Source organism: Hydractinia symbiolongicarpus, chromosome 1 (genome assembly GCF_029227915.1).
Source record: "Hydractinia symbiolongicarpus strain clone_291-10 chromosome 1, HSymV2.1, whole genome shotgun sequence".
Classification (NCBI taxonomy): Eukaryota; Metazoa; Cnidaria; class Hydrozoa; order Anthoathecata; family Hydractiniidae; genus Hydractinia; species Hydractinia symbiolongicarpus.
Genome location: NC_079875.1, coordinates 7,755,107 through 7,899,285, shown reverse-complemented (window position 1 = coordinate 7,899,285; position 144,179 = coordinate 7,755,107). Strand labels below are relative to the sequence as shown.

Below are 144,179 nucleotides of genomic sequence, written 5' to 3'. Positions count from 1 at the left end.
ATATTTATCTATTAGGCACCTGCATGGCAAATGTTTAGCTTTGATACATCTCAAGTCTTAGATGCTGACCATTACTAAAAACTACATTTAAAAATCTCTGTGAAATTTTCATAATTGGGGAACATTCGTTAGGATTAACCGTAGAACTTGAAAAAAAACACAACTGTATTTTATCATTTGGTAACTTTTTGTGACTAATTTGATTTCCCAATTTCTTTGAATTTTAACCGAAAATCGGAGAAAATCGAACATTCGGGCAATATTTGGCGTTGTTTTTATACGAATTATGTAAAAGTGGAATACTGGACAGGTTCTGAATCACCTGTATGGAAATCTAAATATTTTAGAAACGTCTGAAATTTATGTCTGCCGAAAGTTGTTTTTGTCCGAAAATTTTAGTGTTTCTAATTATTCTTAAAAAGGACCACTGTATAAAAATTTTATATAGGGTAATCAGAAAATCAATAAAAACTGCAGTTTTTGAACTTTTATTCCCCTTATTTTCACATTTGGCTGAGGCTGAATCTATAAAGTTAGATCCTCAAGACCCTTTTTAGATCCTGATTGAATATATAACACTATATATTCTCCTTCTTTTTGTGTCATATCCCGTAATTATTACTTTTAAAATTTGGGTAAAATTGGTTCAAAAGACTTATCCATACATTTTTTGACTTTATAAATCCCGTCCGAAAATTTTTTTCGCTGAAATGACAAGTGGTGTCCGAAAGTTTTTCCGCCTAAACATTTTCCCCCGAAAATTTTAGTTCTTAATGTATCCTATTTATTGTACGAAATCTGTTTCAATATTTATCACGAAACACTGTAACTGGTAATTTGCATTTAATATGAAAGAACATACCTTCAAAAGTGTAAGAGTGTTTGACCAACGGTGTGCTCTTTCGTTTTACACCTTTAAATAAGAAAGTCTACTTGACATAGCTACACTACGTGTTAATTATACAACATCTGTCAAGTTCGTTGGAAAACTATTTCATCGATACCGTCCGCAAAGAATCTTTATCATTTAGTAGCTAGATATTCCTCGAAGTTGCTAGCTACTTAAAAAAAACAATTTTGTTTACAATGCGATATACATATTTCGAAGTATGTTAACAAAAAATCAAAATAATTTAACTTTTTCAGCTTTTCTTTAAAACGACGCTTTTCACCTCGGTGTTGCTTTTTGTTTTCTATGAAAAAATATCTACAAGCTTAAAATATGAAATTAAAATGAAGGTCACTTATTATCAGGACTTACTTTTCGAACTTTTAACTGAGACCATCAAGTCAGCTTCTAATTCCGAATGGTTTGGGTCAGCTTCTGCTTTTATCAATTAGACATTTAAAAATTGAACATTCAGTAGGATTTACACCAACAGTTCTGACATCATAAACTAAAATCTTCATCTCACCCAATGGATTTGCGCAGAATTCCTTATCAGTCATTTCACAAAGATGTGAAGAAAATTTTGGTATCGTTAAAGGAAAAGAAGATAGATTACAAAGACTTTTAATTTAATACTTTCACGTATTCTGAGAATTCTTTTATTTTAATATTGTCGACTAAACCAGCGGATATTATTTTCGTTCTGAATTCTCCTGATTTTTTGTCAAATCTTTGCAATAAACTTTTACTTTCTTTATCCAATCCAATTTGAAATACTCTTCCCTTTTCTTCAATTTTCTGACTTCCAATTCATGAACAAAATATTCACTGCTTTTTTCCAGATCTTTGAAAGCTCTATCGCATTTTGCTTTCAAATTCTCCATTAACATTTTCGTTCTTTGAAAAGACGTTATAAACAATTCAAACCAATTCTTTGCTATCTCTGCACATTCAGCAATACTTTTTCTTTTGTGGTTCTTATGATCTCGGTGTATGCAATACACGCATAAAAATGCATTATCACAATCAATACACACTTCTTTTGCAAACGATTTATGTTGCGTACACAATGGTTGAATTTCTTGCAATTATTCATTGCAAGTGACGTTAGTATATGATTTTTTGTCACAAGGATGTATGATTTGAAATTTCTCGCAAATCTTTGCACTGCAAGTTGTACAGGAGTATCAAATACTTTGTTTACCATGCATTCCCGATTGATATAGGTATTTCTCTTTCTCCTTATTTGCTCTATGAGAAAACAACACTTATTTACAGAACGGCACATTTTTTTAATATTTTTCTACCCACCTACAAAGCTGCGTGGCTGGCTTCCTGGCTGGCTTCCTCGCTGGCTTTCTGGCTGGCTTCCTGGCTGGCTTCCTGGTTGGCTTCCTGGCTGCCTTTCTGGCTGCCTGCCTGGCTGCTGGTGTTTCAGCGTAGAATGTCCGCGTAAGACGCAAAGTAGAAATTTGTCTAAAAAGGCTTCATGCGATAATGGGAATTATTGCATGAAGCTATAGATATTGTAAACCTTGTCCCTAGGGACTCTTGCTTTTTTAAATCCAGGCCAGCGGGGGAAAATACCTCTGATTCAGATTGGTAATGACAACCGACAAAGATAAAGTTTTACCCGTCAATTCGCTATAAAAATGACGAATTTTGTTACTTATGCGAAATGTTCAAAAAGATAAGAGCAGTAAGTACTTTTATAAAAGACTTTCTATCGGCAGGTTTGTTCACTGTTTACATTTTGATGAATTTAAGTGAGAAAAAACACGTAGCTAGTTTTTTGTTGATATGCGCATAAGCAAATGTAATAAGGCATTAGTTAATAAAAAGAGATCTTATTTTTTATTCCATTTTCTACTCCTTCTAGAAACCAGTACTCTTCTTAAAAGTGTAGTTTTAGTCAAGCCAACTAAATTTCTTTCAATTTATAACATCTAATGCGACTACTTACCAACAAATTGAAAATTTTATTTATTTGCTGTGCATAGCTAACAGCACATCAAACTTATGCAAAATTTGGCCACACTATTCACATGTGAGCTAGCTAGAGGAACCTTACGTTTCGAGATCAAATTTTGCTCTGAAATGTTGACATAGAGAATTATATTTAAAATGAAATTATGAAAAAGACATCTTGTTAAAGATTTTGAGAAAGTGCATATAGCTAGCTTTATAATATAAGACACATTTAACCCTATTCGGTCCGCCCCCCTTCTAGGGCCGAATAGGGTTAAGTTATAATCAAGTAGGTTAATGCCTAACCTTTTGGGTCAGGCATTAGATTGCTCGGGTATTTCTTGATCACAAGTTTCTTAGGTGGATGTTTTTTGCACCTATAATTATTACACAGTTCTGGAAATGTGAGCCAGTATAACTTCTTGCTTAGTTTAACTGAGAAAGTTTCTAGCTGAGATAAGGGAAGGAATTGTAACATAGATAAAAGAAGGCATAAAGAGTTGATAAGTAAAATGTTTAATTTTTCACCAAATTCTAGACTACTGCTACTTTAAAATACTCAGCTAATATTTACAAGACGTTAAAAACATTGTATTTTCTACTTTGTTTTCTCTAGATATCTAAATTTTTATAATAGCTACTAGATTTTTAGATACTACCTTTTCCTAGATATCTAAGAAATCATTAGTAAAGCTTCCTGATTCATTATTGCATATATATAGCTAGCTAGGTAAATGCCACAATCCATGACTTACAACTTCTTTCTAAAGAAATGGAGTTGTATGGAGTCGACATATCGAATGTATCAGTATATCACAGAAAAATCAGTTTTATCTAATCACATGTTACCACATTTTTTGATAAATAATGCTTTTTTAAATATTTCATCACTGTAGAATATAGTTTCTGGGTAAACAAATAATAACTTGGTTTGAAATAAAAAAGTCGAGCGTTGAAAACATTACAAACTAAGACCAATCTAATTAACCATGTGCAAGTGAAGAACGAGAACTCCATCAAGTTGCTTTCACTAGTCGCAGAAGTTGTTACAGCGAGACAAATTCATTAAATATTAATGTGAATAAGACAATTAACATGCTCCTTAATATCTTCATCATGCACAAATAAATTGACTTACACAACATTCAGCATGTCCACCACTGGATAATTAATCATTAATGATGATGTTGTCTCGTGTTGGGTGAGCTGCTTCAGACTTCTAGCTAAACATCTTCAAAATTTACTAATAACAAAGCAGTTTTTCCTTACAACTGATGAAATAGTACAGGAGCACTCAACAGATCACCCTTAAACGAAATTGTTATTTATGTACCTGTTACATCATTTTAAGGTTCGTCCGCTGTTGTGCCCCTGAGCCCATAAGGAACAAGTGACCAAACTAGGTACCACAAAATGGCCCTCTTATTCACCCATAAAGAACAAGATAGAAAATTTGGCAACAAAACAAACAAATTAATAAGTAACCAAAAAGGGAGTATATTTATTGAAATTTGCAGGAACCTAACCATGTTAGATAAACCTTAAATTAGACCAAATTGGCTCACAAACTTACCCATAGACAACAAAATTAGAATTTTGGTTTCCTATGTGTAATCCCGATTATTATATTGCCGACCTTTGAATATATAATAAAATTTTCAGATGGCAAGAAAATATTATCAAGGGGAACTAATATATTGGCATAGAAGCAGCATGATTTATGGAGTTCTGTATTTTACCGGTATCTTACTAATAGATATACTAATCCGACTATGTTGTGTTTAAGTAGCATTGTCATAATGATAGAGCAACTCATTACAAACACGTGTCACAACCGTTTGCATATTTTCTTCAGAGTTGCTGCAATGGCGCCAGAATTTTGGTATGTAAAACTAAAAGTTCTGCTCCTCATAAATCGAAAGTGATGACCTGCATTAGATGACACTGATTAGTGCGTACTCCAGGTAACGCAACAACACTTACTATTAAATGTAAAACGACAGCAACATAACAACGTAATGGCACTGCTGAAGAAAGTCTTTAGAAATAAACAATGAATATCAAAACCTATAACAAACCAAACTAAATATAGACATGTTTTAAAAAGAATATAAAAATGCAATGGAACATTCAACGATGAAGAGTTACTTACGGCTAGACACAACTAAGTACCATAACAACGCATGATGCTGTGAGATACTTTAGTTTATTTTTATAGTTATATAAACACTGGTGACATATTGGTGAGAGATTTTGTTTGCTTTGAACAAAATTTAATGGAGATTTCCTTTGCGTAACACACAAACAGAATTTGTGTCTGTCTTGAATCTAAAAAATATTTTCCTAATCCCAACTAAAGTAGTGCCTCTCCCTGTTGTACAACTACAGATAAACTTTAGAAGACGATTTAACTAATTATGACTGGTAGACGTAAATAAAAGTGCATTTGTGAGAATTTTTTACAGGAAGTTAGAGTGCGATAATTAAGTTACCATATAAACGAGTTAAATGATTTCTCATTAGACTATGTTCTATTTACAATTTGTTTCATTCACTGGCCGTTTCAAAATAAGATGTAAATTCTATTCAAATGGAACTTCAAGTTTCGCCCTTAAAGTGGACATTCGGTTTTCATTAACTCATGCTAGTTTTTATAAGAATACGTAAATTCTATCCATACGGAACTACCATCTTCGAATAGGTTGTCCGTCAATTTGAAACCGATTTTTAATTAACGTTTGTGTTAATTTTAATTCATTCATTTTTTTTTTCAATTTAAGTCCGTCTGTAACGTAACTTATTTCTTTGGAAAGATGGAAATTAGAAAACTTTAATGTTAAAATGGTAATGTAAAAACAATTTTGTCTCACGAAATTTTAAAAAAATTTTAGGTAAAACGTTTAACCAGCTTAACAAGCAGATTTGTCTTGTACTGTATTTAGTTGGAGAAGACTGATGTGCAAATACTGAGAATACCATCATAAAACTTTTTTAAATCTGCTTATAACAATGACCTTTACAATTTCAATGTCCTAGTGTTAGAAACAATTAGCCAGTATTTTCCTATTTCTCGACACTGATAACACAGCAGTATATAGAGCAGATCATATCAAAGTGTATTTACGAAAATTTGTGTCAGAGCCATGTGTGAAGCAGAAACCTAGAATAATCTCAATTTGCATGCTGCCACAAAACTTGACTGTGTTAGCTCGCAATTTAAAATCTATAACACCAATTTGATAGAGGAAAACGGATATTCTGAGGAAAATGAGTTGCAAAATATAATAATTTGTGTGTTGCTAGTTTAAATTGATCTATGACTGCAACTCCCTTTCCAATGCAAGACATTCGTGATTATTAAGTGTGGTTGTCCCAAGAACGCTAAAGCTTGAGGGACCTAAGACAGAGAGACAAAACAGCAGTTCTTAACCGTTTCATTATTAAAATGTTTCGCTGATAAAATGATATTACTTAACGACAACATATCTATCCGCGGCATTTTAATAATAAATTTGGACTTGTTAAGGGTTCTTGAAATATATTTTCTGAACAGCTTTTAAGAATTCCAATTAATTTAACGAATATAATCAACAGGACTAATTTGAATCTTAGTTGATTACGTGCAATATATTGACCACTATGCTAGCTCATTATCCTAGTCGGTAACCCGTTCTCAATATAATGGAACACAATTGTCGAAAAATTGATGCAAGGACATATTAGCAGACTCAGTTAGTGTAAAAACTAAATTCACATTAGACGTTTTTCCTTCTTTCTACTATAACTTTTTCATTTACCATAAGTTTGTACACTGCCGAATGACTTTTTTCTCCGTACTTAATGAAATTTTACATATTTTTTCAACAATGAAACAGTTATCAAAAATAATAGACAATAGTGGAAATTTAAAAACAACTGCACAGAACAAATGATTAATTACACCCACAAAAGCCCTTGTTGAGCAGTACAACACATAAATGATTTATAGCTAAAAAATTCTGAGAAAGGAGTAAAGCTTTCTACCATGTGTTGTATCCTGATTCGCGCTTCTCGTTACTAACCCGTCTCGGTTTCTCCGGTTCTGTCGGTAACCGGCAATTCGGGTCTGGAGTTTTGCTTTTATTCAGTTTTAAAGATGGCCTCTTATGAGTAAGACTTTCGTGTTTAATTTGTTCCCCACGTGGCGGCCTAAACTACTACACCATGCTTTACTGACAGCCAGATACATTTGACCTGTGGAAAAAAACATTCCGATTCTTGTTCTTGCAGAATGAACTTTACAAACAAAACAAGTGGCGAAATTTGAGATGTAAATATTGGTAAATTACTACAACACTACAAAAACAATTTGTTACTTTCTTTTTGGCACAAATTGTCCAAACATTTACTAACACCAATATTTCGCAACAACAACAATAACTTGACACATTAAATACGACTATCACGACATGCAATATGCAATGGTGTTTCATTATACTCATTTCGTAAATTTACATCATCATGTGGAACAGACAACAATAATTTGATATATTCAAGACAATGACGACGGTGATAACGAAATGGACAGGGTAATGCTGGCTCATTCCGAATAGCTTCGTATATTCACATCGATATGTGGGATTGACTGTAATAATATAACACATTTAATATCACTAATACTATCTAATTGACATGCAATGTTTAATGGTATTTGATTAAAGCGGCCTACGTAGTTCACACCTGTGAAGTTATAACTAATTAAAACTTTAAAAACATCATAATGATTGTAATATACACTGATGTGATATGCATTTTGTTTATTAAATGGTTTAGCATACACATTACTATCAGCAACAATTGAAACTTTTACCATTGGTGTCTTGTTGTTATGTACAGCTTTTATTAACAATGTATTTTCGAAATTGTATCTCATTTTAATGATGTTTGGATTGTTAATAAGAATTGATTTTAACTTTTTCATGTCACCATCTTCAATGATTTCGTCAATCACTAACACCAAAATATATCGTTATATTTAAACTAATCCAAAAAATATTCATAATCACAAATCACTCAACAATTTATAATGTGTCTTCAATAAAGTCGGTGTCTTTTTAACGAGAACGAGAATCATGATTGTCACAAAACTAAAATGGCGAAACAGCAAATTTATCGACTTTTACTACGAAAAATCTTTATTTTACACTTTTTTTGAGTTACTATTACTTTTTATTTTATAGCCCATTTACAAATGTTTACGACTCAGTTTACCTTGGACTATGTATGTATTTTGGCATTATGTTTATGTGAACTTTTTTAATTTATGACAGAAAATTAATGTTGTTCTCAATTTTTATCCATTCCCAACCTCACTGTTCTTCTAAACTTGTTCTGTAAGAAATTGATTTAGATTTTGAGAATTGGAGCAGCTTTTTTCTTAAGATTTCCTCGTTTTGAATCTTCTAGAAAGATGAGAAGTGCTTTTCTGGTTTTCAGAGAACTGGGAAACAGATTGAAAAATTTCTGCGAGATAAACTACAGCATCACCCCGTTACGTCGGACCCTGCATTAATGCAACATCGTTGCATTTCTTTTACTCGTTTCAAAAGCTGCTTATCTGAAATCATGGATTAGAAGAACTCTCACACTATGTGAAACAATTTTTGCATGTCCCGGGTAAAGTGTTACTCTTGTATGATGATAAGGCCAAGGGTCTTGAAGATAAAAAAGAATGGCTACTAAGAAAGCAAAACAATCAGTGATTAAAAAATATACTGTTAACAGTTCTAGGTAAAAGCGATTGCCTGGAATATGCAAGTAGGTGATAGAGGTTGTTAGGCATTCTGATTGGTTTAGCGCTTTTGACAACGGTCCGATATGGAATGCTTTTCGAATGTACACAAGTACGGAAAAAAAATTTCATGAAGCATTGGAAATGATTTTATATATTCCTACACTACATTATTCGATAAAAAAAATATCATAGGATACAAACAAAAATAATGTCAAGATTTACTATTAAAGTACTCTAATTCAGGGCCAACATTTTGTTTGAAAGCTTCTTCAATATACCTACATTATCTATGAAAAACAATGATGAGTTATTTAGTTTCAACAAAAATACTAAATGCAGGATGAAGAATTAAAACTCAAACACGTCTTTCCATATTTTCACACTCGGTCGCTTTTTGGTTACTCAGTCGATATAAAAATCGTCAAGTCACAATCGTCACTCTTGGCTAAAATATTTGCTGTAGCAAAACTTTAGTTGCATATTTAACTATACACTTTATTCTTTTTAATTACTCACGCTTTCAATTTTAACAAGAAAACAACAGGCGGTAGAAATAATTAAAGACACAAGAATTCTATGAATTTTAAGATTAGCTTTAGTATCGAAGATCAGTTTTGATACAGATTTGACCCAATAATGTACCAACATTTCATCTATTAGACACCTTTACTTTACTATTTCTCAATCTTGGTCAAAATATGTTAAGAAAAGACAGCTAATTTCGAAGTTCACCAGCACAAGTGATTGCGCAGGTTATTTCTATATAAAACTGACACATTTTGAACTGAATTTCAGAGTGATCTAGTTGTTGCTAACGTCAGCATCATCTTTTACGACTTTATTATTTAGGTGTGCGTGTGTGCTAGAGAGTGACTATTACTTTTTCAACGCTGTCTGCCTGGCCTACGTGTGCGCAAAAGTAGCGATTTTCCAGCCTGCCGGACCAAGAGTATTCACGGTTAGGCACTTTTGTCCATATTTGAGAAATGAGGAAAAAACTGCCTTTGTCTTGATATTTCAATGCAAGTTTGTATTTTAGATTTTTGTCATTTGTTGAAGTTAAAAAACTTCAGCAAGGTAAAAGTTTTCTTCGAAAAAAATAATTTTTGGATATTAATTAATAATATATCAGTAGCAAAAAATAATACTTAACCCTAATACAGTTACTAACAATAAATTTTCCATAATAAAATTAATGCCACCATGTCATCAATACTTTTTGCTGACGTCTCCATATTTAAAAAAGTCTTTCTTTAATTGTTTCTGATTTTTTATCAGTGCAATTTTTATTGCCGCATTTTCCATCAATGTTTCAAATACAAGTATATTTAGATCAAAGATCTAAATATACTTATTTTTTTTTAAAAAAAAAATGCTTGAAGCGTATCTAGCTCCAACAGGATGTATAACCCCCTCTCCCTTCCACCTCTTTCGTTTCAGCAATGGTAATAAGCCTTCAACATCTTTTCGGAATATACGAAATTTTAACGGTACAAACACTTGCACCTCATGTAAAACAAATGTTATCGGAAGTCAATTGATAAAATAAAAGAGTTAACGATAGTTTTTTTCAGAAACCTCAGACATTTAAAGAATACAAGTAACAATGTACAATTTTGTAACATGTCTTTCCTTCAATACCAGAGTTATACGTACCTTAAAGAGGGAAGTCCGTTTATTTTCAAAGTTCTGACTTCAGTCGTGAGAACAACATTTGGCGCGATACTTTCTCGCAGTAGTAAACATATCCTGCTCTAGCCATGTCATTGTTCTCTTCTGATGTAAGCGATGGTAAATTAAATATAGTTTGCTGCTTATAAACAATATATATGATGAGTGTATGGGATGCTGGGCATAGGTTATTGAAAGTCTATACCATCATGTGTTGGGTAGATAATCCGTAATAAAGACCCGGAGCTCGATACGCACCATACACCGAATCAGAAATGGAATGTGACAGATAAAAGTATATAAGAACATTTGTAATTTTTTCGTAAAGATAATGATTGAAACTCTTACAATATATATTTTTATAGTATAACAAATGTCCTCCGGAATTGTAAAAAAACCTTTCTCGATTTAATGCTGAATATCATTTATAAAACAGGGAGGGAGAATACTTTCGGTAAATCTTAAACGCATATTTGACACAACAACTTCCTTCTCGGGGTTTATATTTAATGCGATATTTCTTGGTGTCTCATGCAACTTAAAGTATTTGGGAGCTTTAATATTTTGCACCAAATCGATCACTTCTTTCATCAAGTCCTCTTGGTATTATTTTCTCTCGAAGTCATTACACCTACTTCTTCGTAACTTTGGTGAAAGCAACTTTGAACATCAAACTCCCATCGGATCTAGTGGCTTGTTCTCGTTCTACACTCGAGTTATAGTCTGGCACAGCTAGTTGCGTCCTAGCAACCATTCCGCTGCGTACGAAAATGCCAATCGTTTAGGACAGCCTTTATTCACTAGGGAAGGGTAAAATCCTAAAATTTAACAATATGCTTAAAACCAGCTTACGTATTTTAAATCGTTTAACAGTTGTTTTTAACGATAATTTTCTCCAAGCCAATGTAAGCAGGGGTTTATTTTGTTAACCAATTCTTCTAAGCTTGTTGTAGCGGGCTAAGTTCTTTATTAGCGCAATAATGATATAGCGTTTTTATTAACCCAATAATTTTCGTGGCAAGTCGAACAAGCAAATCAGAAGTGTTTGATAGACTTAGTCGTTCAAGTCACAAAATATCTTTCTTTTTGCAGCCTTCTAAATCTTTCTTCTGATGTTTTTAGTCATGTATCACACATCAAACTGGCGCGATATATGTTCAAGTTCGGTGCGCATAAAATTTGTTTATGTTCTCGTATAACTCGATTGGCTAAAGTGTCGCGAAATATGTAAATCAGAAACATTTTCCGATATTTTTCTTGGCACCGTGCCTACATATTATTGCTAAGAGAAGTATTTTAAAGGTAAAAGTTTTGTTCATAATTTCCTTGACAATTTCCTAATTATAACCTGATCATGAGTAACCTACCCCAAAGGTTTATTTTCTACGCAAAAAAGTCCTTAAGTTTCATCGGCTTGCTGTCTATTTTGCTTTCTACGAAAGTTATATTTCTCGCTTAACGTTAACCGCCATTAAATGTCTAATACAGAAGTCAGAAAAATTAATTCGAATAACCCCGAAGGGATTGTTAACATTAAATCTCCTATTTATTCTTTCCTATATGACATTAAGAAAAACCTTTTGACGAAAATTAATTTTATATTTAATATTGTTTAATTTAACTAGAAATAAAATAACGCCAATACATTGTATGTAATGCCAGTAAATTAAATCAATATTTTCTTTACACTCCGCATGATTTATTTCTTTTTGTATATCACCCAAGTTGCTGATAATCAACATACATTAACTTAACATGTATATAGTTCTAAAAAAATCTTTGAAAATTTGATTTTAGCTATTTATCAGATGTACAATGAAAGTTATCACTTTTCAAAGCGGCTGGTAAAACCTCTAGAAGGTTAGTTAACTATTTCTCTTTTTTAGCCTACTAAATGATTTATTAAAAGATGTGTTCTAAAGTTGTTTGCAATATGTCAAAGTTACGATGTTGCAAAAGGGTTAGCTTAACAGGGTAATATTTATACAATAGTAACCGATTATCCCAGCTGTACCGCACAATATCGCCCGGGGTCTTAGTGCAACTGAGAATGCGAGGTCGGTGCAATGACTGAGGTTAGTTAGTTAGATAACAATAAAAAATACAAAGTTTGGTTTAGTGTTCTTATAATAATATGATTCACTACTTTTCGTTAACACAGTCAAAGTAAAAATTCGAAACAGTCTTGTCTAAGAACAGAAATATTCTATGCAAAATTTAAATATCCCGATAGAATAAATCCTTGTAAACAAAAGGAGTACGATGTTCGACACTTACAGAGGAATGTCAAAAGTTAAATGTGCAATTAATTTAAACTGTAGACTGGGTTTTTTCTTTATGTAGTCCAAACACAATAATATGTTCTAAAAAAAATATAACGCATAATTTTGTGCAGGGGGTAGAATTTCGTAAATAGGCTTGAATCACCCTTTAAATTGAAACCTGTTTTAAACCTCACTGCAAGATCTAGCGTAGTCACAATTCTTGTCATCTGCCGCCTTAGCGCGAGTTCTCTTTTTGCGCGGGTTTGGCTTTGCTGTCGTCTCCTAAAAAGCTAGCTACCACAAGCTAGCTAAATTTTCTGAGGCTGCGTTTTCTTTATGTAGTTACGCGCACCCTTGATTGAGAATACAAGAACATTATATATATATATCCTGTGTTTAATGCTAGATATAGCTATCTAAATTTTCTATGTGGAGGCTTGGCACAATTACTTTTCGATGCGTTTAATTTAAGAGATAAAAAATTGTCAAGGACTCATTGGCAGACAATGCACTTTGTTTTTATATAAACAGAAGTTGGAGGAAATATATTTTAAAGGAATCTTAAAGTACGCACTGGTATTAGTTCTTTGAGTGCAACATAGTTTAACTGTTCTGCGCACATGAATGTACGAGTGTAGTAAAATTTTGTGTTGGTTATAAATTTATTTATTACATGTGTGTTCGTTGCCAGGTGTGCACTAAGGTTAAGTGACATTATTTTGGTTCCAATGACATATTTGTATATTTTTTTTCACCTTAAACACCCATAAATGCCATATTCTAAACATGTACCAAGTTTAGTAGCTTTAACATAATTAATTGAAAAAACGAATCTCTTTATTAGTAAAATAAGAAATTTCCGACAAATACAACGTTATATCTGAAATCATTTTTTATTTAATCAGTGGATAAGTCTAACAAGAATAAAACAATAGCGTTCATTTTGAGGGCAATATTTTTATTTACCGCCCACGGAGTAAAATTTTCAGCCCGACAATACTCGCATTTACACCCTCTGCTTCGCATCGGGCGTAAATGCGAGTGGAGGGCTGAAGATTTCACTCCAAGGGCAAAGTAAATAAAAATATTGACCAAAAAATTAATGATACTACTATTATAGCTTATTTCAATATCTTTAAAGCAAAGTTGTTATTTTTTGTTGTTTTTCGTATTTCAAAATTTCCAAAAGTAGCCGTAACAGTAATTATTTTTGAATACTTTTTTAAGAAAACCAAAATCAAATTCTTCTTTCTTGTCCTGATCTTGTGCCATTTTGCTGCTAATGTTGGTTATCGCCAGTTTTTTTGGTTTTGTTTTTTATCTCCGAGAAACAAAATTCGAATGTTCGATTGAATAAAACAGAAGGCATTCTATTGTAGTTTGCGGGCCGATACCAACATTACAACCCTAGAAGCGGGCAATTTACAATTCATTATCGGCCTGCATTTTTGAACGCAACAAAAACACAGGGCTGATACTATAAATTAACGCCCGAGGCTGTTAAATTTACGCGCAATAAAGTTGTGATATTAACCAGAGAAGGCCCCCTAAATTAGTTATAATAAAGCCATATCTCCAATAATGCTAGAAAAATTAGTTTCCGGTAAAATTGGGAAAGCCACCTATTAAAAGCATTGGAATAGGCTTGATTAATTCCTGTGAGCTAAAGGGAAAAGTGTTACATTGCAGCTTAATTGATGAATGTTGGATATAACTTGCACCGACCACTTTTTATATAGAATTTTAAAATGTTTTAGTTTGGTGTCCACTTTAATCGACTTTAAGAAGCTAGACGCAAGTACAATTTCGTGAACAGTACTATTTTTATTCAGTTCATAAGTAAGAAACAAAAAAATTCAAAATTTCATTTACCGTGTATTGGATTTACCTTTTTTTAAAATAATTCTTTTGAAAGATTTTTTGCTATACAGGATCACGGAATAATTTTAAGGACGTCAAATTCACAAGCACTTGAATTACGCAGAAAGTAATATTTTTAATTTTTCTTCAGTATGTGCACAACGACACGTTTTGAAAGTATGTACCGTATAATACCAATAGATGACTTTAGTTTTGTTTATGTCACAAAAACACAAATTATAGAAAAAGTAGCCAAATCGTTTTTGTTATTACTATGAAGATTTTTTTCCATTTATCGGCCCTCTCTATTGGGCTCTCCTTTGGAGAAGCGATTTTGACATTATCCAGCATTAACCAAATCATAAACGAAATGAAATGCACATACTTGATATACAGAACAGCATTACCAAAAACAACATTGTCTTAAATTACCAGATTTCGTAATTCAACTCGTTTTACCTAAGAGTTGCTCAAGAACAACTTCTTTCAACGTGCGTCACATTGTCTGGAATTGTGTTTGTATTATTATTCAAATGTTGAAACTTATAAACATTGCTATATGCACTAAAGTAAGCATTCTTCAGGGTCAAAGTTATCTGGATCTTACGGTTGAAAAAGAAACTTAATTGTGTTAAAAAAGTGCAGGAAATTTACGATAGACTCATTGGATAAAGCTAAGATATCGATAATAATTGGCTTTCTAATAAAAGACAGGAGAGAAAAAAAGGTTTGCAAGTGCTGTTTTATATTTGCAAGTTTTATATTATCAATTTTTGCTTCCAAAGGTAATTAATTAGACTTTGTTAGACAAGCAATTATGATAGACACGACGAGTTTAAGGCAAAAAAAAATTAACTGTGGCAATATATTTTCATCGTTGACCTTAGCAATTTTTATTTTAAATAATGCAGTCGGTTTAAAACAAATAGGTCCATAGGGTAGGTCCATAAACTTTACATCATTCTAACGTGTCACAGCTAGTCATTAATATGTATGAAGTATATATGACATAGCTTTCGACTCTTATTAAACTTTATTAGCTACCTTACTGATAAAAATCAGATTAAAACATCGCATTCTATAGTGTTATAGGAAGCGGTTTGGAGAGTAACTATGCATCGTAGCAGTTGCCATGTTTTAATTAGATCTTGAATAATAACACGAAACTGTGTGTGTTTATTGTCTGTCTGTAACAGGCAAAGCACATGTGTTCATTTTTTGATACAGCCGAAAAAGATATGTCTTTGCTTACGTCAGCAATTTTTGAATTCCTTATGTTTTCTTGTGCATTCATCAAAATCACATGACTTTATAGCTACATTTTGTCATTTGTTGTTGTCATTTGGCAACGGATTAAAAATTTTCTTTAAAAGATTTGTATATGCACTGCTGATGTCAGCAAAACTCCATAAACAACCTATACTTTTTTCCTGCCTAATTGGATTTTTTCACGGGTCTTCTTGACAAGTCCAAAAAATTCGAAAATAATTCGGTATAATTTTATAAGATTTAATTCACATCTAGAAGTTGAAAAAAAATTTAAAGTAAGCCGACATTTTATTAAAACAATTAACTTTCAGACTAGATAAACACACCTCTTTCTTTTTTCATGTGTGTTTACAGTCATAAGGATTCTTCTCCTTCTCAAGTTGTCTAAAGTAAATGACATGCATTATAACAGGCTGCACATGTAAATATGTAGACAACACTTGATTTTATATTTGATATATTTATACCATATACTTATACCATATATTTGAAAGGAATATATGGTATAAGTTTATTAATTTCAGTCCAGTTATACGTTATAATGTGGTTTATTGAGGTTTAATGTGGTTTTATTATGGTTTTAATGTATAGGTTTGATAAGAAATTATTTTAATATAGAAAGAATTACTTGTTGATTAAAAAATGGCAATTAACGTTTTTAGATAAGTTTTAACACACGGTGCTGCAACCCACCAAAGTGTGGTTCCTTAACATAACCTGTTTTAATCTATATGCTGCTAACTAAAAAATAATTTTCAACACTTAAACGCACATCAATTTTTAATTTTTTTAATTGCATGCTGCCATGAAACCACTCCCAATATCGCGATGTTTTTCAGTAAAAAAAGTGTAGTGTCTGGCTACACTGACTTTTAGTGAGAGAAATTTAAAATGGCGGCTAATTAAAAGCATAATAAAAAAGAATTTGTTCAAATGCTATAATATAAATTAAATATAGCTAAAAAGATATAATATAGCAAAAAGTAAAAAAAAAATCAAATTAACAATTTAAAACATCCATTTTTAGTTGACTTAAAAAAATTAATTGAAAAAAAGTTTACTCTGAAGAGTGATTAAAAACTGTTATAATAATACATTTTGAGTTAAGGTATCAATGGACAAAATCAAAAAAGAAAAAAGAATAGAAAAGAAAACAGTTAAGTTTCTAATTATGCGAAATTTCAAGATTAAATAGTATTTCTTAAATACAAGCCTGGTTGATATGGTTACTAGTCATCGAAAGAGATTTAATACAAACATATTGTATAAACAGATTACATAAATATTTTAGTAAATATAATTGATACAGTCTATAGTATATTTGCACATATTGTCTAAAACTTTCAATTACTAACTATGGCTATTTGTAAAAGGTTCTGAAAAAAAACCCCGAGATGTAGCATACCTTTTGGTTATCCCTTTTTTTATTCTAAGAATCATTTTTTATGATTTTTCACTTTATATATTGTTTGCTTTAAGTAATTCTTACACACCATGTTTGCTTACACAGTAATGCCTACAGCCTTATTTCACTCATTTTCTCTAGTATTGTTAAAAAACCTTACAATTTGTTTTATATACTATCAACATTGCCATTTAGAAAGGCTTTTAAAAAATTACTAAAGCAATGTCTCTGTCCAAGGCTGAGTTTTCTACATTTTTGCAATGTAAAATATGTTCAAAAGCATACAAGGAAGCAAAATATCTCAACTGTGGACATACGTATTGCAAGAATTGTTTAGAAAATGGAAGTGCAGAAGTATAATGTCCTGAGAACTGCAATCACAGCACGACAATTGGTAGAGATGAAACAATATCTTCCCTACAACGAATCTTCCACTTTGTAAAGTTTTGATGAGCTGAAAGAAAGTAAGAAAGTGTAAGTTTACTATATGTTATCCGCCTGACAGAAATTTTACAATACAAAATTGTGTTAAAACTTTTTGAGATGCTGGCACTAAGAACAAATAATAACGTAGCTTGCTTGTGACAAAGAAAAATTATTGTATTCATATCAATTTGAATACATATTGCCAATGCATCTATCCCATCTATCACAAACATTTATGTATTTTGCAGTAACCGCAAAAGAGCTTGATTCTCACTAAGGGCATTCAACTTGTCGTTTTTTCACGTAACAAGACACGTAGCTTTAAATGGGAAAAAACAAGAAATAAAATTTTTCGGCTCCTTACAACTATACCAAAATTTTCTTATATTTTGTTGTATCTAGTTACTAAAATTTTCAAAATTTGAAATAATAAATAGTGGAACAATAAATTCTTCTGTACCTATTAAAACTTAAAGACGTGTTGCTATCAACATGTATGTTTTTTCGTAAGCTGAAGTTCAGATTTGATTATTATTTTTAAGGGGGTGAAACTTTACTTTTATCTTTCGTTTTATAGTGTTTTGAATTTTTGATAAAGCACGTTGGTGTTCTTTTCTAGTGCCGTCAAAAATGACTAAAAACTATGTGAAGCCGCTTTAGTGATCAATGTGTAGTTTATTCATGACTAGTCAATTTTAAATCTCAAACCGGTTTACTTCAAATTTTAATTAGACGGGTTGTTGACCTGTTTTATTTTATCTCATGATTTGTTTTGTTTTTATCACAAGAAAAGCCCGCAATTTTCGAATATTATTCGATTGGCTACTTTTTATTACAAAACTAATTGTCGATTTTACTTTATTGTTTAGAACCTTATAATTTATTTTGATTGGATTACATTCTTAAACATCAGGAAAAATTATCTTGCGTTGTTTTTACTTTTGACAAAAATATTTTATCGTAAAAATGGAAGCAATGTGAGAGGCGAAGATTATTTGTGTTGATACAAATTGGGTTTTTGTTTAATCTGAAGTTGACTTCTTTAATAACAAAGCATTTTACTATGAGCATTTTCTTAATTTTTTTCTTTAACCTTTGAAACATTTTATGTTGGACGATAAGAAATTTCATAAATTTGTAATTTTACTCAAACGAGACCATAAAGAAAAAAACCTTACAAAACATAGTTGTAATCATATATTTAACACGGAATAACATGCTATACCGGGCTATTTTAGGTTAATAAGCCCTCGTATTATTTGTACAAATGAAAATCGGGCTTCATAATCACAAATAGCCCTCGAAACCATGTTATTACTATGCTAATTATTAGATTTTTCCAATCTCTAATAATTGCAAATAAATACCTAGATCCTCCGATCGTACTTCATTTGAGCAAATGAAGAAATACAGAAAATGATATCGAGTATTTATGCACGACATGCAGTCTTAAAATTTCTCACCATTGTATAGATGCACATGCATGCAAGCGTAAATTATTTACCCCAGTAATCTTCGATAAAGAACTGGCAGTTAAGCCTTTGTGTAGACAACGTAATTCACTGGCAAGAGATGTTTGTCTAGATTGCGATGTGTTTATTTGTGTGTTTTGTATTCACAGACAGCACCAACACCACGAAATAACAAAGGTGAGAAAACGGTGTGGCTTGATTGCAACATTGTTCAAGGACAAAAATAGACAATATATTAAAACTACTGAGAAAAATTAGTTCGTGAACTGCAATCAAAAAAGTTAATACGAATGGGGCAATATCTGAAGAGGAGAACTTACTAAATGCATTTGACAAAAAATGGGAAGAGGTTAAATCAGAAATTGAAGATATTAAAGTTGATACTATAAAAAGGAATTTTCAGATTATGTTAATGTGTTCCACACTAAAACTTATCTTGAACTGGTAGCTGACAGAGTAGAAATTGAACGACGCTTCCTTGATTTGAATTTTGTTTCAGTTATTGTGCCACATATCAATTGCCATCTTTATCACTTAAAAGTTAAAAATCTATTCTCTTATCCATTGGATAAGACAAAAACTTCTATTGATGATGTAAAAATTAGCATCACTAATTAAAATTGGCATCACTAAAGAAACAGAAATTTAAATCTTTCATATATGCGTCACAACGTGGTAAAATGTCTACTTTGTGCTATGACTTTATCTCGTTTAACAAAACTTATTTAGCACAATCAGGTTCTTCATACTTGGGTTTATGTCTCTTAGAAGTCGAACAAAAAGCTGATGATGTTGGTGCTCCAAAGAGAATTAAACAGTTAGAAAATTTATAAATTATTTTATCGAAGTACCATTCCTTAATTTTAGTACTGTTATTTCTTATAATCGTAAGCTCCAGCTTTTTTTAAAATCGGGATGCCTTAAAGGAGAAAGGTCTTCGCCTAGCACTATGGGGTAGTTCATCTATTTTTTTAGTGATTTTAAGTGGAGAAACATACCGAAAATTACAAAATCTATATTATTTCAAGGTGATTTAGCTGATCTATTTGAATTTGCGACAAAATTATTTAAATAACATTTTTTTGCTGTCTAAATTGATAACAGAATGGTAACATTTTCACTGTCAACGTAATTGATTTACCGATTTTTTTATGAATTTTACATAAAAGTCGGAAAAGTTTGAATTTCGGACAATTTCCTACAAACTTTTCATACAAAGTATTAAAAAACCCACAGGTATGTCAAAAAATTTCGTTTGTTTGTAAGAGATTTTACACAAAACGGTAAACTTCATTTCAGAAATAAAGTGATTGGATTTTTAGCAAGCAGTTGTTTTTTTTTGAAGCTATTAATACCATCAGAGGAAAAAAGGTTTTGACATAAGCAAAGCAATTACTACTTCCATTTTTTCATCATTTACATAATACAACTGCGCAAACTTCATTCTTCTTAGGAAAACCTTGTAGAAGCTATAAAGGGGAGCGGAATCCACCATCAAATTTATAAGCCTTAAAAAAACAGTATGTTTAACAGTTTATCAATAAATATTTTGAAGAATACAAGATTGCAAACCATTACAGGAGAGAATTCTAATCTAAAATGTTATTTTTTTTAATTCGTATTTAGCACTTAATGAAATTATTTATGATGGAAATGACAAAACTCTACGATTTTATCGAAGGACTGATCCTGACATTGTTAGAATGATATATGACTGGTCAAGAGATACTCTATTATTAAAGCGACATGTTATGACAAACCACTTACAGTTAAGACATTATTTGATCCTGGCGGCGATTGGTATGGATTAATATGAAAGTAATACATTCCCCTACAGTGCCAGTTGTGGTCTTCAAGATATTTTAGAAATGTTAATTAATTATGACAATACAAACATTAACAACGTAGACTGTGAAAATGCGACACCATTGCATGATGTATGCTCTCAAGGGCATACCGAATGCGTCAAGTTGCTGTTGTCTATACCACATAAATGCATAGACTGTTGAAGTAAGACTTACGTTCCAAGAATCTAGATATACTTTAAATGATTTAGCAGTGTATGCATGGAATCACAATTTTAGAAGAAGAGGACATTGTCACGGTTAACTGAAATTGCCATATTTCTAGAATGCTTTATAGGCTCTATTGATTTTTGAATATTATTTTTTGTATTACATTTTTTGAGTTATACTTTATAATCAATTATAATTATAATTTTGTAATCAATTACTTTACGACATAAACATTGGGAATATATACTCTTCATTATGTTGTATCGTAATAAGTTTGCTTTTTTTAAAACACTTTTCGTTTCTTTGTAGATTAATGGCACTTTCACTATTCATTTGTGGAAAGAACTTTGAAAATCTTCAGTTATAATTAACATATTTTTCGTTATTTTCAAGGATAACTACTTATTAATTAATTACGCAATGGCCGAACCTGAGAATCTCCGATATCTTAACTGCAAGATATGCTTAGACTTCTATAAAAATCCAAAAAATCTTCGTTGTGGACATTCATATTGCAAGAATTGCTTGGACAACAACTTGATCTTTAGAGAAGATGGAAGTGCAGAAATTTCTTGTCCTCTCAAATGCAAAAGCAGTATGTTGATTGGCAAATTAGAAACAACATCTTCTTTACCTACAAATTATGCACTTTCACAAATTGTAGAGGATGTGAAATCGAACTCAGTAAAGTAAGCTTTTGTCGTTTGAGTGACACTTTTAAAAATCTGAGCTGTAATTTTTACATAACACAAATTCTAACATGTAGTACCTTAATTTTCAACTGTTTTATTATCTATACATTACCCAATTAAATATTTCTGTTTTAAATTCTTATCAACATTTAGATCTCACAATGATCAGGATAAACTCTGTCAGGAGTCAAGAGAGTGTGAAAAAATCATTAGTTTTCTGTGTAGAACATGTGGCAGCAAGGTTTGTGAGCATTGCCAAGATGTGCATCCTTGCGAGAGAAAAGAATTCACTGCAGTATCGTTTGATGAAAAATTATCACAGTTCCAACCCTTGTGTAAGGAGCATGATTCATCTGCAAAAGAGATTTGCATTGAATGTGACAATATATTTATCTGCTCCTACTGCAAACACAGAGAACATAACAATCATGAAAGAAAATCTATTGCTGATATGGGTAAGGAAGTACAGGACTGGTTTCAATCATTTGCAGCTTCGCACGAAGAAAAAGTATCTTTATTAACCAATTTGAAAAGGAAATATTGTGAAGTTATGGTAAAGATTAAGGACAACAGAGAAAACTTGATTCATCAATTGGAGTTAAGACAATTGAAAAGGGTTGAGCAGTTTATTGAAATGTTAAATATTAAAAAACAAAACATGATCAAACAATTTGATGACAAAGTAGAAGAATTTGAGGCAAGAATAACTGATTTGGATTCAACAGAAAAAAATAATATGAAGAAATTTTCAAACTATATTAATACACTGAGCTCCAAGTCTCCTTTCGAGCTTGTCGCAGCAAAAGTCGAACATGATCGAAGAAGGCTTGATATATTCCTATCTCCACCCTCTGTTCTGTGTCTCCATTCACAGCTGTATATTTCGAAGGAGCAAAATATGTTTGTTAATCCTTTAGGAGAGATTAAAATTTCAATTGAAGAAGCAGACGTTAGTTATTTAAATTCTGACGAAAATTGTGTGTACATAAACCGAGCAACTGAATCTAAAGTTGATTTAAATCATTTGGAACTTGAGCGTAATTTGACGGAGTTTATAGAATATTTACAAAGTAAGTAGTTTTTTGATTTTTTTACTTTATTTTATACTTTGAAATATAAAAAATTGCAAAATGTAAATTTAAATTGGTTTTTTAGGGTATGAGAAACATTCTTCTAAAGTGGATGATTTTCAAAGAATTAAAAGGTTAAAAAAAATTCCGTTTGTTGGCGATAATATCGTGACATAACACACTATGTAAAAACAACAGTGGAATAAAGTTCCTTTATTTAAGTTTTAATGGCGTCAATAATGACTCATAGATAAACAAAATCTTTATCAGAAATTTACTTTTTGTGTGAAGCCTCAAACGCTGATCATGAAAATGTATATCCCATACATTTTCATGATTAGCGTTTTAATGTGCTTTAGACAAATTATTTTTTATACGTTTTGCTTAGCTATTTCATGTTTACTCACGATAAATGCACAAAAATTGGTAGGCAAAAAAAAAGTACCAACTGAAATTACAGTTTTAATTGAGATATTATTTTCTTTCACCGAAACGTTTATCTTCAACCATTTTATTTTCTTGCTAATTAAAAAAAGGTAAATCAATTCCATGTATGTTCAAACACTAGTATTTTTTGTTTTTTTCGAAGATGCACTGAACAGTATCAGGATTGTTTTTCAGTACAGTGTTACTTATTGATGCCCTGAAACTTTTCTGTGTAATCTTATTTGTCAAAATAATAGGCGATTTAAGAGTTTTGGCTGCTGTAGCAACGCTATATTTAGGTATATAAAGACAAGAAGAAGAAGTATTCAAATTTAAAGTAAATTTTTGCCCGCCCAAAACTGTAGACCAACTAAATCCTAATTACATTTAGTGTTAGCCTTCATAATGATTTTTTAATTTTGCATTATTATGAAACATAAAGTAGTTACTTCAAACAATCATAAAAATTAAGTAATATTTAAAAATAACATTTCAAAAGATATTGAAAACAATTTAAATATCTTTGTGCTTCGCTCCCATTTTTTGGGACAGTTGATTTAATTCCGTGTTATGGCAGGCAGAATTTTAGTGATGGGCAAAGTAGCTCTAATTTAATTTCAAAATTTGCGAGTTCAGTTAAGTTAAACTTGCATCAAACAATACATTCTGAAGGTACTGTGTGTTATATAATAGTATCTGACGTAATGTAATGGTGTCGGTTAAGAAAGTAGAATGCTAAAAGTTATGATTAATTTCTTAGAAATACCATGTCAGACTGTATCATATCAAATGTTGAATCACCTTATCAATTTGAAGGTATGAAGTTAGAAATTTCTTTTTAATGTATATTGTGAGTAGCTACAATATTAGATATTACAGAAAAACTTAAGACAAAGACAAACATTCATCGTAAAGATTTTTATTACTACCCTTTATATCATGAAAGCAACGATAAAATGATAAAATTAAACTCAACGTTTACCGATAAAATTCAGTAATCCTGAATTGTATAAACAAATTATTAATTTTATCCCATAGAGCCAATAAAAGATAAAAACATTCATCCTACAATGATTTTTTTTGCTTCCAAGCCTATGGGGTCCTGTCCACCGCTCCGCAACCCTTCTGATTTGTCCGTTACTTTAGCGGGAACTGCTCCCTGTGCTGGCGGTATCCCGACGGGTTTTTCGTCCCTTCTCTAGCGGGCTTGCATTTCGTGCGTGATTAACACAACTTGCACAAACAAACTGACGGCGGCTTTTCATACAGAGATATTATTAAATTTACACTCCTGGTATATCTTTTTAAACTAGTGAAAATCATGCTTTTTGTATTAATACACAAATGGTCAAAGCAAGAAATTTTGGAGCAAGGTTGAAATCAATTCAAACAGAAAAATCTACAACAATGCATGTTCTTGCACATTACTTGATCAAAAGGCATTGCAAATCCTGATTTCAAACTGACTAGGCAGTTTCTGCCGTTTTTTATCCTTCTTTTAATTGTCAATCCAACGATTTTGAATTTTTTTTGTCTAGAATTAAGAAAAATCATTGAGAATGGTGATGTCGCAGTATTGCAAACATTTCTAAAACATGATGAAGATATCGTGAAAATGAAAGATAACTTTGGGTGCACTTTGTTGATTCTAGCTGCGCGCTACAACAAACCATCAATGGTAGAATTTTTAATTGAAGCAGGAACTGATGTGTATGCTGAGAATGTCACTAGATGGAATGCATATCATTATAGTGCATGCTATGGCCATCAATATATCTTGCAAACATTGATTAATCACGACGATACAAACATCAATAACGTGAACAATGATGGAAATACACCATTACATTATGCATCACAAAATGGTCATGCTGAATGTGTTAAGCTGTTCTTAAATATACCACATATCGACCTTGAAATAAAAAACGATTGCAATCAAACTGCTTCTGAAACAACCGATAATGACACTATCAAAATTATATTAACAAATTATCAGAAATTGAAGAAGAAAAGCTCTTAACCAGTTTAATCAAGCTAGTTATTCCACTTTAAAAAATATATGACACTACCAGCTCTTATAACGTTAGTTATTAGCATGGACATTTATAGGTGTGGCCTGGAAATATAATTAAACACCCTAGTTGTCTAACCCGTGGAAAAATCCACTGGTATTAAAGTAATTAATATTTAGGCTGTTAAAAGGCTGTTGAAAATAGGGAACAAAAAATACACAAAGTTAAAATTTGTACTTTTCTTATTGTTAAATTGTTAACTTTTTTTAAAAAGCGCGAATAATTTATAAAAACAATGTAATTGTCCGTAATTGTCTACTATTTCATTAATTAGAAAAGAACCATAAAAATTATTCAACCGCGGCTATATAAATAAACTTCTAAATTTAATAATTTCATTTATAACAAAAATTACATTTTGTATAATTTGAAAACTCCTACGGCAAAATAGAATATATAGTAGGAATATTATTTTATTTTATTAAGTAATTTGTTTCAGCCAATCAAAAATGTGAATAATTGTTTTATTAGAAAAAAGCTTAGTTTTTTAGAGATGTTTAAGCGTTCTTAAAAATTATTGTCACAGACAGACGGAACTGATTAATATAGAAGACTAGTTAATTTAAGTTTAGTTAATTCTGTTAAAAAGGACAAGAAATTTAATTTGTTCCCCTGCACTTATTAACAAGTAAACAAATGTATTGATTGAACATTCAGTACTGGTGACTTCTGAGTAATAACATTTTTTAAATGCGTTGTTTCGAAGAAGAAATGACAATAATAGATATATAACGTTTTCTTGTATTGTTACTTTCTTGATGTAATATTTTACACTTGTACAAGGTTCAATAACAGTATACGTTATGAATTTTTACATTATTTACTCTTAAATTAAGAAAACATCTTCCATATGTGACGTGTTTTTAAGTCAAATGACGTCAGTCGCAATATTTTTTTAACGCTAAACAAATTTTTAGAAATTTAGTTCACTACTGCTTAAATTTTTAGCAATTCAGTCTCCATTATCATCTAAAGTATCAAATGCATCAAACAAGTAACATAGGAGAAATCCAACTATATTTTGATAACGGGTCCTGATTTCTTATGTATGTTATCTTTTTCAAATTAAAGAACGTCGTTATTAACTTTAATATTTACTTGAAATAAGTTTGTATCTAAATATCATAAAAGTATCCTAACCTGAATTAGTTGTTAACTCACTCAAGTTCTCAGTTGTTGTCAAATTACCACACTAGACAAAAGACAATATTTCTATTTTCTGAAGGAATGTGGATTTCCTTTCTGTATGTTAACTGTGTTGTAACTTTATGTATATAAACTTAATACATATATCCCGCGCATAGAAATTCTCTTGCGAACTATATTCCTTCAGATTATTACTTTTTCATTTTTAGAAAGTGACAACATAACATCATTTACAATGTCAAAGAAAGCCTTTTCTGAATTTCTAAAATGCAAGATATGTTTTGACACCTACGACGAACCTAAAAATCTCATTTGTGGACATACGTATTGCAAGAATTGTTTGGACAACAATTTAGTCTTTAAAGAAGACGGAAGCGCCGAAATCAACTGTCCCTTAAAATGCAAGCTCAGTGTGACAACTGATAAAGATGATACTACATCTTCCTTACCAACGAATTATGCGCTCTGTGGCTTCATAGGTGATATGCAGAAAAAAACAGATTTGTAAGTCCAGTTTTTGGTTCTCGATTGGAAAAACTAATGAAATAACAACTTAACTGTGTTAAGACAGGTAGGGGCGAAACTTTACATATAGCATACTTTTGTTTTAATTCTGGAAAAAAAAGTCAAAAAGGAATTGTTATAAAGTAATTCACTCTTTTCATTTTTATAACATTTATTCTCCATTTTTCGTTAGATGAGTCTCTTATGCTGCTTGATATTGATTCCAATCTGGGTTTACTTAATTTAATTAAATACCCTCCTTATAGAATTCACTTTTCTTGTTGATAATGTTTTCTGATCAACATGCAACTACTTCTTTCAATATTCACCTGAGGATTGATTGGGACCTTTATCAGCTTTAAATACTCAGCCGTTTCGGTTTGCAACTTGCTGTAGGAAGCTACCCACGTAAACGATGGCTTCATTTTTAAAACCGCCCATTTATGCATTAAGTGTACTTTGCGGAACAGGTTTAAAGACTGCTTTTGCGTAGTCACAGTTCGTAACTCAAAATAAATATAAAATTTTTAAGCAGGCTGTATGTTGAATATTTTGTTTTTTAACAAATAAGCCTTACAACTGTCCGGCAAATCACAAGAGAAACCTGTCAGATTTCGTGTGTTTGTTATAAATAATTTCAATAGTGTAGTGTATGCAGTGGCAAACTTAAATCATGAGATTGCAGGTCACAGTCTACACCATTGCCGTACTGTAATTTTGAACTGCTAAAATGGCTTCTGTGACAGTAAATTAAATTAAAGCAGGTACGTTCAGGCTTCTAGTTAGTTACTCATTTAGGGCTGCCTTACATTAACCGGGGATTTTTGAGTAGCGAGGAAATTGCATTGCTAAGTAAGTATATTTGTGCGTTGGAGAGCAAAGGACTTGACAAGAGAGACATGTGTCTTTTGAACCAATCGCAATTGATCTCAGTCAGAAGTCGCAACAAGGAGGCGTCCGTTCTTAGTGTTGTGACGGAGGTGAACATCTTAATTGCAACACCAAAAGAATATTGGTTGATAGTTTGGCATTTTATTAATGAATTCATTAAAAGAAGTTATTACTATGTGCAAATGTGCAATACAATAAGCAAAGCTGCTGAGACCGCAACCAGTGCTAGAACAGAAGAAGCAGATCAAAATAACCCATATTATTTATTCTGCAGACGTTTAAGTACTGTACTGAACAGCCAACATTAAGAGAAGTTTTTATAACGATTGAGTAAAAAAAGGTGAAATAAACAGTAAATATTTTTATGAAAGATGCTATCTCGGCAGATTTCTATATTGTTGACATTGACATTTTAAAAGAAAGACTTACTTGAAAGACTTACTTTGACAATTTAGCTGGATGAAAAAAGCCATGTACCTAGCTAGCTAATCGTTTTGCTAATTGTTTCCTTATTGAACATATAACTACCTTCATGCCATAATCTCAGACTTACACGTTTTCCCAAAGAGGTACTAGGCTTATAGTATTAAAGCCAGCCAGCTAAATTGAACTGGCTAGGTTGTCTTGTATCAGTATATATTTTAACAAAAACAGCTTTATCTAATCACGCGTTACCAAATTTTTTTGATAATTAATAAAAATGCTTCTTAAAAGACTTAATCAACATAAAATGTCGTTTCAGGGTGAACAAATAGTAAGTTGGTTTTAATAAAACTTTTTAAATTGGAGCGTTGCAAAATATAAACAACCAAAAGATATCGTCCCCTCCCAGTATAAAGGACTCAATCAAATTGCTTCTACTAGCCGCAGAAACTGCAACAAGATGACAAATCATTAATTATTTGTAGTAACTAGTATACTGGTTATGAAAAGCAGCCTGTATCAGGGTCTTGTTTAGCCGTTAAGTAAGCCCTAGCGGCTTTGGCATAGGCAACAAACTCTGGGGACGAGGATGTAAACCGCCTGGCACTCGAAAATCAATATTTTGAAATTGTATTATGTTGTGCTTTTTAATAGTTGGCCCAATGCAATTCGGAACATCTGCCTTCTGATCCATTTTTTTTTTTTTTATTTATTTTTTTTGCGTCAGAGTAGTTTTTCTCCGATAGCACATTCCACAAAACCCGACAGGTTCCTCTTGTGATTTCCTGTACCTTTGACGGGTTCATTTGAAATCCTGTGGCAAGAGAGGTGTGAGCAACTTCAGTCTCTAACTAACAGAATGTGACACATTATGTCTAAGATGATGACGCACTTTCTCTTATTAGTGACCTTTTAAATTTCCGATCAAGGAAAGCAAAGTGTCAAAAATAGTGGGCCTCATTTAAGGGTTTTAAAAAAGGAAAGGATAATCAAACATTATCCTATCCTTGAGAAGAACGCAGAATTTTCAGACTATATCAATGAATTAGTTTTATTATTATTCTCAAACATCAGCATTATTTGTATGACATCATCAACAATTCTATGCTCAGGAAAAATACTATTACGAAGGTTCGTGGAAATATCCACTTAGGCAAAAAACAATAAAAAATATAGATTGTTTTAGGTCTTTTGCTCACCTCTGAAGTACGTATGGAAAAAAAATATAGCAAAATTTTTTATCCAGTGTCTATATTGTGTTGAGCTTGAAACGATGATAAAAAAATATATAGGATTGTGTTATTTTTTGTTGACATATATTGACCTTGAAACGGGGATCAAGAATGTACTTTTAACAAGAGGTTACTGAGATATTGAGGTTTTTAAGATTTTTAGTCGGCGGTATGAACCTGTCAATTTCGAAACGGGCTTAGGGGCACAGGTTTGAGAAACCTATCCAATTTGATCTCATCTTGTCCCCAATTTCCCACTGAATGACGATAATATAATGATTGACTGCATCATCTTGTTCCAAAATTGTTTGGCCTCAAAGATATAGAGGCATTGTAATTGCTTCGCTAATTTAAGTTAATGTTATTGACACTAAATTCATGTTATACACGTCGTGACTTTCAATTTGTTGATTAGCATTTAAGACATAACTTTTTTGGCAACATCAATAGACAGACAGAGAGACAGACGGAAATAGCCGATTAGTATAAGGGTTTGAGAATGCACTAACAAATATTTTGCCATTCTATTTCAATTTATTATTTTATTAGCATAAATGGTTTAAAACATATGTTTCTGTTTTTACACATAAAAAAATAAGTATTGGGAAAACCTGAAACATATGGGATTAGAATTGCTAAAATCGAAAGAACGGATTTGACAGGACTTAAACTTAGCTGATTGTCATGCTCCTGTGATCATAAGATGAGGTAATAGCGTATCCCATTTTAGAGAGTTTACTATGGTGTGTTTAAGCAATGAAGTCAAAATGTTTGTAGAATTGCTAACTTTTAAAAGTATTTATAGTCACAAAGTTTAATACCAATTAAGCAAGTAATTTAGAGGATATTAAAATCCTATATACATGAACGTCCCCCCATTCCTTCCATTGCAAATGCGCCATGTTAAAATTTTCAAATGGTTAACTTTTGTGCTTCCTTTCCTTATAGATCTTCAGAACATCAGCAATGTCAAAAAACAAAGCAATGCAATATGAACATAAAATGGTTGTGTCGTACTTGTGGTGCGAAAAATTGTGATAAATGCGAAATTCTTCATACTCGGCATCACAAATCATTTACTGCAGTAACTTTCAATAAGAAGTTGCAAGAATTCCAACCAATGTGTAAACAGCATATGTCAATTGCAAAACAAGTCTGCACAGATTGTGATTGCGTGTTTATTTGTGTATATTGTGCACATCGTGAACATAATAATCACAGAAAAGAAAGCATTGTTGAATTTGGAAAGGAAACAAAGGCTGGATTCGCCTCATTAATAGATGCATTTAAAGACACAAAAATTTTGATGGAGAGCTTAACCAAAAGATATAATGAAGCTTTGATTAACTTTAAAAGCGACAGAGAAAAGTTGGTTCGTGAATTGGAATTAAGAAAATTGAAACGAATGGAACAGTTTCTTGAACTTTTGGATAGCGAAGATAAAAACATAGTCAGAAAATTTGACGAAAAAGTAAAAGAATTTCAAAAAAATGCAATTGGAGCAGGTTACACAGATTATACTAAAGGTGAAAGGGTTTCAGAATACATCAATACGGTTAACTCTAAAACTCTTTTTGAGCTAGTAGCTGAAAAAGAGGAAGTAGAACGACAACTTCGTGATTTAACATCTCTTCCAACAACTGTTCCAGGTTTTAATTTACATCTAGCTGTTTTAAAAGACCAGGATTTCTACAATAATCCAATGGGTGAAATCATAGTTGAAGTAAATGATTTAAGCACAGCTAGTATAGATTCTGGTGCCAAAGCTATTTATAAAAGCCATATCACGAAGACTGAAAGAAAATGTAATCAATTGGAATTAAAACGTAAATTGATGGTGCTAGCTGGAAGTATAAAAGGTATGCATTTGTACTGAGATTGGTAAATGTTACAAAAGTTTATTTTTTCAGTCTAAACCTTAGTTTATTGTTCCTTAGAAAATGAACGAACAACTAGTGGGACTGGTGCTGAAAAGAAGACGAAAAGGTATTGAAATGATTTTATTTGTCACATCGAATTGATTTTTTCCATCTTTATTTTTCATCTTTTATTTTATTACTATATTAATATCTTTTTTTTTTTGGGGGGGGGGGGTGCTATAAGAGTTTTGTGTGTTGTGTTTGTGGGTTAATTTTATCAATTTTATCAATTTCTTTTTGAGAATCCTCTTCTTCTAAAGGCTATAAATGTAATTCCTTTGATTAAACAAAAAAATTAATTTTTGTGTATTTGGTATAAGCATATCCCCCGCATGGCTTTCTGTGAGAAAAAAAACAACTTCACTGATATAGTTTTGATGTCAGTTGTAAAACATCAGACAAGCCACCACTAGTCACCACGATTCTTACTCAAACCTTTCTAGGAGAATAAGACTTTTCATGACTGCTTATAGTAGGCCTAACTAGTCAATGTTGGCATATTGCACAGATAATTTACTTCTGGTGGCACAAAGACTGTTTCGTTTATTCATTTAATTGAGTGCTTGGTAGTTAATAAAAAAGGCTATTTGAAGTTTTACTCTTAACAACATTAAATGCTTTTAAGAACATTTTAAGATGCAAAAATCTCTTGGACTTCACGCTAAGTGTATGATTTAATATAAGGTTTTCTCGCTTGTCAAAATATTTTTTCTGCGCTGAAGAAATTGCCCTGGTGCTTTATGTTAAACCTATTTCGGTAAATACACAATAAATCATATTTTACAGGTTTTCGAACATAACTCCAGAGCAACAAATATTAAAAACATTAAAAAGTTTCTTATTTGGCAAAATTTTAATGATTCAAATAAGTGCCATGAAAACGTTTTAAGTAATCACATAACTAGTTGACAAGATCGTGGAAAATTCCACTTATAATAGAAACTTAGAAGGGATAATTGCGTGTTGACAATTTTTTTTTTTTTTGGAGGCTAACGTCATGAAATTATCTATATTTTCTATAATTCTTCTGCATATTACTCAGTTTAGTTAAGCGTCATCAAAATTTTTGCACACTTATTATATTATTACCCTGACTTTAAGTTCCTAAATTATCTACATAACCAAAAATAACTGACGTCACAAGCCCGTTTCCAAGATATCTTGTCCCAAAGTTTTGTTTTCTTTGTAATGGCTTTATTGTTTCAAGTTATTACGTAAGACTAATGCTATTGACGTCATGCTGTGACGTCAGAAAGGTTGACAATGAAAAAAAGGACATTTTTTCAGCTACATCAAGGAAAATTGAATTTATTCGCTCTTTTCTGTCATGAACCGAGAGTCAGACGGAAATAGCATGATAATATTGTCGCTTGAGGTCAAACAAATTTTAAGTGAGAAAGTTTTGAAGAGACTAAATTTTATTTATTGGTAACATTTTAGTGATGCTGTGCAAAAAAATAAAGCCCTACATAAAGGTGCTTACACATTTGCAGGTATGAAATATATATATATATATATCACGAGTTCTTTGATTATCATTTAGTTGCACAACTTTTGCCATTGTTTTTCTAATTATTTCAAATAAAGGGTGGCTATGCACTTCTCCCAGTTTGGCGTTGGGGTAAAAATAAATTGTCGACGCAAAAATCATCTGTATTCAAAACTAATACTTATAACTTATAAAGAGCATTATTTTCATTAACTGTACAAATTTTCGTCTGCGTCCACAGCACCCAGAGTCCACTGCTCAGGAGTGTTAGCAAATTTTTTATCTTTTTTCAAAGTGCATTGCCCCACTACTATGGTTTTCACGATTATCAAACAGAATATTGGTGCATCAGATTTACGAAAGCATAAAGGCAGATGTTAGGGGAGTGCATCAGAGTAAATAACTTCTCCTATTGTTATTGCTTTGCGGTAGTTGTAGTGTTTGATAGGTTGGGCAAGGTTGATTATTTATAGCATAAAAAAAATAGATAAAGAACTGGAAAGAAATTGCGAAACATTTTGCAGAGTTTTTACAACAATTCGCTTAAAAGCTGTTTATATTTTAGTAGTAAACGGAAATGGTTTGGGAGGAGGAAAATGTGATGATTTGTTCTCTTCCAGTGAAAATAACATGCTAAGGAGGTTGAAATCGGTATTTCCTTTTCTACATTGACGAATTTTTATGTTTAGATGTTGATGAAATTATTAAGAATGGAGACGTAGAAATGCTGCAACAAATTCTCATTACTGACCCATTTATCGTTAAAATGAGAGATTCCTTCAGAGCTACACTTTTGATGAGAGCTGCAAGTTACAACAAACCATCAGTAGCAAAAGCTTTAATTGATGCTGGCAGTGATGTAAATGCTTCTCGTTATGATTTGTGGACTCCATTCCACATCAGTGCATTTCATGGTCATCAGGATGCTTTAAAAGTTCTTATTAATCATGATGTGACATGTATTAACACGGTAAATCATCGCAGGAAAACTCCGTTACATTATGCATGCGATAGTGGTCACGTTGGATGTGTCCAGCTACTGCTGTCAATCCCAGGAATCGATGTGAATGTAAAAACAATGGACAATGACACGCCATTACATGTTGCATCTCGTAATGGTTCTTATCAATGCGTTAGGTTATTGTTATCCACGCCACATACGGATTTAAACGCGCGAAGAAGTAGTAGTGAAACTCCATTACACTTTGCATCTTCTTACGGGAATATTGAATGTGTTAAGCTGCTGCTGTCTAAGCCAAATATTGATGTGAACATACGAAGCATAGTGAACAAAACTGCTTATCATGTTGGAAGTACGGATGGCATTAAACAATTATTAGAGAAACATAAAAGTAAATAATATATGTATTACGAAATTTAAATCAGTTTTAAAAAAACTCCGACAGTAGTCTCCAAAAAAGGCCTTTAAGAACACCTTTTTTTGGATACGACTTATTCTAAAATGTCCTAGTGTGGATTACACTCAGATTATGGTATTGCAAGCTTTCGTTAAAAAAACACTGTCTGTTACACTTACTCTTAAAATTAGATTTGATTAGGCAGAACAGATGTAGAAAAACAGAATGTTTTTAAAAGACAATTTACAGTTTTACACTAAAAATAAAGTTAAATTTGTGATATATTATACTATGTCTATAATTCAAGTACTTAGTTCTAGAACAAATATTCACATTCAAAATAAAAGTCATTATGTTTTCATAACTTATTAACATATTAACAGATTTCCAATCTCTATTAAAATAGCCGCATTCCGTCTGTCTGTCTCTGCGCGGACCCCCGTTGAATTAGAAAATGATGTTGTGGAAACACGAATATCAAATGCGATATATTTTTATCCACTTTGTTGCGGCGGGTTAATATAAAGGACGGGTGAACCCGTGGATTATTCAACGGGAAACAACTAGTTTTTACATAATTCGCATAACAATATCCTTATTATTGGGTTAAAAATCGTGAAATCGAATTAATTAATTTTAGTTTACAACATGTCTTTTTTGTGGGTAAAGCGTGTTATGGTTTTTATATATAAGGGTAATTCTGACAAAAGTTATTATGTTTTCAAGATTACAAGAATTTTATAGAAAGTTAGGAGTAGTTTCGAATAATGGGCAATGTCTATGGCTCTGTAGATAGACATGCAGGTATCTAAAAGACAAACAAAAACTCAGCGTAACCATTCAGAAGAAAAAAAGACTTTTTTACAAAAACAATACCCTTTCCCCCTTCCTGGAGGAATAGGGTTACTCTGGCTGTCCGTATCCCTTAAACAGGTTGGCATGTAACCTTTTTAATGAAATTAAAAGAACATATCTGATGAATATGAAAATGAATTTTAAAACCTTAGTTGGTGCATTTTTTCACTTTTTATTCCATTTTGTTAAAAAGGACAAAATAGTACCCTGCACTTACCAGTCAAGCAACTTTATTGATTAAGCATATGAAGCATATTAAGTATAGTGGCTTACAAATGTTAACATTTTTTTAAGATGTTGTTTAAAAGACAGAATCATGAAATCATTAAGAGGATGCCAATGTGAAAAATAATGCCAATCCATTATTTCTATTCTGTCATTATATATTTCTACGAGGTTCAATAAAATTGTACGTTATAAATATATATATTTACAGATAATTTGAAAGAATATGTTGCAGACTGAGTGGCATTCTTTTGTAGTCCAGTGACGTCAATGGCCTCATTTTTTTAATGCTAATCAAATTTTTTACTAATTTAGTTTACCCCAGCTAAATCTTAAATAGTAATTCAGTCTACAAATGTAAGTATCAAATGCATAGAATAACTAACACATGAAAAACTAAACAATATTTTGATAAAGAGATCTGATTTTTTATACATATATGTTATTTTTTCCAAATAAAAGGACGTTGTTATTAACTTCATTGTATACGTGCAAGGAGGTTTAAAAAGAAGGAGAGAGAACTCTTTTATTTCTATTGAAATCATCCGTGTCTCATGTTTACTTTTCTCTATTGTTCTTACATCGAATTCTGTCAATCAAAATTTGAAATCTCGCGCTTAAATTAATAAATTAGCCGTTGTCTTTTGTTACTATTTGCATAAATTATGAGCCCGCGGCTATTTTTCTCTCAGCGGTAAATGCTTGTTAGTTGATAAATTTGTCGTTTTTACATATCATAAACAAGCAAGAAGCGAAATGGCAGGCGAAGACGTTAAAAATATAATAGAATTGGATGATGACTTTTTTGTGACGGAAGAAATGTTGTCAGATTTTACTGTTTACGAAAGTTGTGAGGTGGAAGTATCGTTTGTGGAAGATCTGTTGGAAGAAGAAAATGAAGTAGATGCTGGATATTTGGGTATTCCTCAAATAGTATTCGTTGATGAAGAAGATGTGGACATGGTGGTTGATAACAACAGTACCAAAAATGTGAAGTTTGTGTGCAGCAAGTGCAAAAAACAGTATTTTAAAGAAGCTTACTACAAGAAACATACTCTGATATGTAAAAAGCCAACAGGTAATGCTTCAGTTTAATAAAGTCATGTTTTCTTTAAAACACCATTAGCTAGCTAGCTATAATGTTTTGTTTTTTGACTCTGCATGTAGATTTCATAGAAAAGCTATTGTATTATCATCATTTGATATGCTTTTTGTTGTTGTTGTCTTGTTTTGTTATCACAACTGTGTTCTGATGTCAACTCTGTATTCCAATAATAGATCCAGAAACAACAACAGTGGCAAGAAAAACTCTTGATGACTCAAAAAATAAATCAACTACAACAATTTCCACAAAACAAGTTAAATCAAAATCGAATCGTAAGTATTCATTCATGAACTCTGAGAACATAAGGAATTTTTTTTTGCTATATATAGAGCAAAATATTGTGAACTGGTGGTATAAACCTTTTTTTTTGCACCCTTTTAGAATCTTTATCCATCACCGATCATGAGCTGCAGCAAGAAAAAATGAATTTTGTTCGTGATGCTATGGTTAAAATTTCAAAAGACCCAATCAATAACATTGTTGTGAAAGGATTCAAAACACCTGGAAATCGTGTCAAAGAATTAGCCAACTCAATTTTGAATGCTGGGAGTGATGTTTTGGACATTATTTCTGAAAATGTAGTGTGTCGCATATTTAAAGAATTGCAAAAATCTAACCTACTGACTGGTTCAGGAAAAGAATCTCTTTGGAGAAAAGTGCATGAACTTGCACAAGACGATAAATTCAGACAACATTGGAAACATGTATTACCTAAAGGATACTGCATTGACAGTCAAGAATTCTCTATGTTGTTGCAGAAATTTGTTATGGAGTTAATAAAAATACTAGTAGCTCATGAAAACAAAAATCGACATGTCGAAAAAAGTCTTGACTTGAAACTCACAACTGAGGAACAAACTGTTCTGTATTATGTTTCAGGATACATAATTTTCTCGCTACGTAAAAAATACCAAAGATTAGCAGATTCGAAAAACAAAGTTGTTGCTGTGGCTGCATTGCAGTTTCTGAACTCATTGAAAGTTTCAGGTGATGATAAACTGCAGGTATATAGTTTTCTGGATTATACAAGATCTTGGGTGGACCAAGTCAGCAGAGGATACCTGATAAAAGTCAATGATGACATGTTTATTTTTTGCAGAAGAATTGAAAACGTTATTAGAAAAGTTTTAAATTTGAACATGTTGAAAAAATATAAAGGAGAAGATATACGGGAACTTTTCGAAAATGAACTTATGAAGGACTCTTTAATTGATCAAGCCTGGGTCATACTTTCACGGTATCTTGGAAATGAGAAGTTATCGAAAATTCTCAAAGCTCAGATCATTAAAAAATGGTGTGACATCAGAGCAAAAGCATATGTCACTGCATATATACAAGTAGTTCGACGCAAACTTGCTTCTCTAGCATCGGAGAAAAAAGAGAAGTTGACTGTAGTCTTATCTAAAAAAGGTGAACCAGCAATGAGAAAAAAACTTAACTAATTGTCATAACATTTTTACCTATAACTTGTTTTAATTTCTATATATCTTTTCCATGTATATAACTGTGTTTCTTAGTAAAATAATCATACCCTTATTATGTTTGTACTATTTTAAGGGTTTTTTTCGGATTGAGTAAGGATTCAATCTCGCTGAAGCTGTTTATTTTAAATCTAAATTTTTGCCAAGATTTGTGAACTTCACTCTCATTTCTTTTTTTTGTGCTACTTCTTTGTTCAGTTATGCACATTGGCAAGCGTTAAACTGAATAATGCTGCGAGATCAAAACTCTGCGCGCTTTGCTAGAAATTTAATAGATCATAAAAACGCGGAGAAATGGTCGATGGATAGGCTAATCAAGATGGTATGAAACAACATGCTTTTTATCAGCTGGAGGGACCCTGAAAAATAAGTTGCGCGTGCATAATTACCGACGCAAATATTCTTACGCGAGAATCGCTACTTAAAGCTGACCGCAACCTCGGACCTAGGATTGCCGCATCGGATGCTCTATGCCTGACTGTGGCCTGATGAAATCAACTCACTTTTTGATTATTCCATTTTATTAAATTTTTTGCAAACAAGTTTTATATCTCACACGGGTATCGAACTCTCTTTGCAAACAAGTTTTACATCTCACACGGGTATCGGGTATGTTTTATTGTGGTTTGTATACACCCTTACACCAAGAGGCCTTTGTCACGTTCTTTTTTTAAATCAACATAGTCCCGAATAGCGAATATTAATTTCGACACTCCTTCGCATGAATTCTTGTTGGGAATATAATGAAACTTGTCCCCAGGGTTGTTCTACATATCGCGAAGTGAGTATGTAAAAAAGCAAAACAAAACTGTAATATTTATTCACGTATGGCGGATCCATTCGAAATGAAGATAAAAGAAATTCCGTAATAGTTGTAATTTCCCGATGACATAAATAAAAATTACATAGCAATAATAAAGTAGCAATCCTAAATTTTTTTAATCTCAATTATTTTCTAAGATTTGATGTTTTCAAAAAAATGTTTCAAATCAAAGTCAAAATCGTACTCCACTAAAAATATTTGCAAAAGATGTGACTCAAAAGACAAGGCACTAATAACAAAACAACTTCTATGTTGAAAAAGCGTAATGGAAAAAATGTCTGACATACTCAGAAAAAATATAAATAAAATAGTCAAACAATCATGTTTCCAAAAGTATCAATATATAAATAACTATCTCTTTCTTTTCTGTGGAAGTTTCCTCATATCATTTACGTCTAGGTGAATCTGATTTTGATTACCACGTCGAGTGTTTCCACGTAGATCTCTGATCAACTCAGATTTCATAACAAGCAAAGAAAGTTCTTGTTGGCCAAATTGATAAAGTGTTGGGTTGTCACATGTACCACCACTTCGTCTTTGACGAGCGAAATGTTCCTCCAATGGATCTTGTGAGAATTTCTCGCTCAAAATCATCTTGACATTTGGACTCTGGAGAAGTAATTTGGTCAGTTCCACGAATGATTTCACTATGGACAAAGATAAAAAAAATATACATTTATAGAACAACACCGTTTGTCCATGAAACATTGCCTGGAACCACAATTGCAGAAAAATGTAGATTTTTTACCTGTTATTTTCCAACCATTTATCGTCTGTTTGCTCAATAACAATTTATTTTTTTCATCTTGGGATAAATTAGGTGTGTCATTGGCTTGTTCTTCCCACCTTCCCAGGTAATGTTCGAGGAATTCTTTCTCTAAAAACTGAATTTTACATGTTGATGTGAAAAAAATGAAAAATGAAAATGGAAATATTTGCACACCCTTTTACATGGAGATCAAGTTCTTTAGGACTGGTTTACAAATATGCAAAATGAACTTGAGCTTTTTGAGGGAAAAATGTTGTGTTTCTGAATTCCGTTACAAAATAATTGAATGTATTTCGAATGATACTACTAACCTCAAAACGCCAATCGTTAACATCTCTATATGCTGCAAGAGCTATTTTTCCGCCACGATCTTGATTAATTGAAGATACATTCAAGCAATCAAAAACTTGGTCAAACATACGCACAAACTTTATTGTACTTTTCGTATAATGCAGCCCCTGAACCTCAAGTGCATCAGCAGTTGTTTTACTCAAAACCTAAATGCAAAATCATAATTTACATGAGCAATGATAAACACATTATCAGAAGTATATCATTATTTGCAACTCCCACAAAATAATCAAACTGTGAATCCACTATCACTCAGAAAACACTAATACAAACAAGCAGACAAATAAATAATAAAAAAAGAAAAGAAAAATATCTCACTTGGGTAGCCAACTTAACTTGCATCCTCAACCTTGGAGTTAACTTTATGTGATCCTCTTTTAGTTTATAAAGTTTCCTTAATCCAGGTGCTGCTCCATGTAAATTCAGATCCCATTCATAAACATTGACAAGATGGTTCCAGCTGATATCCATGTGATCGAGCTAATAAATAGAAAATTGATATATGTATACAGATATACTTTAAAATTGAAACAAACAAACAAAAAACACTTACAAAAAGATTGCGTGTATTATTGTTTCCATGAGAGTTCTCGAAACAGTTTCTCGTTGTTTTAATGAGATGAGGGACATCGGATATAAAAAAGATCTTTCTGTCCAATGATAATAAGTTGTTGGTCCAATATGTGTTACCAATATCAGGTGTCACCATAATTTTGTAAAACTTCCTATTGGGAGAAGCACCATCTGAAATAAATGCTCGAACATAAAAACCAATTGCCTCCAATACATATGTCGCCTCCCATACACATGGATAGAGCTGATCAGAGGTAAATCCCAATGATGCGAAATATCCAAAAGGATACACCAGAGATGAAACAATTCCTCGAACCATAAACACTATCACATAGGAAGCAAAGTGACGATCATTCTCTGATGATCCCTCAGCACGTTTTTGAAATTCAACTAACTCATCGTTAATATCCCCCATATCAGTGAAACCAACCAATTGTCCAGTTGACTGTCTGAACACCAAGTCAGCTTTTATTTTCATCTCATCATAAATAAGCGAAACGTTTTTTTGGTGATCATCCAGAGTTGCAATTTTACTATCCACTATTAATCTTTCAATGACATCTGGATTGAATCCACACATTGGATCAGTGAAGTTTATGTATTTTTTAAGTGTGTCAATATGTGGGAGTTTTAAAAAATTCAAATTCGGATTTCGCAAATGTTTATATGCTGCTGGTGAATGGTGGTATAAACTGAGGCACCACCTAATAATTAGTGGGTGCCATCTCATGCCATTAGGTGAACTTTTGGAAGCCATTTCTTTTTGTTGCTCCCATAACAACCACTGGGGACTGCCTTCGGGTATTTCAGGACATGTTTCCTCATTGCAAACAATATTTTTTATAAATTCGTGTTGCTCATCATCAACATGGATGCATTCTTTCTCAGTAATTTTTCTTACCCAAGATGATAATTGGGCAACTTTCTTTATTGCTCTCTGTTTTTCTCCCTGAGTATTGCGATATCTTTCCTCTAGTTCTTCTCTGGAAAGATATCGAATGTTTGTATGTGAGGAATCAAGCACAGAATCATCACTTTTCCGTCTACTTCTAACTTTTTTAACTGTTGGTTTAAAAGAATTGCACATACTACATACAGATGAAGGTTTTTCAGCTAAAAAATGACAGTTGGTATGGCGTATTGTTTTAAAATTGTCTTCATCAAATCTGACCATTTTATCGTCTTCAACAAAAGCTACTGGAAATGTTCCACTCTGATTCATGAATGGCTGTTCGAAATTACATCTCGACTTGATTACATCTTCATAACCTTGTAACCCCGTGCAAACACTGACTGACTTCCAGAATGACGAGAAAGTTGAAATATCATCATTTTTCAAAACACATGGCAGAGTTTTTGTTAGTTGTATTGTTTCTTTCTCCATAGGTTTCCCATATATGGAGAAATCCCAACCATTGCTGTTGTCTATACGTATTGTAAGCAAATGGTTTAATTCTTTTTCATTTTGACAAAGGGTATAGACACGTTTATAGTTATCCGATTTATCACATATACTAAAACCAACTTTCTTCATACTCACATCTAATTCCAGTATTTTTAAGCTGTCTTTTCTGTTTACAGCATAATTCATGCACACACAATTTTCATCCACATGAGGGTAAAATGATGCAGCAGTACCAATTATTTTTTTTGACGTTTTCATCTCATCTAATTTTCTTCTACATCCATTACAAGTAAATTTAGGAAATACACAAGGATCTTCTTGTTCACAATTTATTCCATATATAGATTGAAACACTTCACTGTAAATATCACAAGATTTAAAATTAACGTAATGTTTACTTTTCACAATTTTCTTCCCACACAATCTACATAGCTTTTGAATATACTCTGAATGTGAAGCAGACATGTTGACACAGCAAAATTCAAATATGAATACTTTATTTTTCAAAAAAACTTCATAAAAAACCCACAAAGGTGTCAAGGGAATTAAAAAAAAATGTGAACCACTTGCCAGCTGGTTATGTAACACCTAATAAAAAAACAATTATAAACTCAATTCAATATATATTCAAAACATACAGCTGGTGTGAGAGAAAGAAAGAATATACATAAACAGAAAATCTACTCCCACTGGGGAAAAAAGAAAAAAAGTTGCTTAAAACTTTTACCTAAATATACATAATTAGAACTAATAATTATTTTCTTTTGTTCCATGACAATGGAAAACATCACCGAGTGCTGCGACGTGCTGCGACACCCTACCGAGAATTCGTCTACTTCGAGAGTAAAAAAAACAATTTTATAAATAACCCCTCCTGACGAGACCTGCACAAAAACGTTAATCAACCCTTTAACTAACATTTTCCCAGGAGGGGACATACGAAATAGTTTATAAGTTGTAAAACTTTACGATCTCCCAAGGCAGCTTTTCGCACTTTGAAGGCACTTTACTCCTTCCGCGTCCTTATGGAAGTGGAAAAACAAACTTCACCCTCATTGAATCTTGTAGTTTAACTAAACTACATGTTTTCCTGCTCTTCCGCATTGCTGTAAGTGTGATTTTTAAGATTTATCTTTTCTCGTTAAAACACTCGTTTCAGAGTCGGTAGGTAAATATTGAGCCAAATCAGAGACACGGATCAGTTCAAAGGGGCGCCGAAACAATAAAAAATTGAATAGAAAATTTAAAGGGACGCCGCGAGTTCTCTCTCCTTCTTTTTAAACCTCCTTGATACGTGGAATAAGTTTGTATTCGAACATTATAAAAATATACCAAGTTTAATAAGTTGTTAACTCACTCAAATATTGTCAAATTACGACAAGACAATATTTCTATTTTTTGAAAAACTTTGGATTTCCTTTCTATAATGTAACGGTGTTGTGACTTTATCTATATAAATTTGATGCATATATATAGCGTGCATTGAAACTTCTTTTAATGAACTATTTCCATTTAGATTATTTTATTTTTACTTTTAGAAAGTAAAAAAATAATCTCATTTACAATGTCAAAGAAAGCCCTTTCTGAATTTCTAAGATGCAAGATATGTTTAGACACCTACGACGAACCTAAAAATCTTATTTGTGGACATACGTATTGCAAGAATTGTTTGGACAACATTTTAGTCTTTAAAGAAGACGGAAGCGCCGAAATCAACTGTCCCTTAAAATGCAAGCTCAGTGTGACAACTGATAAAGATGAAACTACATCTTCTTTACCAACGAACTATGCGCTCTGTGGCTTCATAGGTGATATGCAGGAAAAAACAGATTTGTAAGTCCAGTTTTTTGTTCTCGATTGGAAAAACTAATGAAATAACAACTTAACTGTGTTAAGACAGGTAGGGGCGAAACTTTACATATAGCATACTTTTGTTTTAATTTTGGAATTAAAAAGCAAAAAAAGAATTGTTATAAACTAATTCACTCTTTTCATTTTTATAACATTTATTCTCCATTTTTCGTTAGTTGAGTCTCTTATGCTGCTTGATATTGATTCCAATCTGGGTTTACTTAACTTAATTAAATACCCTCCTTACAGAATTCACTTTTCTTGTTGATAATGTTTTCTGATCAACATGCAACTACTTCTTTCAATATTCACCTGAGGGTTGATTGGGACCTTTATCAGCTTTAATTACTCAGCCGTTTCGGTTTGCAACTTGCTGGACGAAGCTACCCACGTAAACGATGGCTTCATTTTGAAACCGCCCATTTATGCATTAAGTGTACTTTGCGGAACAGGTTTAAAGACTGCTTTTGCGTAATACAAGTTCGTAACTCAAAATAAATATAAAATTTTTAAGCAGGCTGTATGTTGAATATTTTGTTTTTTAATAAATAAGCCTTACAACGGTCCGGAAAATCACAAGAGAAACCTGTCTGATTCCGTGGAATGTCTTATCAAAAAAAGCTACCATAAAATCAATATCCATGCCACATTGCGTGCATCTTGCTACTACCATTTTTCGTGACAGACGTACACGCATAATAGAATATAGCTTAGTACTTTAGCTATTCCGCATATTTATGTTCTATAATTTGGTGTGTTTGTTATAAATAATTTCAATAGTGTAGTGTATGCAGTGGCAAATTTAAATCATAAGATTCCAGGTCAAAGTCTACACCATTGCCGTACTTTAATTTTGAACTGCTAAAATGGCTTCTGTGACGGTAAATTAAATTAAAGCAGGTACGTTCAGGCTTCTCGTTACTTACTCATTTAGGGCTGCCTAACATTAAGCGGGGATTTTTGAGTAGTGAGGAAATTGCATTGCTAAGTAAGTATATTTGTGCGTTGGAGAGCAAAGGACTTGACAAGAGAGACATGTGTCTTTTGAACCAATCGCAATTCATCTCAGTCAGAAGTACGAACAAGAAGGCATCCGTTTTTAGTGTTGTGATGGAAGCGAACATCTTAAGTGCAACACCAAAAGAATATTGGTTAATAGTCTAGAATTTTATTAATGAATTCATTAAAAGAAGTTATTACTATGTGCAAATGTGCAATACAATGAGCAAAGCTGCTGAGACCGCAACCAGTGCTAGAACAGAAGAAGCAGATGAAAATACTCCATATTATTCATTCTGCAGGCGTTTAAGTACTGTACTGAACAGCCATATTATGAGAAATGTTTATGATTGAGTAAAAAAGGGTGAAATAAACAGTAAATATTTTTATGAAAGCTGTTATTTTGGCAGATTTGACATTTTGAATGAAAGACTTACTTAAAAAACTTACTTTGGCAATTTAGCTGGATGAGAAAAGCCATGTACCCAGCTTGCTAATCTTGATAACATGTACATAGGTAGGCATAATAAGCCATTACTAAATAAAAAAATTGTTATTTTTTATTCATTTTTCTTCTTAAAAAACAAATGCTTTTTCAAAAGTATAGTTTTAGTCAGACGAGCTAAATTCGTCTTTCAATTATAAACAACCAACTAACAGTTAACTGATGTGACTGCTTAACAAGTTCAAAGTTTCGTTGCTCTGTCATTTATAGCTAGCAAGCAGAAACATCACACTTGTGCGATCTTTAGTCACATCAGTCAGAGATAAAAGTATGTTACGTTTTAAAGCAAAATGTTTGTCTGAAAACACCACAAAAAGGATGTACAGCTAAAAACAAACCGAAGAAGAAATTTGTGTAGCTAGAGGGACCATTCAAAAATTACATAATGCTTGAGGGGTGGGGAGTATGATCATTTTTGTTTCGCGCTCTTATGAACATTTTCTTTTTATGTATGACAGATATTTTTAGTTATGTACGATCTAAATCTTAAATTTGCTTCTTGCCTTTGACTTCATAAAAGTACCAAAAGTGTGATCTTGTGTGCTAAACATATAGCCTGTATATCTTTTCCTCATAATAGGGCACTAGTCTTTAAAAAATGACTAATTTGGGGTGCTACGTAATTATTGAATGACTAACACTAAACAATATGTAACACATTAAGTTATCATAGATTAATTTCCCACTTGGGCCAGGCCTTAAATTGCTAAGGCCCTGTCCAATACAAGTTTCTTAGCCAATTGTTCTAGCACCTAGCACAAATATAGACCAGATCTTGACCCTTCGGATCACATTATATCCATAGTTAACTGGGAAAGTTGGTAGCTGTGCTAAGGGAAGGGATTATATCGTAGCATAGATTTAAGGACTGAAGGAAGCTAACCATTATGTCAATCTTGAGCCAATTTTAATATAATATTTTCAACTGGGTTCTGATAAAAAATTATCCAGTCAACATTTATAAAACAGTGAAAACATACTTTATACTCAGCTAGCCATTTATCTAAGCTAGCTTTAGTTTTGTTTCCTTATTGAACATATAACTACCTTCATGCCACAATTTAAGACTTACACTTTTTCCCAAAGAGGTACTAGACTTATTAAAAAATATTAAAGCCAGCCAGCTAAATTGAGCTAGCTAGGTTGCCTTGTATCAGTATATTCCAACAAAATCAGCTTTATCTAATCACACGTTACCAAATTTTGTTGACAATTGAAAAAAAATGCTTTTTAAAAGACTTAATCACCATAAAATATCGTTTCAGGGTAAACAAATAATAGGTTGGTTTTAATAGAAAATAGTCGAGAGCTGAAAAATATATGTGTGAGGGACTCGATCAAATTGCTTTTACTAGCCGCAGAAACTGTAACAACGTGACAAATCATAAATTATTCATTGTAACCAATATACTTGTTATGAAAAGCAGCCTATATCAGGGCCTTGTTTAGCCGTTAAGTAAGCGCTAGCTACTTTTGACATAGGCAATTAACCCTCAGGACGAGGATGTAACCCGCCTGGCACGCGAAAATTAATAGTTGGAAAATGTATTATGATGTGCTTTATTAAATTCATGTTAGTGACGTCGTGACGTTTAACTTGTTGATTAGCATTTAAGGCTTAACTTTTTTGGCAACATTAAATTACAGACAAAGAGACAGACGGAAGTATTCGATTAGTATAAGGCGATGAAAACCGAGTTTTAGAATTTTCTAAGCAATATTTTGCCATTCTATTTGAATTTATTTTTTTAATAGTATAAGTGGTTCAAGACATATGTTCCTCTTCTTACACATAAAAAGCCTGAAATCTCCGATAACATTCATATACCCCTCATAAATTTCTTAATTTGCAGAACTCTTTTATGGTCATATGCTGATAGAATCATCAGATCATAGTTTATAGCATTTGTCATTTTAGAGCGCTTTATCGTGTTTTAAGCAATGTATTTTAACTGGGATGTTATCAACAAGTGAAATCAAAATTCGTGTAAAAGTTTTTAATCTTAAAAATATTAATAGTAACAAAGTTTAATAACAATTAAGCAAGTTATTCTAAGGATATTAAACTTTAACTTTGTCACTAGGGGTACTTTATATCCCTCCCTTCCTTCCATACCAGACGAGGTCTATGTATATATGAAGTTCTTCTTATATATCTTATGCGCCACATTGAAACTTTTACTTGGACATTATCTGCGCTTCTTTTCCTTATAGATCTTTAGATGAGCAATGTCAAGAAACAAAACGATGCAAAAAATACAAAAATTTGTTGTGTCGCACTTGTGGTGCGAAATTTTGTGATAAATGCGAAATTCTTCATACGTGGCAACACAAATCACTTACGGCAATAACTTTCAATAACAAGTTGCAAGTATTCCAACCAATGTGTAAACAGCATATGTCAATTGCAAAACAAGTCTGCATAGATTGTAATTGCGCATTTATTTGTGTATATTGTGCACATCGTGAACATAATAATCACAGAAAAGAAAGCATTGTTGAGTTTGGAAAAGAAACAAAGGCCAGGTTCACCTCATCAATAGATGCATATAAAGACACAAAAATTTTGTTGGAGAGCTTAGCCAAAAGATATAATGAAGCAATGGTTAACATTAAAAGCGACAGAGAAAAGTTGGTTCGTGAATTGGAATTAAGAAAATTAAAACGAATGGAACAATTTCTTGAACGTTTGGATAACGAATATAAGAACATAGTAAAAAAATTTGACGAAAAAGTAAAGAAATTTCAAAACAACGCAATTGGATCAGGTTACACAGATAATTCTAAACTAAATATGGTTTTAAAATACATCAATACGGTTAACTCTAAAACTCTTTTTGAGCTAGTGGCTGAAAAAGTGGAATTGGAACGACAACTTCGTGATTTACCATCTCTTCCAACAACTGTTCCAGGTTTTAATTTACATCTGGATGTTTTAAAAGACAAAGATTTGTGTAATAATCCATTGGGTGAAATCGTAATTGACGTTAACGATCTAAACACACTTTGTATCGATTCCAGTTCCAAAGCTATTTATGAAAGCCATATCATGAAGACTGAAAGACAATGTAATCAGTTGGAGTTAAAACGTAAATTGATGGTGCTAGTTGAAAATTTAAAAGGTATGCAATTTTTCGAATATTGTTAAACGTTACAAAAGTTTATTTTTTACGTCTAAACCTTAATTTATTGTTTCCTAGAGAATAAAAAAACAACTACTGAGATTGGTGCTGAAAGAAAGACAAAAAGGTATTAGAATTATTTTGTTTTGCATCATATCGACTTTATTTTTCGTCTTTTAGTTTTTTTTATCTTCAATTATATTTTTTTCACCTTTAATATTTTTATTATTGCGATCTTTCTCAGGGACGCGACGAGGGTTATATTTTTGGTGGTAATTTCATCCTTTATGTTTAAGAACTCCTTTTTCTCCAAATGCGAGGCTACAAATTTAATTCCGGTAATAAAACAAAACTATAACGTTTGTATATTTGAACTAATTATATCCCAGCATAGATTTCTTTTAAAAAAAAAAAAAAAAAACTTACTAATTTAGTTATGCCGTCAGTTGTAAAACGTCAGACGAGCCACATACGAGCCACCACGAGTCACCACCAGTCACCACTAGCCACCACTGCCATCACGAGTCTTAATCAAACCTTTCTAGGAGAGAATAGTCTCGAGACTCTTTACGACTTCTTAGTTACGACTAATTATTCAGTTTTGGAATACTGTGCACAAAAGTAACTTCTGGTGGCATAAAGAGTGTTTTATTTATTCAATTATTGTTTTGTATTTAATACAGAAAGGCTACTGACGTTTTACTGTAAACAATATTAAATATTCTCAGGAAACATTTTAAGACGCAAAAATCTATTGGACTTCACGCTAAGTCAGAGGTTTGGTATAAGGTCTTCTCAATTATCATAATAGTTTTTCTGAACTAAGGAAATTGTCCTTGTGCTTTATGTTACATCTATTTCGAAAAATATAGAATACATCATATTTTACATATTTTCGAACATAGCTCCGGTGCAACAAATATTAAAATCATTAGAAAGTTCCTTGTTTGGCAATTAGACACAAGTTAAACGATTTTCCACGTTGACAAAACCGTGGAAAAATCCACTTAAGTAATGTACAAATGGGTTGACAATTTTTTTTTTGGAGTCCAATGTCATAAAATCATTTATATTTGCCATAATTCCTCTGCCTAATTTTTACTTTAGAAAATCGTCATCAAATTTTTCCCACTCTTAAGTTAAGTTTAAAATTTATTAACCTGCAAAAGTAGAAGCTAAAACAATTAAAAACAAATATAAACAAAAAGGCCAACTTACACTTGTAATGATTAAGCTGTGATGCGTATGTAAAAAAAAGAGAATCTAGTATATGATATTATTACCTTGACTTTAAGTTCGTGAATTATCAACGTAACCAAAATAGCTGACGTCACCAGCCCGTTTCTAAAATCTCTTGCTTTAAAGTTAAAAGTCCTTTGTAATAGCCATATGTGTTTCGGGCTACATCAAAGAAAAATGAATTTATTCTCTTTTCTCTGTCACAGACCAAGAGACGGAAATTGCCTAATAATAAAGGCGATTGACGTCAAACATTTTGCAAATGAGAGTGTCATTAAGAAATTAAATTTGATTTATTGATTTAATTTAGTGATGCTGTACAACCAAATAAACCCTTACGACATAAATGTGCTTACACATTTGCAGGTACGAAATATATATAACGTGACCTATTTAATTAACAATTAGTTGCACAACTTTTTCATTGTATTAACAAAAGTGCAACGTTCAGATGTTTTAATGGCTTTTGTATTTCCAGATAAACCCACAGGCAAAAAGGGGTACAACCCTTTATTTGCATGAACTTCTGCCAATTTGCAGCTACCCTTAGGATGAATTTTTGACGCAAATATCATCTGTATGTAAACTAATACTTAGTCTTAAAAATTTCATCATGTTTATTAGCCGTAAAAAGGTTTTGTTCTGCGACTCCTGCACCCGCAGGTCTCTGCTCAGGGGTGTTAGCCAATATTTGTTTTTTCAAGGTGCATTGCCGCACTACCATGGCTTTCACGATTGTCAAACAGAATATCGGTGCATATTAATATTCCTAATGCTACAAGTACTTTTTGTTTATTTGGTTTGTCTGCCGTGTTATCAGTTGACTTCGACAGTTTTTGAATCGTGGAATTTCGGACCCTGCTAAAATAAAACAATTTGTAACGTCAAGTTAAATTCCTCCGAAGTCACCTAGATTTACGAAAGTAGAAAGGCAGATATTAGGGGACGAGTACTACTAACTTCTACTACTGTTAATTGGAAAATCTCAGTGGACTTTTAACTGCACTTTAATCCAGGTGTCTTTCTGATTCAACATGTCTATTAGTTAAAACATGGATTTTTGCGAAAAGTGCGGTAATGTTCCGCTTACCTCGAAAATTTGATAAAAGATGAAAACCATCCTGGATCTGCTCGTATAATACTAACATGTCGCATTTTCTCATCCTATCGCAATATGTGATCTTTTTGCAATTTGTAATTCCTTAATGTCGCAATTTGTAATCTCCAGACCTATGGCATTTAGCAATTCCACTTTGTCGGACCTTGTAACCTGCATTGCGATAAAATACTCTTTTGCTTTATAGACAAAAAATCTAGTACTCAAGCAGCACTTTGGCGTCTAACTAAACAAAGCAAAATAATCCTCAATTTAGAGGTATGTTAGGGCAAAAACCTAATCCTAACCTAATCTCTAACATGTTCAAGAAAGCTAAAATTATGCACGTATTTTTGGTTAGATTTTATGGTGATTTTAAAGGGTATGCAAATCAGGGAAGGTAATTTACCAATCATCGTTCTTCGATTGTAATCTTTTACACATCCAACAGAAAATCCAAAAGAATCCAACAGAAAACATTAGCTGTTGCACAAAATTAGAACGTAGGTGCATAGGGAGCGCACTAATTGGCTTTCTCCATGAACTTTTAATTTGAGTACTCGTTTTAAACTGATTTTTTATAATGTGTGCAAAGAAAAAAAGCTCCATAGTTTGACTTCGCAAAAAAAGTTTACGCTACACATTGTGTGCAGTGTATGCCTTTTGACAAAATCATCACAAAACACTATTTATTTCAACTTTGGAATGTCAGTTGTGCTACAATTTCTTTTAACCATTGATGAAATTTTTAAATTTAGAAGTTGAGGAAATTATTAAGAATGGAGACGTAGAAATGCTGCAACAAATTCTCATTACTGATCCACTTATCGTTCAAATGAGAGATTCTTTCAGGGAAACCCTCTTGATGAGAGCTGCATATTACAACACACCATCAGTAGTAAAAGCTTTGATTGACGCTGGCAGTGATGTAAATGCTTCTCGTTATGATATGTGGACTCCATTCCACATCAGTGCATTTCATGGTCATCAGGATGCTTTAAAAGTTCTTATTAATCATGATGTTACATGTATTAATACAGTTAATCACCGCAGGAAAACACCGTTATTTTATGCATGCGGAAAGGGTCATGTGGGATGTGTTCAGCTACTGCTTTCAGTTACAGGAATTGATGTGAATATACAAACCATGGACAATGACACACCATTACATGTTGCATTGCGTAATGGTTCTCATGAATGTGTTAAGTTACTGTTATCTTTGCCACATGTTGATGTGAATATACCAAGCATATTGAACAAAACTGCTTATTAGAGAAACATTAAAGAGAATAATAGATGTCATATGGAATTTAAATCACTTTCGAGAGTAGTTATCATCTAAAAACACTGGACTAACAACAAAACCAAAGTTTATGAGATTAATATTTTTAAAAATGCCTTAAGGAGAGTTATGCCTTTTTTTAAAAAAAATCTTATATATGCAACAAAAGTTGTTAAAACAACTCTGACAGTTGTCTTCGATTGTCTTTAATAATACTTTTCTATTAATAAGACTTATTCTAAAATGTCTTATTGCGGATTACGCTCAGATAATGGTATTGCAACCTTTAGTAAAAAAACACTGGCTGTGAAAATCTAAGTTACACTGCCTCTTGAAAATTGATTCAATTACGCAAAACAGATGTAGTACAACAGAATGTTTTTAAAAAGGATTTACAGTTTTACACTAAAAATAAAGCTAAACAGTTGCTTTGTGATATTTCAAACTATGTCTATATTTCAAGTTCTTAATTCTAGAAGAAATAATAACATTCACAAAATAAAAGTCATTATGTTTTCCTAACATATTCACATATTAAGGTTACTGTAAAGGAAACATTTTTTTTTTTAAGTTTTTTGCAAAAAATTCGTGACATACAGAAAAAAAAAATTCTCTTTTCAATGACATATTTTATATTTTATGAAAATATTTGGAACATCCCTTTTTTCTGAAAAAAGCCTTTTTAGAGGTGTTATATCCTTCACACCTTTGGAAAAATATGTGCAAAATGAGTTGAGCATATTTTTTGTAAACACTATGCATAATGTGGAACTCCCGTATAAAAATATGCATAATAATATTTTTTAGATAGTTTACTTTCACTATCGAATTAAAAAAAAATCAAAGTTAAGGAATATGCATATGAGCTGTCTCTTGTAAACCTGACTTCTGTCTATTAATGATTCTGAGCGCGTGCACGCATATTCAGCATAAAGAAAAAGTTCGCACTTCTATCATCTTTCTGCATACTCAGTTCACACATTTTTATAACACCTACGAAAATCTTTAAAAACAAATATCTCGTTAGTAAACTTTCGCATACATGCCTTAACGTTTGCGGTCTCTTTTTCTGAAAGCTTCCTATTGGCTCATTGAAATTTTCGGTAATGAAAAGCTGAATAAATTATGCACAAAAAGTTCCCGGATTTTTTTGTATAAATTACTGATTAGCGAATTATGACGACAGAAGAAAAAAAATATGCATTTTTTTGAATAATTATATATAATTACAAATAATTTCATAACGACGTTATTAGAAAAAAAAAACCGGGAACCTTTTTGAATTTAATTTATGCTGAATAAAATGGTGCGAAAACGAGAAATCTGCGACCACGCGTTCGGAAAAAGAAGCCATTCTAAAATGTACGGTGAAAAAAAATTGGTGTGTGTTTATTTCATTATATTTTTATTTTGGAAAATTACTATCTCACGAAAATAACACCATCAAAAAGTCTTTCATCAAGCATTCAGAAACAAAAAAAGCATAAAAAAAATATAAAAGTATTGATAAATTATAAGGGTTTTTCTGAGACTACTCATCAAGTGAGTTTTTTCCTTTACAGTAACCTTAAGAGATTTCAGATATTTACATAATTCGCATAACCATATTCTTATTTTCGTGAAAACGGATTAAGTAAGTTCCCATTAGTTTGCAAAATGTATTTTTTGTGGTTAAAGTGTGTTATGATTTTTTATATATGAGGGTAACCCTAAAAAAAGTTAATATGTTTTAATAGATTTCAAGGATTTTATAGAAAGTTAGAGGTAGTTTCGAATAATGAGCAATGTCTACGGCTCTGTAGATAGATATACAGGTATCTAAAAACAATAACTCAGCATAACCATTCATACGGAAGCCCATCAGTGCCATTAATTTTGCTTCACATATGTAACCCTAAGTGGAGCAGAGAAATATTTTAGTTTTTTTTTGTATGCCTCACCTAGAACATGAAGCAAGAAATTAAATAAAAATGTTTCTGTGCCTCACTTAATAATACCTAACAAGAGCAGAAAAATTTTAACGCACGCTTTATTTATGAAATCATAACAGAAGCATCGCAAAAACGCATTTTCGCTGCACCACTTAGACTGCAGCATTGCTACCATAGTTGTTGTAAAAGACACGTGTAGTTTTTCATGACTGTTAATTAAAAGGGTGAACCAGATTTGATGTAAATACACAGAGCCCGCTAAACGCAAGACCGGTAACGCTATGGATGTTGTTTATGCCTTGAAATGTAAAGGAAGAACTCTTTACGGATTCAGAGGTTAAACGTTGTCATTGCTCAACAAAATGTGTAAAGCATTGTCACAGTAACATTTGTTACATGCTAAAGTAATGTCAAATGACACACAAAAGATAAGAACTAAAACGTTTTGAAATACGTTGTACGGTTATTTCGTGCATTTCCGTCAAAAGCTGGTTAAGTTTAATGTAAGCAACGACATGGTCCAAACAGTTTTGTTTTCGACAAGTAAAGCTAATACTGCTTTAATGTGGGTAACTTGGGACTACCTGGGACCAATTTGGGTAAGTTTTTTAAACCTGGGTCACCGAATCCGTTTCGGAATGGACGGGTAAATGACGTCATAAAAAAACCTTCAAACTCTAATATATCTCAGCAACCGTTTGTCAAAAGTACATGATCCTATACATTTCCTTGATCAGCGTTTCAAGATCTATACGAGGAAGGTAACAGCTATATAAATTTTTTTAAAAAAAATTTTGTGTTTTCACGGGCCTTTGCTGATGTCAGCAAAATATTTATACCCTTATATCTCATTAACCGCTCATCTAAAGCACATGATCATATATATTTTCTTGATCAGTGTTTCAAGATCTATACGATGAAGGCAACAGGCATACACATTTCTGAAAAAAAAAATTTGTGTTCTGACATGTCTCTGCTGACGTCATCAAAGTTTAAATGACGGTTGTTTTTCTCTGTTATCCTGCCAAAGTGGATTTTTCCACGGGCCTTATTGACTAGTCTATGTAATAATACGCCAGTTCTGTCTGTGACTTTTGCAAAGTGGATAAAATTTCTTTGATAAAGCCTATAAAACATTCCCTATAAATTTGTTCTGTAAATTAGCAAACTTTGACGTTAGAACAATATTGACGTCAAAGGAAAGTATATTAAGATTAGGGAAGTCATTGCATTGCACTTTTAAATTTAAGGCTAAATAACTTGGAAATGGGTGGAAATACCTGACGTCATCTCCTGCGTGGGTAACTAGAAACTACCTGGGACAAGTTTGGGTAAGTTTTCCAAACCTGGGTCGCCGAATCCCTTTCGGAATGGGCGGAATAACGACGTCTTAAAAAACCTTTAAACCCTCATATCTCTGCATCTGTTTGTCTCAATTACACAATCTTATACATTTTCTTGATCAACGTTTCAACATCTATACGATGAAGGCAACAGGCATACACATTTCTGAAAAAAAATATTTTGTGTTCTGACAGGTCTCTGCTGACGTCAGCAAAATTTAAATGACGGTTGTTTTTCTCTTATCCTGCCTAATTGGATTTTTCCACGGGCCTTATCGACTAGCCTATATAATAATACGCTATTTCTGTGTCTCTGTAACAGGCAAAGTTGATATGCTTATTTTTCTTTGATGTCGCCGAAAAAGATCTTTGATGTTGCCGAAAAAAATATGTCCGTTTTGCTAGCGAGTTAACTTTGTTTACATCACGTGATGAAAACGACTCAATTTGATTTGCTGAAATAAATTAAACGGCTAACTTTTCAAAAATGGTGTCCTCTCGCCACCAAAAAAAACAACAAAAACAGAACGGTCCCTTCGTCTTGAAAAAAATGTGAAAAGTGATTCAGAGAAAGAAAACTCTAAGTAAAGAAGTGGAAGTAAGCAAATAAAGTTGAAAGCCACAAGAAGTTACTTCGGAAGTGAAGAGTGGAGCTAGGAAGTAGTAAAGTAAAGTTAGAAGTAGAAAATGAATTCTAGAGTTTCAAGTGAATTGGAATTGAGAAAAAGTAAGAACTTTTATATTATTAGACGTTCCGTTTTTATATGTAGCACACTTAAAATTGTGAAACGGAATCGCATTCTCAAAAAAATCCATTGGAGCTTCAAATTCTTTAATTTTTATATTTTACCGCGTTTTTTATAAAAAAGCTGGTATTTGTTTACAATTGTTTGCATAATTAATGTCCTAAAATTCAAAATGCTGCATAAAGCTGTTAGCTGGCTACCAAACAAATGCGCCAGTGAAATGGAAAGTTTTGGTTTGTTGAACTAACTGCAAATGTCATAATTTTTACATTGCTATTTTTTTCCTTTATATGTTGTAGTAAGCATAAATAGCTAGCTACGTAGCTCAGTCTCCCCAGCTTAAGTAAATTTAACTAGGTGTCTTAGGTATATATAGCTATACTGTTTTGTTAGCTAGCTAGCTAATGTTAGATTCAAAGCTCCATCCCATAGCTAGCTCTAATCTATGAGTTCTTCTTTTTTGAAAACGAATTATGATGTAACAAGCTAGCTACAAAATCTTTCTTGAACTTTTAAGATATTGTGACACATTTTTATGCCCATAGAGAATAATTTTTTCACATTTCCTGTAAACTTTACAAGGAGACCACAATATGACAAGTGAAACGAATTTTATAGAATTTAAAGTGTGTGTGTTAAGTTAATTTTTATTGTTTTGTTTCCTCATCCTGTTAAACTTTTGTCAGCCTACATGTAAAATGCCAGGTTTTTTTACAAGGTTTTTTGACATTTGATTGGAAATTTATGTAAGCGGGTTTATGACTTTGGGTTAAAAAAATTTATGAGAGGATGGTATGGTTGTCAGTTCATATTGTTCGTGTTGCAAAATGCTCTTTTTTGAAATTTTGTGTAAACTTTTGTGGAAATAGACCACATGCAACATATATACTGAAAGAATTAATCTTTGTAGAATCAGACTTCACTGTGAGCTGTTGAAAAGCTGATCTTTATCGGTAAAAATAACAGCCATATTATACTAATTAAAAAAAAAAAAAAAACAAGTTTGAAAGTTAAAAATCATTTATTTGTTAAGCTTTTCGTACACTAAGTACATCTTCAGACTATATAAACAACTGTCTTTATATTTTGTATTATAAACTATTGCTTGCGAGAACTAACTGTATGTGATGTAATTTTTGCTGGAAGAAAATTCCATGGTTTCACGTTTTTGTTTTTCTTGAGAATTTTACAAAATTTTATAGGGATAAATGTTTGCTGATGATAAAAAAATTATATATGTTCTGACTGAAACTGTTTTTGTTTTTTATATTTTGTAATCTAAACGAGTGGACTGTATATATGCACTAAAATTACTGATTTTTTTTTAAATTTTGATGTGTTTCATAACCTTTTTGTGGAAGGTTAATGTGTAATGGAAATATACGACATGCTGAATGAACTTATTTTTGTTGATTTAGATGTGTTTCTCAAAAACCGATCTGTTTTACATTTTGTGTAAACCTTTGTTTATGAGCCGTATATATACAATGTTTGTTGATTTAAGTTTATTCTTAGCTTATTGATTTTTTGACATTTAGGTTTAAAATTGTTGGTAAAGGGCAGTATGGATCATCATACTAAAAAAGTAAATTTTTGTGTTCTTAACTGGTTGATTTTTACATTTTGTGTAACTTAGCGGGAGAGGATGGTATGCAAGCGAAGTGAATTTGATGTTTTCCAAACTATGGCTTTTTCATATTTTTGTATAAGCTTTTAAGGGAAAGACAGTATTTAAAATGTGTAAAGAACTTATTTTTGTTGATTTTTGCTAACTCTTGCAGGCCTCCTTCTTGACATTTCAGAATAAAATACTGAGGGTTTTCAACATATCACTTATAAGATGTGCATATTTGAGATGTGTTATTTCTAACATTGTTATTATCCGTGTTGTGACTGTCGGTGTTGTAACTGTCGGTTTGGTGGGTGTTGTGAGTGTTGATGTTGTGAGTGTCGTTGTTGTAAGTTTTTATCAACTAGATTTTGCACCTTGCATGCTGTTCTTTTTTATTTTGTGTAAGATTTGTGTGGAGGATTTAATGCTATTTGACATTTGACATTTGGTGTAAGATTTTAAGAACATTTTTTTTGTATATACACTGCTGACATCAGCAAAACATCTAAAGCAACTATTTTTTCATTGGGCTTTTACCTAAGTGGATTTTTCCACGGGCCTTGTCGACTAGTATATAAATAATTTATTAAAAAAATAGCCACATGCTGTAGAATCATGACGCATCAGCACAATTCTGTATCCTACGGAGCATGCAAACCTAAAGAAATTATTTTCTTTGTTGCGAGTTACTGAAGCGTGAGGATGTTCAATGCTGTTTATCTCGTAAACATATTTTTGTCGATGTTGTTCTACATTTTAGGGTAGAAGGTACAGAAACTTCAATATATCTAGACAGAATTAGCACATAATTATTAACAAGATATTAAGCTCTCTAAAGGTGTTTGTTTTTTTGAAAAAAATGTACCATTTAGAGGTTACCATGTGATAAAGTTTATTTTTATAAACGAAGGAGTACCAAAATCATTTTTTCGTAATAAAATTAAAAATATGTTTTTAGAAAAAAAACGCAGGCACCTTTTTCATGCCCATAGGGAGCTGAGTTTAATGATATAACTTTTACAATATAAAAGTAAAATGCTTGTACCTTCTACCCTCAAGTATCAGAGACTTTGAAAACGTGATCAATGATTTTTTACGCCTTTCCATTTTTTCGACGAGTAATAAGAATAGCATGGCTACATAGGAAATTTAATAGGGTTTGACGTATCCTTGAATTTTTAGTAAACTTAGCGAAATTATTTGCCAGTATTATCCTCGGTCCTAACATATATAAACGCTTAAGGCCGTTTTCCACTTCCAGAAAATCTTCCACGGAACGGAATGGGAAGGAAACGGAACGGAACAGAAAAGAAAGAAAATTTTCTGCCAGTAATTTCTACTTCATTTCTGGCGCACTTTTTCAATACATAAAGTAAACAAATATGGCGCGATTAAGTGTAACAACAAAAAAGCTTTTATTGCTTCGAAATCGCTTAAAGAAGAAGAGATGTGAGAAAAGCATGTGGATTCGTCAAATATATAAAGAAAGAAAAGAGAAAGGTGAATTTCACTTGCTTATAACAGAAATGAAGCTACATGACCATGCTCTGTTTTTTCAATATTTCCGTATGAACCCTACTCAATACGAACATCTTCATCAAGTGGGACCGTACATACAAAAGTCATCCAAGAAGAGGGAGTCAATTGGTCCAAGCGAACGTTTAAGCGTTACGCTACGTTATATATTTACCGGTGATGCACAAGTCACGATAGCAGCTAGTTTTCGTATAAGTCCCACCAGTATTGGACAACTTATAAACGAAACAACTGTTGTACTATGGGATGTTTTAATGCCATGTCCTGGAACAGAGGAACAATGGAAGCAAATCGCTAATGATTTTGAAACGAAGTGGCAATTTAACCACTGACTTAGTGCTATCGATCAAAAACACGTAGTAATGCAGGCTCCTGCAAGATCGGGCACGATGTTTTTCAGTTACAAAAAAACACAGTCTTTAGTCTTAATGGCTGTGTGCAATGCCAACTACCAATTCATCATGGTGGATATTGGAGATTCTGGTAGAAATAGTGATGGAGGGGTGTTTTCGAGTAGCAGCCTTATTGTTTCAATCCTTAAGAATAAACTGAATTTTCCACATCCAGAGAAAATTTGGTACAGTGAAAAAATTTATCCTTACGTTCTTGTTGGTGATAAGGCATTTCCCTTAAAAATCAATTTAATGAAACCATATTCAAGAGATGCACTTGGCATAAAAGAACGTATGTTTAACTATCGGCTGATGCAGGCGAATAATCGAGAACACTTTTGGAATTTTGGCAACCAGATTTCAGATATTTCGGAGGCCAATTATTACTTAATGAGCAAAAAAGAATTTGAATCCCTTACCAATACTGCCCCCCCCCCCACAGTTGATTGACACAGATGCTAGAAGTGGTTCACAGCTAGGTTCTTGGAGAAGTGATATTGCACAGTGTGAGGGGATGTGTCTTTTCAGAATAATTTCGGTTCAAACAGCTACTCCAGAGATGCAAAGACAGTCAGAGAGAATTTCAGAGATTTCTTTTGTGAAGGTAAAGGACAAGTCCCATGGCAAACAGAATACGTTAACAGTGTTCATAATAACTTTGATAGAAGGGCATAATATTGTGGCTGAAAAAAAGCTAGTTCTCATAAAAAGCATGTAGCTGTAAATAAATAATCTTGGGAAATATAGTACAATAAAAATTTAAAAAGTCTAAAAAGTAATGTCATTCATTATCATCTTCATGAAGATCACAAAATACTAGCATGATTCTCACTCTCGCCAGTCTCTTATTCTTTGCTGTTAGGTCCTTGAATTCCTGCACCAAACTTAAACAAAACAAAGTATCTTGATCTCTTTCCTCCTCTTTTGGCTGCAATGTTGTTGCTTGTCTTAAGTCGCGTTTGATGGAAGCCATTAACAAGCTGTCAATATCATTTGAATTTTTTCGCTTTTTTGAGTGCTTGTTATGGTGCTAGTTGGAGTAGTTGACACGGCAAAACCAGGTGATTTCCTAGCACCAGAGCAAAGAACTGGTGATGTAAATTCATTTACATAAGTCTTTTGGCCATGTAAACTAGGAGATTGTGGTGGTGAAAATATGTTTGGTACGTTGCTGGTTATAGCTCTATTCGTTACTGTATCGCTTATGAACTCTAACTCCCGAAAACATTGACATGTTGGAAGATTTTTTAATCCAGCTCCGGACCGAGTTGCCTTTTCTCGTCGCTTCATGCACCTTCGATAATTTTCCTTAAGTTTTGTCCATTGAGCTTGTACTTCTTTGGCTGTAACGGACAAAAATTGATTTAAAACTTGTAACAAAAAGGCATGCAAAAATAAGCTGACTATAAATATATATAACTTGTTTTTCAACACTAAAGTTATGACACATATATTTCACTAAGGTTAAGCTAAAAATATAAACAAAAACTAAAAACTGACATGTTTCCATGCATTTAGTGTAGCTAGCTAAAAAAAGTTTACATACCGCTAAGTTGAAACTTTGTAGCCACGAGAGTCCATGCCTGTTTTTTTTTGGTTACTCCTTGAATGCTCTACAGGAGGTATCCCACAAGCATCTATAATTTCTTATTTCTTCTATAAGATCAGCAAGGTGATCTCCTGTGTCCAAGGAAATCTTCTGTGTTCCATTTTCCACCTGGCCTTCATTGTCAAAATTTTCGCACTGTTGTTGTTGCAGTAGTAGCTGTTGAAACCTTGGGGCAGCTAGATACTGAAATCTTCATTGACATTATAAATATCAGTCCAAGTTTGGGTTTCCTCTTCTTGTGCGTCCATATTATGTCTCCTACTTTCCAATACTAAACTCTAGATGATTTGTGGCGCGATTCTGAAGAAATAAGCGAACCTAATTGCCTAATATTTTTTCCTATTGTTTCCGCACGGAAAGGAATAGAAAAGTTGAACTCGATCCAACTTTCCTCGGAATGGAACATACAAGAAAATTTTCTGCTCATGTGATGTAAACATTTGAAGTACGCATGCTCAGAAACGTTTCTGTTCCGTTCCGTGCCGGTCGGCGGAAAATTTTCTTGAAGTGGAAAACGGCCTTTTGTTGCAGGAAGAACATTTGGTACCTCCGACTACAAGGTTTGCTATCACAGGTGTACGATGTCACAAATTCAGTGGTGCGCTTACAACAATAAAACCGTCATAACGTTGAACGTCAGATTGAGCGCAAACCATGCTGCACACTTAGGTTTCAGTACGATAGGTCGCAAATAATATTTTTTGTAACATTTTTCCAATAATTACCTTTCCCACAACTTTAGCTGGAAATAAAAACACAGTTTACAACCTGTTATCCTATCATAGCAAAAACTGTCGGCCAGAATTTTTTTTATTTTGTGAAATACGTTTTCACCAAAGTTTAAAAATTAATCGCAACAACACTCTAAGTGCCTAGTACGGGCAAACCATGTTGCACACCAATGTGCAGATTGTTGACAACAATGCGATCTATAGGCATAGTATCATTTTCGGAAAAAAACAACAGTTTGATTTTAAGGAATTGAATTTTTTTTTGTGAATTTTGCAAAATTCATTGTCAGTTTAAAAAGGATAAAAATCTCTTATATCAAACTGAATATAACACTTAACGCAATGGGAATAAATATGGCTAGCTAGCTAGCTGGCTTTAGGATGCTCCCTCAAAATCGACGTTTTTATCGGAAGTCTTAAAATTGTTTTGTTTAAGATTTATATGGCTGTATTAACTGATAGCTATCTTCAACCGGTTTATACGGAGAATCTGCAGCGCTGACTGGCTAAAAAGCCTAAACTACGGGCTTTATACAGCATGGTATAAACTTTAACCTTATAGTAACCATAATGGTAGCTACAAATGTAAACAAATAACATTGCCGAAGAGTCGTTAAAAATCGCTAGCTACATACTTACAGACTTAAAAATCAAGATGCAGTAAATCCAAAATTTTGAAACACTCCCCCAGAAAAACAGCCATTTCAACTCTCCTAAACAACGACGTTCATCCAATTCAACTTTTTCAATTAGTGGTCACAAAAACATCGAAATTTTAAAATCCTATTACACGCCTTTAGGTAAACAACGTATAACACATGTCAGACATAACCAGTCCAAACAACCGTGGTAAAATTCGACCTTTACAAAATATTAACAATTCTATCTATTTCATCATAAAAAAAATTGATAAAGCGTCATTTGCAAAACATTACAAACACTACATCCATCTCATCATCGAGGAATGTTGATAATTTTAAATCCATGTTCGATAGTGCACACATAAATAACTGCGTTTTTAATATAAACATCCATCAGCACAGTGCGCAACAAGCAAAAAGACGTCGAATTTGTGTGATAGACTCTTCTTTTAACTTCTTTTGTTTTCTCTTTGTACATGTATTTATTTAAAAATTGATAAAATGAACTTTAAATCGAACGTTTTCTTTTCTTCATTAAAACCTGGATTTTACATTGTTATCATTTGAAAATCGTTAGAAAATAATCTTGGTTTCTACAAATCCAAGCAAAATAGCTGTCATTTACTAAATACAATGTAAACTGTTTTATCTATCTTTTCCGAGAAATTTTACCTTCAGTCACAAGCTCGGTCTATACTTTTAACCTCGGGTAATATTGCCCGGTACAGATAGACAAAACAGTTTATATTGTATTATATATACATTATAAGAAATAAATACAAAAGTACAAAGCTCTTAGAAGACAAAAGGGTCAATAATTATCTACAAACCTCCTTCAAAATAACCACCGCTTCTTTAGATCGTTCAACAGACATGCTGCAATCGCTCGAAATTCACGTTGTACTCATCAACGGAACGGATCAGATAGCGTACCCGGGGTTTAAAATTGAATTAGTGTAGTCGAATTTAATAATCTTTGTGTTTTTTTTATAGGTAAAAACTTTTTACACATCTTAATCATAATTATTTTATTAGGTATTAAATAAAACACAATAAAAGAAATAGATATAATAAAATGAAATTAAAAGAACCCCCCGCTTTTCAATGACTTCGCGCAAGATCAAGGAAGTCTTTGCAACTCTCGTCTACCATATTGCCGACAAACAGACAGAATACGGGTATTATTAATAAAGAGACTAGGTGCTATTTTAAGGGTTTACGTGGTGGTACGTTAAGGTACGTGGTGATGTAATTATGTTTTCATCTATCCAGTTTAACTTGCACGCCTGTACAGTTTGACCTATAAAAACGGTGGTAGGACTTGCTATGTCAAAAAGGTGCCCAAACTCTTGTAAAAAAATTATAGCGAAGATATTTACGCGTGTTTTGGAAATAACCATAACAAAGAAAATAGCAATAGCCATTTAACGCTATACATGCCGAAGGGAGTGAAATTAGGTGTGAGGGGCTGGGGGAGCAAAAAAGCCGTAGCTGGCATATTAACCCACTAAGCCTGAGCCTTTGTGTAGCTGAATTTCTTCCGTTTTTAAATAAAAAGATCACATTTTGAGAAAATTTTAAGCAGGTGGGTACACCCACCATCTCAAAATTTGTGATTTTTTTATATATTAGGAATTTTCGTACGCCTTACAAAATTTCGTTTTTTTCCCCGTTTCATGATGTTTTTGTGTGGTTGGTGCCATGTGTGGTTATGTTTCTTGATCCAAAATAGTCAAAAGATAATATTTCCAAGCACAAAATACACGTATGTCTCGCTAATGTCTGACTTTCTGTGTAATCAACGCCTTAATCAGTAAGTAAAGAGCGTCTAAAAAGTTAAAATCTCACTAAAATTGTCAAAGCAAGAAAAAATTTGATTATTTTTCGGCGAAATAAGTAATATATGCCAAACAGTGCATCTTTGAAAACTCAAAAACTATTGTTGACAGTCATCGCTAAGGCATGATTTTAAATTGTTATGTAACGGACATCATTCGTAGCAAAATATTATCACTTAAAACCCAACATGAAAGAAGTTATGTGGGTAGGGCATTTAGTGCTACACTCGCACCCCTCCGCCCTCCTATAACCCACATCAATCGACTTAATGATAGATGAGAAAAAGCTAATAAAAACGTCCAATCAATGTTCGATATATATATACAATGTATATTATGTCCGTGGATCTGTGTTGAACAAAAACCTAGATATCAGAAACCAATAAAAAAATAAAAAAAGGGGTAATAATATAATAAAAAAGATAGCTCATATTCAAGAGGGTGTTTATTATGTTTTCCACTTTTCCAAGTTGTCGTCGCCATGTTATTATATAAAAATGTTAGAATAATAAAAATGTTAGAATAATGTACATTTGTCTGTGTTGTTAAGCTGTTAAACTATCGTCCTCTCCCCACCTCTCCCTTTCGGCGACACAACGAAACGTTTAGACTGAGAAGTAGAGAGTCTTTTGCGAAGCCTTCATGAGATATTGTGATTTTACGTATTAAAGGGCTCCATAGGTGCTTTGCTTTGCCTTTATTCGATGTTGCATCAAAACTGGATTTCGAATTAACATAACGGCAAGATGCCATCGGTTGAGTGCTCTTGGTGATACTCTGTATGAAGTAGGAGAAATCCTGAAAATCTTGGTGTCGCGTGGATTAAAGTATCGTTGATTGGATACCAGCGCAAAAAGGATGTGGCAGAAACATCTCATAATCGGATTCTTATGAACTCCTTCCATTTTCAAGAAGCTAAGATATGCCAGATGACCACGATGGAAGCGTTTGAAATATTTCGGATTCATTACAATACGATCAATTCTTCCCAAGCAAACAAGACTTACAATGGTGGTAAGAAGACGGTGTACAAACACGAGAACACACCAAGCAGTAAATTATAGAACATTAAAAAATAAAGAACAATGTGATACAATCCCATCTTCCTGATAAATTCTTGACCGTCTTTGATTCTCGGACTGAACACAAAGAAAACTAGACTGCGTTGTACGATGTAAATCACAATCGGTATAATAAAAAGACCATAAACCTTTTTTAATGCTGGAACAATAACTTTTTCATAGCAATCAGGACATACCTCCATCAGTAAAATGAAAAGTATTGCGAAGAAAAAGATAAACATCAGACACACCACTATTCCAAACACCATATGGGCAATGAAGTAACCAGGAAAAAATAGATTTCGCTTAATGGTCGAAGTATTTGATATTGTTATTTCTTTGGGACCTTTTTTGTACACATTTCTCATATCTTTTCGATGAGTCTTCATGAAGAAAAATAACTGTAACATACCAATCAGTAACACAAAGGCAGCCGATGTTATTATGGCACGAAACATTGCTCTCTGAATCACCAAATACCTTTCTGAGTATTTTATCATATAATGCAAGTAAAACAGACCAGTGATTGCAATCTGATAAAATGAAGTGATGATAATTATCACAGATGATAAAACGATCGTTGAAAATTTAAAATAAGGATCTTTTTTATAAATATATTTGGTAAATAAATTTAAAGAGCCTTCAAAGGGAGATAGATTAAACAGTTTTTTAACATACTGTTGCTGATATTTTTTCAGTATTTTATCTTTACGTTCTTCATGAACACCTGTTTTTATGCTTTTAAAGATTTGATGAATAAACTTGAACATAATCCCAAAAGAACATACAATGTCTGGTAAAATCGCAAATCCTGACAATACTTGAACACCCAGCTGGGATTCACCTTCACATTTGACATGAAACAAGCGGACAAAAATCCCAATTGTAATAAACATTGTATAAATGGCACCAAGAACGGATGCTAAAGTAACATACGGAGAATGGATGCAGGTGAATATGGGGAAATAAAGAAAGCCAATTTCTGCTACTGACACAAGATTTGTTAACGGTATAAAAACCCAACTCTGTGTCCCAAACATTAAGCTTTTCTTAGATATCAAAATTTCAATAAATGTGTTTGCAATGGCTCCAAATGCCAGAACAGTGGAAGTCCTTTTGTGATCATTATTTGTGAAAAAAGAAAATGGTAGCAGCGGTTTTAACTTTTTCGTTTGTCGATATGTATATAACTGAAGTATACATATTACTACAACAGCTGGAACATTGGTCAAATGATAATACAACTTGTAATTGAACTCAGATCGGCACAATGACATTTTCTGAAACAATAAAGAAGTTATTAACCGAGTCGTAGTACATTTGAGCGTAATATAAAAAGTAGGTTAGGTAATTAAGTTAGGTAATTTGAGTAATTCAAATAAAGAACTTCTGTGAAAGACCATATACTACTCGCGCGCTAAAAGAAGCTTTAAAGTAAATCAATTTGTTTGATAAAACCTCATAAAAAGTAGCAACAAGCTGAAAGGACCGTGAATCTGACAACAGTAATGCGTAAAAATTGTCCGGGATTCTAGTCGGATCCTGCCCCAACAGAACGAAAGAGGTGAACACATAAAAAATTGGACATTAAATGGCACGTTTTAATATCTACTAAGACATTCTAACGTCATGATTCATTGAGTGTTTATGTTTATTGTAAATAATGACGCCATTATTATTTTTTCGGGGTTTCCCCGCATTCTTCTTTTTTTGTTGTACAATTTTTCTAGAGAGTATAGTTGAGAAAGATAACGAGTAGAGTACACGAGGTACTTGATTTTGATATTTTATGAATCTTTAAATGGCGCTCGATTGATGGACTTTTGATATTATTTTTGGATATTTACTTGAATTGGTGGACTTGTGATGTTGTGTGGATATTATTTGCTCGAATTGGTGGATTTATGTTATGAATTTTAACTTAGCTTAGACAGTGTTTGTTATTCTGAAATCGTCTTATTGTGTACTGCACGTCAAATTTCAAAAACTTTCATTTTTCATGCTTCCAGTTTCATTGGTTTCATTTTTTGCATTACATTAAATTTCATTATGTCTACTGCGACTACGAGGAAGAGTGCAAGGCGAAAGGGGTTGCGGTCTATTGCGAGCACTTTGCGCGAGCGAATTGATGTTATAGTTAAGGACTTTTCGGAGGAGAAACGAGCAGAAATTATTTCTTTACAGACCACTTTAATTGACACTGTTAAACAGTTAAAGGAGTTAGATGAAGAGCTATACGGTGTTTTATCGGCTGAAGAGATCGAAACCGACGTTATGGAGGCTACAGAATTTTATCTATTAGTGAACATGAGTCTCGCAACTATTACTACCGCTACCGGACCACATGTTTCAGCCACAGAATCGACACGGTCTGTTGAAAAGAAATCGATGAGACTACCCAAGATAGAACTGAGCAAATTTAATGGGAACCCTTTGAATTGGCCCTCGTTTTGGGACCAGTTTAATTCAGCCATTAATGACAATGACAGTTTGAATGCAATTGATAAATTTAATTATTTGAAGAGATACGTCGAAGGAACCGCTTTATCAACTATTTCTGGGTTAGAATTGACGAACAGTAACTACGAAAATGCTATAGAGTTGCTTAGAAACCGTTTTGGCAACGAACAGGTGCTCATTAACGCGCACATGGAAGCCCTGTTGAAGATTGAGTCAGTACGATCAATGGATAACACCCAACAATTGAGAAAACTTTATAATGATGTTGAGAACTGTATTCGAAATTTGAAAAATTTGAAGTATAATAGCGAAATGCTGAGTTTATTGATTCCGGTTCTGAACGAAAGAATTCCCAACGAATTACGAATGATTATTTCTAGAAACTTTGGAGAGGAGAAGTGGTCCGTTGAAAAGATGCTGTTTTTTATCAATAACGAACTGCAAGCTCGAGAGAGGTGCACTGTAACCGCGAAAGGCAAGGGACAAACTCCCAGTGAAAATTACAAGAGAGGAGGAATTTCTACCGCAGACTGCTTATTGACTTTGGACAGAAAAAAATGTGTTTTCTGTCACGATTCTCACTCTCCGTCGAGGTGTTCAAACGTTACCAACGTACAAACACGTTCGCAAAATATGAAAAAGGAAGGGCGTTGCTTTTTATGCTTGCAGCATGGACACATTTCAAAGAACTGTTGTTCAAATTACATATGCAATAGATGTGGAAGACGTCACCACATCTCTTTGTGTATGAAAGAAAAACGTGCCGAAAGAAAAGATAAAGACAACAATGGCTCGGAGGAAAGCCCTTCTAACGAAACCAACGCGAATCACATCAGCCAAGAAAACAAAGGAATTCTTTTGCAGACGGCTAAAGCTTTTGTTTCGAAAGAAAGGGAGAGCAGGAACATACAAACGAGATTCATGTTTGATTCAGGTAGCCAGAGAACATATGTCACAAATGAACTGAAAGAAAAACTGAATTTAGAAACAATTCGAAAGGAGAAATTAATTATTAACACTTTTGGCCATAGCAACAGCCAATCGAGAGAGCTACCCGTTGTTAAGTTGTATGTAAAAACCGCTGACCGCTCATCTACCGTACCCATCGAAGCCATTGCCGTACCAAACATTTGCGCTCCTCTCTCAAATCAGAATGTAAAATATTACGCTGATAATTACGAACACTTGAAGCGGTTGAAATTAGCAGATTTTTCAAATGGTGAAACGAGACTGAATGTTCACGTTCTGATTGGTTTAGACCATTATTATTCATTCATTACCGGCGAAGTTGTTCGAGATCCGAGACGCGGTCCTATCGCTATCAATTCCAAACTTGGCTGGATTTTGTCCGGAGGTGAACAGTCGAAAGCGAACGAATCAAGCTGCATGGAAGTCCACGCCTGCCGTGTTGATACCGAAAACACAATTCTTCGTGACGAGTTGAACAAGTTTTGGCAAATTGAGTCGATCGGTGACGGAGAAAACGAAAACGTATTATCTTCTTTTAAACAAACTCTTGAATTCAACGGTGAACGCTACGTGACCGAATTACCATTTCGTCCTGATCATGATAAACTTTCCGATAATTTTGCAGTTTCGAAACAACGCTTAGATTCTCTTGTTAACAAACGATTACGAAATGAACCTGATTTAGCTGTGCTATACAACGACGTTTTTGCAGACTACGAATCGAAACAGATTATAGAAAAAGTTCCAGAAAGTGAGATAGCTTGCGAAAATGCTCACTACCTTCCGCATCATCCGGTTGTACGCCAAGATAAAAGTACAACGAAAGTTCGTCCTGTTTTTGATGGATCTTGTGCCGTTCACAAACCATCCCTCAATGACATTTTGTACTCTGGTCCTAATTTACTTGCTAAGGTGTTTGACATTCTGCTGAGATTCCGTACGAACTACGTCGCTTTAGTTGCTGATATTCAACAAGCCTTCTTGAATATTGAAATCGCTGAGAAAGACCGTAATTATCTTCGTTTTTTGTGGAAAGAAAACCCTACCGAGAACGATTCAAAGCTCATTATCTATCGATTTCTGCGTGTCGTGTTTGGGTTAACGTGTAGTCCGTTTTTACTCAATGGGACAATCCAACACCACTTAGAGACTTACGAAATTATCTGCCCCGAAATTACTGATGTTTTGAAGGATGACTTGTACGTCGATGACCTAACAACCGGTACCGATACCGTAACTGAAGGCAAGAAACTTTACGAAATTAGTAAACAAATCATGAAAGAAGGAGGGTTCAATTTGCGAAAATGGGCTACTAATAACAATGAATTACAAACTTTTATCGATAAAATTGAGAACGTGAATTCTGAACCGAATAGCGACAAAACTGTTAACCCCAAAGTATTAGGGATCGAGTGGGACATCGACAGAGATATTCTAGTGTACCGATTTGACGAGTTATTGAAACGAGCGAAAGAACTGTTTCCAACAAAAAGAAACATTTTACGTATATCTGCTTCATTTTATGACCCGTTGGGCCTGATTGCACCAATCACCACCAAAGTAAAGGTTCTTTTCCAGAAATGTTGTCAACACAAGTCCGACTGGGATGATCCACTGCAAGGGGAACTGCTTAAACAATGGAGAGATATATTGAACGATTTTGCGAATTTACAAACTTTTGAGATACCACGTTATTTATTCTGTGAACCGCGTCATGAAATTCAATCAATTGAACTGCATGGATTTTGTGATAGCTCGACGATTGCCTACGCTGCTGTGATTTATGCAAAAATACGAACTAACCTCGGCGTAAGTGTTTCGCTAGTGACTGCTAAAACGAAAGTTGCGCCCCTAAAGCCGCATTCTGTTCCACGTTTAGAATTGCTAGGATGTGCTCTCTTAGCAAAGTTGATGAGCCATGTGCTTAATGCGATCAATGGTAGATTGAAAGTTGATCGTTTTTTCGGTTGGTCAGATTCGGAAGTTGCCCTTTGTTGGCTAAAAGGCAAATTGAAGCAGTGGAAGCCATGGGTAGAAAACAGAGTTGTTTATGTTCGATCAGTCATTCCATCGGAATCATGGTTTCACGTTTCCACCATTCATAACCCCAGTGATATACCTACCAGACCAGACAAAAATGGTGACTTCAATTCAAATTTGTGGTTAAACGGTCCTGAATTTCTGTCTGATTCCAGCTTTGTTCCACCTGAGTTTCATGTCAACAAACATTCATTCGATGTTTTGTCAGAAGAGAAGAAAAGTCATGTCACTACTAACATTAGTCATTCCACTCATCATTGTCATTCGCAGTTACATGATATTATAGACGAGACTAAGTTTAGCTCACTGAAAAAGCTTATAACTACCATTGGATATGTTTACAGATTTGCGAATAAATTGTTAAATCGAATTCGAAAAAGAGACTTATCAGTATGCAACGATCGTGAACTGTCGACTCAAGAATACAAAAGTGCATTTGATATTTTGATTACAAACAATCAACGAAAACTTCGAAACAACCAAAACTACTTCAACAAACTTTCGTCCGCCCTGAAGTTGTTTGAAGATGAGAAAGGAGATTTACGTGTTAAAGGACGTTTTGGTGAGAATAAAAAGCTTTCATATGACGAAAGGTATCCGTTGATTCTTTCGAGTGATTCACATTTTACAAAACTTCTGGTTGAAGATGCCCACGAAAAAACATTTCATCAAGGCGTAGAAGCGACACTCAACATGTTACGAATGGAGTTTTGGATTCCGAAAGGTAGACGCACAATCAAATCCATTTTACGACAGTGCATTGTTTGTCGACGATACCAAGGCAAACCTATTAAATCACCACCGACTCCAGATCTACCAGAATACAGGTATTGCGCTTCGAGAGCTTTTGAACACGTTGGGTTCGATCATGCTGGTCCACTCTACATTCGTACCGAGAACCGAAACACGACAAAGGTATACGTATTAATACTTACATGTGCTACTACTAGAGCTGTGCACTTTGAGCTTTCACCCGATTTAAAGACGCCAGCGTTCATTAGAGCTTTCAAAAGATTTCAATCTAGAAGAGGAACGCCTGCTACGGTTGTGCATGATAACTTTAAAACGTTTAAATCTAACCATGTAAAAAGATTTATGAGACATGAGTCTATTGAAACTAACCCGATTCTCCCCAAGAGTCCTTGGTGGGGAGGATTTTATGAAAGGATCGTCAGATCAATGAAAACCGCCTTGCGTAAGACCATTGGGAAGGCACTATTGACTTTCGAAGAGCTCGAGACAGTTCTGTGCCAAGTTGAAGCATCGATTAACTCAAGACCACTTACATATCAGAGTGAGGACGATCTTGGACAGACTATCACACCTTTGCATTTGATTTACGGCTCGAACATTGTTGGTGCTGAATGTGTCCCAATGAATGATACCGACCAGTGCTCGAAACGATTACTTTATGTACAACGAGTGCTTGACGATCAGTGGCGACGATTTTATCGAACGTATTTGAACGAATTACGGCAACATCACTTCTACAGAAAGGATGGCAGAGAAACACCTGATTTAAAGTTGAACGACGTCGTGGTGGTGAAAGATGATAACCAACTGCCAAGAAGTAGATGGCCATTGGGTAAAGTTACGGAACTGATCTATGGAAAGGACGGATTTATTCGTGGTGCGAAGATTCGGGTTAACACCAAGAAAGGACTTGTTTCTACGATAACGCGTCCTATTCAAAAACTGATTCCACTTGAAATAGCAAATGAGACTGAAAACGAAGTTGAAAAAGTTGAAAAAAGTGAACTTGAAAAACCCGCTGAAGACACTCTCAATGAAGATGAGCAACAACGAAGGCCGACGAGAAAGGCTGCGGTTGAAGGACAGTTGATGCGTAAACTCCGCGAAGAGTATTTATAGTTTTTTTTGACATATAAAAATATTTAGGATTTCTTTATGTTTAGTCATACCGTGTTGACATCGGACATGTCAACGGGGGGAGTATGTAAATAATGACGCCATTATTATTTTTTCGGGGTTTCCCCGCATTCTTCTTTTTTTGTTGTACAATTTTTCTAGAGAGTATAGTTGAGAAAGATAACGAGTAGAGTACACGAGGTACTTTATTTTGATATTTTATGAATCTTTAAATTTATATTGCTTACTTAATTACCAACTACAGACAATTGACATGATCAAAATTTAGAAAATTCACCATTTATGTTTTTGTTCTGTAAGTGGCAGCATAAATGATGGACTTTGATAATTAGTTGTCAATTTTGCACGTCCAGTAAGTGTATATATAATAATTTTTTGTTCTTTTCTCAACTGCATTAACGTAATTAAGTCCGTGTCTAACACTATGTGCTACATGTGTTGTTACATCAAACCCTTAATTAAGAAAACCTTACAAACATAATAACCAATGATCTATTAAAAGATAGATCTAAACCCTAAGCCCCCCCCCCCCCCCCCCGGTCATAGTATGTTCGAAAAACCCCGGACCGAATAGGGTTAACATAGCCTCACTATAACATTATCAAATTACACAATCAAATTATATCTCCATTTCATAGGTCCAAATTCATTCGCTGTTTTATGTTCTTGGCTAAATTTTTGTATTTTTCTTACGGACAACTCACAAATCGAAAGGTTTATAATAAAGTTAAACCCTAGGGATGGAAAAAGCAAGCCCATTTCACATTTTAATATTTCATATAGTTAATAATCAATTTTTTTACACAATGGAACGTGTTTTGAACTGCTTGTGACTTCAGGGATTCTGGATACCTTAATATTGCTAATGTATTTTTAAAGCGGAGGAAAAATACACATTTGTGAGTCATACTTAAGGCTTAATAATACAGCCATTAAGATTGATTTGAAAAAAGGAACAAATATACCCTCACGGTTCCTTCTCTATGTTTCCTTACTTTTAAGAAGATTATAGCTAAAATACCTTTCAGCAAGAGCCCTGCACAAATATAAATTTATTTTCACAATTCTTTTAATATTTTCTGAGTGAGCTATTACAAGTGCGTATAATGTCAACCTCATGTTTGTTAATGTCGTGTTTGTGACATAAAGAAATGTTCAGGATTAAATTAATTAACGAATTTTGTGAACAAAACTGGCAACATTGACTAAGGAAAGTCAATATAATACTTCGCCCGTCCTTAATTTATCGCCTTTTGTGTGCCTCGCTACTACTGTTACCATTTTGCGTCACAGACGCATGCGAGTATTGTAGTATTGATTTATCCAAAAAGTATTTTCTTGTTTTCAAGCTTTTTATTAACACAAATATCTTACCGTAAAAGAGAACTCAAAGCCAACAAAACGTGCTTGAAAGGGAGTCGCTGTTCGTAATTTAGATTTTTATATGGCATTTGTCTATAACTGTTTGTTAATTTTTCTGCTTCACCACAGAGATTTTAAAAATGTGTTTGTACTTTCGTGGAATAATAATGTTTAAGCTCCTGGCACGAACTAACACCTCTTCATCAACACCTACAAATTTACAATCTCTTTTTATTAACTACCAAAAAATAATTTTGATAGCAAAACTTATCCAGACATACTCAATGAATTTTTTTCATAGGACATTCCAACTGATGACTGGCAACCTTATTCTTAGTGAATGTTGTATCTTTTCTGATATCAGGACTGCAAAGAGTTTGTGATGACTGAACCAAAAAAGTTCTTCGATTGACGTTAGCTAAGAACATTCTATTTAAGATTGATAGGTGGTATCACACACGGAATATTCTCTGGTCACACTTCCATGCCTTAAAATTGTGTTTGTATACCTTAAATCTGGTTGACAATGGCCGTAAAAGCTCGAAGGTGGAGCACATAATATGTTTTTGTAGGTTATAATTAAAAACAGACAAAAGAATTTTAGCAAATACTTTGTTTTTATAGCAACTGAAATAAGAGAATGTAATAAAGGTTTTTCTCGATAATCCACATGTGTTTATCTTGTTTGTATGCTGAATAAACTCATCGAGATTATTCTTTTAAATATGCAAGGGACAGTGGGAAAATCTCTTTCTTTTAATTTTGCCCGTCCTATTGTTTTAATTGAGACTGCTTTTTAGATTTAACCAACCAATCTATTCGGTAGGTTTATTAGGTGTCAAAATAAATGGTGCTTACTGTGTTTCTGTGGTATATCTTTAGGCGGAACAAAATATAATAAAAATAAAATGAAATGAAATGAAAGTTGTTGTTGATGAAAAAGTTCAGTTTTAAACGACTTGACAAAGCGGCATATTTCGAATAGGTTCCCTAATATTCTGGTATCTCAACTCGTTAAATATATATACACTTGTGTATAATTGGCAAATATGGTTAACATGCGGAATTGGTTGTTGCATAATACTCATTTTGTGCTACGTAGCCTAATAAGGGTGCACGCTCTGTCAGACAACTCCGTGTTGGCTAAAATACCTTTTCTATTCATCTCCAAAATGGCATTCATTTGTTGGAACAACTTTGCAATATTACCGCAGTTTTAATGAACTTCGGCAAATGAGCCCATGAGCTAACCTGTACTCAATTAAGCCAACTAACCAACTTAGCCAATGACCAAGTAAGGAAAAGAAACAAGCCAGCTTAGGGGTGACACATACAAGCTAGTTAGCTAGCTAGCTATACAAGAGTGATGCCGAGATGTCAGAAAACCACTTTTTCGTTATGGTTAAATCATGCGTGTAAGTTTTTGGTTCAATTTGAGGTGCGCCCACATGTTTTAATCAGGGGTCAGGCATGATCCAGTTTTCAACCAGGGACGCGTAAAGTGCTCGCGGACTCTTGAGCTTTTTATAAACCCTTTCCCCGCGAGGTATGACATATTTTGGAAAACAATTTCAAGCTATTTACATGATAGGAATGGAGCCACAAGGTACTCACTTCAGTCATAGTCCTCCTTTCCAAATACTTTTCAAGATATCTAATAAAAAAAATCGAAACTATGTCCATGAAATCAATTACCAAAAATTTGACAAGCTTTATAATCAAAAAAGCATTGTAGCAAAATGTGAGATGTTTAGATTTCTATTTTTGATACAAGATCGGTTCCATGATTAAAAGTACCTAATGATTGAATTAATGTAATTAAAGCTTACCTTCCGTGACAAAAGTTTGTCTAAATAGACACAATATTTGTTTGCATCAACAATAACAAAAACAAAATTAAAAAGATATATTTCAAAGGAACAAACCAAATAAGAGCCGGTGTGGGTAGCGCGCCTTGCTGATGTTGAAGTAAAAGTTCTGTCGGTACCACATGAAATTGTTAATGGCTAAACAAGCACTGTACTGCATCAGTGGTTATCGTTTTTGTTCCAGAAATAGTAGTCCAGACTTCGACGGTAGAAAACTGTAGTCGTTTGACGATCTCGAAATTTAGTTAGCATTATTATTATACAATTCTAATTTTACCCAACGTATTGGAAACTAAGAAAACCTTTTACCGAATATCTGATATCCAAGTCAAATTCTCATTTTTGAAAAAACCGAACAGATAATAACCAGGTCAAATGTGTAACAAAAACAAACGGAACATTCCACCTGTCGGCTGTTTAATTTTACATTTAAATTAAATTAGAACGTTTCAACCTCGTTCCCAGGGTCTTGTCGCCCCTGAGCCGTTATTACGGAGTGGCCTTATCAACAAGGCAAAATGCCCTGGGAACGAGGTTGAGAACGTTTGACAATTAGTCGACGGTTTGTGGATTAAATAAAAAAACACCAGAGGAGATAATAATTTTCGCCGTTAACACTTAAAAATGCAGAAAAATATAAAAACTAAGGCTACACCAGAATTACGATAACTACGTCGATATTTTGAAACAGAATCGAGAATGCCAGAGGGAATAACAAGTTTATTGCTATTTATAAAAATTGATTTAGATGCAAGAACCTGCTTGGCTCTTTAAACCACAACCCTATACACAATTTACTTGAAATTAGAGCACAGGAGCGAAAATTGCCCTCCCTTACCATATAATTTTAATGTAAAATTAGTACTTAACATCGACATCGACAATACAAAGTTTATCTGTTTTAGAGTGGAGTATGCGAATACAACGACATATTCCAAGTTTGCTAGAATCTTACATCATTTACAAACATATCTCTGTTTAATTACCAATTACTTTTTTAATACATAAAGTGGCATTCTATGCTTTTAGAATCATATACAATACTTATTTTGTCATTAAGAATGTCATTCATGTATTTCATATGCACCAACTGAATTAAATTGTCCCATCGTCCTTTTATATATGAAGGCACATTGTATATTACTTCGGCATAACTCAAAAGATCTGCAACACTTTAGAGTTCTATACTAAATCTTTCAGAAGATGCTCGGGATATCTGACTTGTTGATCGTAACTATATATGACATACAATTGTAGATAAATACCGCCTAAACAAAGATACTGAAGCTCCCTGTAAAGTAGTCTGTATAATATATGTAAAAAAGATTACTGCATTGTCATTGTATGTTTAATTTCTTGCCTTTTCTTTTAACGAAAAAAAATTATTTTGCATGCTAACTGAAATTCCTCGAAAACAAATTAATGAAATGAATTTTTCCTATCAAGAAATTGCATATATAGAATAAGATACCAGAAATCAGTCATGTAGCACTGCATCGTTTGAACAAAGAATCAGACGTATTACCGGATCAGTTATTTATGATGTATATCACATTTCTGAAAATAATCCTGCCAAAAGCTGGTTAAGAAATTGCTATCCTTATAGATCTATATTATATGCACCAGCTGCATTAGTGGGAAAAGAACTCTTTATTTAAACAATTTTGGAAAACTTGATTTTATAATTTATCTCAAACCAGAACTTACAAGTTATTTTCTTATTCAGTTTATTTAGCCGAAAATAAGAGCCTTAATTTCTACGTTATCTCGTTTAGACTGAGGGCGTCATTTGAGAAATAAAATTTAGTGAGTGGAATCATCTTTAGTATTCTGTGCTCAAGAGTAGGGGTGATTTCAAAGCCCTAACGTGTGAGATACAGAGAGTAAAGCACCTAAGTTATCCTCAACATACCCATCTTTTACTTGGTCTGACTTTTAACGACCATGTGGCTTAAACAAGCAATCATTAACTCCACACGCAGGCTGTGTAAGCAAAAAGTTCTTGGACCTAAGCCTATAACCTCAATCACATCTAAAAACATTTCTTTTTCTCTCGTATACGAGACACGTTTACTTACTTTTCTTAGGAACTGTTTCTTTTCTGCGGTTATTACTCGAAATATAAATTCTTCAAAATTTTCAGCAATTTCTGCTTTTACTAAATACAATTCAGTTAATTTTTCGTACGCATTTTTCCGCGATCTTGCTGATGTTATTACGTTTTCCTAAACTATTTCGGGTGAGATAAATTTTCGCGGATCAGCATGTCAGTCCTTTTTTGCGGGTATTTAATTTTTTCCCGCAAAACTTTCTCTCTGTTATTGAATTATTTTTCTGTGATTTGCCAATCATTACAATTCTGAAAACAGATTCATGTTATGCTGTGGTTTTAAGTACACTCCCATAGCGTAATTACTAATAATAATAATAATAATAATAATAAATATTTAAAGTGGCTAGCCCAGAAAATCACAAAAACCTATAGTTAGTGGATTGTTTCCACTGGGGGCCACTAGAACAAAAAAGAAACAAAAAATGATAAACCTTAGACTGCCTCAGCTCAATCAAACATAGTAACATTTATAATCTGTGAAAATTGAAAAGAAAAAGAATAAAAAACAAAAATTAAAAAATTAAAAAGTGATCTCCATTAGAATTTGCCAAATACATTAGAGATGGAAGTCTTAAACGAAAGCAGACTTCCATCACAGCTCACTTGGTCTGGAAGATTATTCCACACTTTTGCAGCTCTAAATGGGAAGGCTTTTTTGCCAAATTCCGTGTTGACCAAGGGAAGTGTGAACCTGTTTTTTGAAGCTCCTCTTGTTTGATGATTATGACAGTTTTTTGTCAAAAGGAATTTTGAGCGCATGTAATCAGGAGCAATGTGATTCATGGCTTTGAAAACTAATATGGCATCGTTTTTGATGAGTAAATTATTCATTGAATATTCCCTCTCTTTCCCAAGAAAGGTACGGACACATTTTAATCGTTTTTCTAGTTTTCCCAATCTACCTTGGGTGGCACAAGCCCATGCCGAGGAGCAGTAGTTGAAATATGGCATGACAAGTGCATTAATTAAAAGGTTTTTTGTGTGAGGTGTTAAACAAGATGCAATGGTTCTAATTTTAGAATATTTAATTAGTATTTTTCTATTTATGTCATTAATGTGCTTTTCCCATTGCATTTTTTGATCAAATGTTACCCCAAGATATTTAACTTTTTCGCTCCTCTTCAAAGGAATACCCATATAGTTGATAGTTTTGTTCTCAACTTTTTTTAACTGGCTGTGGTTGCCGAAAAAGATTGTTTCAGTTTTGTCCGTATTAATAGTCATTTTGTTATTATTCAGCCAGAGGTCGACTTGCGAAAGTTCTAACTCGACCTGGGAGACAAGGGTATCCAAGTTTTTATGAGACGAAATAATTATTGTATCATCCGCATATAGATGGTGGTAGTTTGAATTGATGACAGATTTTAAGTCATCAATATACAAAAGAAAGAGCAGGGGCCCCAACACAGATCCCTGCGGCACCCCAGAAGCGTCTTCATGAAGCAGATCTGATCCTGTGTCGTTTACAAGAGTCAGCTGCATTCGGTCCGTTCAGTAGGACTCGAACCAGTCAAAGGCAGCATCTCTGATGCCAAAACACCATAGTTTTTTTAACAAAATTTTATGATCAACAGTGTCAAAAGCTTTTTTAAGGTCAATGAGCACAGCACAAACAAAGTTATGTTGGTCGAGCTCAGTAAGAATAAAATCAGAGACATCGACTACTGCAGTTTCTGTGGAAAAGAGTTTTCGAAATCCGGACTGTCTGTCATTCAGGAAGTTGTGCTCAGAAATAAAATGAGACATTTGCTCATGCACTAACTTTTCAAAAATTTTCATAGGAATTGGCAAAATGGAGATAGGCCGATAATTAGTAGGATCTGTTTTATTGCCACTTTTAAAAATAGGCGAGACCCTTTTAGTCTTCCAACATTTAGGTACATAACCAGTAAATAAAGATTTGTTGAAAAGACTTGATAAATAAATACTTAAAACTGACGAACCTGCTTTTAGCAGTCGTGAACCAATTCCGTCCAAACCTGTAGCTTTATTAAGTTTTAGTGATCTAATTATTTTTTCGACACTTTTGGTCTCAATACGAGCCCACCGAAAATCGTGTCCGCTAACAGGTGGATTAACATTAGTAGTGTCAGAAGAAAATTTAGAGGCTAGTTTGGCACCAACACTGACAAAAAATGAATTGAATGTGTTGGAAATTTCTTTTGGGTGAGAAGTTTCTGTACCATCGTTTTGGACTACTCGTTTTATCGAGGTAGTATTGCCTGACTTATCAGGAACCAGTTTTTTTAGGGTTTTCCAAAGTTGTTTTGGCCGTTTTTGAAAGTCCTGCAAAACGTCATTATAGTACTCGTTTTTGAGTCGATTTTTGAGACCTATTACCTGGTTCCTTTTTTGTTTGAAAGCTTCCCAGTCTATGATGGATTTTGTTTTTGATGCTTTCCGTTTCAAGAAGTCTCTTTCTTTGATGGCTATTATTAATTCATCAGTGACCCATGCCTCAACACGGCCAGAAAATCTATGTGTTTTGAAAGGGGCATGTTTGTCAGCCACTGTTTTAACATTTTTATTCAGTTTCTCACATGCTTTATCAAGGTCATCATAATTATTAAAATATGACCAGTCTAAATTCCTGAGGTCCTTCAGAAAAGCCTCTTCACTGAAGTTCTTGTAGCTACGAACCTTGCATGTTTTAGGTTCAAATTTTGGCCTTTTGAATTTTCTGATCACATAAACTAAATTGTGATCACTGATGCCTAAATCCATGACACCAGTTTTAGAAATACAAGAACTGTTAGAAAGTATCAAGTCTATAAGAGTGCTACTATTTTCAGTAACACGAGTTGGCTCCGTAATATGTTGTTTTAGGAAAAGAGTGGAGCATAATTCCTTTATTTTGGAGGAAAGAGCATATTTTGAAAGCATGTTACAGTTAAAATCTCCCAAGATAAAAACTTCTTTTTCTTTTGGGAGCTAGTTAAAACACTGTTTAAAATGAGTACACAGGTTTTCGGTACTCTGCAAATCACTACCTCCAGGTGGCCTGTAAACCCCACACACGTAAATAGGTTTAGTTTTTTTTTCAGGCACACTTTCACACATAGTGATTCAACATTTTCGAAGTAAAGGTGTTTCAAAAGGTGGCTATCCAAGTTTTCATTAACAAAATTTAGAACACCCCCACCTCGTCTATTCCGATCATTCCTATAACAAACATAGCCATCAATTTTAACGTCATTGTCAGTGATGGTGTCATCAATTTTGGTTTCACAGATGGAGAATACATCAAGTTTTGTTTGATGTAGCAGAAGTTTAACATAGTCTAGTTTGGATGACAGACCATTAATGTTGAGATGGGCCATTTTTAAGCCCTTCCCATTTCTGATTGCCTCAAAATCAAAGTTTTCATCAATAGTAATATTGATGTTGTCCGGAATTTCGTCACCAAATGACTCCTCATTAGCAAAGGGCAAATTACGAGAAAGACAGGGACTGCAAACGAAAAACAGTTTATCTTCAGGAGTCTTTATAAATTGTTGATATTTTTTATCAGAAATACGCTCACATTTTTTATGAGCCCATAATCCACACTTGTCACAAGAAAGTGCTTTGTGTGTTTTTGCCACAGGTTTTAAGCATGAAGAACAGGGATACTTAACAGGACCTGGGTTGAGGCAGATGTCCCCTGACAAGAGGATTAAAAAATAGAAATACTTGTGCCTGCTTGGCTTAAGTTTTGATAAAGCCATTAATTTTAATTGGAGAGTGAGCTGGCTTTCAGAAACTCTATTGCAGGCATCAAGTGAAGAGATAGAAAAGAAACTCCTATCTAGTCGACTCATTTCGTTGTTTTTGGGTGAGCTACTTTTGAACGAAGGTTTTGTATTGTTCAAAAATACAACGAACACAAAAATCAGTTTTAGCGTAAATGTGGGGTTTCCTACCTGAGTAAAGTTATTTTTAAGTCGTAGAGAGATCATTCTACGGTTATGTGCTCTTCCAAAACTATGTTTGAAGGATCTGAGGCAAGCCCATTTCCTTACGATGTTACACAGAAGGAGCAGCAGGAACCCACAACACAGCAAAGCTACCATATTAGATGATAGATGGATAAAAAACTGACTGGGATAAAAACAATTTATTAACAAAAACAATAATTTAAAAAACTTACAAAACAACAAATTAAAGAAATGAAAAGATATAAATGAAGTAAAGAAGGCAGTACAGTATATAAGACTTAGCTGTCAAAGCAGGAGCTCTTCAAGCTTTAGTCTTCTTTTTTCTTTCTTCGACTTAGCGCGCCAAGACCGGAGCGTTTTAGATACGTCCGACCTCAACGAGAGCTAAGCACGGAATGAAGGGATGAAAAGCCAATATAAAAACCTTTTACAACGAACCAACAACAGAGATATTTATTATTGTTACCCCTCAATTACATTACTTGTTTTTTTATTCAGCTCCAACTATTTCAAACACCTTTTGTGAGGTGAAAGGTGTAAAAAGCCTTGTTGACTCAAAGCCATTTGAGGATAATAACCAACGTTATTATCCTACGTATAACGTAAAGATAAACATCTATTTGTGGAGTTCTGTAAAAAATGATGTTTCTTTTGTTAAAATTATGGCGCCGAAAGATAATTTCTTTGATAGTATCATCTTTTTATTTCAGATGAATTCGAGAATCCCAAGACATTTCTGCTTCAATGATTTTATATAACTGAATTAATTCTTTCACAACAAATTTTGTAGAAACTATTTTTTCACACAGCTAAATTTCTCGAATGACTTTATTAATACAATCGAAAATGGAGTTAACTCTCGTTTGAGGTTGCACATTTAACTTAACACATTCTTCAGTAAGTTTCAAACATGTTTTGCATACAAAGATTTATTCGATAGTGAGTTTCGAATTCTGCATAAGTTGTTTCTGTTTTTTTACAGGACTGTTTGAAATTTTTGACCTCGACTGTTAACAAAAGTAGTAAATTATATAATTCTATAAACACTAAACCGAAATTCTTATTTTTTTATTCTTATCTAACTTAGACGGTTGAAAAATAATATAATAATGTACCAAAACATTACCCTCGGTCATTGCACCGACCTCGTACGATATTATATAGTACAGCCCGGGGTAATCGGTTATTATTGTATTGTTACTGTGTTTGATGCAAAATGTCTTCTCCCAGGTTTTATTTAAAGATTTTTTTCACAAAATATAGTTCTGTCTGTCACGTGAAATAGGCTTCCGGTATACATATAGTGTAATCGAGGCAAGACCTGAAAGGGACATTCAAAAATAGGTATTATCCCATGGTATTATCTTGAACTAGCAAAATGTCTCATGTAGTGCGTTAGATACATGCTAGAACAAACCAACGCGTTACTGTTACTGTTAAAATTGGTCCTCCACTTCTGCGCGCGCTCCCAGCGACCAGGCGTAATGGTAGGATCCAATCCTATTCGCCAGGCGCCAACCAAACAAATTGCTTTATTTTTTAAGTTTTAAACTTTCGATTTATTTTGACCCGGTTTTAAAATTATTTTTATGTAATTATCTTTAAGGGATGCTAGCCCCACAGAATAACTGCATTAGCACCCTTTTTATTGTTCACCTCCTTCGCCATGAAATGTTTTTTCTCAACAATACACCACAAAACCGCAACTCGTCGTAAATCTTTAAAGTTTTAAGATTTTATCAAAATTAAAGTCTCCTCAAATGTACAAAAAATAATCGGTACAAAAAATACTTCAACAATACTGCAATACACTTAACATTCATCAGAACGAAACGAAGACGTTTTAGGGTATCAATATTAAATATTATTGCTTGTGGTGTAGCGATATCCGTTAATGTTTCTTATACCTGCGACTGCGCTTTGAGATTTATACATGACTACTGAAAACGTTATGAAATTTAAGTTTGACCATAAAAGTTGCATCCTATTGAATTTAAAAACAAACAAACAAAGAAGAAGTAGACGTAAGTAACAAAAAGCTTATTCTACGTTCATCGGTTTAGAATAGACGAAAGAGCCTATATCCAAAATGCGACTCCGTGTTAATATTTAGACTAGCCGGGGAACCCGGCGGGTTAATTAACCAGCGTTGAACGCCTGGGAGAGCGATTAATAAGAACCGTAAACTGTGCAACACCATCAAGTGAGCGCTTAGGTTATATAGTATGTCGTAAATCGAGTGAAGCGAACAACATCATAGTGTTTCTGGTGTAATATATTATTAAAGAAATAAGATTTAGCTGAAATAAAACAATATTTTTCCCCAGTGAAAGTTTAGAAATGAATGTTACTCTGGGCTGAGCGCTTAGTACAGGTACACAATGTCGCACATGCCATTCGGCGCAATACCCTTTTCACAAAAACTGTATCGGTTATCGAAAATCTCTATCGAAAACTGTTTCGGTTTACATAACAACACAGGATACACTCTGTTGCGAAAAATTTACTATATAAAGGCAAACCGTGTTCCATATCAATATAGACGTCATAGCCTTTTTAAAAAAACTTATCACAGATTCTGTTTAAGCAAAGAAGACAGGAAACAATCTGTCGCTAAAATTGGGCCGAGTGTTTAGTACAGGTAAAGGTGTTGCACGTGTGAATAGGCGTAATACCCTTTTCCGAAAAAACTGTTTTGCAACTTCGGTTTAAATAAGAAACACAGGAAGCAGCCTGTCGTTATCTTGTCTAGCTAAAAAGAATCACTCAGCAATTTTATTTTGCGGAATAAGTTGTCATGACAGTAATAGAAGGTGTAGCCACAACTGAATTTTCATAAGAATTATTGATTAAGAACATTGTTGTAGCTAGCCAAACTGCATTTGTACTTTTACGTTTTTAACTAAAGAACTAGCTAGAGAGCCACAACCTTAACCTAAAAAAAAATAATAATTTACCAAACCTTAACAATAAGGCTAGCTGGTTTCAGCAGGATGCTGCATTGAAAAATCCTAAAATTTGTTTAAGATTCTACAGGACTAGAAGACGTGATGATATTTTCATCTAAACATGTGAAAACATGGACACAATGAAGGGAGTATCTAAAACGTTGAAAGAACTGAAATTTTAACAGTTAAATAATTTTACTAACACAACCAAATATTTTTCCTCGCTTTAAAAAACTTAACCTCGCAGCTTGGTAAACAAGCTGCAGTTTAATTAATATCGCGCGCTTGAACCCGGTCCCTCAAAACAACTTGTGCCTTAACACCTTGAGCTCGGTTTAGTTGAACAAAATCCGCCTCGTTAAAAAACAACTGGAAAAAAAATTGAAGGAGTATCTAGCGAAGCTCGTCAAATAATATTAAAATAACATTCTATTACAATATTTTTGATCAAATTCGTAACGCAGTCTTTATTCTTCCCCAATTTAACGAATAGTAAGATACGCACACAGCCGGCGTAGAGCTAGGTCGCGGGGCCAGGTCGGACTTTAAAAGTCGTGACGTTACGACAATCGGTTAAAAAATCGGTCAAAGAAGAATAAGAAGAATAAGAAGAAGACCTCCCGTTTTAATAAGATCTCGGATGTAGCTAATCCATTTTTTGGCAAAGTGCGCTCTCGTTTGCAAGAGTTTTTCTCTGCAATCCAGGACTTCTTTGGATTGTTTGGAGCTAAAAATCCTAAAATTCGAATTCATTTTTCAGATATTTGTTTAAATTGGTGATTAAAAATCAAATTCAATTTTTTTCACTTCACGCCAATCAATCTGATAGGCTAGAAATATCACATGATCTGACACATAATATGTCATATGACGTGCCACACGAAAATTTAATTGAATTTCCGCGCCCGAAGGCATAGGAAATTCTTTAAAACCGTCGTTTTTTTCTTTTGGAGCATTTTTTGAGAAAAAATCGACCCTGGGATTTCACGTTCCTCTGATTTTTGTTACCTAAGTGTCATTTTAGGCCAAAATTGGTCCAAAAATTAAAACTACTTTATTTTCGACAAAATTTGGCACAGTTAACAAAAAAGTATGCTGAACATGATGGTGACATCAAAATTTTTGTTTTTTGCCACCTCAAATGTCATTTTAGGCCAAAATTGGTCTAAAAATTAAAACTACTTTATTTTCGACAAAATTTAGCACAGATCACAAAAAAAGTATGCTGAACCTGATGGTGACATCAAAATTTTTATTTTTTGCCACCTAAATATCATTTTAGGCCAAAATTGGTCCAAAAATCAAAACTATTATATTTTCGACAAAATTTGGCACAGATGACAAAAAATTATGCTGAACCTGATGGTGACATCAAAATTTTTATTTTTTGCCACCTAAATATCATTTTAGGCCAAAATTGGTCCAAAATTCAAAACTATTATATTTTCGACAAAATTTGGCACAGATCACAAAAAAGTATGCTGAACATGATGGTGACATTAAAAATTTGATTTTTTGACACCTTAAATATCATTTTAGGCCAAAATTGGTCCAAAAATTAAAACTACTTCATTTTCAACAAAAATTGGCAAAGTTAACAAGAAAAGTATGCTGAACATGATGGTGACATTAAAATTTTGATTTTTTGCCACCTTAAATGTCATTTTAGGCCAAAATTGGTCCAAAAATTAAAACTACTTCATTTTCAACAAAAATTGGCAAAGTTAACAAGAAAAGTATGCTGAACATAATGGTGACATCAAAATATTGATTTTTGTCACCTAAATGCCATTTTAGGCCAAAATTGGTCCAAAAATTAAAACCACTTCATTTTCGACCGAATTTGGCAGAGTTAACAAATAAAGTATGCTAAAAACGATGACGATACAAAAGTTTGATTTTTTGTCACGTAAATGTCATTTCAGGCCAAAATTTAAAACTACTTTATTTTCGACAAAAATTGGCACAGTTAATAAAAAAAGTATGCTGAACATGATGGTGGCATCAAATTTTGATTTTTTGTCAACTAAATGCCGTTTAAGACTATGGGCGTTTTAATCGACTTTCAACCATGAATGATAGGCTGTATTTTTTGTTAGCAATTTATTTTAAAATGTGAGTTTATTATGACACGTTTCTTTTTGTTTGCGTTTGTTGTAAGATATGTCACTTGTGTGCTTTATCTTCAGAGCTTCATGCACCAAACCTCTTCGAATGTTTGGCACGATAACACAACGAATTAGCAGGTTGTCATCAAATATTTTGGAAGCAAGTGGAAATTCTTAGAGCCCCCAGGGCTTCTTGTTTGATTTTTAATTTTCAAGTTCAACAAAAATTAAAAATTTAATTTGATTTTTAGTTTTTAATAGACCTTTTCCGAATTTCATAAATTACAATAATGTAATTGTTCAATGCCCTTTAATTAAGAATATTTTAATTAGATTTAAAGGAAGTAATTATGTTAAAATCAAGGCTATTCTTAGAAAACTGGGCTATATGAAGGGTTGACCGTAAATTTCAGCTCGCATTTGAGGCACTTAAAGAATAGAAATATTAACGAATGTGGGTAATTTGTTCTACCTTTTGATAGGGAACTTAGGGATGAGAATTATTTTTAGTATTGACCTCTTTAATTAAGTTTGGCATAATTAGGAAATTTTTGGAAGGTCTATTAAAACGAAAATCAAAATTTGATTTGATTTTTGAATTCCAATTTTTAAAAAAAAAAAAAAGTTTTTTTTTTTGGATACACCCTCTAAGATAGCTTTCAATTGACTTCTGTTTATGATGCCTCAATCTTGTTTTTCTTAGATTTCTTTTGTTCAAAAATTCTGAAAATAAAAAGGTTCATGGTAACCTAAGAAGTGTTTGAGATTACCTATTTAAATAAAATTAAGAAATCCTCCCTGAATTTTATATGAAATATTTTGGAAATTTAACTACTCCAATCAGAAGCAAAAGTAATTGTTCACTCCCAGTCATTTTTTAGCCCAAGTTATAATTGTGATTTACTTTGTTGCTTAGAACATCTACTTCCTTTTTGTAATCTACCAACTGGTACTGTGCCTGTACTAATAGATACTTGCTTGGTAAGATGTTAACCCAATCAGGCACAGTATACCAAAATGCACTGACTAGGAACCTGGGGGTAGCTGGGTACCACACCCAAGAGGGAACAAGGTTTTATCAACTATCATACCTCGCACTGGCGCAGGCTTTATAGAATCCATGCGTTTTTTGCCGAAACAAAATATCTTCAGAATTCGTTCTCAGTTTAACGGTCGAGCTGTTGATTCATATAATACGTCCTTGTTTGTTAGGATTAAAGGTTTTATCGTGTATATTGTTACTTCGTTGTTATGTGAATTAGTTTCGCTTGGAATGGCCGTTCTCGCTTGCTGCATTCTTTCTTAACGTTGAGGGAATCGTAGGCTTGTTAAACTTTGTAATCGTCGATTTTCTTTTTAAGGAGGAGAATCTCATAGATAAAAAAGAATCATTAGAAATTGTGCTGAACATTATTTTCAAAAACAATTTCAGCAACATCTGCAACAGTTGGATTTCTGTTGACAAGTGATCAGCCTTTCATATCCAGTGAAAGGTACTTCTTTGCCATACAAATGTCATAGTTTAGTTGATATTTAACCTACAAAGCTAGCTTTATGACGCCACAGCATAGTTTTCCATCCAAACTTAGATTGATAATTCTTGATGCTCCATATGCACCTCCATGCCTTTAACATTGTTGATCATCGTGTTTCTTTGCTTCTATGCATCAGCATTTCTTCTTCGTCCTGACCTATAAAAAACTCTTCCTACAGTATTTTAAGTGTATAGCTGAAGAACCGACGCTGGAACCCGGGGTCGAAACGCTGGGTCCTAGCGTCGGCTAGGTTCTTTTAATTGGATGTAAAATTTAATTAAGCATCACCGCGTGTGACAGCTGTGTGCCACAAAGGTCTAGTAGACACGGCACTTGTTTATGCGTAAACACACACATGATAACACTGACAACACACCCATAGAGGCATGAGAACACTCAAAACCCATTAACCACCTAACATGGTGGTATAATGATCACACAGACAATACGCAATTTTGATAAGCACCAAATTGAAGTGCCTTATTAAAATTATGTTATCGTGGGGTAAATGTAAAATGTGACATGTGACACTAACAATTGAATTGTATTGAATAAAAGCGAAACATCAGAAGTTATAATCATCGTGGAAAAACAATATTGTTTGTAAAACACCTATCTCGTACATAACCTTGCATAAAATATTAAAAACATGTACCGTGACTGCTTGGAATGACCGAGTACATGAAAATTAGACTTGTCTCTTATTTATCGTCAATGCTTAACCTGTGCGGTTTTCTTCCGCGGTAGCAAATTTAAAAATCGACGTTGGCTTTATGCTAGGAGCATGCATCAAAAGCCAGTCCTAGCCAACTAAGCTAATCGTAGACCCGGTGCCTCACAGTGCTTAGCATGCCGGTCATTTACGCGACAGCTTATGATTGGTGTACGTACGATAAGTTTTTCTAATTCGACCTTAACTTTGACGGCATGGTTTGGTTATCAGAAACGATTTAACATTTTGTTCTGTTGCAAATTATTTTAATCATTGATTGCAGAACAGATGCGTGTTTTGAGAAGTGTCCTTCTTTTGAAATTTTCACGAACAATAAAAAACAATAGATACAATTTTAAGCTATGTACATTGCATATCCGGCATTTTCTATCTACAAAAGAGATCTTTTTCTAATGCACTCCTTGCCTCCCGGGAGCTTCTGTCAGTTTTTTTTTTCAAAAGAAATCCCATGTGAATTGACGTGGTTCAGGGACCTACAACAACACATAGATGACAGGGGCCGTGCAAATTATACTTCATGCATTTTTTATATCGTGCAGACTGAAGGGGTTCGGACCCATACTGGGTTAAATCGGGTTGTAACTTTCCTAAAAATCCCTCTCATCTCTTGAGTTTATATTCCCTTCATTTCTCTTTGCCAATTCATATTATTGAAGGTAGAATTTTTTTGTTTCCCAAAAATCTCATTAATTTTCACAGCTCTATCATTTGGTTTTCGTTTATTTATATGCTCGTTTTTTTCTGAAACAACTTGATATAATTTTTGAAAAAATTTTGTTTAGGAAACTTAGTTTTCAATTTAAATAAGTGCGGGTTCTTTGAGAAATGACTTCATTTGAATCCTTACATTGTCAGGCCGTAATTCCGAAATGAAAGCGTGAAAGAATATTTTTTTCTGAGAATTTTGAGTACTTGTTCTATTCCCAGGATATCAATGGGTTATTAAAGTTGATCGATGTTGTGATGGCTGCCAAGATATCCCCTTCCCTATATCCATAAGTCTTTTGGCCAGGACTGCCAATCCACACATTGATTTTGAATTCTCTGATTTTCAAATTTAATAAAATTTGTGTCTGGTTCCTAGAGGTGGCAAAAGTTTCAGATGGGTGCTCTATTGGTTTGAGAATATCATCAAGTTGATTTAAGGTATCACATGGACAAATATTCCTTGAGGGTTAAAAAGGATTGTTTGGAATATACAACGATTTTGATAGTAAAGGAACGAACGGGGTACTGCGACACACCTTCATTTATCCCAATATGGCCGCCTGAGAAGGTTTCCTTACTTAGTCTGATTGTTTTTGGAGTACGGTTGACAGACTCTAATGAAAATCTTTAAACAGGTTAATTTCTTGGTCATTCAAATTTTCTATATATTCTGAACTCATGTATCTGAGAAAGTGCGTAAATAGAATGATTTACCTCGCTTTTATCTATCCAATCCCGGTCTAATCATTACTAACTGCAAGTCCTTTTCTATTAAAACAGACAGCACTCCAAGTACTTCTGAGACAATGCTATCTTCGCTATATTTTTCTTTATGAAGGAGCACAGCATCTTCAAAGGGTACCAATTCCTGTGGAGCAGCAGCCATTATGAATTAAGTCATTCCAGCCAATCTTCTCTTTTTTTGACACTCTTATCTTTTCGTTCCTCACACAGGGCACCAAATGTCAGGGCGTGTGCAACCCACCAACCTGGTACTGACTTCTATGCTTACACTGGTAGGCTCTCTCACTTGGTTAGATGTTAGCTTAATCAGGTACAGTATCTTAAAATGTATTGACTAGAAACTGGTGGTAGCTGGGTACCAGGCTCAACTGAGCCAAAACAAAATGTCCTTCAGCTACAAAAAAAAGGGAACAAGGTTTTTTAAATGCCTCACGGTAACAAAAATAATATATCTGCCTTATCAAAATTTTATTACCAATGAATGACCCAGGTGGAGCGTACGGAATAAATTACTTTGAATGGCAGCAATACAATACTTAAGTGAAAAGCCATAGAAAATAACATTATTTCTATTTTCATATTTCGGCAAGTTAGAGGCCACGAGATTACTATTAGCCTTGTATGTCATGAAATACATTAAGAAACACTTCAAAAACTATTTTGATAAATCATCCAATAGCTAATTGCACGTAAACAAAACACTGCGTAATATCTTTTTGTTCGTCAAACAACGATATGTGATGATAAAAAAATTAGAAACAACATAACTACTAGTCTTGTATATCTTGAAAAAAAAAGAAGCGCTTTAACAAAATTTATTTGAAATTATCCGTTTATTAATTAGTGAAACAGCGATAACTGACCGCACAGAAATTTGAAACTACATAGCACTTGATGTATTTCCAGTAAGCAATTAAGGAGCGCTGTAACAAAGTATGTTAAAACCACGAGTGAATTTCATGTGAACCAAAGATTGCGCAAGTTTTATTATTGTTGGTAAAACAACGATGTCTGATCACACAGAAATTTGACACTACATGCCAGTGATGTCTTTCTGGTAAACAATTAAGGAGCGCTGTAAAAATGTTTTTATTTTAATTTCAGGAAGAATATTTTTGTTAGAGAATAAAACGATACTGTTGCGTAATTTGAACAAGATGCCATGTGCCTGTATGAACTTCCTCGCCTAGTAAAAAATTATTGATTTTATCAGATGGCGTAAAGGGCTCATATACAGAGGATGAACAGGATTTAAACAGCGGAAACTCAAATAATGACAATCATTATTGATCATAAAACGTCATAGAGAAAACTCATTATACTTACGTGGTTACCTATTTGAGCTATTGCTGTGCCTGCACGACTTTCGTAGCTTTTATTGCACTAGAACCCTCTTTACAGGACCCTCGTTGATAGCAGTACCAATGGGAGGGAAATTTTGATTGTTTTTTTAAGACTTGGAAGTTATACTTATTATGCATGACGTCACGAACTAGCTTTGAGTGGGTGTTGTATAATAGGCTTGGCAGAGCATGTAGGGTTAAAAATATTTTGGTCAGCTTGGTGTTTGAAACATTTTAATAAATTCAATAATTTTAATAAATTCAATATTTAGTTACTATAAATATGCCCTATAACACTAATTCTATGTTGCAGAGCCAGTTCCTGACGTCACATTATGCATAATTAATGCGATTTTTCAGACAAGTATCCAGAAAACCTATGAAGATTTCTCAAAATATTAAAAGGATTCCTAGATAACTTTCAAATGTCTTTCGTATAAGCTCAATTTTGTTTTTTTTTTGCGGAAAAAAGATTTTAAAAAAAAATCTGAACACAGTATGTGAAATTATTTTTTTAAAAGAAATCAGAACGTAGAAAGTGTGGATGAAACATCTATATTATAATACCCGTATACGTCTCTCCGTCCGTCTGTCCGTCTGTCTGTCACGCAAAATGGTAGCTTAGCTGCGCAGGTAGCGAGACGCACGCAATGCAGTATAAAAAGGACTGGCGAACCCGTGGATTCTAGCGGCTAGTTAGAATATATTTTTCCTATTTGGCAGTGCTTTTTCGTTCCAAATAATAGTTACACAAACAGCAAACTGCAAACCTTTGATGGGTAAGCATGGTTTTCTGGTTTAAATCCTAATCCAAATAAAGAAAGAAAATAGCGCCTCCTTTATACTTTCACAACAGAAAATAGCTTTGTGGTGCTATGCGAGGACTTTTCTTACTTATATTTTGGTTCTTTATGTGCCCTACCGTGTGGCCACTACAACGACACAAGGCTATTAAGCCGAGATGTTAAAGAAAATATTTTACGCAAGATCTCTATCATGGACGTACTCTTTTTATTCGCACATTGTAAAGACGGTGTGTAATAAATAGACCACTCGAAAGATGAAGTACAAGAACTTATACGCACTTAACTGTATAGACAACTGGTTTATAAACAATTACGTTTTGATGGTTTACTACTTTTTAGTACTCTTTTTGGCAGTAAAACGAGCTGCAATCTGTAAATTTTATTAAATATTAGTTAAAATTTTGTTTTGACGAGGAAACAAAATAAGACGTGAAGCCATATCTGGTTGCTAGCTTTAGAAAGGTAATTGATATCTCTAAAAAGATTTAAAGCCATGGTTGCCATGTGCAATAATCTTGTATAAAGATATGCTAGTTAACTATTTTCACAAAGTTTAAAAATTATTTTCAAAACGTTTAAAAGAGTATTTTATCAGAAATCTCGATTTAAGGAAAAGGTGATTGCTTATATCGACAGTTTCCATGGATTTTTTACCGCGATTAAAACAATAAACAAAACAATATTTAATTGGTTATTTAAGAAAGAATATTTTCAATCTATATTCTCCTCGAGAACTAAAAAAATATGGCGGAAATGTCTTAAAGTTAGACAACAAAAGAATGAAATAAGAAACTAGACAAACATTTTTTTATTTTTACAGTTATTGTTCAATCTTATCTCAAGGACTTCTTTTATCTTTTATCAGATTTCCGACATAACTCTGGTACAGGCGGCACTTCGGTTCTGTTCTATGATAGGACTCTGTGACGTTAGTGGCGACTTCGATTTAACTGCTATCACCCGCTGGCGTTAAAATGAAAAGCAACACAGGGTGGTTGGTCGTGAGTTTACCCAGACACTTTTTAATTTCGTTATTGAATTTTGTTTCCACACGCTTTTTTTGTGAGAATAGTGTGTTTCCGTTTCAGCCTCAATATTCTTAATTTTTTTACCAATAGCATTGTTAATAATATTCTTGACTACACATAAAACATATAATCACCCTTGATATAATAAAATGGCTATATTTTTCTGGAGTATATTTTACCACGTGTAACAGACATTTCGTTGTTGCTTTTGGACGAATAAAGAAATTCAGTTTACTTGATATGTAATAGTAGAGCCTGGACATAATGTTAGGATATTCTTAATTTGTGATCCGTTTTTTTTCTAAATATTTAAAAGATACTGCGGTAGTTCAAATTTAAAAGTGACAGTTGATCAACTTATATAGCAGCTAGCTAAAAATTGGTTAAGAATAACGTAAAAATAAAAAAAAAATAGAAGTCGTAAAACTTCGGCAAAAATCGAAATGACGTTTTGAAACTTGGGATGATATGTTTTCAGACCGGCTTGATGGGAAAGTCAAAAAGAATTCCGTTATTGTCATAGTTTCTGCAATCCTGATTTTACTGTGAATTTTTTTAGTCAACGAAAATATTAGACACCTGCACAAAATTTAATTATTTTATCCGAATGAGTTTTACCAGCAAAGTTACTTTTTGCAGATGAACTTTTGTTTAAATGCATAATAACACCCTACAAAAATTTTCATTTCAACTCAAAACAAAAACTGAAAAGCTTTAAACATTGTATTAACTTAAGTTCGAAGCATTAAAATTTATAGTGCGCTAAAAAACAAAAAGTCGTTAAAAAAATAAAGTAGATAAAAATGATTGGTTTGTCTGATTATTATATACCATCTTTTTTCACCGATAAAGTATATACTTTATTTGGACGGCTTCAGAAAAAAAATTAAGCTATCTGTTTCTCTACCAATTTGTAGAAACCCTTTACATCACGTATTCAAGGTTTGACGCCTGTTTTCTCCATATTGTAAAGCTTTGTTAAGTTAAAGATCCTTAAAAACGGCTATTGTTCAACTGAATATTGTTAATGTGACTAAAAACGCAGCTTTTAGTGTCAAGAAATTTTTGCAGAAATTATTCTTGCAACTGATCAACTTTATAATCATACAGGAAGACATCATTCTTACGAAATATTGAACTGGCTTGTTCACTACTCTTATATATTAGCCTATATAAATAATCCTAAATGATTTTATATCTATTTTAAGTGTTTGAATAAAACTTGTTTGCATAAAAATCTACTTACAAAAACGTTAGTTTACACAAGGAAAAATTTAGAGAAATTCCTACAAGGAAATTGTACAAGGACCCATTGTAACTAAAGACACACTTTGAAACAGGAAAATGTTTTCAATTAAGATTGTACGTGAGGTACTGCAACACTGGTTGTGTTCTTATGAACGGAAAAAAGAAAACATTTTCACGTCGTCCCTCGTGTGTGGTGTATTAGTAAGTTGATTAAATAATAACCATATATATTTACGTCAAGGGCAAATTACTAATTAGAATAAGGATAATATATTTAAAAAAACATGCTTAAAATCATTTTGTAAACAATCTAATTAATCATATTTCAAAACCATGTGTCAAAAAGTGATTTAGCGTCTTAGAGTGTATGTCATTGGTGGTTTATTGGGGGCGTGATTGGTTTATTGGAGGCGGGAGTGATTAAAAACTGCATTTCTCCAAGAGATTTAAGGATTTGTAAATAGAACATCCATTTTTTTCCCAAAAAGTAAGCTATCGTTCTGTTTTGCTGAAAAATTTCTCAGTTAATTCGATTACGATAAACTTGAAATGTGTTGTAATACGATAAGGTTGGGATGTATTCCCGCTTTGGAATATAATAAACGAACACGCGATGTACTACTAACCTTTTACGGAAAAAAATATGGAACAGCACACATCGCCAATGTGTTGACACCATTTTCAGCCAAATTTGGGTAACTGGAGAATTTACACAACAAGAACTACCTTCAACAGAGGTTTCCATATCATTACATGAAAGCCAGTCGTACAACAAACGCGAAAATTTATACGAACATTGCTATTTTCACAGCTGCTAAAAATGCAAAACTGACAGAGCAGAACTGCCAAAAGCCGCTGTAAACATAAAATCAAGTAGAATCTTATATTCTCTTTTTCTGCTTGCTTTTATCAGTGTATTCTTATGTAAAATTTACAACCAAAAAATTTTTTCGAGTCGGCAACTCTATTCTTAGAGATTTAGCTAATTTTATCCGCACACACGCGCTGAAAAACATTCGTCTAATTAACAGACGTCTAATTCTGAATAACGTTGTTGTTCTTCATATTAACACGCCAGTTCCGTGTGTGTAGGTGGCTTTGGCAGCCAATAACAATTAAATTTTCTACAATCTCTACAAAAGCATCTCTCAAAATGTTGTTGTTGCAATTAAATAGATTACTCCTGCCAATCGTAATTAATATTCTAATACCAATCAAAATTAAGTTAACTGATAAATACATTCTTTACATTGACCAATGATAATAGAGACCTTGTTTTTTTAGCCAATCATTTTTGACACATTGTCTTCGTATTTATATAAAACGTTTTCAAGTGGTCGTCTCAGTATTGGAAATTCAAGATAGATTCAAGATTGGACCGCATAAAGATGGAAAATAGCACAAATGGACACGTTGTCAGTGAGGAGGACAAAAAATTCATTTTTGATTACTTGAATAAACTATATTCCGCGAATACAGAAACTATATCTGAAGTTTACAGCGGTTTTGCTTCTGTGTATGATAAAGCCAACGCTATTCTTAAGTACGAGCCCTTCAAAGGGCTTGCAAAAGACTTGGCTGTATTCTTCGAGCACAAAAATTTAGAGAACAAGAAGATTTTGGATGTGGGATGTGGCAGTGGAAATCTTGGAAAGTCTCTTGTTAAAGAAGGATTTAAAAATATTGATGGATTAGACATGTCAGACAAGTTTCTGGAGATGGCCGAAGAAACAAAATGTTATGGCAAATTGTTTAAAGGTTGGTTGTTGTTTTTCTTAAAAGACGTAAACAACGTTAATATTTTTTTCTACCTATTTGTTGTGAACTAGTTTATTGTGATACCATCACATAGAAACATTGTTACCCTCACAAAATCGTGACACAAACGCTAAAAAACAAATTTTTAAATTCCTGCGGCGAAACACTCATATATATATATATAAGAAAGTCGTATACTATTTCTACAATAAAGTGCCCTTTGAACTTTCATCAAAACAGTACACAATATGTTCTTTTGTATTTTTACTGGGTTTCTGTTTAAGTGTTATTTACCTCCAATCCCACCCCTGGTATTAAAGACAACTCATATGATGTGGCTATTTCCGCCGGATGTTACCTCGCTTGTCACCTCCCAATGGATACCATATTTGAGCTTGCACGTATAGTGAAGCCCGGAGGTTACATACATTATACAGTTTCTGATCCAAACGACAAAATGGATTTTATGTATTGGCAAGGTAAGTTGATGAAGGAAAAGAAGGCGGAGTTAATCTACATGAAGAAGGAGCCGTATAGATTGGAACCAACGAAAAACTTTGAAGAAGTTCATTGCTATTACGTCATGTTTAAAGTATTATAACTTTCCAAATTGTTCGCGTTCGCATGAAATTTTACTACAAAATATTTCGCCAAAAAACGAGTAAATTAGAAAAGGACAGACAACAAGGATGATCTTAAAGTTTTGTAAGTTTTGTAACACAACGCACGTGATTATAATGTAAGTTTTTATTTTTATATAGTTATTTATAATACAGAAATTTAAGCACCAACCTCAATCTCATTAATAGCTTAAAAATAGTCTTCTTTCCCTATGTAAACAAAAAAATTTATTTAGCAAATATTTCTTGGGCTTAAGGCAATAAATAACAAATTAAATTTGATAAATTTTCTCCCTGATCTTTGTCAGAGCATCTTCAGATCACAACTAAAAACGTCTTTCAACATGCATGTACAAAATGTTAAAAATTCTCTTGATAAAAATAAAATGTATAAAATTCGTTTATTAACAATAAAAGTCGTTAAAAATTATAATATGTTTTCCCAAATTTCAGATAGTCGTCTTATTTCATCTTTTTTGTTCAATAAATCCGATTTGTGTTGTTTAATCGCTAATGCCTCTTTAAATTTTCTTTTAATAAAATTGTTTTCCCTATAGAGAATTTCTATTTTCTCAAAGTTCATTTCGTGTTTTGTTTCTTTAATGTGTTTGGACATTCCAGAGACATTAAAGAGGCATTAAACAGGAATCCCAGGAGGGGCGTTAGCAATTTGCTCAACGAATGCAGTAATAGGTAAGAATTATACTGAAAGATTCGACAAACTCTAAGAAATATTCAGTAGAAAAATTTATAGAATCTTCTGTGAGAAAGGTTTTTAAGGACATTGCAGCGCATCTCGAGTAAATTTGACGTTTGGAGTGATATTTGAGTAGGCTAGCTTCATTAAATACAAATTATAAAAGATAAATGAATAAAGACTTATAATACCATAGGAACTGCTTTGGTTTTACATTGCCCTTAAAGGAGAATTAAGCCCAATTTTTTTTTCTTCGGAAATATCTTTTACAAACCCTACTTGTTTTGATGGTATATATAAAAAAAATGAAATTCTTTAAATTTACATCCCTTTTCTAGCATAAACATTGACAACAGTAATCGCCATGTTAAAATCAAAACAATATCTGCGATGGAGATCTATGACGTATTTTACGCTCATTTCAATTTTTTAATCTTCTCATCTTTTTTAAAGTTGCTTATACGTTTTGAACAAACGTAGCAGCGTTTTTGTTGATGTTATCTTTGATGCCTACTTGTAAAGCTTATGGTTACAGAAATAGTACTGTAAAAGGAGAGGTGAAGAAGTCTTTTTTATGATTCCTCAACCAAACAGTCACGAAGAAAAATTGCGTTATTTGAGATGGATAAACAACAAAGGTAGCTTTTTGGTTGTTGTTATTGTTTGTGTGAAAATGCGAAGTCCAGTTATATGTTAACAAATTCTTTAGAATCAGTACATTTTCCATTTGGATCAGGAAATTCTTCCCTTATTTTTGGCACAACACAAGCTGGAATCACAACGCGACATCCTTTTCCAAGCCTTTCATAATACCAACCGTGTACTGTCGGTAACTGATGTACCTCATTTCCCTACAATGGAATCAAAGTTTATGTTAGTGTAAACCAGGATAAAATATTCAAAGGAAATTATTTATTCATCAAAACTTCTTTGAAACAAATTGTTATTTGAGGCACATAATTGCTCCTCCTTTTCTACTTTATTTTTAAGGAAAGACATTATTTTTATAATTATAAATCTACGATGGTGTGTATTTTCACAGCGCGTGGACCTGTGAAATTATAAAGCGAAAAGTGAGAAGATAAGAAGAACGTTTTATTTTTGTGTGACTATGAGAAATATGGTCTGTGAAAATATTTACGAGAAACATATTTTTTGAAGAAAGGCTTACTTATTTGTATATGTGGAGAGTTCATTATATTTTTTCTGGTATTATCGATGTGGTATGCCGGCTGTCTCTAACACTGTGCGGCACAAACATAAAATCCTTGTGCATCGTGATGCACTTGTTATCATCCAAATCAATCCAAATAATATTTTTCAAAATTTTGACCAGAATTTGGGAAACTTACATAATGTTAACCGAAATAATGATAATAAAGTTTGAGGTTTAATTCTTCTTTAAGCTGAATATTTAGGCTATCTAGCATTCATAAAGAACTACGCACGAAGCTGTTAATAAAATTAGACGTTTGCTGCATGATCTAAAACTATTTTAATTATAATCCCCCTCTCGCAAAGTATTTTTAAGAACAACAAACTCGGAAGAAATGGATTGCTAGTTTCTGTAAAGAGATATTTTCGAAAAAGTTGTAGACTCCACTTCTGCATAATACAATTCTCCGAATGTGTGGAGGTGAATAATTCACTAAATCCACAAAATTAATTGCCTGTAAATCAAAGGTGCTGCTGGGATTTTGTGGTATGCAAACAGCTGCTTCACAAAAATACATTTTGTCGATAAATCTTTACAAAAAGGAACAGCAATCCTCATTTAAAAGTACAGAAAAGAAATCCACTTTCACTGATTTAATCAAAATAAGAAGCCCGATGGTTTGTAGATTTCCGGCATCAGCAGAAATAATAAGTATGGGATTAAAATATGTCATATGGTGTGAGATTATCCTCAGACGAAACGCAATCCAAAACGCAATGCATGTTATCTGCACCAAAGTTTAACAAGTTTAAAAACAAAGAAAAAACAAAGTAAACCAGCGTAAATATCTTTTGTTCTGAGGACAAAACAAAGTATAAGAACATAAATCTCAAAATTTAAGAACATGTTAAGATTATTTTAAGGCTTTGTGAACAATTTTTTTTAATAAAAATATAAAAAAATATAAAAAATCCAAGTGCTACACTTTGTAGTAATTATCATCAAATTAGGGTAATACCATAAATTACAGAATAACCGCCCCCTGCTGAATAAGCACTACTACATAATTAACCGCCCTGCCAATTAAGCGCCCCTTTTAATGGGTGAAATTAAATAAGCTCCCTGCCCAGGCGCTTATTCATCATTTACTGTACATTAAGAACATCTCAAGAATATTTATAGGCTGCATTTCAAAAACGTTAAAAACATTGCAAGGGCTTTTTACCATATTCTAATGTTCTAATAAAAAAAGAATGTCTAAATATGAATAAAAAAATAAAATATTTTACAAATAGTATTCTCTAAAAAAAAAATTGATGTCTTTGAAATTGATCTAGAAAATTGTGGACATTTTTTGATATATACAAATTCTTTTATGTAACATTGAACTTCTGAATGTTTCAGTATTTAGGCGTTTCTCTAACTCTCTCGCTCCATTCAAAAATGCCGACAGTGGATGTTTGAATCTAAAAAAGAAAAAAAATTCAAAAAATGAGGAACGATAATACAATTGGATACTAGTCCATACACAACATATTTATCCCTCATTTATCCCTCCATTCAATTTTAAAACCATCAGGACAGAAAACGTATATACAAGACACGTAAAGTATGTATACATGATTTTATTCACAGTGTTCACAACACGTGTAAGAAAGACTAATACAAAAATTATTATTAATTGTGAAAATATTTGATTATACTTCATTAAAAATTTGTACAACATCGGTGAAACACAATTTCAGTGTAATATCACCAGACAGACGACGAAAAAACCCATTTTCTTCCAAGTTTAAACCTGCTTTAATTTTAATAGGGTCAGGTTTTTTTTTATAATAACCATTTTCTTTTTATACTTTTTTAGCGTTGTACACTTATAATTTTGTTCTTATATATAGTCTATGAAGGTGTTCAAACATCAGCCTTTCTAATTTCATTTATTTCTTGTTGGCAAGAAACTCCCAACATGAACTACCCTTTGCCTGCTCTAAGCTGGAAAACTCGGTTTCATGTGGGTAATTTATATTTTGTTTGTGATTGTATGCTCCCATACACAAATCGCAGTTACATTTAAAGAGAAATTTATAAGACAATGAGAACAAAACTTATATATCTAAATTAAGTCACATCCAACTGCAACATAATCCATGTCGGCAAATACATGCCAACGTAAATCGAGAATTTTTGTTAATACCTGGGCATTCGCCTCGGCCAATTGCACGGTCAACGACGTTGCAAATTATAAAGGCTAAACGTGTATAATGTGGTCTGGATTTTCAGCTTACGGAAAAACATATATGTTCCAGTTATAATATAGATGTAAAAAACTGTTAAAACATAGTATATGTATAAGTGAGCAATGCGCAAATCTTAGAAATAACGTTTAAAAAAAATAGTCTATGGCTTATTGCCTGCATTTTTTAGCCTGCTTTTCTGGTAGCTAGCTAGCTTTAACTATTCTAAAGTTAGCTATCCTGGTGACTAGACAAAAGGCATGTGCAGATCAGCTAAAAACACCAGCTAGCTAATCAAAATTGAATAATTCTTACCTTATATCAATTATACTAAAATATATACTACTCTGGAGTTCCCACCAGCAAGACAACCCTAAAAGAAATTCCCCACAGGCACAGCCAAAGGGCACGATGCGCACTACTAGAATTTAAGTGCTTTTGGTCATAGTCCAAAGCTTTGACCAAGGAATGTAGAGTACTAGAAAATCGTGAAGATCAGATTATTTACAATCTGTACTCTTATTAGTTGTAAACAAAACGAAGCTTTCCTATTGGCTTTTCAGGTAATAACAATGACAGGGTCCGCGCAAATATTTTAGCCTAAAGCCTAAATGTCACAGCCTCGTGTATCCAACCTAGCTGCGCTGTCTCTCTCTGTATCCGCAAGGCAATTTTAAAGATTCGGTCGGCGAAAATCAATAAGTGATAAAAGTATGAGAGTCTATAAAAAGACACTTTTATATAAAAAGGCACTTTCATAAGTATAGCGTTAAAAATTCAAAATGTAAAATGTTCAAGTAGATATGAACCTTTTCAATTAGGAAAATAGAAATGATAATTAAAAAAATGTAACACTTTTCTTAGTAAATAATTTAAGTGTTAAAATGAGACACTTCGTACAAAATAGAAGTGTTTTCCAAAAGTAACACTTTTTTTAATGAATAGAATACAAGTGTTTAAATGTAATTTTTTAATAAAAAAGTGTAAGTGTTCATGTCTGAGTGCTGTTCCACTCCAGACTGCGCTAGTTTTTAATTGGCAGATCGAAGAACATGTCAGATAAAAGGCTGTCAAGAAATCGTACAGCTATAATTATGACTACTTTAAGGGCAGAAACTTTCGCGTATCAAAAAAAAAACGAAATTTATAGAATAAATTTTCGCGTTTCGCTGTTTTTGGAACATATTTCGAGAAAAAAACTTTCGCAAATTTAAGGAAAGGGTTATTTACGCCTAAAAAAAATTTTTTACGAACGAGTAAAATATGAGATTTTAAATTTTTTTAATTTTTCTTGCTTTGTGTAAAGTAAAAAAATAGAACTAGTTTATGGATAAAGATATTAGAAAAACGTTAAGCATGGCAAAAGGACAAACGTTATTGTAACAGATTGATAGAATGAAAAAAAGAAAAATATTGTATACGTATTAATAAAATCCGTCTATGTGTCATTGATTTTTTTTTGTAACAGCGAATTTCAGGCAGGGGCCTTCAATTTGCTTAGCAAAAAAAGATTTTTCCGCGTAAAAAAGCTTTTACTTTTTTTAAATTAGCTATGATTTTGCATGAAAAAACTTGTGCATTTTGCTTTTTTGAAATTTCCAAATGCAAAAACTCTCTCAAAAAAGACGAAAACAAACAATAAACAAAAAACAAAAAACACCATCATGGTCTATGTCTTTATTGTTGCTCAAGTTTTACAACATTATTTTCTCGAAAAATGGACTGTTGCTGCCAAAATCAGCTTCATAAGCCTTTTTAGGAATTTCATTCTCTCGCGAATAGCAACCTCGTCCATTATTGTCCATAAATATTTGACACAAAACTTTCTCCGCGACGCCAACATCCCATTTCTTATTTGACACATATTCCAGCAGTGTACCAGTGATGTTCTTTTGAAGTATAATTAACGAGCACATTGGACTATATCGTCATCGATTTCCACTCCAGAGGTGCACTCCAGAGGTGCACTCCAGAGGTGCACTCCAGAGGTGCACTCCAGAGGTGCACTATGGGTACAAATAGGTTGGCGGCATTTGTGTCATGTCTAAAATCTGCATGTTTTCCAAAAACTGTTAATTCTGCATGTCCAGAATTATCATGCACAACATAGGACTGTACTTTAACATTTGTGTCATGTCTAAAATCTGCATGTTTTCCAAAAACTGTTAATTCTGCATGTCCAGAATTATCATGCACAACATAAGACTGTACTTTAACAGTGCTGTATCGACATTGTTATCACCATCTTAAACTTTAGAGAAGATAGCTACTACGCTAAAACGTCGAAACAATGCTTCTTCTCTCAGTGCCTCTCTAATTATTGTGATCTCGTGCTCAGTGTTGAAGGTGCTAACTGTAATATCATTGATTTCAATTTTTTAGAAATTGGGTACAATCTGTTATTAAAATCCCATCCTCGTCTACAGGTACTCGTTTCAAAGAAAAACCATGTTTTGCACTGTCTTTGACGTCAAGAAAGGAGTGGGTGTGATTTGGTGTCATTTGGTGTGAAATTGTCAATGTCAAAGTATATTTTATTTCTTCTAGATATTTTTAATGGCGGCTATGACGAAACTTTGCTATTATTATCATTCTCGAAAAATAATAAAAAGGAAAAACTAATGAGTATAGCTACTTTACAAACAAAATGAAACTATGTTGTATGACTTTTTTAAAGAATATTGCATGAGTCATTTAGTCGATTGGTACCGTGCATATTGCACCCTTCATATTTGGAAATTGCCCCTTTTTAACAGCAATTATTTAGTCATAAGAGCTGATTCTAAGTGATTCAATGACTTTAACCATTGTGGCACAGTTTTACCAGGCATTCATTCTTTTTACATTTTTTAGACCATGTCAGACATGTGTAGCATTTACCATCATGTGTTTTGTTTTAAGAATCGTACTATACCATATTTTTATGTGGAAAACTCTTGTATATCTACAAGTGTCCACTCAAAAATTGAGTCGACATGTCTTTGACATTCCTGAAATTTTTTAGCTAAAACTCCACACATTTTCGAGTATTTTCCCCTGCAAACAGAAGGGAAAAACCGACACTGAAAAGCATCTGCATTACAAGTTTTAAAATTCTGACATTTTCCTGATATTTCATAAAAACATCAAATTTTCTGACAATTTGACTATATGCATGACAGAGAGTAAACACCCGGACAGAAAATATATTTCAAAATTTTGAAATCACAGCTTTTGCGTCTGGGCATTTCGCGAAAAGTAATATCCCTCACAAGAGAACATGATCGTAGATAAGATCAACCTGAACTTATTCTAGGGAATTGTGAACAGGATAGAAATTCTGTACTTCTTATTGCTTTATAAAGTGTATCCCCTTGTTCAGTAATGTACTCTAGGTCATGACAGTGCCAAAGAATAACATTTTTAATTGTAGAAAGAGTAGTACTGTACAAGACAAAGATAAGCATTGGATGCCTTTCGTTTGTCCGAACTTTCTGTTGTCCTGATAAAAGATGCCTCAATAAAGCTGAGTGATTTACAGAGAATGTGGGTCGCCGTGGAAGCTGAAGGTGTTGGGTGGCAAAAGATTTTACAGTGTTGTATAGTAGCAACAAAAATGCATCTAATAGCAAGTGGGCAGTATCAAGTTAAGTTGAAAAAAACAACAGAACACTGCAGAAGATTATTATTGAAACAATTTGCAACACTTCTAACTTTATTACTGTGGAAAGTTAATCATTTCTTGAACATGATAGTTTAGTAGGCGAAGTTTCATCATTTTACTCTGGTTTTGTCCCAGTTAACAATTCCATTTATAGCTACCCTAATAACATCTACGGTTGAGAGTGCATTTTAAGACATTGAAAATTAACACAAAACCTAATGGTAATAAAGTACTATGAGGACCAAACGTTAAAACAAAAATGGCATATATGTGCGTTTTTAACAGTGGCATTTCTTCAGCTGCTTTTAGTAGGTAACTTTTGTGAATTTGCACAGTTGCACTTCTGGACTACAATTTTGTGACATCTCTTTACTAATACTCTAATTTTGGTGTATTTTATATTTGAGCTTTTGAACTTTTTAGTGCAGTTACAGTTGCACTTAAACATTTTGTGATCTTTAACCTGCACTATTTACTTTAGACGCATTTGTCAGTTGCACTTCTAAGATTTTGGTGCGTTATAAAGTTCTTCTCAACACTTCTCAACACAAATGTAAGAGAGAATTAAATATGAAAACAATGAAAATTAAACTGAGATGTACAAAAAAACTGGCAGAAAAAAAATTAATTTTGTAAATACAACCGTTCGTTGAAAACTTGTAAGCATTTGCTCTAATCTTGCGCGTGCACAAAGTTGTATAAATGTTCGGGTCAGCCTAGAAGTACTAACAAACTGTGGCAACTAGGCTAAGTAGTAAGATTCAACAATCGAAAGAACGGTCTTTCCAAACAGCGGCACAGTCTATACTGCAGATGAATAAAACACAATAAGAAAATAAAATAAGAAAACCTGATTTTCCTGTTTTGTTATTTAAACCAAAGATGTGATAAATATCTTTTGAAAGGGTATTATCCCTATACGGATGTGCAACACGGTTTACCTGTAGTAAGCGCTCAGCCTAGTGTCACAATTAACTTTTGAACTTTCACGGAAACTTATTCCGCGTAATAAAATAATATTGACTGATTGTTTTTGCTATGACGGGGTAACAACTAGCTGTAAACTGTCTTCTTACTTCAGCTAAAGTAACAGAAAGTTATTTTTTAAGTGAACTTTACAACAGTAAAATTTACGACATACTGCATACTTGTACTGAAACGATCTACCTGTATGTGTAGTACTGTTTGCGGATCTTATTAAACGCTCTACTGTGCGTTTGAGGTTGGGTCCCACAGTTTTTGTGACTTTAACCGGCGTTACAATGCCGGGTCCTCCTGACAATTCAGTTATAATATCTAAGTGCTGGTCTTTAAAAATTGACTTTAATGTGTTTAAAAACGACTAACCAATTCTCTTTATATAGACCAACATCCTATTTTTTGAAATATTCGCTAAGTTTGTTGGGGATAAATGTCCGGACCAATCACATATATTACGGAGCTTCATACATAAAATACTAAGCAATGTCTTTCGTATCATATGCTTAACATAAGCTAATTCTAGATACAAAGATACAGGGTTATGTACTAACACCTGATACAGTATAAAACACAGACTCACGAACCACAGTACTAAACATAGAACATAACACATCCCAGGTGTTACATAAAAACACAAATCGACTCATCCAGTAATATATACATATAATGTTCACACGAAATCATGTAAAAATGTTTCACTGTTATCTCATTTTCAGTTGTGTCCATAAATTTTCTGTCTGTTCCGTAATGGATACTTCTTTCTTTCTCGTTTGTCATTTGTGAGAGGTAAATCGTTTGGTCTTTGTTATTCAGGTGATTGTACTTTTTTTACATACGTAATATTTCTTGTATATTTATTTCCTCTCTCACTTATCACTGTGACCATGTTATGATTGATGTCAATAACTTTAAAAATCGTTTTGTAATATTTCGACTTCGTTTTATCAGTAATCTTCTCTCTCCTCAGGATAACGTAATCGTCGATAGCTACGTCACACTCGGTTGCTTTCTTTTTCTAATCAAACCATTTTTTTTGTTTTTCGATTGATAGCTTTCTGTTGATATTGTCACTTCTGAATATGATGGATGTTTCGGCTGATAAATGAATTGTGGATTGTTATTGACCAGTTACTGTTCTGTAATTTAATAACATTACTCAGGTTTTGTTATCCTTGTGGATAATAGGGTGTAATATGTTTCGCTTTGATATTGTATAATTTCAAATACGTTTTGAAATCATTTCCACTAAAAGGGGGTCCATTGTCTATACAAACCGTCCCTGGATATCCAAAAAATGAAAATACTTTCTCTAATTTGTTAACGACATTTGAAGTAGTAGCGTTTTTCACAACTGCGACGATAGGATATTTTGAATATAAGTCGATTACTACTAACAGTTTGTCTCCAGACAGTAGTGGACCAAATAAATCGATAGCTATTTCTTCCTATGGATGGTTTGATAACAGTGAAGGTACAACATAAAATTGCTGATTAATTGTTTTAGCTGGACGGGGTACGGACGAGTTGCCTCTTTTGTTTTTATTTAGGCCAATGCTGCGAAATTTTTTTTACGAAAAGGGTTTTTACGCTTACATTCACATCTCATTACCTGTACTGAGCAATCCATCATGCATTAACAACGGCTGTGATATTTTTTTTAAAGGGTTTTACCCTTTTATGGATGTGCAACATGGTGTACTAAGCTTTACCAAGCGCTCAGCCCAGTGTTAACAACTGTATCCTGTGTTTTTATTTAAACCGAAGTTTCAATAAAAAGTTTTTTGGAAGACGGTATTACGCCGACGCGGGTTGGCGACACGATTTACCTGCATATCCTGGGCGCTCATTATACGGCATATTCCACAAAGTATAGTATACACAGTGTATATAATGATACAGTATATTCTACAAAATAAAGTACATACAGTATATATAGTACAGTATATTTCACAGAATAAAAAATATTAATTGACTGTTTCTGCTATAACAGGGCAACAACAGGCTGCAAAACGGTGTTTGTTTTTTAAGTTAAAGATGCAAGAAAGCGATATTCTAAAAAATATGTTACACCCGAAAATGTAATAGTGTGAGTGCTTCACTCGATTTTCCGCATACTGTATACCTGTACTAAAGTGCCCCACCTGAATATATGGCACAATTTACAGCTTTATTAAGCCCTTAACGTAACGCTTAACACGGATCAAAAAGTTACTTTGGCTTAAGCCGGCTTTAGTTTAGTGTGTATTTATCTAACTTTTGAAATCTTGTAATTTGATCGCGACAATTAGAATAGCCCAAACATGTTGTTAAAATTAAATGTGTTTTATTTTTTTAAAGTGGTTTTATAATTCGTGCTGCATAGATCTCTAATAATTACGAGCAAGAATTTTAGACTAGTAAGTAGTTTTAATATCTATGTATTTATTGAAGGGTGTCAGCGATTCTGAATGCACTGTGATGGTAAAAGAACTTAACAAAATAACAGAGTTAGTAACATTAAAAACTTTGTAACATGAAGATGACATGACAATTAGAAATTTCGAAACATCTCCAAAAGTTTTTTTCCAAAGATTATAACACATGATTTATTTTGACGAATTAGAAAAATAAACAAAACTTTCATAAAATTCAGCAAGAATAGAAAATGTCCCGTCTTAGTCAATTAAAAATGTATACGAAGTTTCAGAATACAAAATATACTTTCCACAAAATGTTTTATTGACGTTGTTGTAGACAATTAAAAAAGTATAACTGACAGATAAAAACACACGCAGTGTATTACCTGCAGGACATTGTCTGTGTTTAAAAAAGTATTTCATGAGTCTTCAGCTCAATAATTTTAATTTCAGATTTGACTGCACAAAAATGGAAAACAGCACAAGGCAACACGTTGTCAGTGAGGAAGACAAGAAGTTTATTTTGGATTACTTGGAGAGACTATATTCCGTAAATACAGAAACTATGCCAAAATTTTATGTTGATTTTGCTTCTATGTATGATAAAGCCAACGCTATTCTTAAGTACGAGCCCTTCAAAGGGCTTGCAAAAGACTTGGCTGTGTTCTTCGAGCATAAAAATTTAGAGAACAAGAAGATTTTGGATGTGGGATGTGGCAATGGAAATCTTGGAAAGTCTCTTGTTGAAGAAGGATTTAAAAATATTGATGGTTTAGACATATCGGACAAGTTTCTAGAGATGGCTAAAGAAACAAAATGTTATGGTAAACTATTTAAAGGTTAGTTGTTATTTTTCTTAAAAGAGGGTTAACACACTGTCAAATATTGTTTCCGGATAAGTAGATAAATAAGTAAATACTTAAGTAGATCCATACAGGGCCATTACATTTAATTTTCATGACGCAAATAGATATTACCATTTTAAATGCGAACTAACTGCATTAAGATTTCGGATTAAGTCCTAGATCTTATCAAAACCGGCTGCCTTTTTTATCTCTCTCCCTTTTCGACCAATTTTTTATCCAATTGGTTGAAATTAAGTCAAAAAAAATCACACTTCATACTTCCTCAGTTTCTGATTTTAGCCGTTTTCAAGGGCCTTGATAAAACATTATTGACAGTAGCGTTATTTTGATGCTCCTTTATTAAACTGTAACATAAATAAGAAAGTCATAAGGTTTCCACATTGAAGTGAACTATGATCTCAGCACCAACAAATAACTAATGTTTCTCTGTGTTTGTACTAAGATCCAACTCTCTTTAGCACTGTTAACAGGTAATCCAACCCCAGGCATCGAAGACAATTCATATGACGTAGCTATGTCTACTGGATGTTACATCGCTTGTCACCTTTCAATGGATACCATATTTGAGCTTGCACGTATAGTGAAGCCCGGTGGTTACATACATTATACAGTTTCTGATCCAAACGACAAAATGGATTTTATGTATTGGCAAGGTAAGTTGATGAAGGAAAAGAAGGCAGAGTTAATCTACATGAAGAAGGAGCCGTATAGATTAGATCCAAGGAACAACTTTGAGAGAGTCTATTGTTACTACGTCATGTTCAAAGTATTATAACTTTTCAAGCGCTTTTAGTGTTCGCGTAAAACTTACTTTAATATCTTTTTTATGTGTGATTTAATGTTTCTACAGTACATAGAAGCTTTGGTTACATCACATAACTTGAATACGTACAGGACCAAGTACGATAATCTAGAAACAAGGAAAACATCTGAGGGAAATCGTCCGAGTTATCCTGGACGTTTAATAACTTTGAAATTTGCCAGACAAATAAAAGTAGTCTAGTAATTCGAACAGCGAATGTTTTTTTTAACTCAAACAAAATTTGTATAGTGTCGATTTAATTTGTCTTAGCAAATATATGCAAAAATATGGAAATATAGCAAATATATCCAAATATATGCAAATATATGCAAATATATTCCAATGTATGCAAATATCTCTATAATAATAGCCGTCGTCTGTCTGTCTCTGCGCGGACCCCCGCTGAGTTAGAAAATCATGTTACAGAAACACGAATATCAAATGCGATATATTTTTATCCACTTTGTTGCAACGGGTAAATATAAAGGACGGGCGAACCCATGGATTTTTCCACGGGCTAACGACTAGTATATTATAATAGTTGAAAAAAAAAATGTTATGCTTATATCCACAATTTCAGTTTGCACTTTGAAAATACAAAGCTGAAATAAACTATGAATCTATGTTACTATGAGTTTTTTTCAAATGTGTCTTTTTTAAAAAACTGTTTAATTAGAACTTGGTTAGTTCTTGTTTAAAGAAGATCTTCTAATTAATTTCCTGCAATATATTCTTGTATGCAACGTGTTTTTATATTTAGAAACATTATTTTCATTACATACTTTTATATATTTTAGCTTTAAATACAATTTTTTTTGTTTCAAACATAAGTTTTAGATATGTGCTTGTTTTATCAAGCCACATGCCACCTTATACTGTAAAATAAAAAAGTGCAAAAAATGTAGGTAGCTAGCTGCATTATGTAGCTGTATATATAAAAAAAAAACACAATTACAGAAAGTGAATCTGAAATTAATGAAACTTGATCTGCAAAAGAGAATAGTTGAGAAAATTGATTGATAAAAATAATTAACTCTGGATACCATAAGTAGTCTTTCTTTTTTATTTAATTTTTTCTCTTATTCCAACCTTGGAAAAGGTATTTAACTTACAGCAACTGCTAATTTAGATGATGTATGCAGTCTAGCTAGCTCGGTTGTAAAAATTTTATCGATTCAATTAGCTCTAAGTCTTAAAGGGACTCCCACTCACCATTGCTTGAGTAACTCTAAAGTTGTGAGCAATCCAACATTTGTTTAATTATTTTTGTTAACGCACCATTATAATGAGATTTCTTTACTAATATATTAAGTAAGTAAACTTTTGCCGAAACTATCTTAGATACCTTGATTTTCCCATACTGCATTGCAAATTTTAAAATTTAAACAACGGTAGCTCTATTAATTAAAAGGGCTGTTGTGTAAATCTAACATAGAAATAACCGAAATTACTAAATGTAGCGACAAACTTTAAAATTTTCAGTCATGCGCAAACATTTTTTCTTACTGATTGTTAACGCAAAGGATAAGTTTGAATATATTTAGATAAATGCTGAAGTACCTGGAGTACACTTAGTAATTTTTGAGAAATGTAAAATTAAGACGAAAGACGGTTCGGTTTCTTTTAGCAGATGGCTGGCGTGAGATATTATCTTCGAATCATTATGAAACATCAAATTTATATTTAATATATAGAGAACAGAGATGATAAAATGATTCTTGGTTAAACTGAAACACCGTTTGTACTTTCATTTACAATTGTTACAATGTCTCAGCACATCTGTTAATCATAGGTTGTTTAAAAATTCGTCTTCAAAGAATGTACTTCACAAAGCGATCCTACAACGATGGCAATGTAAGCTCTTGGTTTATTCTCACTTATAACTACAATGGTCGTAGATAAAAACACTAAGCTAATTGCTTTTGCTAAAGACTTAACTGGTGCATTTTCTATGAAACATCTTCAGCAATGGTGAATAAGGTTATTTGTCCAAAGTATGGTTACTATCTAAAACCTTCAAAATGTTACATTCCGGTGAAAGAGAAACATTATAAGAAGTGAACAATGTATTGCTGGTATCTATGTGAATGACATCAGCTGGTAGACGGTATTTAGATTAGGTTATTGGTAGTCTAAAATCTAAACGCGAATATTTGGATGCAGTTGTTTTAAACTAGTTGAAAGAACTCTAGCTTTTTTCAAAAACTGCAGACATCTAACCTAAATCTGCCTGTTCATCATGCTGTGAGAAATTCGTGAGAAATTCTCATATTTTATCAGAATGATCTTTAATATGTCGGACTGCAACCAATAGAAAACGTAATCAGAAATTATCTGATCTCACCTTTAGCTGGGGAACGACAATGCTCGGGTAGGAAAAGAGATCTTCTAGCAGTAGCTGTAAAACTTAGTGGTCTTTGGTGAAAAGATGTCACTGTTATCTCAACTATGGAATACGAATGCTTGACAATTTTTACGAAAACAGTTGTAAAACACAAACTGTATTTGATTAAAAGAAAGGAGGAAAAATATCAAATCAGAGATTTAAAAAACACGAAAAGAATATCATCCTAGTAAACTTATGACATTCACAAAACAATAAACAAAGAATAAACTTGGACGTTACAGGGGGTTGTTTGGTAGAGGGCGGACACTAATTGGGTCTGTGTAGCTAAAAATAAGTATTAAATACACTACGACTCCCCATCTAAACAATAGCCCCTTATGAAAATAATAAAGAGAGTATATCCCTCCATATATGTTAGGCTAGCCGTGTAAGATATGCACATCTCTATTTCTCTCTTAAAGATCTGTAGCGTCAATTTTTTTGTGTTTTGTTATTCCTCCACATATAATGATGTTAATATTCAATTATAAAGTTTTTTTTCTTTTGTGCCCGATTATATATAATTGAATAGTGGCATGTAAACATGAAAATATAATGAAGTTAAAACATAAAAACGTCAAAAATGTACTTTATAACATTAACAACAATACTATCAAGGCCTGCATCAATTTCGTCCCCAAAGCGTGTAAGAAGCACTGGAACGAGATTGTTGTGCCTGCACTTTTTTACTCCAAAAACAAGGAAACAACAAGCTAAAGATAAGGGAAAATGAATTTAACGTGACAACAGGTGTGTTTTAAGAAACCACTTCCCTTTTAAAGTAATTTAAAAAGATGATTAACCTGTACCTCCATGGTGTAGTAAAAACAATGCAAAACGTACAAGCAGTTTGTCATCTCCATCCTACAATGTCTCTCTTCGTCAGTGTGCTTATTATCAAACGCTACGAGTAGAGAATAACAATCCATTGCAATTCGTGGCATTTATTAAAAGAGCGTTTTTATCAAAAGGCGGCTTTATCAGAGGGCGGTTTTATCAGAGGGCAGCGTTATCAGGGGGCGGTTTTATCAGAGGGCGGCTTTATCAGAGGGTAGTTTTAGCAGAGGCAGTGTTATCAAAAAGCGGCTTTATCAGAGGGCGGATTTATCTGATGGCAGGGTCTGCTAGAGAATCAACATTAACAGTACTTTTTCTACAATCATAGAGCTACAATCTAGGGGTGTTAAGGAGAGCAAAAAAAAACAGATTCGTATATCTCCCTAAACAAAAGTAAGCATTGCTATCTATATACTTATTCTGTATACAACAGATTAAAGCTATTAATCCTGTATTTATATATACACAGTGGAATGCGGTAAAAATTTCAGTTAAAAATTTAACAAAAGAAGATTTACTTGCTTTAAGACAGGATACAGAACATTTCAAACTGATAGTATGAAATTATATAGTGCATTTCAGAGAATGTTTTTATATCTTTTTACTGTTCTTTTTCTTTCAATTTTCTATTATTATTTATTCTATTACTAATACTATAACACGCTTTTTCATAAGAATATGTTTCTAAGAATGTCTGGATAATATTTCAGCTTGAAAACAAAAGGTCTATTGTTTAGAACAATAGAGAAATAAGAATAGTGACCAGTCTGGTTAGAATTTTGATATGCTTATTGAAATTAGAAGTATAATGTTCGTTAGCTGTTATATTAGCCGCTATACATTACTCTAACAGTTCTCGTTTTTGTCTTTACCTGTTGTTGTTTTTTGCTGTCTTGTGAATCTTCATGAGATAAGAATTTATATCAATATATATAAGCTACTAATTGTTAGGCCTCGCTTTCTTTCCTCCAAAGCCTATTGGAAATTCCAGCACGTCGTAATTCTGAAAATATGAAGTAACCACAACGCAATCTTTAAATAGCTTCGTCTTACTCAAATATTTTTTGCAATTCAATATATTGTTTTTTTAAAAAAAATACTTTTGTGATCGATAAACTTAGGTATAATTTTCAACCTCGTTCCCAGGGCAATTTTTCGCTTTTTTGATATTCGAGACGGCGCGAAGAAATGAATCATTTCTTCTCGCCGTCCGAGATTGTCAGAAAGAGAAAAATGGGCCTGGGGACGAAGTTGGTATAATTTTGTGAAGCATACGGTTGCTATTTGCTCAAAAAGAATAATTCTTCAAAAAAGTTTTGTAAATGAGGTCCAAAATCGCAAAAAATATTCCGCAAAGTTCTAAGTTTAGCAAAATTTCTTTTCCATAAACATTGTTTTTATGTAAAGTAAATGGTATAAATGATCTATCTACATGGCAACAGATATTACCATAGTAACAAGGATAAAACATACAGTGCGTTTCCTTTCGCAAGCTGACCATCCCTTCTATTAAGCAAAGTGGAGTGACGGAGAAAGTGAAGACATTCACAGTGACAACATTCACAAAACATTCACCAGACGACATTCACAGGGCTTGTTAGGCTTCCTGTATTGAGATCCTTGGCACGATGTTAAGAAAACTCTCTATTTTTCATCCAATTAACTTAAGTTCACTTTGCGCTAAATAATTTTTTAGGCGCATTCGTGTGTAATTCCTACTTTAAATAAAATGTGGAAAACACAGCACCTTTGAAAGTAACAAGTGAGAGCACTTAGTTTGCAGCTGGATTAAAATCTTCTGTTGGCTACATTTAGGCCTGACAACAGTGAACTTTGCCTTGATTGCAGGTACTCTGCTTTTTCACCTGGTTTCTGCTCGACAGCACAAACAGCCCTAAACTCTATTTTATTTAAAAAATAATTATCCTTGCATAACACCGCTACCATGTTTAGCTTATTGTTTTCCTCTCGTATGGTTACAGATTACCTTTTCTTGTTTGTCGCATGGCAACGCATATGTAAGCATGCATGTAAGTTAATTAAACATAACCGCAAGCTATGTCAATTATGTTAATGTCAATTTGTCGTCAATCACTACTATTACTTGAAGAAAGTTTACAAAGCTTGTTGAGTAAAGATGGAATAAAAACAATGCGGTTACATAACACGCTGTGAAGGTTTTTTTTCTTTTGTATACACTGTTTTTATATTCCTAGTTTTTTTATTTTTTACTTTGCTTATTTGTTTATTGGTTGTTTGTTTGTTTGTTTTATTTATATTTCGTAATTATATTAAAAGTCTTGACAAGATTTCAAAAGATAAAAGTTTCATTTGCTATAGCTGGTTTAAGTGAGTTAACAGTGACGAACGCAGAAGCATATGGATTCGGTGCCGCGTTGGTGCTTTCGGTTTTGAAACACGTTTTTCTCGCTGTACAACTATGGACAAAAATAACTTGGGTATAAACACACTGTTAAATACTTTTTTGGGATGTTTAGATCTCCAAATTGAAGTTAGGCAATCGATTCCTACAAAATGTTTTACTTGTTTTTAGGAGTTTTATGTAGAATAGGGATGAGATTGTAAAAGAGACCTTGACGTACTGCGAATTATTTCCTTTGCACAACCTCGGACCCAGGGATTGTAGTTTGAGCTCAGAATGAAAAAATCATGGTCGCATCAGAAAACTCTATGTACCTTGGGTTTCAGGTTTGGAAAGATGAAAAAAAAAGATGAAAAATTGTCTCTATTCTAGTTGCTTATATGTTATCTTCTAAAACACTTTTTTGATAGGGCTTTTTTTTTGAGACAAACTTTTTCGGTTGGTGAATAGTCTACGTAATTTTAGATAGAGTAGAACTTGTTTTTGAAATTTAAATGTTAGATAATTTTTTTCTTGTTATTTATATTACTAGTTGATAGCCCGTGGAAAAATCCACGGGTTCGCCCGTCCTTTTTATACCGCATTGCGCAGCTAAGCTACCATTGTGCGTGACGGACAGACGTATACGGGTATTTTAATATAGATTAACAAAATTATTTTTATTTGAAATTTCTCTTTCAACAAGGTGGTTTTCTTCCATGTCGAACATTTTCAAAAATGCAGACCTAACATACATTGTTCGATTCATTAATACCAAGTATTCCGTTAAGGATTTTAAATTTATCGCGTAACGGAAATAACTACTTAATTGCGAAAATCGGAGCAAATTGAAAAAAGGAAAAACGTGCTTAATATAAAAACAAATTCCGTTTTCGATGGGGTTATCTACGCAGTTAAGTTAATTCCTTATGCCAGTGACGTCATACAATTATGACATATTTTATTTAATCCGCTGCCTAAATGAGATATCTATTATAAACAAACGACAAATGAACACGCGATAAGGTAGTATAGTAATTAATGTACTCACACCTAGATATGTGATCGGTTGTCTCTTTTGGTGATAGGAAGACATGCGCAGCCTATAATCCCTCACAAAGCACTACAAGTCCTCACAAAAAGAGATGGAAATTAATAAGCTCTGCTTTGGTGTTGTATATGTTGGCTCACAAAACTTTTTTTTGGCTAGACACGTCTGTTTTGGGTTGAAAAACCTAATTGGTGGAAGATGTGACCAGTCCTTTCTCTATTTGTGCCCCGTTTCTCACACGATTCCATTTTTTCCAACGAGAATTTGTATTTTTGTTTATAACAACACCATGGTCACACCTACTTGATTGTATTATCTGTATTTACAGTGTGCAGCAGTAAGGAACAGCAACATTTTGTCCAACTCACCCCGTTTCGTTTGTATTTAACAGATGTCGTATAAAGTTGATAAAAATGTAATGAAAACTATGTATTTAACTTTGGTTAATACAAATTAGAACATCATAGAAAGTCTTTAGATTGTGGCATGCCAATATACATCATATTTATTTATTTCATTTTGTTTGGCAATTTTGATTTTTTATAAGGCAAAGCGATAGGGTTCATCCATCATGTATAATAGTGCATTGGTTCGAAATTCCTGTGAGTTTAAACTAATAGGAATGTTGATTTAAAAGAAATTGTGATTTTAATGGGATTTTAAAAGAACTTTTTAATTGACAAACGCTGCCGCGGTATGTACTGTTTTTTTTTGTTTGTTTCAGAGCAATTTATAAGATGATTAAAGATTTTAAGAGCGAATTTTTTCAACTGATTTACGAATACAAAAAGAAGCCAGCCCTTCTGGTTAGTAAAATATATCTGCGATCGAAAACAGATAAATTATTTTTTGAAGAACTACACGACTTTTTGAAGTATTGGATTGAGTTGTTATGCGAAACTGACGCTTTAGATGATATCCAATTCAGTGATGTGTACCGATTGGCAATTGATCTAAAAATGTTTAAAAAAGACGAACCCGAAGTGCTGTTAGGTTGGTTTCTACATGAAGTTAGAACTACAGAGAAAGTTCCTACTGATGAAGCTATATGGTTCTTAAATAACCTTGAAGTTAGCAACCCGAAAGCTGAAATTTGTAAATGCTTCTGTTATATTGCACTAAATAAAATGGAAGATGCTTTTATACACCTTGAACAAGCGAGCAAAAAAGAGAACATCGATTTAACTCGCTCAATTTTGCTGACATTTTCGGAAGATAGCATACTGTGCTTGAAAGAGAAACTTGTTGAAGGAAGAATTAGAAGCGAAATAAAATGTGAATGTAACAGTTCACGAAAGTTTGCTTTTTCAAGTTCACTCAAGAACTTAGTTCGAATGTATTCTAGCTCAGATATACTACAAGAAACATCTTTCATCTCCAAACAAACCATTGATGAACCAAGTTGTCTACAAGTCTGTAATTTACATAGAATATTGACAGAATTAGATGATATATACAAGACCTTACGCAAACAGAACTACGATGGGACTCCGATTTATAATGCACATTTGAAGGCAGGGAGAACTGCGCATGCGTTGCATTTTCTGCGTTCACATACGCATTCTATCGATCATGAAATAACATTGGCGCCTGCAACAGACAAAGAGAAGCAAGCTTCTTCTTATATTCATGTTCTTTCGTAAAGTTATCTTGTCAAATTATTTTGCACTTTCCTTAGCGCCAATTTTTAAATGTTGAAAGGCTTAGAAAAACTTAACGCCCACCATTACATGTGCATACATTAATAGTATTAAGTGTAAACCATGAAAAAAAGGACGCATCGGCAAGCTCTTTTCCCAGGGCTGCTTTCAATTTCGTCAGAGGGGTAAAATGCCAGCAGGACGAGGTTGTGTAAAAGGGGAATATACTTTACTTTTTGAATATTTTTGTTACTAAAAAACTCTAAAAGATAACAAGTTCTCTAAATAGCTATTAGTTACAAAAATATAAAGTCGTTGAAATGTGTACTGGGTATTAGGGTGGTGTGTTGATAGTGGGCAACGCTACAATTTTTTCTAAAGCTTGCTTGCTAACCTTTATACATCTCACGCAACAAGTCTAAACTTTTTCTTAAGTTCTTTTGCTGTGTTATTTGACTCCCTTCATCGTTTTTTCAAATGAGGCTTAAAATATGGTCACGTACTTAATCTATAGTCAATGCAGTTTATTTCGACTCCATGTTTCTTCTTTCTCAGATAATACAAAGATTGTGTCATTAACTTTTTTGAAAGCTGTTCTTGTATGTAGCAACGTTTTTGTCAGACTTAAGAAATTATTTAAAAATATTTTTTCAAAAAATCATGATAAGCATCATATTTTGGAATCTCTTATTTTATATACAGCTGAACCTACGCCTAATACATGTATATAATTAGTAAACACAATAATTTTATATTTATAGAGCAAGCTTCCAAAGGCGTGAACATATATTGTCGTTTTTAGCAAAAGAAATGTACTGAAAAACAATGTACCAGGATATATTTTTAACATTAAAAATAATTTTAAAATTAAGTAAGACTCAAATAGACGTGACTAAAAATACCAATCAGTATTAATATTTTTAAGGTAAGAACACTGTTAATAACATACTGTTGTAAAATATTATAAAATATTATATATATACAAATATAAAAACAATATATATTTTTAAATATGAAAAATCATAAAGTTAAACCTTGTTTTGTGTTTTTTTCTTCGTTCCTCATTAAACTCGACCTCCCCGCCCTAGTTTCTTCATATTCGTGGTCTAGATTGACATAAATGTTAACCCTATTCGGTCCGGGTTTTTTCGAACATATTCCGCCCCTCCGTCAATGGCACCCACCTTCCCGGACCGAATAGTGTTAGGGGTTTTTAACTGCTTGTTTGCGCACCATCAAATCACCACAAAAAAACAAAATTTGAGTAGATGCACTTTTTTCAAAGCATTATTTTTTATTTTACGGTCTTATTAGCTACCATTAATTTTACAATCCTAGTCAGAATTATTGAGAATTTTCGCGTCCGTTTCTACAAGTTTTTGTTGTAATAATGTCATAACCCTTAAGGCTCTCAAATTTAGAAGTTATGAGTTTTTTTATCCGATCAAATAAGCTGAAATCTTTTAATATTTTTCCTATTTTCCGCGCTTTGTACCTTTTATAAATTACATAATATACTTTCAGCGCCAAAAAAAAGCATCGCATAATCTATGTTATTTTTAATGTTTGTTTTTAAAAGGAAATCTTAATATTTCAACAATGCTGTTTACACATCACAGCCAACCTCGATCGTTACAGGTAATGGTATCTTCGTATTTTTGCGTGATTAAAAGCAACGTAACTCTAACCAGGTGATCCAGAGGTCATTTTTCTAACCACCGGAAAATCAGAAAAATAACATCGGAATTCAGGGATTTCTTCCAAGAAGTTGTTTATTGGTTGTATTGAATTCCAGGATTCGATTTAATACAGCTTTCATATACCCAGATATGTTTCGATAACGGCTAAGTGACCAAGACAATAGTTCGTGTTAACAGGAATTTTGACGGCAAACAAAAATTTGTTATGATGGTCTTTGTGGTGGCGAGGATTTTTTTATATCTTTTCTCTGAAGTTAGAGTTATCAGGGTTTTTAGATCCAGAAGACTGCTAAAACGGTGCAAATGTTCGAGCCTGGAAGGTTTAATCTACCGAGTTATTTTTACTGACGAATGCCCCTGGAGATTTCAAAAGAATAAGTCAGTGTTTTGTTTTTTTAACGAAGCAAAAAGTGTCCTTTTCTTTCTAACACTTTTTTCGAAAAGGCGATTGAAGTGGAAAATTAAGTATATTGTGCATGAACTTAAAATTTTATCTCATTGATGAGAAATAGAACATTCCATTTTCTTTCTCCCGACCTTATAAGAAGCTCGTGGTCATAAGTTATGCGGGTTTAAAGTTAGGAGCACTTAAGAATGGAAATATTCCACTAGCGACAGGATTGAATTATTCCATAAGGTGTATCTTTTTATCCTAAACTTTTGTATACGGTTAGCTGAAGATAATGTTTACATCATAATGAAAAAAATAATCAGATTGGAGCTCATTAGAAAGTCTTTTTCACTTATTACGCTAAAACTATAATATCAAAGAACACCCACTCCTTGAATATGACTTGAAACAAAGGTCACATTAGCAGGTATCTTTGTTTTTGAAAAACATATCCAAGAGAAAAATTAGAAAAAATAAGAAAAAGTTTTATTCCACTTGGAGCCATCAAGGATGCTGTAATTCCATATAAGGAGAATGAAGAATAACAGATTTTCTGAATTACTGTCTTTACTGAAAACGTTAATGGTGTTTTTCACTAACAAAATGACCTTATATTGACTCAAAATCCAATATTACACAAATTTAAAATAAATTCCTTGAAAAACTAGCTCTGTCAGAGCAATACAAGATGCGTTATTCCATTTTCCCCCTATAATGCAAGCAATTAAATTTTGAATTTCGTACTCGCATTTTACAAGATTTGATATTTTAAAGGCTTTATTAAAAGGCCATTGTTTCGCATTTTTGTTGAAAAGGGTGCATAAAAGAAGAAACAAATTCTATCGAAAGCCTAAAAATTCTCTGGTATGGACTTTCTAATCTTGAAGTGCTTTAAAGTATTTTTAAGGTCTTGCATCTCCTTTTATTTTTAGTGCTAAGAAATTATTATGATTTTAAGTATACAGTAGTTCATATTAAAGCAAACTTGTTAAGTATTGAAGACTATATAAATATCATATATAAATGAACTTGTTATTTCTTGGAATTTTTTATCTTTATTATCTCCATTAATTTTCAACACTTCGTTTTTGGAATCTTTGGCCATACAAATAACATTTATTTATTTTTTCAAGTAATCCGATGGCACATTTTTTCAAAAATGAAATATATTATTCTATTTGACTTTCATTGACTTTCATTGCGATTTTCAATGGAATTTGTTATCCTTAAGTTCACCTCAGACCTGATTTCAAAAATTCAGGTATCTTAGACAGTATTTCAAAGATAAAAACTTAAAAGAAAGTTTTGACCATTTCCCAAAATGAAAATTCGCAAAATTCACTTTTTACGGAATATAAAATCTAAAATCGCTCCTCGTAATTAAATAATATATTAAAATGCTACTAGATCCTTCCTTGTTCAAAAATTTGTCCCAAAAAACGCAAAAATGCCAAATTTAGGACAAAAAACTGATTTTTGCATGTATAAAAAGGCCACTTTTGCCAAGTTGAAAAAAAAAACACTGACAGACATGTTTATTGAATCTTTTACCTCATGACTTTCTCTTCTTAATCTTATCTTCAGTGTAGTTAAATTAGCATAGGTGTAAATTTTTAACTCGTTTGAACTTCAGGGAAGTCCTGTTTTTGGTCGCATTACTGTTGTTACAAACAAACGCTTGTAATTTTTTTTATTTCTCTAACAAGCTTCACATTCAGACGAAGGTCAAATAATAAATAAATCGTTGTATACGATGGTTCTGGAAACTCACACTGTGAGCGGTGTTCACAGATTAGTGCAAGATGTTCTTTGTTTTCTGTGGTGTGCATGTTTAAGTGCACGCTCTTCTTGGCATGTGCTCGTTGTGTTTTATATTATTATTCACGCTTTTATTCCTGAAAAGCTTGTGTGAGCTGTGTCAATTAGCCTGAGTCGAGGGTTGTCAATCATAGAGGCGCCTGGTCTGTATTTTGTATACTTTGCGAGCGTGTTATACAATTTGCATGCTCTGCAATCAAAACCAGCTACAAATTGAAATACGCTGAAAGAAGAAGTCTAAAATTAGCTTGAAAAACCTAAAATAAAAAAAATTAAAGCATGATGCACTGTCGTCATCAAAGTCGTTTGATACAAGATCATCTTCTTCCAATTGTTTCTTTTCTTGTAGCTCCACTTCTTCAGACAAAAGATAAAGACAGGCATTTAGAAGACGGAACAATCTTTTAAGTCAAGTGCCTTATAATACTAAAGACAAGGCAAAACAGAAAGAACAGCAGGCCCAACAGAAACTTAAAGTGCAGCTACAGTGGAGCAGACGTTTCGATAATTGTACTGATGAATAGCAGGTAGTGAAGCAGTCAGATGGTGGGGCAAATTTGATTCTAGGACCTGATTTTCTCTTTTGTATATCAGACGGCGAGCTAAGGAGAGACAAAAAAGGCCCTAGGAACGAGGTTGATAGTGGGGGGGGGGCATCGCTTGATTTTCGTGAATGCAGAAGAAGCCCAAACATTCGAAAATGTGAAAACCGAAGGGATGAAAATATTTTTTAATAAGTTGGGGATAAATAACTTTAATAAGGAGGAAGATGATTTTGTACCAACGCAATCTGCGATTGCGTTGGTGACCAAATATTCAGTAACAAAAATACTAAAAGCTATTTTTTAAAAATGGTTTGTACCAATCTATGACGTACTTCATTTGAAAATGAAATCATATTTTGGGGATACTGAAGATTCAAACTCATTGCTTATGGATTCTAGGTGTGAATTAATGTCATCACCTAAAAGCAGGAAAAAACATGTTTAATTTATGAACAAAGAATTTCAAATTTTAAGACGACAAAAAGAACATTTTTACTTTATCAGATGACGAATCTATCATAGCCATCAACGTGCCATAAAATCAGAGTATATGTGTCGCTGTAGTCGTTTCTTTTCCCGTGTAGACACTCCTTCCGGATTTATTTCCCTGACAATTTCCGTGGCTGTATTCCGATTGACCTCTTTTTCATCAAGATACTCAAAATCTTCCTGTATTCTGATATTAACAGGAATCAGATGCCAATTCAAATACTGCCACGGGCAATACAAGATGAGCATTAAGAATAACAGTTCCGCATCTAATTTCTCCTAGTACCAAAAAACCATCTCGCTACGTTGCTTAGTTCCTCCATTATCCATTATCTCTACAGGTAACCACCGGAATAGACATTCTTGAACGTTTGTGTTCGAAATTGGTATAAATCACGAAATCACGGACATTCCAAGATGTTGGTTACTGTCAGAAACCCGCAGTGCACACTATTGGGCAAACAGCTCATACTAAATTAGGAACACTGCGCAAAGTAAGGAACGTCGTGCACACTGTCATAAAGACTGCGCACTGTGAGCTTCTAGTGCTATAGTAGTATTGCAGGTTTATTTTGAATATGATCTTGAAAATATGTTATTATTGGCAAGCGTTTTAAATATTTCATCCATTTTCTGTCAAATATTTTCAAAAAAGCTGCAGCACATCAAAGGGAATAAAAATATTAAATTCGGGAAATGTATTCGAGTTGATAGTGTGAGTTATTGACGTTTGAAATATCAGAATTATCTCGTTCATACATGCTCTACATTATCTTATAGGGGACAGACGTGTCTGGGAACGTTAGTCGAGAAAGTTGTTTACTAACGTAACACTCCGAATTTTTTTCTTTTGTCTTTTCTGTTCACATTTAAACTCATTGATTTAAACTTCGTTCCGGGGCTCTTTTCCTCTCACTAACAATCTCAGACGGCGAAAAAAAAATATCCGTCTGAGATTGTCCAAAAGGGAAAAAAGACCTGGCGACAAGGTTGGTTACACATTTAACGCTCTAAACTTTCTAGTCATTTTTGAATATCTCTTATCGCAGTAAAAATATACACAAACTTTATTTACAAATTGCTTTTATCTATTTCTAAAAGTTGGTAAAAAATACACACCTTTGGTAACATATAAAAACGTACGGCCACAGTCAGAAGTGACTTGTTACAATACATAGTCTAACAAGCACAAAGGATTTATTAGACCTAAAACGATACAAGTATAAGGATGCGTAATGGCTTTTGCTTTTGCTCCAGAAAGACGGCGAGATAGGATACAAAATGAAGAATTCACATTTTGTCGTTTTGAAATCTAATGAGTTTCTTATATTTATTCAAACATTTTGGAACATTTAACCCCAAAACAGCTCTGTTCTTGAAATCATCTACATCATAACATTTTATGTCCATTTTTATGTCTATCTTTTCATTTAAGCAGTGCGCTATTAATTTTCATTCAATTTATATGATTGCCATTTACTAAAAACATTCAACCTCGTCGCCAAGCCCATTTTTCTCTTTCTGACAATCTCGGACTGCGAGAAGAAATGATTTCTTCGCGCCGTCTCGGATATCAAAAAAGCGAAAAATTGCCCTGGGAACGAGGTTGAAAAACATTTTCTTTCCCGTCAAACAAAACAAATAACGCGATTGTGGTTTGAAAAATGTTTAGGGGACTAAGGGCGTGTCGGGGAGGCACGGGGAAGAGGAAAGGATAGACAATCAAGACATTAAAATCGAGACATTATGGAATATGGCTGCTTCTATCGCGCGCTCACAACTACTCACAACGATAACACGATGGTTCTTGTGCATATAGTTCAGAAATCTGGCAAGCATTTAATTTAGCTTAAGTTAAGTGTATAGTTAGTTATTCAGTTAAATCACTTCTTTGATTGAATGCGCTGTAACTGATCCGTGGAAAGGAAAGCAAGAGGGTAAAGCAAGAACTAGTAGCTACGTTTTTGCTTAATAAAGCTGCTATTTGCTTGATAGCTGCTATTATAGCTAGCTATCTGATTTTGTTTGCAGTCATGTCTGAAGCAATTTCTTTTTATGGGCGAACTTCTATCACTATGAGATTGGATTATTTTAGAGTATGTTAGCTATAGTCTTTTTGCAATGACCTATGAAATGAAGTTTGTTTATTTATTTAGCGTGTACCTTCCTAATTATCTAAATAAACAGCTCTAGCAACAATCTGGAAACTCTGCCTTCCCATATATAACTTCATGATCTTGACTATAAGCCATCCATAAAAACAAGGTATGCGTTTGCTTGCCCAGGGTCAAGCAAGAAAGAAGCCGTCAAAAATGCCTTATTTTCAAAGAGGGTGCCGATAAGCCACAAACAACTGCATATATATAGGGGGAAGTTTTTCGGCCAATTATATACTTGAATTTTTTTCAAAACATTGAACTCACCCGTAAACGCCCACACTTTTTACGGCGTATGTGGCTTATCGGAACCCTCGTTATTTCCATGATTTGCGTCTTAATTTCGTTCCATTATAATGGTTGCAATACTATACTAACTTGCTCAGATGGGGAGCTAGCAGAAACAAATGCTCAAAAAACAAGGGGATCTGTGGAGGAGAGCACACATGGTAATAATTTTTTCTCTATTCTTAAGCTAGTTTTATAAAAATTAGGTTTGTTTGGTATGTGTGCATGATTACAAAGATAACAATAGATTAAAATGTCATACCTCAACCGCGCACAAATTTACTCAGGTGTGATCTACCCCAGGAATGTTTAGGATGTCTGTAAATGGTAATATGGTACATCATGGATGTAAGGCTCAGGACATCATTTCATAGTCAGCCATTGTTTTCAGTGAAAAGAGAAAGTTACTGAGAAAGGTAAAAGCACAGAAATAAGACGTTCACAGCATTTAGTGGGTATACGCTAATATGTTATTCCAAAATGTGATCTTAAAAAACATTTCTATCACCGCTTTTCGTTTATAAACTTTTAAAATGTGATCTTAAAAAACATTTCTATCGCCTCTTTTCGTTTATAAACTCTTAAAATGTGATCTTAAAAAACATTTCTATCACCGCTTTTCGTTTTTAAACTTTTAAACTCTGATCTTAAAAAACATTTCTATCGCCGCTTTTCGTTTATAAACTTTTAAAATGCGATCTAAAAGAGCATTTCTATCGCCGCTTTTCGTTTTTAAACTTTTAAAATGTGATCCAAAAAAACATTTCTATCGCCGCTTTATGTTTGTAACTTTGAAAATGCGATCTAAAAAAACATTTCTTTCGCCGCTTCTCGTTTATAAACTTTTAACGCTTAATTACTGCAATTAAAAATTTCAAAGGAGTTCGCGCAAATTAGATCGCTAAAATTGATCTTGTTACCTATTGTGATTAAACAATCGTTCGCATGGGGTCAGCGAGGCAATTATTTTCTTAAAAAACAAAAGCTATCGCAATGTTATTGTTCTGTGCAACTATTCATGCGAGTTTCACGTCCGTGGTAGATTACATTCAGACTGTACTGTAGGGAAATTTTAAAATTCTTAAAATAATAGCCAAAGGGTCAATACACTTACAAAAATGTATAAAAAGCAGAAGTCTCAACAGTTGTAATTCCAAATGTTGTGATTCTTTTTTCTTCTGGTCTAACTAATATTTCGATTTAAGGGGTGAGTGTTGCTCATATTATTGAATCCACTGTTAAAAACTGTTTTTGTTTTTAATATGTGAAACTAATAAAGTTGTTATCCTCGGTGGTCAGACTGTAAGATGCACACATGGCGACTCTATTTAAACATAGTAGTGCATTATATTTGAACAAATCGGAAATGCGAACATGAAAAAGTTTTTATTTTCTATTTTTATCAGTTTTTAATTCACAATTATATACCTGTTATAAAATACAATGAGTTATATACAAAAACATCTGCTGTCACCTCAGCATTGATTTGTGTAATCATTCATCTACCTGAACATATATAAAAGGAAAAATTGAGCATGAGTAAATTGACAAAGGTCTGGGCACAAACTGCTTCTCCTGCCAGTTTATTCAAAATGGTGATGAGGAGGTAACAAAACAAAAATTGTGATAATAATATTTGTCCAATGACTGGTGGTATGTTGCATTAATGAAATCAGTAGGATATATATTCTATTTTGCTGTGAGGGATACATTAAGGAGTGGAGGTCTCCAGACCATTTCGTGAGACACGGGCAAATTTTGTTTTCTTGATGTGTGTGATAGCTTTCTATAACTATTGAAATTACAAAAAAAGTGAAATATGAAGTTAAATATTTTTCATAGAAAACGGCATAGCTAAAATGCATATTTTTATTAATTTGCTAATCTAACGAAGTTAAAATAGAAAAATAAATTAATTAATAAAAAGAAAGCAAGAGATGGCATTAAAAATAATTGAGCTAAATTTATTTTTACACCCTCATACGTAAAGTCTTCTTGGCATAAAAAGAAACAAAAATGGATTATTACAGATCATCTGTAACAACGATATACGGAACATTCTTTTCTCTTGTTTTTGTAATTGTATTTTTAATTTTTTTTACATTTTTTGTGGCCACCTGTTGTTTGAAAATAAAAAATATAAAAAAAGAAAAGAATATTATTCAAACTAAATTAATTGTATGTAATATTTTTACTGTTTCAAACAGCATTTATCAATTTAGTCCTAGGCCCTAGCTTGTGAAATACATGAAATGCATAACATCTAAAAATGATACCTGCCATACTGCTCTTTTATCAGAAGCAAATCATTTCAATATGATAGATAGATATAAATAGATTAGAATAACATTCAACACAAAAGAAAAATTGATCTCCAGAGTCATGTTTTAGAGAGAGTGAGGAAATCGTTATTAAGAGCAAATAATAGAACATGTAAGGTCTTCAAGGCATCCCGAAGTACTTTTGCAAGTTGGACTCATCTGAAAGATTTGCATGAGATATGCTAAATGATATATTTACTTTTTGTTAAAACTTCATGTAAGTCCAGATATAGCTTTTTAAATATTTATTTTTCTTGTCACTCGACGGCCATTTTTTTTAGTGGCACGTGACCCTGCTACGTATTATTTCAGTAGCGCTTTAATTATTACTGACTGCATAGCCAGAACATATACCTTCGCGCGGCAAAGTGAAACCATGGATGTACAAAAAGAATAGGATACACGCGGAAGCGAAAGCTCTCTACAAACAATTATATTTTTAAAAAAAATTAAATTAATTCTGCATAAAGTTTTTTACGAACGATCATCACCCCTCCCTCTCCACCATGAATAGGATTAAGGGCGGTTACAACCTTTGTTATTTAAGACGACACTCGCATTTGCGGAGGTATTTACCAACATATTTTCAAAACATGTACCTTCGCGTCAGCAATTATTTGACGTGGTAAAATCGCTAAAAAGTCCCTAGGCCTTGTGTGGTCAGACGTGACGGAAAATAGTATTTGTTTTTCCGGAGCATAGTTCAGTTGCCTCCTATGCGGCAATGCACGAACAACAAACTCTTAGTAAAAAAGCAGTTAGTTTTGCGCTCCAACTGCATCATTAAAAACAGTTTGTCACAAATGTAGTTTGATTAAATCATTGCAGAAAACGCTAAAAAATATTTAATAAAATGTGGTTTTTCTGCGTGTAACTTTAATGTTTACGCAATTAACTATGATTATTTTATTTCTTATTTTTCTTTGCTTTTCTCCGGTAAAAGTAATATTTTTTATTTAGGAGGTAGCTAAAACACTTTTTGTGTTTTGTTAAGTTTAAAAAATTAGAAGCTGCCAGTATTCTAATAAGTGCGAATATAGCCACAGCAGTTATTAGTCGACGCTAAAAATGGCGAATTATGAGGGTTTTCGTTGGCCATTAATGTATGATGTGTGCTTTTAAAAGGTTTAATCATGGAGGTACAGAACAGCGTTGATGTTAGACAGGATACCTGTCTCTCTTTTCTGCTTTCGTCCTTCGATGTCTGTCATGCTTTTGTAAGCCTGCTTATGTTAGCGCGCTATTGCAAAAGGGAAAAATGTTGAGTTTAGTTTACTAGACTACGTTGATGTTTGCGCTACATATTGGAAGAATATCATGAAAATAAACTTTAAATCTATTTATCTATAAATTATAGATTATTATCTATAAATTTAGATCTAACACAGTCTAGATCAGATTGGAAGAGGGTCATTAATATAACCCATGCTAGCATGGAAAACGGATGTTAAGCCAAGAATGATGATGATGATGAAGAGATGTGCATTCAAACTTTATTAATGCATTAGATATTATAAAGTGAATTTATTTTATCATAAATTTTTTTGCCAAAATTACACTTGCTAAAGAGCAGCTTCTAGGAGCTAAAAAAGAAAGTGTCTTGAATCAAAGTAAAAGGTTATTTTTCCCTAATATATATTTGTTATTTTTTTTGCTGTATTTGTGCCTGCTGACAGTGATTCAATTTTACTGTAGTGATAAAAAACTGAAAATTTCAACATAATGGCAGAGGTTTTAGAAGTTGATATCGATGAAAAGGACGAATTCATGTATGTTGATGATGATGGTATGGTTTTAGATATTGCTTTACCTACCATGACTGCTTAGGCATTTATTTAATTTTTAAAAAAAATTAGGTGGCATTTAGTGGAGACAAACGTTAAACAGAGATTTGGTGTTTATTAAAAAACTGAAGAAGTTTGAATATTTGTTTTGGACATATTTGATTAGCACAACTAAACTGCTCGAAGAAGAAAAACTCTAATAAATATCTCTATTTTGACATATATAAAAGTGTAGATACCATGTGTTTATCAGAGCATATAATGATATGGTGTTATATATATATACCTGTTTTAAATGTGCATGTTTTAAAGATGTTATTATTTACATCACTTTATCGTACTTTTTTTTCCAGATGAGGTTAAAAGGTTAAAAAAGAATAAGAAGAGAAAAGGAAGAGGATTTAAAGGTAGTTTTTAGTTGTATGTTTGTTTGTTTGCTTGTTTGTTTTTATAGTTTGTTTTTATCCCTCTGTAGTTTTTTTTTTTTTTGTACTTCTACCAGCTGTTTTTTTAGGGTATTTTTATGAGAAAAGAATTAAGGCTTTATTATAAGCCTTCATTGATATATGAAAAAAATGAATTTTGTGCGAAAAGTTTCGTTTCTGTACAATTTGTTGTTTTTTTATAGATAGCAACGACATTCGAACCGTTGAACCTTTTGACGCAATAGAAGATGAAGCTGGTGCTAACATTCAAGGACCACAAAAATGTAAATACTTTTTATATATCTGTTAAGAGATATAGTATTATCAGGATCTTCTCTCTGCCAAAAAAAACAGGAATTGTCAGGAATTTTTTTAAAATGTCTGTAAAAAGTCATGTTCACACATGACTTAACTAACTAGAAAGATTTTTCAAAATACTAGCAAGGATTAAATTTTACATTTGTTCTTCAAAAAATTATTTTTACAGTTTGTTTTATAAAAAGGCTAGTTATGTAATTTGCGGAGTAATTCCTAATTTTGATAAGTAAGGCATTGAAGTTTAGACACAAAGTTCCAGGGGAAATATCACAAAATTAAAAGGCTACCTTTAAACATCTCCTTATGCTTTTCTTAACTAACTTAGCTTTTAGTTAGCATTAAAATGTTTTGAAGTAACTGTACATTTTTTATATGAATTTGAGTTTTTATCTTTCTCCTATTATTTTGTGATCATTGCAAAACAAAAACACTGGGAGTGTAATAACAGAATGCAGACCTTGAGAAGTTCTAAATTTTAACAAGTGACTTTGGAACCCTGAAATTAAATTAAATTCTTAAAAAGCCCTGAAAACGCCAAAAAATTTTGGAATGACCAGTTTTGCCAAAACTATTGAAATGGACTATTCGAGTTTTTATTTCCACCATTTCGTTGATTAAAGAATAGTATTAAAAATTTTCTCCATTTTTTCATCACGCTTTTCATTGAGATATTTTATAAATTATTTACTTCCGTTGTAATGGCACTGTTATTATAGTCTAAGATTTTCAAGGGTAAAAATCTTATATGACACTCTGAGAAGTCACAATATTACTCAGTAACTGACCCTGAATGAATATTGAATCAAATTTAGTAATTTTATTCAATAAGTTCGCTAGACATCTGAAGATGTTCTCACAAGACTCTTGCATATTGATAAGCTGAATTTTTTTCTCTCTCCAGCTGTGGAGGGGTGGATTTTGTTTGTGACGAACGTCCACGAAGAAGCGCAGGAAGATGATCTCCATAACGTGTTCGGTGATTATGGCAACATCCGGAATATGCATTTGAATTTGGACAGACGTACTGGTTTTCTAAAGGTAATATATACGTTACCAATTTGAATAATTTTTTAATGATATATTTCACGTTTTAATGCAAAGATGACAAAAAAATAGATAAAAGGATGAAAAAAAGTCGCTCAAAATTTGACAAATGTCCACACATGAAGCGTCACCATTGTGGCCGCTAAAATAACCATGATATAAAATTATTTATAAATTATATACAATATATTTTAATTTTTATTGTCTGTTTTGGCATTTTAAAAGCAACAATATTCCTAAATATAGTTTTTCTCCAAATTTTTCGGGAGCAAGACACTGAGTGTACAATTTGCATAATTTGATAAATACAGTGCCGTGGAAAGTTCATGAACCGACTTTAGTGAGACGTCATTCTTATTTCGTTACCAGGGTTACGCACTTGTTGAATACGACACATTCAAAGAAGCTCAAAACGCACTAGACGCTACAAACGGTGAAGAATTACTCGGACAGAAGATAGCAGTAGATTGGGCGTTCGTTAAAGGACCAGCAAAAGGAAAGAAGAAGAAGTAAGTTTGATTGTTGATGTGTAGAGCGCTGGTACTGCTGTAAAAACTCCATTTCAACTTTCACCTGATTTAATTGCAGTGCATAAAAACTCGTCTCCACTTGGCGGAATATTAAGTGCAGAGCGACATATTCATAGTTCTGATTGACTGGAGGAAATTTTCTCCAACGAATCAACATGCTCAAATCCAATCTGCTCGAAATATTTCACCTTTGTGGACACGTGATTAATTTTCCGATTTTTTCGGGTTTTACTCGAAATTGGAGAAAAATCGGATTGTCGGGCAATTTTTGGTGTCTTTTCATGCGAACTATGTAAAAAACGGAAAATATGTCAAATTGCATTTTATTTGGATGCTCCTTTAAACAGCTTTCACAAAGTGTTCTTTTTTATTATAGAGGCGGTCGAAGATAAAGTCTTTGCAAAATATCTACCTGCATACCATCAGCACTTTGGATTTGACGCAATTTAATACAAATATTTCTTTGCGGAGAACTTCTGTTGTAAATAAACGGCATTACAGCGCATGCGCTGCAGCTTGAGTGTATCCTCGGCACCGTGTATTTAAAACCTGCCACTGTTATGTTTTTAACCATCAGTTTGAATAGAAAGCAAACATTTAAAAACTCGTATGTTGTGATTTTTGAAAGTAGAAGGGAATGTAATTGTGGAATTTTCGCGCACATATTATTTTTGCGGAGAGATGTTGCATGTTTCGCGAATTCTTTATGCATTTGGTTGTACGAGAATTTCACGTGCAAAAAATAAAATTTATATGCGCGAAAAACGATCTGCCAAATTTAAACTCGACCGAAATTTTGGTAAATTAAGATTCGTTGTTACATAATCCGGAGGGTTTAAAATTACAGCAGCGATTTTGTCAGTGGACTTGATATTGAGACGGTGTATTTTCTGTCCCTACAAACTCAACTACGCCCAAACAGTAGTTCCCGCTTGGCAATAAAACGAAAACTTCACAATGTATTACTGACACAAAATTGTAGTATAATTTAGTACATTCTACAAGAGGATGACAAGAATTTCTCTATGTCGATTATTCTCTCTTAATTTGCTTACTAATTTTTTGAACTTAATCACTTCTAGATCAAAAATGAACAAAAAAGTTTGATTTTCAAGCTTTCTTTTCAAAAAAATCTTTAAAAAAGGACAATTAAAACTATACAAATCAGTCAATTTTAATGATTTTTTTCCTTTTTGTTGCATTTGAATATTTTCTCTGCTTAAATCCACCCCCGTCTATACGGCTTTGCCTTGAACATCGTTTAGCCGCTTGGACATAGGCAACAAACCCTGGGGACGAGGATGTACTTGGATCCTTAACTCCTGCTTTTTTATTTTCTTGTCGGATTTTTTTGCCCCTGCTACGCTCACTAGGAACGTTAATTAAAAAGAAGACTATCGCGAAAAAGAAAAAGAATGTTTGATCAGATAAAAAAATCCGCAAAAATTGTTAGTCGGTAAAAGATATAAGTACCTTTGCAAAAAATTGGTCACTTTTTGCGAATTTTTATTAGACATATGTAGATGGAACAGAAATGCAACAAGACCTTTTTTTGCTATCAAATATATGTAAACACTGAACGCGAAGCAAAAAAATACCGTAATTATGTCAATTAAGTGCATCATTATCAATTTTTGCGAAGCACAACTTTCTCAGTCTGTGCACCAACAGCATTTTTGCAGGAATTTATAGCGTCCTTAATAATGGGAGAAAAAAATAGCTAATAGTTATAAAAATTATAAAAATATTAAAGTATTACAAAAATATTTACAAAATAATAAATTTAATTGACCTAACTCAGTCAATCCTCTCATTCCTTAGGTGCCATTCCGATCTCAACCCTGACAAGAGAACATGGACAAAAGGGGGATAAATCATTCAGTTTTTTTGTAGATAACATCATTGATTCACAACCATGTTACTCTTCGAACTGATGATAATATCCATTGACATTGGCTCGATTATTCAATCTGTGTGTCTTGTAGGGTTGAAATAGGAAAGGTAATATATAAGTACATAAAAAGCTGAGGAAAAAATCAATTTTTTAAAAAAAATATGAAACAACTACGTCGAAGGCCCAATTATATAATCGTTTATATAAGCCTTGCATCCTTAGATGGACCCAAGGACACAAAAATTGTATCTCCTAAATTGATTTTGGAGTATATGTCCTTCGAAAGACGTTTTTGAGAAGCCTGCAAAAGCGCAGTTACGGCAATTTCTTTCTTCGATTGTCGTAAACGTCTGAACAATTGCGTTGGCTTCAAAATGTCGATTGCTTTAACTATTAGATCGTCCATTTCTTTCGAGAGATTTTCGTTTTTCAGATGAAAGCTTGTTGCAGCTTCTTTCCAGCAGTTGGTATCAGCTCGCAACTCTTTGATAACAGCAATGCTTTCTTTCAGTTTGGTTGCAAGAACTGATGCGTTGTTAATTTGAACAGATACTTCGTTTTTCAACTCGGCAACTTTTTCTTTCAGATCTTGTGTTTCTTCGCAATTTTCGAAATATGCGAGTTTCAGGTTAGCTTTTTCTTTGGCAATCACGTTCACCAACTCTTCTTTAGATGCGATGACGTCGTTTAAACTGCAAATCTTTTCTTGCAAGTTTTCAACCATTTTGTTTTTTTCTTCAGTGACTTGAAGAAAACCTTTCAAATATTCAACTTCGTTTTCTAATCTTTCGATGTAAATCTAGAAGGAAAAATGATAGATTGTTATTATTGCTAGAAGAAGATGAAGAAGAAAAAAAGGAAGAAGAAGAAGAAAAACAACAACAACAAAAACAAAAAAAAGAAAAAGAACAAGAAAAAAGGAAGTTTCGTAGCTTCAATGTTTTACACATCTCTATGCCTGACAATGCAATGTCCTCGACATAAAAAACGAAAGAAGAGTAAACGAAGTCCTTGCATTGACTCACAAAATAACGGTCGATGCTGATTTCTTCAGTCAGTGGATAAAGTAGTTATTCTAAAGTCCAGCCGTCTAGCTGAGAAAGAAGAAGATGGAAGAAGAAGAAGAAAAGGAAGGAGAAGAAGAAGAAGAGAAATAATAATACCTGTTTGTTGTTACATCCATGAATATGACACATGTAAACACATGGTCCGAATTCTACTATTCTTTCTTCGCAAATCTTATTTTGAACAACTGCACTCATTTTCAGTTTTTTGGCGATCTCAACACGACGAAAGACAAGATTAAATCTCAAACGGTCAAAAAATTTGACGTCATTTTATCCATTTCAAATTATAGTGACGTCAACTTATAAAACAGTTGCTATGTGCGTCAAATCACGTGATGCAAGAGCACAAAACTCCACCGAAAATCGTTGACATCGGTCCGAAATAGAGCATGAATGAACACAGCATGAAGTGAAAGATGGGTGGCTTTGTTACGAGACGTCACAACGACATTCGTGACCTCACATCAAAGTTACTCAAGAATGTTTGTCATGACGTACAGTTAGAACCAAATTTGCTACCGATGACTGACCGCGGACTTTCGTGCTGGTGATTTTTGGATAAACGGCCAACAGGCATTTTTTGACGTAAGGGTTTTTGACCCCACTGCCTCGAGGTACAACAACCAAACTTTACAGCAATCTTTCATTTCAAACGAGAACGAGAAGAAAAGAAGTTACAATAGTAGAATTTTGAGTGTTGATAATGGCAGTTTCACGCCGCTTATATTTTCAATTCACGGAAGCATGGGTCGCGAATGCATCACTTTTTACAGTCGGATTTCGGAAATGATAGCGGATAAGAAGAACAGACCCATTTCAACTGCAGTCACACATATACGCACAAAACTTTGTTTTGCTCTGTTGAGATCTGGTTTGAGATCTGTGTTTAAGAGGTTCAAGAAGTTTATATAAAAAGTTCGATGTAGGAGAGGATATTGTGGTTGATCATGAAATTTCAAAGTTGAACTGTTAAATCGTTAGCTAGGAATATGTTGTGTTATGTCGTAAATTAGTCCCTCGTAGTCATATAATGTTCTACTAATTGTTGTAAAATTATGTTTAGTAAAATTGAAAGGTTAAATATATAAACTTATTTAATATTTAAAAAAAAACTCCACCATCGTGTTATTTGTTTTGTACGTAGTCTAACGTTTATTAAACCGAATCTTATTAGTGTTGGAGTACATATTTTAACCGGCCACGTCTCTTCCCAGTTGTCAAGAAATACGAGATTTAAAGTAAAAGAAACAAAAATGACAACTTTTATGGACAAGTTTAGGCGTTAATTTTTAACCAACCTTAACTACTGGCGGGCGTTAAAGGGCGTTCGTTTCAAGGGCGCAGACTTGGGCTCATTAGGGAGCTTACAATGACCTCAACCCTTAGTTGTGCTTGGTCCTTGATTTAGCACATTCGAAGCTATCTTACACCACTCAAAAAACAAACACAAATCCGCCGCTGCACAGATGGACTGCTGTAACTCTTAAGGACTAGGTTGTTGTAAAAAGTGTTCTGTGTGTTTTAGAAAGACTCTATAAATCGGCTATACCCTTTTATGAGAATATTTAAATTCTACACAGGTTGATTATTATTCTCGTTTCTCTATCTTTTTACAATGGACCTATTGTTTTTAACCTAAAATCCCTCTCTGATATTCTTATAGTGCATATTTTTATATAAGAAAAGCGTGTACCCAACGGTACGAAACATCATCATCCTGCCATCAATTGAAACTCAAATTGTATGTAGCTAATTATTTCTTAGCCATAAAAACGGGTGTGTAATGTTGGCACCCTATTGCAATGGGCTCATAATGGAATTCAACCTTGATAGGCAATTAACTTTTAATAAAAGCAGTGTAATTCCAACATTGATAGACAATTAACTGTTAATGAAAGCAGTGTAATTCCAACCCTAATAGACAATTACCTGTTAATGAAAGCAGTGTAATTCCATCCTTGACACACAATTACATGTTAATGAAAGCAGTGCAACTCCAACCTAAATAGACAATTTACTGTTAATGAAAGCAGTGTAACTCCAACCTAAATAGACAATTTACTGTTAATGAAAGCGGTGTAACTCCCGTGGGAGAATTTTTGAACGTCAAAATGTTGTGTTTTAAAAAAATTAAACAGGATAAAAAAATATGAGAGATGCAAACGCATGCATGCAAATATTTTTTTCATCCGAAGTATTTTTTGGATGTTTTTAAGGTTTGTGAACTTGTTTATGTTTGTTATTTTTGTTTTTTTCGATCACAACAAGCACACGTTTCATTTTTTTTATTGTTTGCTTGTTATTATTCTGAGATTAAAATCACTACACACACAGTATTTCCTTTATTAAACACCCTCCTTCTACTAAGCACCCTCTATGATGAACGCCCCATCTAATTAGTGCCCTCTGTAATAAACGCCCATCGAATAAGTGCCCTCTGTGATAAACGCCCCATCGAATAAGTGCCCTCTGTGATAAACACTCCATCCAATAAGTGACCTCTGTGATAAACGCCCCATCCAATAAGTGCTCTTTGTGATAAACGCCCCGTCTAATAAGTGACCTCTGTGATAAATGCCCCATTCAATAAATAGCTTTTCTCAGTCACTCTCAATGAACAGATCAAAAAACAGATTAAAAGTTTGAACGTTTTACGTTCGAAAAAGGAATAAAAACGTTCGAAAATCGAAATAAATGATGAAAAACTCCACCAAACCGATCAAACATCAAATTTTAGCATTTTGGTGAAAATAAATGCTTGATGAAAATGTGTTCTGGAACATATTTCATTAAACACCGTCAAACACGATTTTTCTCTTATTTTCAAAAAATGGAAAAACTATGCATGCATATATACACGCAAACCAATCAAACAGTCCATCAAACATCAGAAAATATCGGTGCTTAATGAAATGTCTGATCGGGTTATGAATGCTGACCTTAAGGTGCTGTTGTTAAAGCAGTGTAATTAAAATGACAAACAAACAACTAGAAACCCGAGAATTAAAATATTTGCATTGAAGGGGCTACGAACCGGTTAAAATGCTCACATTCCGAATATCCAGCGCACATATTATAAATCCGGCAAACGCGTTTTGCGCAATGAACAGACCAGCGCATTTTGCTCCAATTAGGATGCAAGCAAATTCAAGATAAGCATATTACTACGATATTCACAATTTTTTTTTCTAGTTTCATCTTCTATATTCTTATAAAAATGCGTGAATTTTGGTTCGTTCCACAATTTTTTTATCCTCATCCTATCAAATTTTATGGAGGGTTTTTTTTTCATAAGTCCATCGCTATTCAGTCCATACCCAGTTTATTTAATGTTTTCTTATCTCTTTAAGCACTTGTATATATATTATTCATATCACAATTTTCTTTTAGATGTCGATCAATCGAAATAACACGTCTTTGGAACACTGGTTATGCGATATTATATATCATAGAGTTATATGTGCATATTATGGAAGCAGAAAGCTCTCGAGTAGCTTCCTTTCGATTAAGCTTTGTCCTTAGTTGATTATCTCATCCACCATAGTTACATTGCTACAAAGATTTAGTTTTGTCTAAATGCAACTCGAGAACTTTCTAGTAAAGGTATGTGGTTATGAGTACTTGTGGAATTCATAGGTTTGCGTGCGCGTCAGGTAGCGTCACTTTTGATCATGCTTTGGGGTGTTTTTTGAGTTAGAAGGTTTGAGCGGCGGTGTCGGTGGCTGTGTTGGTGGCAATAGTTTGGGCGATTAAGACAAAATATTTTTGGGAATATGCACCGGTAGTGTGGAAGGTACAAGTAGGCTAGGTAGGTTTTAATGAGTGGAAGGTTTTCAAAGAAATTCGACCTAATGACATTCGTATAAATTTTGAGAGAATTTTGCTCCGCTAAACAAAAAAAGGAAAATAAAAGCGATTGAAGAAAGATTTTTAACTTGTCTTTAGTCTTGAAATTATTGGATTCAACAATCACTCCATTGCTTACAGACATAAAAAATTTAGTTTCATTTTACTTGATTGGCGTGTATGGCTACATATGGGATTTAATAAGAATGTCGTGAAATTATATTTTAAAAGAGAAAAAATAAAATGAGCACAAACAATGTTTATCACACTCATTTGGTAACCCTTGTCATAAATATTCCGAAGATTTATTAAAATTTCGTGGTACCAACTCAGGCAAAAATGGCTCAGTTTAACTTACGACTACAGTTTAGTTCTACAACGTTTTCCTTGAGCTTAGCAAGTGGAAAAATCCACTTGTCGGATGATTCTTTTCTGTCTAACTTATTCTTGACAAATAATTTATTTTCGACGAATACGTTGAATAAAACATTAAATGACTGATTAAAAAAACAAAAAATAAATAAAATTAACAAGAAGACTTAAAAAAAGAAAAATGCAATCTCCGACTTTAATTATTTTTGGGAAAATTTATTTCCAACATGCGATTAAAAAGTTAGATTTTTATAGTTCAACTGTACTTGGTAATAATCCAGCACTTTGTGGATATATAACTGTATTGGTATTTAATAAGCATTTCTCAGACAGTAAATAGAACTTCGTAAAATTCTCGTCATTTTATTATATCCTCCAGCAGAAGAACGTGCCATTACCAGTGGTCTTGCTTTCATTTTAAGGTTACTGTAAAGGAAACAAATTTTTTTTTTAGGTTTTTTGCAAAAAATTCATGACATATAGAAAAAAAAATTCTCTTTTGAATGACATATTTTATAGTCTATGAAAATATTTGGAACATCCATTTTTTCTGGAAAGAGCCTTTTCAGAGGTGTTATACCCTTCACACCTTCGAGAAAATATGTGCAAAATGAGTTACGCATATTTTTTGTAAACATTATACATGATATGAAACTACCGTATAAATATATGCATAATAATATTTTTAGATAGTTTATATAAAAAATCATTAAAAAAATCAAAGTTAAGGAGTATGCATATAAGCTTTCTTTTGTAACCCTGACTTCTGTCTGTTAATAATTCTGAATGCGTGCACGCATATTCAGCATACAGAAAAAGTTCACACTTTCATCATCTTTCTGCATACTCAGTTCACACATTTTCAAAACACTTACGAAAATCTTTAAAAACAAATATCTCGTTGGTAAATTTTCGCATACATGCCTTTACGTTTGTGGTCTCTTTTTCCAAAAGCTTCCTATTGGCTCATTGGAATTTTCGGTAATGGAAAGCCGAAAAATTTATGCACAAAAGTTTCCCGGATTTTTTTGTATAAATTACTGATTAGCGAATTATGACGACAGAAAGTAAAAAATATGCATTTTTTTGACTGATTATATATAATTACAAATAATTTCATAACGACGTTGTTACAATAAAAAAAACCGGGAACCTTTTTGAATTTAATTTATGCTGGATGTAATAGTGCAAAAACGAGACGTCTGTGACCACGCGTTCGGAAAAAGAAGCCATTTTAAAACGCACGGTGAAAAAAAATGGTGTGTGTTTAATTCATTATATTTCCCTTTTGGAAAATTAACATCTCACGAAAATAACACCATCAAAAAAGTCTTTCATCAAGCATTTAGAAACAAAAAAAAATTAAAAAAAATGTAAAAGTATTGATATATTATAAGGGTTTTTCTGAGACTACTCATTAAGTGAGTTTTTTCCTTTACAGTAACCTTAAGCGATGTATTTTTTCTTGTGGGTTTAAATCGAATAAAGCGTTAAAATGAGAAGGTTTTCTAGTATACTATTTCATAAATTGTCTCTTTTATAAGTCCAAGCAACTCATCACTTTCCTACACTTTCGAAAACTTCAATGTTTATGTGCTGTAACTGTTTACTGAAAGTAATGCAGTGATTTTTTTTATCTAAGAATTAAAAACGTACAATACTTTAAAACTATTTTTTTTCTTTTTGAAAATTATACCACTGACTGAATAAAAACGTGTGTATCGCTTTTATTTCTCTAGTAAATTCTGTCCATTTACGAATGTCACAAAACTGTCTCTCAATTCACAAATTTTGAAAATTCTATTTCCAACAGGAGGAGCTATTTTATCATTAAGACAAAAGTTTAGTTTCTTATTCTCGTATCTAAATTATTTTCTAGATGCAAAGATTACAAGTTTTGTTTTAGCTTCACGGTTTTTCCCTCCCAAGTTATTGTAAGGGAGGGTTTTTTAACCCAGTCGCGAAAACAAATCGTACCCTTTGCTCACTCGTTTTAGTCCGCAAAATGTAAAAATTGAAAATTTAAAGAAGGAAATAAGTATCAGGTTTGACAGGAAGCAGGTTGTAAGGCGATGAAATCTCCCAAAATGGTTTGCCAAACTTCTCCCAGACGAAATTCTTATTTTGTTTTTGTGGAACTCAGACACGATTTTTATTTTGATAAAGGGAGCCTTGAAAATGGGGTGGCAGTTTAGGAAGCTAGTGTGCATGTAATGCCGGTCACCGTGTAAATTCCTCCAACGGACTTGGCTTGAACTATTTTCCACGACATGATCTTCTATGGCGCTAATTTTTTTTAAAAAGTAGCAAATCCTCTCATCGCGCGTGTTACTTTGAAACAGAACGTGGATAGGGCGTAAGCATTTCGCGCGGACAAAATTCCACAATGTACTCAAGCCACATGTCTTCCTTCAATGCACGGTGTAACTTGTTGATGTGCGTCACATTAGAAAGAAAAGAACATGATTTGACTGGATTATGGAATGACTTAAATTCATTCTTACAACAACAACAAATTTTGTCTGTTGTTGTGAATGGATTTAAGTTATTTCGAATATTCAGTTAGAACATGTTCCTTTCTTTCAAATGTTTCGCATGTCAGCAAGTTACACTGTGCATTGAAGGAAATTTTAGGATTTTTTTTTATTTTCAATTAAAAAACACATAAAAATTGAGTAAGACCCCTGCCTTTTTTATTTTTCTTGTTGTCAACTCGGCCCTTTATTTGTAGTGGCTTCCAGGTTGTGGAATCCAACTGTTTCCTGTGTTTCTGCTTACTGGTACTGAGCGACTGAGACTGTATCGAATGTGAGTAATTCAGACCATTTGAGACTATTGCGATTGAACGCTGCTTAGTTAGAGTAACTGAGACTATTTCGAACGACGACTGCTTAGTGTGATTAAGACTATTTCTTGAGTAACTGAAGCTATTTGAGACTATTTTGATTTTGAACGAACGATGCTTAGAGTAACTGAGACTTTATTTCGACTGCACGACATTCACATTTCGATTTTTGATAGATGGTTACGAAGACTCATCAGATATTCAGACTTTATTTTATTATCGAGACTAATTCGATCAGAGAAATGTTTGTGTTACCAGTGGCGGGTTTGAACCACCGAATCAGTGATCACTCGTTCAGAGTGCAACGCGCTAACCAACTGCGCCACTGATCCCCTGTAAAGTACAGCGCAAAAGCTTATGCCAAAATTTCGTTCTACGAAATAATTTTTCAGAGATATCGCATACATTAACGCGATAACAAATTATGCTGCTGAGTTTAATCTATAAATTGGCCTCGCAATCAACGTCGGTTTCGAATCGCCACTTCGATGTGAGATACTGCACTGTATTACCCGCTAGCCGACTTCGACACTGGTGCATATACTCATGCGCAAATATTGAACATACTTTTATAGTAAGGGTTCACACGACATAGATGGCTATCTTTAATTTAAATCCACCTGAATCCACTAAACACAGGAACATATTTGTTTGTTTCTTTTTACCATTTATCTTCTTAATTATAGATCAATTGCTTGAGCTGTAACATGCTCCATATGCTGGCAGCACGACGGGATTAAAAATGATAAAATTAAGGTCCACCAGGCACAATTTAGCTTCTGTGCTCCTTGGATAATTTTTTTGACTTGCAAAAAAAAAGTTGATATTTAGCAGTAAAGAATTTTGTTATGTGTATGCAATGGATAATTATTAAAAATATCGCCCTCAGTCATTTCCCCGACCTTGCAAGCTAAATCAGTCGGCACGTGGCGATATTTTGCGGCCCGGGATAATCGGTTATTTTTTTAGTGTTGCATAACATGTGGATGAAAATATTTTCTTGCGACTCCTTACTTTTATGGTCAGAAAGCAATTTTGTCTTGAATTTTTGCGAGGAAATTGCAATTATATTCTCATGTTATGTTTTTCCTTAAATTTAAAAGAAATTGCACACGCATTAGCTACCGTTAAGTTACAATGACTTGAGTTAAAAAAATAAATGTTTATTCTGTCTAGGAAAGGATAAAACAGCTATAGCATTGAGCCAAGTGGGATTCGAACCACGTCGGAAATGTTTCCCGCTCTACCAACTGAGCTACTGGCTTCAGTTAAAACATTGACTAACCACTCAAAGGTAATAAAGGTTTTCCAGAATCAAACAAGAAACAATGTGCGTTACAACAAACACGTCTTTCGAAAATATGGAAAAGTTAAAGGATTAAAATCACAGAAATTTTAAATAAGCTATTTAAAAATATCACAAAAACCTCTATTAGTTAACACAAACAAAAAAACAATTGTACTAGAAATGCGAAAAACGTCATAAAAAGGTAAATCTTTCTAAAAATCATCCGCAGAATACATCAGTCAACAATCGCGTATTTATGCTAAATGAGCAAAAACATTTCTCAGAATTCAATCATTAACTAATGATCCATTCCTGAGAAATGTACTAAAAATCATATTTCAGGATCGCTTTTGCTCATTTAGCATAGATCCGCCATTTTTGAGCTGATAAGATTTTTTCTCAGAAAGCATTTGAGGGTCTCTGTCTTTGTGCACAATATAAAAATAAAAACTAA

At 33.2% G+C, this 144,179-nt stretch overlaps 12 protein-coding genes across 12 annotated transcripts in view; 9 read left to right on the top strand and 3 right to left on the bottom strand.

Moving 5' to 3' along the window:
* Positions 1-21,416: 21,416 nt before the first annotated feature.
* LOC130614570 (tripartite motif-containing protein 5-like) lies at positions 21,417-25,947 on the top strand. The gene is made up of 5 exons (XM_057436345.1): positions 21,417-21,701; positions 21,858-22,774; positions 22,860-22,908; positions 23,961-24,016; positions 24,739-25,947. Exons 1-5 carry the CDS (start codon positions 21,433-21,435, stop codon positions 25,218-25,220), a joined length of 1,773 nt encoding a protein of 590 aa, XP_057292328.1. The 5' UTR covers positions 21,417-21,432; the 3' UTR covers positions 25,221-25,947.
* Positions 25,948-32,725: 6,778 nt separating this feature from the next.
* Positions 32,726-34,742, top strand: LOC130613631 (ankyrin repeat, PH and SEC7 domain containing protein secG-like). Its single transcript, XM_057435295.1, has 2 exons — positions 32,726-32,880; positions 33,566-34,742. The coding sequence occupies exon 2, from the start codon at positions 33,601-33,603 to the stop codon at positions 34,234-34,236; it is 636 nt and encodes a 211-aa protein (XP_057291278.1). The 5' UTR covers positions 32,726-32,880; positions 33,566-33,600; the 3' UTR covers positions 34,237-34,742.
* A 1,057-nt stretch (positions 34,743-35,799) lies between these two features.
* LOC130635945 (uncharacterized) lies at positions 35,800-37,955 on the top strand. The gene is made up of 3 exons (XM_057445483.1): positions 35,800-36,392; positions 36,593-36,691; positions 36,801-37,955. The coding sequence occupies exons 1-3, from the start codon at positions 36,071-36,073 to the stop codon at positions 37,859-37,861; spliced, it is 1,482 nt and encodes a 493-aa protein (XP_057301466.1). The 5' UTR covers positions 35,800-36,070; the 3' UTR covers positions 37,862-37,955.
* A 642-nt stretch (positions 37,956-38,597) lies between these two features.
* On the bottom strand, positions 38,598-43,123 carry LOC130635938 (uncharacterized). Its single transcript, XM_057445473.1, has 5 exons — positions 40,397-43,123; positions 40,162-40,323; positions 39,804-39,989; positions 39,472-39,607; positions 38,598-39,370 (listed from the first exon to the last, which is right to left on the bottom strand). Exons 1-5 carry the CDS (start codon positions 42,284-42,286, stop codon positions 39,075-39,077), a joined length of 2,670 nt encoding a protein of 889 aa, XP_057301456.1. The 5' UTR covers positions 42,287-43,123; the 3' UTR covers positions 38,598-39,074.
* Positions 43,124-51,426: 8,303 nt separating this feature from the next.
* LOC130646455 (receptor-interacting serine/threonine-protein kinase 4-like) lies at positions 51,427-51,906 on the top strand. The gene has a single exon (XM_057452526.1). It carries the CDS (start codon positions 51,427-51,429, stop codon positions 51,904-51,906), a length of 480 nt encoding a protein of 159 aa, XP_057308509.1.
* An 11,501-nt stretch (positions 51,907-63,407) lies between these two features.
* On the bottom strand, positions 63,408-74,262 carry LOC130635904 (stimulated by retinoic acid gene 6 protein-like). Its single transcript, XM_057445432.1, has 2 exons — positions 74,089-74,262; positions 63,408-66,635 (listed from the first exon to the last, which is right to left on the bottom strand). Exon 2 carries the CDS (start codon positions 66,630-66,632, stop codon positions 65,298-65,300), a length of 1,335 nt encoding a protein of 444 aa, XP_057301415.1. The 5' UTR covers positions 66,633-66,635; positions 74,089-74,262; the 3' UTR covers positions 63,408-65,297.
* LOC130646314 (uncharacterized) lies at positions 67,405-72,696 on the top strand. The gene has a single exon (XM_057452513.1). The coding sequence runs from the start codon at positions 67,405-67,407 to the stop codon at positions 72,694-72,696; it is 5,292 nt and encodes a 1,763-aa protein (XP_057308496.1).
* Positions 68,130-133,017, top strand: LOC130635931 (RNA-binding protein 8A-A-like). The gene is made up of 7 exons (XM_057445462.1): positions 68,130-68,139; positions 130,006-130,098; positions 130,450-130,503; positions 130,725-130,805; positions 131,741-131,877; positions 132,253-132,392; positions 132,790-133,017. The coding sequence occupies exons 2-7, from the start codon at positions 130,035-130,037 to the stop codon at positions 132,803-132,805; spliced, it is 492 nt and encodes a 163-aa protein (XP_057301445.1). The 5' UTR covers positions 68,130-68,139; positions 130,006-130,034; the 3' UTR covers positions 132,806-133,017.
* Positions 82,847-99,465, top strand: LOC130635915 (ubiquinone biosynthesis O-methyltransferase-like). The gene is made up of 3 exons (XM_057445443.1): positions 82,847-82,871; positions 96,460-96,933; positions 97,218-99,465. Exons 2-3 carry the CDS (start codon positions 96,564-96,566, stop codon positions 97,532-97,534), a joined length of 687 nt encoding a protein of 228 aa, XP_057301426.1. The 5' UTR covers positions 82,847-82,871; positions 96,460-96,563; the 3' UTR covers positions 97,535-99,465.
* Positions 108,612-110,821, top strand: LOC130635922 (ubiquinone biosynthesis O-methyltransferase-like). Its single transcript, XM_057445450.1, has 3 exons — positions 108,612-108,660; positions 109,114-109,499; positions 109,985-110,821. The coding sequence occupies exons 2-3, from the start codon at positions 109,130-109,132 to the stop codon at positions 110,299-110,301; spliced, it is 687 nt and encodes a 228-aa protein (XP_057301433.1). The 5' UTR covers positions 108,612-108,660; positions 109,114-109,129; the 3' UTR covers positions 110,302-110,821.
* A 9,850-nt stretch (positions 133,018-142,867) lies between the features above and the next one.
* Positions 142,868-144,179, top strand: part of LOC130635862 (tumor necrosis factor alpha-induced protein 8-like protein) — a 49,495-nt gene continuing 48,183 nt past the window's right edge. Inside the window, exon 1 of the mRNA XM_057445407.1 lies at positions 142,868-142,877. The gene's annotated coding sequence lies outside the window, so the exon portion shown is untranslated. The remainder of the gene's footprint in view (positions 142,878-144,179) is intronic.
* The window catches only part of LOC130635845 (transient receptor potential cation channel subfamily M member 7-like), a 26,380-nt gene continuing 25,969 nt past the window's right edge, over positions 143,769-144,179 (bottom strand). Inside the window, exon 32 of the mRNA XM_057445349.1 lies at positions 143,769-144,179. This exon is cut by the window's right edge and continues 1,226 nt beyond it. The gene's annotated coding sequence lies outside the window, so the exon portion shown is untranslated.

Bases quoted from the DNA above. Each gene is read 5' to 3' on its own strand.
- LOC130635915 (XM_057445443.1), top strand. From the start codon at position 96,564: ATGGAAAATAGCACAAATGGACACGTTGTCAGTGAGGAGGACAAAAAA. The intron at 96,934-97,217 runs GTTGGTTGTTGT...TTTCTGTTTAAG, and splicing joins TTATGGCAAATTGTTTAAAG to TGTTATTTACCTCCAATCCC.
- LOC130635922 (XM_057445450.1), top strand. From the start codon at position 109,130: ATGGAAAACAGCACAAGGCAACACGTTGTCAGTGAGGAAGACAAGAAG. The intron at 109,500-109,984 runs GTTAGTTGTTAT...AACTCTCTTTAG, and splicing joins TTATGGTAAACTATTTAAAG to CACTGTTAACAGGTAATCCA.
- LOC130614570 (XM_057436345.1), top strand. From the start codon at position 21,433: ATGGCCGAACCTGAGAATCTCCGATATCTTAACTGCAAGATATGCTTA. The intron at 22,775-22,859 runs GTAAGTAGTTTT...TTGGTTTTTTAG, and splicing joins GTTTATAGAATATTTACAAA to GGTATGAGAAACATTCTTCT. The intron at 24,017-24,738 runs GTATGAAGTTAG...TTTTTTGTCTAG, and splicing joins ATCACCTTATCAATTTGAAG to AATTAAGAAAAATCATTGAG.
- LOC130646314 (XM_057452513.1), top strand. From the start codon at position 67,405: ATGTCTACTGCGACTACGAGGAAGAGTGCAAGGCGAAAGGGGTTGCGG.
- LOC130613631 (XM_057435295.1), top strand. From the start codon at position 33,601: ATGCTGCAACAAATTCTCATTACTGACCCATTTATCGTTAAAATGAGA.
- LOC130635945 (XM_057445483.1), top strand. From the start codon at position 36,071: ATGGCAGGCGAAGACGTTAAAAATATAATAGAATTGGATGATGACTTT. The intron at 36,393-36,592 runs GTAATGCTTCAG...TTCCAATAATAG, and splicing joins GATATGTAAAAAGCCAACAG to ATCCAGAAACAACAACAGTG. The intron at 36,692-36,800 runs GTAAGTATTCAT...GCACCCTTTTAG, and splicing joins AGTTAAATCAAAATCGAATC to AATCTTTATCCATCACCGAT.
- LOC130635904 (XM_057445432.1), bottom strand. From the start codon at position 66,632: ATGTCATTGTGCCGATCTGAGTTCAATTACAAGTTGTATTATCATTTG.
- LOC130646455 (XM_057452526.1), top strand. From the start codon at position 51,427: ATGCTGCAACAAATTCTCATTACTGATCCACTTATCGTTCAAATGAGA.
- LOC130635931 (XM_057445462.1), top strand. From the start codon at position 130,035: ATGGCAGAGGTTTTAGAAGTTGATATCGATGAAAAGGACGAATTCATG. The intron at 130,504-130,724 runs GTAGTTTTTAGT...GTTTTTTTATAG, and splicing joins AAAAGGAAGAGGATTTAAAG to ATAGCAACGACATTCGAACC. The intron at 131,878-132,252 runs GTAATATATACG...TTTCGTTACCAG, and splicing joins GACGTACTGGTTTTCTAAAG to GGTTACGCACTTGTTGAATA.
- LOC130635938 (XM_057445473.1), bottom strand. From the start codon at position 42,286: ATGTCTGCTTCACATTCAGAGTATATTCAAAAGCTATGTAGATTGTGT. The intron at 40,324-40,396 runs GTAAGTGTTTTT...TCTATTTATTAG, and splicing joins ATAATACACGCAATCTTTTT to CTCGATCACATGGATATCAG. The intron at 39,371-39,471 runs GTAAAAAATCTA...CTTTGTCCATAG, and splicing joins AAATGGTTGGAAAATAACAG to TGAAATCATTCGTGGAACTG.